General features: G+C 41.5%; 6 protein-coding genes and 1 long non-coding RNA gene across 19 annotated transcripts; 3 read left to right on the forward strand and 4 right to left on the reverse strand.

Moving 5' to 3' along the window:
* The first annotated feature begins 2746 nt into the window (after positions 1-2746).
* Positions 2747-10724, forward strand: LOC111840434 (D(4) dopamine receptor-like). 2 transcript variants are annotated; one of them, XM_023805245.2, is made up of 5 exons: positions 2747-3413; positions 4552-4664; positions 4797-5341; positions 9272-9328; positions 9784-10724. In XM_023805245.2, exons 1-5 carry the CDS (start codon positions 3171-3173, stop codon positions 9849-9851), a joined length of 1026 nt encoding a protein of 341 aa, XP_023661013.2. In that variant the 5' UTR covers positions 2747-3170; the 3' UTR covers positions 9852-10724. The 2 variants fall into 2 exon arrangements, with proteins under 2 accessions (XP_023661013.2, XP_023661004.2); XM_023805236.2 differs by having other exon boundaries at positions 9272-10724.
* Positions 10725-15051: 4327 nt separating this feature from the next.
* On the reverse strand, positions 15052-19051 carry LOC111840419 (Bet1 golgi vesicular membrane trafficking protein-like). Its single transcript, XM_023805218.2, has 4 exons — positions 18905-19051; positions 18403-18488; positions 18105-18161; positions 15052-16585 (listed from the first exon to the last, which is right to left on the reverse strand). The coding sequence occupies exons 1-4, from the start codon at positions 18972-18974 to the stop codon at positions 16418-16420; spliced, it is 381 nt and encodes a 126-aa protein (XP_023660986.2). The 5' UTR covers positions 18975-19051; the 3' UTR covers positions 15052-16417.
* Positions 19052-20729: 1678 nt separating this feature from the next.
* On the reverse strand, positions 20730-27998 carry LOC111840408 (chaperone Ric-8A-like). The gene is made up of 10 exons (XM_023805198.2): positions 26485-27998; positions 25607-25654; positions 24749-25381; positions 24246-24340; positions 23999-24149; positions 23508-23603; positions 23073-23217; positions 22824-22968; positions 22161-22280; positions 20730-21991 (listed from the first exon to the last, which is right to left on the reverse strand). Exons 1-10 carry the CDS (start codon positions 26566-26568, stop codon positions 21862-21864), a joined length of 1647 nt encoding a protein of 548 aa, XP_023660966.1. The 5' UTR covers positions 26569-27998; the 3' UTR covers positions 20730-21861.
* Positions 27993-43687, reverse strand: LOC111840392 (serine/threonine-protein phosphatase 6 regulatory subunit 3-like). 7 transcript variants are annotated; one of them, XM_023805166.2, is made up of 25 exons: positions 43482-43687; positions 40210-40380; positions 38822-39058; positions 38396-38582; positions 38171-38308; positions 37853-37918; positions 37479-37591; positions 37204-37317; positions 36991-37120; positions 36685-36837; positions 36371-36529; positions 36215-36279; positions 34236-34351; positions 34070-34155; positions 33883-33966; positions 33533-33630; positions 32923-32977; positions 32326-32456; positions 32136-32251; positions 31746-31926; positions 31444-31541; positions 31157-31352; positions 29573-29590; positions 28505-28618; positions 27993-28075 (listed from the first exon to the last, which is right to left on the reverse strand). In XM_023805166.2, the coding sequence occupies exons 3-25, from the start codon at positions 39046-39048 to the stop codon at positions 28027-28029; spliced, it is 2694 nt and encodes an 897-aa protein (XP_023660934.2). In that variant the 5' UTR covers positions 39049-39058; positions 40210-40380; positions 43482-43687; the 3' UTR covers positions 27993-28026. The 7 variants fall into 7 exon arrangements, with proteins under 7 accessions (XP_023660934.2, XP_023660955.2, XP_072574161.1 ...); XM_023805187.2 differs by lacking the exon at positions 40210-40380 and having other exon boundaries at positions 38822-38892; XM_072718060.1 differs by lacking the exon at positions 40210-40380 and having other exon boundaries at positions 32136-32248; positions 33533-33579.
* Positions 43688-43758: 71 nt separating this feature from the next.
* LOC140593441 (uncharacterized) lies at positions 43759-47905 on the forward strand. The gene is made up of 2 exons (XR_011993791.1): positions 43759-45183; positions 46849-47905. It is a non-coding gene; the product is annotated as an uncharacterized lncRNA (long non-coding RNA).
* Positions 47906-50230: 2325 nt separating this feature from the next.
* Positions 50231-96671, reverse strand: LOC111840837 (low-density lipoprotein receptor-related protein 5-like). The gene is made up of 24 exons (XM_023806132.2): positions 96442-96671; positions 90605-90802; positions 89948-90164; positions 87196-87393; positions 84641-84837; positions 82743-82874; positions 79114-79510; positions 78617-78788; positions 67346-67562; positions 66695-66984; positions 66313-66539; positions 65067-65251; positions 64293-64616; positions 60575-60771; positions 60188-60402; positions 58399-58589; positions 56456-56665; positions 56175-56300; positions 54749-54985; positions 53908-54018; positions 53538-53774; positions 53303-53445; positions 53114-53211; positions 50231-52580 (listed from the first exon to the last, which is right to left on the reverse strand). The coding sequence occupies exons 1-24, from the start codon at positions 96488-96490 to the stop codon at positions 52319-52321; spliced, it is 4830 nt and encodes a 1609-aa protein (XP_023661900.2). The 5' UTR covers positions 96491-96671; the 3' UTR covers positions 50231-52318.
* A 7779-nt stretch (positions 96672-104450) lies between these two features.
* On the forward strand, positions 104451-113812 carry LOC111841219 (histone-lysine N-methyltransferase KMT5B-like). 6 transcript variants are annotated; one of them, XM_023806832.2, is made up of 11 exons: positions 104451-104572; positions 104996-105056; positions 107159-107408; positions 107714-107861; positions 108058-108223; positions 108321-108430; positions 108687-108853; positions 109165-109184; positions 109469-109605; positions 109706-109905; positions 110731-113812. In XM_023806832.2, the coding sequence occupies exons 3-11, from the start codon at positions 107246-107248 to the stop codon at positions 112161-112163; spliced, it is 2544 nt and encodes an 847-aa protein (XP_023662600.1). In that variant the 5' UTR covers positions 104451-104572; positions 104996-105056; positions 107159-107245; the 3' UTR covers positions 112164-113812. The 6 variants fall into 6 exon arrangements, with proteins under 6 accessions (XP_023662600.1, XP_072574163.1, XP_023662594.1 ...); XM_072718062.1 differs by lacking the exon at positions 104451-104572 and adding an exon at positions 104672-104786; XM_023806826.2 differs by lacking the exon at positions 104451-104572 and having other exon boundaries at positions 104824-105056.
* Positions 113813-135594: the final 21782 nt, after the last annotated feature.

Below are 135594 nucleotides of genomic sequence, written 5' to 3' on the forward strand. Positions count from 1 at the left end.
TATCGGATTGCCAGACAGAGAAGCATGATTTGTCACTCCAGAGAACACGTCTCCAACACTCTAGATTTCAGTGGCAGCGTGCTTTACACCACTGTAATGGCATCCTACCACGGTACCACGCTTGAATTCACTGAGCTCCTGAGAGCAACCCATTCTTTTGTAAATGTTTGTAGAAGCAATTCATAGTTGTGGCTGTGGAAGTGATTGGAACACCTGAATTCAATGATTTGGAGGGGTATCCTAATACTCCTAATACAATATAGTGTATATTATTCACAGACACACACCCATAAATGTAGAAATGAGTGAAACAAAAATGTGCTGCGATCTCTTATTTTTTTCCACAGCTGTATGCTGTGATACCACGGAGCCCCCAAAAGCTCACTCGCAAAATTATGTTGTGCGAAAGCGAAAGTAAGTCACGCACACACGAAAGGAAGAGCATTTAATTTTTTTGCACAGGTCCCTTCAGGGGCTCCATATGATAAGTGGTGCTTATTTATGTTTCTGAAACATGTACAAAACAGCTCCGGAAATGATCAAAATGGGTCCTAAAAAAATTGGAACATAACTGGATTAGTCTGGATTGAGGGCCCAATATGATATGCTGACATGGGGCCCAAAATCTCTATCAGCACCCCTGGCAAAAGGCTTACACTGTCACGCTGCTAAACTACGTCATCATCTAGAGAAAAGGAGCTTCATCATCTCAATATGAGATAATTATGGCATTATCGCAATCTTCGTGTTCTTGAGATGTCGAGATAATTATTGCAGAATGGTAGCAGAAGAAGAGAAGAAATAAATGCTGGCTAGCTCAGAAGTATGATTCTCCACTGCCCCCCCCCTCCCCCCAGCAAGCTACAACTACACCCAACACGATTTTGACATCAATGCCAACCATTACTCCTGTCACTTAAGGATAAGGACACGTCAGTATGTTACTCTGATGCTACTCGTTCTGAAGCTGGCAAAAACAGAGAAGCCATGCATTAGCGGTATTATGAAGTTCTACTCTATCTCCTACTGCAAAGTGACCAAAATAAAGGCCTTTTGTAATTTTTCTGGAACATTTCTGATAACTATAATATATCTTTTAATAAATCTTGACTGTTTTTGACAACTGGAATCTCCTAACCATGCCAGACCTATCACTTAAAGGACCAAAAATAGGTTGTAGTATAACCATTTATGCAATAAATTTACAGCCTCCTCCATCATTAGCAATGGAGTTCACAAAGAAGGTAATCTATCATTATTATAAAGTATAAAAATGGACTCAACTATAAGTCCTAAGCTGCGGCCTTAAGTATAAGAAATTCTTAAGTCTTCAGTCATGTTGGCCTAACTACCCCAAGTGGCTTAACGTATGTCATCAAGTCAAAGCACACATGACATGCACATACTTACCTTTTCCAAATAAAGTATTGCAGAGACATATTCAAGGAAGGGTGATGTTTTTTCATCCCATCTAAATGCAGTTCTGTCACTTTAATGTCATTACTGTGTACCTAGTGGATGAAAACTAATAAAATAAACACTAAATCCTCTTCCACTATTATGTTTTGAATCACTGGCAGGAGGCTGGAGATGTATCTGCTGGTTCTTGAGCACACAGAGATGCTGGAATTTTGGATATGGTTCCCATAAAAATGGGAGAGCAAATTTAATAAATGACACCAGCTGCACCAGGCTGGCTGATGACATGTAGGTAAATCTGAAACGAGTTTGCAGGAATTGGCTGATCTTTCATGATCAGCCACTGACTGTGGATTGTGCTCGTGTCACGCGTCTCTATACCTACAAAGCACTATAATTAGTCTTTATTGAGCATATGATGACCAATAGGCTTGGCCTGAAATACATAGAGGTTCAGTTCTTCAATGAGCACATCTCATTCAAAATGTTATACACATGATACAAACTTCATTATATTTGAGTACATCATCTTGAAAATCCTTCATCTTCTTGAAAGAACCAGGTATCAGCTTATTGGTGGTGTTTACCTTTGATGAGATTTAGATTGACTTACTTGCAAGAAAATAATATCTGTAAAGCTTGTGTTAGGACTGAATTTTCAGGTTCTTGGGCATGCAGAAAGAAAATGGACAATCCATTTTTGTCATTTTATGGAAAACCTCCAAGAACAATAGTGTAGCTGTGTTACAAATAATTTTTTGAATCAGTTCTCACTATATCAGCTGAAATTAATTAATCACACCCACTTGAAGATAGGACTCAATATCATCTTATAAACCAACTGAATTGCATTATGACAGTATATTTTTTAACTACTTTTGCGCTTTGGCTAGTGGAACTGCAAATTCTTATTTAGTGCAGATTGTAATTATTGCTTCTTCTGTGGGTTTGTGAACCAGATACAGTACACAGAGACATGAGGCCATTTTTTGGCACTGTTCGTTATATACTATAACATTTTTAATTGTATAATTATATGAAATAGTTTAATCATTTCCCTGAATCCAACTTTGGTACTATGTATGAATAATTATGTATATATGTATATCTATTTGAAGCATCTTATTTCTTTGGCTTGGTCTGAATTATAATTAACGGTGTAATTTTAACATTTTTCATCGCGCTATAGTTTGCCTAGATTTCTCTAAACTGATGACACACTTTCATATACAGTTTCTAGTGCATCGATATTTTCTTGGGTTTGGTGTTCCAATTACATCACTGGCTCCTCTCCCTCCCTCGGTCTTTTTTGAACTAGTGCTGTTGACTTAAGGTTTTCCTTCATTACGCAAGAAAGAAGACATGTATTGTGCTAAGATAAGTATTGTGCGAAAATTAACATTTATTCAAAAATTCTTTCGTTATTGCGTTTAAATAGTTTCAAACTCATTCAAATTGACGTTTCAATATTTTTTTTTATAGCGAACTGGTTTAGTAAAACTATACGTGCTTTGGTTAATTTGGTTAATATAGTGATGCGCTTGATTTCAATACCGTGCTCCTGAAATTGAATGTAAACAGAAATGAAAAGTGACGGGGGTCTGTCAATCGGCTGCGCCAAATGATAAAATCATACTGTCATGACGCTGAACAAAATTCCTATATGAAACTCTATTACAAGACGTCGGACATACGAGTTGCAGAAGGGGTCTGCGGATCTCCTCCCGGTGATAGGACTGCTCCCGGCCGTCATGCCACCTAATCTGACCGCTACCAACCAGACCATCCAAGATCCGCACACTGACCACAATTTTCCAGCTCTGATCAGCGGGATACTGCTGATAATCCTTATAATTTGTGGCAATTTACTAGTATGCATTAGCGTATACACAGAAAAAGCTTTAAAAACAACTACAAACTACTTCATTGTCAGTTTGGCAGTTGCAGATTTGCTATTGGCGGTATTGGTTTTGCCGTTGTATGTGTACGCTGAGGTAAGTGATTATAAAGCTTTGTTTTATAACCACTAGGGTATAGGTGACAGGAGTCGAAATCGATCTTAAGGACTGGAAATATAAGCCACTATTGTCTATAGTTATGTGCACAGTATTATATGTAGGCTATGTTTTGTAATCTACTTTTATTTTCTATGTTCTGATTCTCAACGTCCCGTGGATTTTGCTAGTTATTTTATTATAGAATGTCATTCAGCATGTCTCGTGTGTTTTACATTTTAAGATTTAATATGCCACACAAGTTATGCGTCAAGTAAAAAAAGTAACTTAAGCTTGCTGTATTGAAGGGTGTTCACGTTTGTTTTGCTTTGTACAAGTTAAAATTTATTTTAGTCATATTATAGATTTGCCAGTCAGACATGATGACAACCTTATTTTGTCTTCCAATTTTTTTTTCTTTCCAATAACCACTTATCAATTGCGAAACTTTTAAAAATGATTTTATTATGATTATGATTTGTTATGGTTTACTTATAATAATGTTTCGTTATCTGGCGACCATGCTAGCAATTTTACTTGAAATGGTTTTATACTGTGTACAGTTTACGGTATTGGTTATATCTTAATACAACACAACTACGGCAAAGCACCATATTTGATTGTTAAATGTAAGTAACGTACTACAGAACATTTGTCTCTTAAGTAGTGTTAAACCTCTTCCAGAAGGATGCTTTTAGCTCTACAGTGATATCAAGCTTCTGGTTCCTGAAGTTAGTAATGTCTTAACATTCATGAGTGCAAATATCTTTCTAAGAGTAGTGCTGGAGTGAATCTGCATAGTGCAAATCTTGAAGTTTTAAGTTGTTACTCCTGTCCTGCCACAATGAGATCCATCTTGTAAAAAATTATGGCACCTTGTCCAAGCCTAACAGTGAATCTTTTTTTCAAAAGCACAAAGAATAATACGTAATATGCACCCTTTTAATGGACTATTATTGCTTGTGAAAACATTAACAAATATAGATAGGAACATGCACACAACCATGCTGACATATACACAAAGAGCTCACCAAAGCCAGATTTTTATACACATGGTATGTGGTTCAACCATATTACTGCAAATCTGCCTGGAGACTTGGGATTCAAGCTTAAAGATGAATTTTCAAACTCTCTCCAGTTCCTCGGTGGTGTGTGGACCCTGAGCATGATCTTCTGTGATGGTCTGATGACCATGGATGTGATGTTGTGCACAGCTTCAATATTCAACTTGTGTGCAATCAGCATTGACAGGTATCTCACTCATTTTTGGCTTACTGGACTCATTAAGCAGTAGTGCTAATTGACATTACATGTGTAATGACACATAATTTACATGCAAAAGGTATCCACAGGGTTGTTCTGCCTAAAACTCTCTTCTGGCAGGTTTATTGCCGTGTCTGTTCCTCTGAACTACAACCGGAAGCATATAGACCAAAGACAAGCTATCCTTCTCGCTGCCACCTGGATACTAGCCTTAGCGGTAGCATCCCCCGTCCTTTTCGGGATCAACAACGTCCCTCACAGGGATCCCTCCGAGTGCAAGCTGGAAGATGATAATTATGTGGTGTACTCCTCCGTGTGCTCCTTCTTCATCCCGTGCCCCATCATGCTGCTGCTCTACTGCGGAATGTTCCGGGGCCTGCGACGGTGGGAGGAGACCCGCAAGGCTAAGCTACGGAGCAGTGTCCATATGTGCCGCAAGCTGCAGCAGGCCACCCCGCTGGCCTCACTTCCTGCTCCCATGGAGAAGCTGGAGAAACTGGACCACTGTCCCCCTCCAGACTGTCCCGTCCCCCCAGAGTACAAGGAGAGTCCTGTCCACACGGTGGCCTACCAGGGCATAATGTATGGGACGTCTTCTAGACAGAGGAGAGCCAAGATTAATGGCAGGGAACGCAAGGCCATGAAGGTTCTTCCCGTCGTCGTGGGTGAGTTGCAGCCACACGTGAGTTAGCTTCCTGCTGTTAGTTGCAGAAGACAGCCGAGCTGTGAACAGCTGTTTTAATCACAGCAAATGCGCTGTAAGCGTGCAATTGACATTTTTTTATAGTTGACATTTTTTTATTAGAAGATACAGGAAATTTTACACTTACAACTTATCATGAACATACGGATCACACAGTACAGTACGACACAAAGATTATAAAAGAAGCAGACAGTGACCATAATTGATTACAGAGAGCTGTTACAGATTGAGATTACGAACACATGCAAAGCATTCCCCTCATTACATCAAATTAAATGAAAAAGAGAGTCTCTTATACCAGACCTCTAAATTTAACCATGGATCTTTTGTTTTCCAAAGTCTTGAATGGACCGAGTCATCCAAGACCAAGCCTGGATGGTTTTGGGTTTGGCCTTGTTAAGGCGTGCAGTTGTAAACTCAATTGAAGTGATATACTGATAAGCAGTTAACCAATATTGTGTTAGAGGTAGATTAGGGTAGAACCAAAATCTTAATACAACTTTTTTGCTGCAGTGAGTTCTGCAGAGGAGCAGTCTACGCTGAGTAGGTGTGAGCGGTAGCTGTGAATCGTCATTAAGAAGGCTGAGGCAGGGGTTGGGTTGTATGTTCTTATTAAGTAGTGTGGATATTATAGAACATATCTCATGCCAGAAGCTTCTGATTGTAATGCACAACCAGAACATATGTATTGTTGTACCAAGTGCCTTATCTGGGCAATGAGTGCAATTAGGGCTTGAGAGTAGTTTCATTTTAAAACATTTTAGGGGAGTTGTATATGCAATCGACATTTTAACATTGGTAGCTTTGGAGTGTAGAGTTATCCTGCCATTTTTGAAGTTTGCCAACAGATAAGTTTGGTACCTGTACTAGAATCTGGGAGACCATTATTTTACAAGGTCACAAGTGAGTTTGTGTCCCAGCTTATACAGGTCTGTGTGTAACTCAGCAAACAGCCAAAGCGACAGGTCAGTTTGCACATCACTTCGTCACGTTGCCCCATTCAAAGCGAAGACCAAGCTTATCTTTTATTACCTTTCAAATTGCACCTTCTCCGTATTTTAAACAACAGAGAGAAAAGTGGGAACTTGAATTCATTCCAGTGTTGAAGGTATGATTTGCCTGTCAGATAAATGTATGGCACGGTTGCACAGTATTGCCCTGTGAGAGACATTTCCAAACAGTGCAGTGAGGTGAAACCGCAAGAGTGGCGTGGAAGGCCAGCGTCCGGGATCGCACATGATCCAATATTTATCATTCAGTGCCTTTATCCTGTGAGGAAAATGGAACAACTCTTCAAATCTCAAGATGTTTTCATTCAGAAAGGAATTCAGACTGTTTTAGCCTGATTCCACAAAATGGACGTGTCTGCAAAACCTTTAAGTGTAATCCATTACCAGCTTCCTTATAAGGGTAGACTAACCCCATTAATGGGATTTGTTACGAAAAAAATAAAAGAACTGGTACCCCCCCTGAAGTGCCCCTTGCCAGAAAAAAATGGTCATTCAATAATTGATACTGAATACAGCTCATTTGAACAGTCACGTTAAAAAGAAAGTACACCCTCTTTCAATTCTAAAGTTTTATATATCAGGACATAATAAAGAATCATCTGGTCCCTAACAGGTCTTAAAATGAGATAAATACAACCTCAAATAAACAACAAAATATGACAGATTACACCATGTTATTATTTATTTAACAAAAAGCCAAAAATGGAGAAGCAGGGTGTGAAAAACTGAGTACATTCTTACTGCTTCCATAGGGATTGAGAGGGTAAGTAGCTGCCAGGGGCTGTTAATCAAATGCACTTGATTAATTGATCATCAGCAAGTGTGACCACCTCTATGGAAGCAGAAGTTTTGGCAGTTTGCTGGTCTGGAGCAGTCGGGTGTGTGTAAACACAATGCCAAGGAGGAAAGACATCAGCAGAAATCTTAAAGATGATGCTGCCCATCAATCTGTGAAGGGTTATAAGGCCATTTCTCAACAATTTGAAGTCAATCATTCTACAGCGACAAAGATTATTCACAAGTGGAAAACATTCAAGACAGTAGCCAAACCGTATGGGACAGATCCGTATGACAAAGTTACTCCCTTTGGCAGGTACTTTGGGACTCTGCAGACCGTAAACATGCACATAAAGCTATATAACACACTAAAGGACTAAATGAGAAACCAGAAATGGGGCCCCTTTAAGTGAAAGTTATCAGTTATATCAGTTATCATAATAGGGCCCCTTTAAGTGAAAGCTATCAGTTATCATATCAGTTATCATAATAGGGCCCCTTTAAGTGTAAGCTATCAGTTATCATAATAGGGCCCCATTAAGTGAAAGTTATCAGTTATCATAATAGGGCCCCATTAAGTGAAAATTATCAGTTATCATAATAGGGCCCCTTTAAGTGAAAGCTATCAGTTATCATAATAGGGCCCCTTTAAGTGAAAGCTATCAGTTATCATATTAGGGCCCCTTTAAGTGAAAGCTATCAAAAGTGTTTAAATGTTTTTATCCATGATATTTATAGATCTAAACAAACAGAAGGAAAATTCAGCAAGCCAGGCTGTGGGGGAGACTTTGTGTCTCACAGATAGTTGGTTTAACGGAAAACAGTTATTCTTCTGTGCTGTGGGAGACGTCCCTGTACAAACAAAGCTTTTGCTGAAACATACATCTATATTCTCACCAGTTATGCTGATCAGGGTCATAGGGGAGCCTGGAACCTATCTCAGGCAGCGTAGAGTATAAGGCTGGGGCTGACCATGGATGGAATGCCAGTACATCACAGGGCACCAGTAAGTATTTGGACTGGGTGTGGAAAGCCGTATGACATTGGGAGAACATGCAAACCTGCAGCTAAAGAGCAGAGGTAGGATGCAGAGCTCCCCCCGGAGGTGTGAGACAGCAGTGCTGCTCTATGAACCTCCATGCTCCCCTTCCACCACAATCGTCACTCATCATTATGTATCATTCCCTCTCATGAGTCTGATGATGAGGACACCATTGTTCCTGTCAGCACTTTTCTGTAACCTCAGCAAGGCCAAATCAGCTGCTTTTAAAGCATAAACATTTTAAAACTTCTTATTACACGGCTCTCTGGAATGCTTGATTCTGATTGGTCAGTTGAGACATTTGCAGGTTCGTTCTTTTCAAATAATAACCGCTCCAAAGTAATAACGCATAGCCGGTACTACTTGTATGTTTAAAATCCCTCCGCGCCAAAACAAAGATTACCATTTAAAAATGTTAATTTAAAACAAATATGCCAATAAAATGTTTCAAATTCATATTCATGTCCAGTTTTTTTCCTTATGTGGCAAGTAGCCGTGTAATAAGCGGGATAATGTACAGGCAGCCGATAGTTATAGCGAAATAAGCCCCTTCAGTGTGATACAAGACCCTCCGCTTCGCGTCGGGTCCTGATCACACTGTCGGGGCTTATTTCTGCGATAACTACCGGCTGCCTGTACATTATCCCTTACATATATCAGTTTCAAACAAGGACCCAGAACTGGCTGAAATATCAGCTATTCTGTATCTCAATCTGTCAAGTAGGTATTTATAGATACCCCATTAAAAGTTCTAAATTATTCACTAAGGCATGGTCATTGTAAGAGAAGGTTATACATCTACTCTACATTCATCTATGATTGTGGTCCATTTCGTGTGTTTCGTTTTCCATCTGTATGTGTCTAGAGATTAGAAACACTGTAAGATACAATTCACAATCATAAAATTGTTTGGATTAATACTACATAACTAATTTGCCATGTAACTAAGGGTAGCTGAGCAGAGCACTGTTATCAAATACTTCTATCATAGCTGCTAATTCATGCTGAACTCAAGCTTCTTCTGGAACCTTCTAGTCACCGGTCTTTCCCTCTCTGGTTTTAGGTGTATTCCTCTTCTGTTGGACTCCATTTTTCGTGGTCCACACCATGCGTGTCATCTGTGAGTCCTGTTACATCTCGCCCTATCTGATGAGCACCGTCACCTGGTTGGGCTACGTCAATAGTGCCCTCAACCCTATCATCTACACTGTGTTCAATACCGAGTTCAGAAAATTATTCCACAGATTTCTGCACAGTTGTTGCTAACCTCTGTATCGAAATCATCTTGCATGACAAAATGGCCTTAACCACGGTTGCTTATGGATACATGTACATCCATCATGTCAGCAATCTTTATTAATTTAGTTAATTTTGTGTATTTTCTTTTTCAGTTTAATTTAGGTAATTTACCTGCAAAAGACAAATGTCTGGCTACTTTTAGCAGCTACCTGTCTCTGGAATTTGTTCCTGTTTTTTCTTCTGAAAAAGACAGAGTTTAAAATGTATTACCAGCACTGCTGGAAATTTAAAGACCGTAAAGGTAATTAATCATGATGTATTATTATGTCTTTCTAGATCTCTTTGCAGATAGTCTGGCTTGCAAGCTTGACAAAAACCAGAAACAAGAATATCTTAACATTTAGGAGTTTGTGTGTCAGTTAAAGTCTCCTAAATCTTGGATGTGCACCACTGCAGTCTGGTCAGTTTCCTTTAAAAAAATGATTGTCAAATCAGAATGATCCCTGGCATTTGTTAGCTTAGTCAAAAGAAAAAGGTTGTATAGAATTCAGCCAACTGCTGCTTAAGGACCAGAGTGTAAATAATTAATTAATCATGTTTGTTGTGTAGATAAAATTTTTATACATCACAGTGTAAGGAATCAGATATTGGCTTAGACTTAGAGCATCTTATGCCGATATAAGACTTACACAAGAAAACATCAACCAACCAGCTCATACATTGAATGACCTGCTAGTCTTGTTCAGATGAATATACTGTATTTTACCATTATAATGGCAGTAATCTGAGTAATGGCATTGCTAGAGTACTGATCCCAGCAAGGTGCTAATACTGCATTCCTGGGTGAGTGAATATAACTTTGCTGTGACGTTGCTTCCTTTATTAGATCTGCAAATAATGCACATGTACTATTTTTGTCTGCACAGATGTTATTGGAAATTGGTATATTTTATACTTTGCTTTTATACTTACATGTCTTTGCTGCAAGAAATGTGTAGGGAACTTTGAGGAGTCCTTAGCGGTTGGAAATAATGCTACAAGACAAAGGAAAATGGAATGATTCTGTCCTGATGCTGGTACCAAAGCGAGCACCAGTGAGGTCTCACAAGTAGTAGCCTTTAAAAACCTTCTTGGATGCACAAACTGTTACAAAATGTTCATCTATAAGCAATCTGTGATCATTTATTGTACCATTTAGAGCGTTGTGTAATATGACAAACATGAAATGTTACAAAAAGTAAGAAGGGGGGAAAAAATTAAATTCGTAAATATTTAAAGTGCTAGTTTCATGTGTTATTTTGAATTCCATAATTAAAGGGGGCCTGAAGTCTCTCCCGGGCAGCACAGGGCACAAAGCTGGGGTACATCCTGAAAGAGATGCCAATCCATTACACGGCACAAAGCTGGGGTACATCCTGAAAGAGATGCCAGTCCATTACAGGGCACAAAGCTGGGGTACATCCTGAAAGAGATGCCAGTCCATTACAGGGCACAAAGCTGGGGTACATCCTGAAAGAGATGCCAGTCCATTACAGGGCACGCACACACACATGCGCGCACACAGGTTTGTAATTATATCTTTGTGGGGACTCTCCATTCATTTCTTTTGGGAAAACTCTAACCAGACCTAAGTTTAATAATAAGGAACCAAAAAAAGATTTTCCCTTTTTTTATTGCTTTCACAGATTTTTATGAAATTATTTAAAATTTATATTAATGTATATTAAATCAGTAAAAAATAGTCCATTGGGGACTGAATAAATGTCCCCATAACGTTAAAATTACAGGTTTTTATCACATTTGGTCCCCACAATGCAATATATATCTGCCCCCCACCCAACACACACAATGGACAATTTAGGGATGGCATATATGCTGAAAACAGGTATTTGGACTGTGTGAGGAGACCCGAGTACCTGCTTACCAGGACATGGAAACCCCAGAAACAGCAGATGTGAGCCTGGAGATGTGAGGCGGTAATACTACTCTATGAGGTACCCTGATAATGAGCATTTTAAAAAATTTGTTTCAAATATCCCTTGATGGAAGAGTAATCAAAATGAGGGGGTTAAAATATCGATTCTCCTATCAGACCTCACTATTCTACATTACAGGTATGAGCAATTGCATTGTGGGGATTTACATGTTGTGAAATACAGAAGTACTGTAACTACATCAAAGAAAGTCTGACATCTTTTAATTTAAGTTAAAATGGTTTGGCCTCATGTACCTTAGAGAATATGCAGGATAAAACCCTACTTTAACATGTCTTCTGTTGGAAAGCCAGCAATATTTCAATAATAGTTTATTCAAATGTAATTAAAGTGCCCTTTACTCTGTAAATTCAGTGAGATCATAATAAGAATCTCACTGGACTTTCTGACACTTAAAGTATCATAAGGAAGGTTTATCAGTGGTATTATACAGTGTATGAGTTTAGAAAATCATCAGGCTTATACATCTTCAGTTAGAATATCATCAGGCTAAAATCACTACAGTTATTACCTGGTCAAACCCAGAGGATGATTAAAACATTTGTGAGACACTCATTGCTAAACTGCCTTTGACGGCAATAAGCTGTCCTGCCAATTGCTCATGTCCTCCAAGTAACTCCACAGCTGAAGAGCCACATCTACAAATGCATTATTTCCTGATCAGATTAGACTGCCTGTCATTTCCCCTTGTATTTTCCCCATCAAAGCACCATGATAGAAATTGGACATTCACTTCATTTACTCTCACCGCAAGGATGCCATGGATGAGTCATATGCGCATAGATACCAGTGGTATCTCAAGAGCACTGGCTTTTAGAAAAGAACATGGATAGAATAGCTAAGCAATGATGTTTGGAGCTGCTCTTAAGTGGCGTAGTATTTTCTTTGTGATTTAATTAATTAATTTTCCCTGCCTCTTATCTAGTACAGGGTCAAAGGCTTCTAATAGAACCTGAGCAGTGACCTTAAAGATAAATGTCAACTTAGGATACAATTATTAGAGTAAGGACAAGGACAACATGTGGTGTACCAACACACCAGCTTGATTATTACACAAGCCCTGTAATGGCACATTACGGAAGTATATTAGAATGCTGTGAAGATGTGGAGGTCAACAGGGGGTCACATGCAGAAAAGCCCTTATGGCAGGGTAAGAATGCAAAGATGGCAACACAATATGAATCAGGATCTGAACAGCATCTGCTCAGCCATCAGCCGCTAGGAGCTCCAGGCATTAAATAATCATAAGCACATCATTATTCTACTCTATTTACAGATGATGGATGGCCTAAACTGTAGCTTTTTCTCCATAACAATATCTGCTCTCACTCAAGTCTCGTGAGAAAAAAAAGCTTTCATGACATCACCTTAAATCTAACAGCATGTGACTTTGCTGAGACTCAGTGATATATAAAACTCAGTGGCTTCTGTGTGAGGTGACTACAAAATGCTGTATCTGTATCTCTCACAAGCTGACTACATCAGGTCCCCAGGTGATTGAAATGAAAAATAATTTACATGGGGGCAGCTGTCGAATTGTCTTGCCAACCTTTCATTATGAGGATGTCTACAGGTCCCCATCTGTTCTTGGTAATATCAATAAATATTTTCCTCTGGAAGGGCTGAAAATACCTAGATAAATATGACCATGATATGAAAGTGATGGACACCGGGACAGACACTTCAGAAAGATCAGTGTCAGTGATCAGAGAGATGACAGAATTTATTCATTATGTCAACCATGTTTTTATTGAACCAAACAGGAAAGGTTACCTAAAATTAACAACAGTATATAACCTATTACACTATGACACAAGCTGGTGCTCATGATGGCAGTAACCCCAGAACTGCTGGTGACACCAGTGCTGTGGGAAGCCATCTGGGATTTACGGGGATCTCCTGAGAGGGCAGGAAGATTCCAAGACGCCGGGAAACACTGCCTCACATCTCCAGCCTGTTGGCTTGGATGCCAGTTACGCTTTGTGTCTATGACGTTTACACATTCCACCATGAAGAGCTCCTTCAGCTACTCTGGTCTCCGCCACCAACCCAAAGACATGCAGTTAGGCTCCCTGGCATCTGTGAATTGCCCATGGTGTGTGTTTCCTGTGCTAGATTGGCATCCTACTCATGGTGTAGCCTGTCATGTGGGCTGTGCTGCCCCTCCCCCCAGGAAAACCAACTAACGGTCAGTCACATCAAACCATACATGCTACATGAAACTTTAGTGTTAACTCCCCACTTACACAATATTTTCATACATTTATATAAATGTGTGTGAAAACCATATAAGCAGTCACAACCAGCCAGGCACATGTGCAGTGGATGTTACAGATCGTCTCTGGCTGCCTCAGCTGTCAGCTTCAGCATTCGCTTCACACTTGACTTCGCTCAATGCAGTGATCCATTTTCAGGATTTTTCCAAGTTGCCCATTGGGCAGCCTGCTGGGTAAGCAGAGGTCCCCTGCTCAGAAATAACATTGCCCTGAAGAAAAGGCTACAAATTCTTCAGGACTGTTTTTTTATACTCATTCGAGGTAACACCAGTTTGTGCAGTGGTAGTATAATGCTCATCTAATTAGCTTAGTGTGCTTTTTTTATATATAATTGCAGTATTATTATTGTTGTATTTTAAATGTGATTCTAATGTATATTATTTAAATGTGCTCTTCTGCCTTTGTAAAGCACTCTGCATCTGAAATGTGCCATATAAATACACTTACCTTGCTACCGTAGACCTCACCTATTTTAAAACAATCCGCGTGCATTTTATGGGCTATATATACCGTTCACACAGTTTGACACATAACATGCAAAATGACCAAATCTTCATGGGTCTTGATTGGAAACAAAAAAGCCAAAATAACATTTTAACATTTTTTAAGTAAGATTTGTGTAATATATACTGTATTTATGTTAATGAAAGTATAAAAATATGCCAATTCATGCTTTATGCATTTATAACGCACACTGCATAAAACAAAAAAAAAAATCCAATGTATTTAATGAAAATAAATTCCGTGTAAAAGTGGCCCCCACTGTCGAAATACGTGTTGTTCAAGAGTCGACTGTATTTTTTTTAAAGTATGGACATCACAATGCCATACAGTAACATGCATTTATGCATAGAGACCAGATACACCATGTTTATTGTCTGTAGCGAAACGGTAATTTACAGCGTTCAACATGGCTAATTCTGGCCGAATTTTAGAAAGAGTTGCCACCAGTCCCGTATAACACAGCACAGAGCATTCCAATAAGGGAAGATCCCGTGTTATTAGGGACGGATGCCAGCCTTAATAATAAAAGCAAGAAATTGTACTAAATGAAGGACTGTTTGGCAGCCAAAAGACCTGGCTCTTATTGGTACATGTTTGGGTCACTAAAAAAGCCGCAATTCCCATCCCTACCGCACAAGCTGATACTGACACAAATGGATTATCCGAAATACTACATCGCAGTTGTGCATAAAACACGTGATAGGTACTTAAGACATCTGATGTGCTAATTCTGAGGGTTTTCAACCCAATGGCATTCCATTATGCCCAGTCAACATACACGTGAATGTACTTAAGCGTATTCAGCGGCGAGGTAGACAAAGCATGTAGGGTTAGCCGTACAGATTTTATGTTTTATTCCACAGTTATTGGTCAAGTGCTCATATATTTACAGGTAGAAGAAAAATCCTTTGTACTTTTTAGCGAAAATGGAACAAAGGTACAAACCCATCAAATAATCTGTAAATAAAAGATGTAATAAATTAGGCTCTAGGTTACTCACAATGATTGTATTTTAATCCTAAAGTGAACCAAAACTCCACCATCAGCTAAAATTAACCTAGGATGAAAGCACACAGATGGTGGTTTTATAGTTTAATACAACAAACTGTCTTACTGTACCATTAGTAGTGAACATGGATCTCACAAGAAAGTTATGAAAATCAATAAGCTGGTTTGGCATGAGTGACAGTTAAAGGAAAGAATCAAAATTATTTAACAAAAAACCACAACATGGAAAATTGATGCTAAACATAATGCTTTCCGCTTCCCGCATTTTTCCATAACCTTAATGGCCACAATCAAATAAATAGTCACAAGGCATTGTGCAAAAAGAGTGGGAGTGAAAAGTGAAATATTTTACTCTCCAGAAACTGAGGACAAGAACAGAGACAGAGCACAAGCCTGCCTCTGATCCCTCCTTCATGCTACATGACCTTCGAATTTTGAAGCACAGACAATTCCAACATCTGTAGTTTGTAGGAAATGAAAAGAAATAAATGAAAGCAAACTGGTCCTATATATCAAATATCAGAAACATTCTGCAGATTCAGGTATATATTTAAATAGCTGAAATCCCTAAATTCTGAAATGCAATATGATTTAAAATGGTCATATATATATACAGTGTCTGGGACTTATAAAAATATAGATATATTATACAATAATCTATACAGAATCATGTTATTCATTCCCACATTAAACACCCTGACTGATCTGCACCAGCCTCTATCCTCCCTGTTCTCTCCTGCTGACTGCATATTAAAATATCACAACCAGGTTTTGATGGACAAGCACCCCCTCCGGACTGCTGGTGATTTAACATGCATTCCACTGGCAAGACGCTTCAATAAGCACAATTAAAGGGGGCACTTCACACCAGCTGGACTCAACCCTTTCCTACTATGCAAGTCAGAGTTCAGCAGCCTGAGAAGAAGCCAAGTCCTTCTCGGCATTCAGCATGAATTTCTCCGAACTCAGTAAAAAAAAAAAAAAAAAACTGAAATCCTCAGTGAACTAAAATCTTCTTATTCACACTGGGCATTGTTCCTGAGGGTCGAATGCAATTTCTCAGTCATAAATAGAACTTTAATGAAAGACAAGTATACACTGAGAAGGGCACTTCTCATATCATCTAGAAATTAAATAGCCCTGTGTATGCAATGGAATGAAGCACAGTTCTTTCCTGTTTTCCTTTGTTTAAGCCTGGGACCTCATGACCAGGTAGTAAAGCAGGAAGAAGACCAGCACCAGTCCCACAGAAACATAACAGAGGATCTTGCGGTTGTCCCTGCCAGATCGAACCATAGTGGAGAACCTCTTCACACTTCCTGTCAGGAGCCCAGTAGCACTCAGGAAGTTGGAGTCCTTTCAAGAAAAAGGAAGGAAAGCCCGTCTTAAACTGATTAGTGTGGAATCCAATTGCAATCAGAGCGGTCACCATTACTCAATTATTAAAAAGCATGGATTATAATTTTCCTTCTCGATCATTCAGCAATATGGTGGAAGGGAGACAAATGAAAATAAAGAGCAAAAACCATCAGTTGTTTGGAAACACTTCACATTAAATGTGAGTGAATGTGCAGTCATCTGTCAGTATTGCAGAGCATAACTTATGATACATATATATTCACGTCACTACAGCATGACTGCAATGCAAATACTTGTTAAAGAACACATTCAGGTTTGATGGACTCAGTAATGTGAGGTTAGCCACAAATAAGTGTCATTTAGTCTCTCGGAGCAGCCTAGCCTGTCTTCATCATCACTTTGACTTTAAATCATTTTGCTAAATTTACTTTCCACGATTTGTCTATATCAAAATAATCACTACTAAAACAAAGGTTAGCCATGTAGCTTAGTCACATCATCTTGCATAATACGGTGTATATAAGAAATATAATATTAATAATTTTTTGTGAACATACTGTGTGTTTTGAACAGGGCTGAATGATATTTCAAGTTTCTGCGATATAAGAGTTGAAAATCAACTATACATCCATACAAAACTTATCTACCAACAAGGTCTGTCAAATAAGTTGGTGGTATTGCCATTAGTTGTGCCAAACAGATACAAAGCAGTGCAGACAAATCGCTTGCCTTTGTTCAATGTCATGTCTATGAAATACAAAATATTTCCATACAGCGGAATGGTCTTTTTTGTGACCATTTCTAGTTCACTTTTCTCCTCTTCACTCATTTTTGTTTAATTTCTCACAAACGGGTGAAACGGTCTATGAGTGAATCAAACAGCAAGGACGATGATGATTAGGATCGTCCTGGAGAGCTCATGCAAAAGTGGTCAACTTTAGACCTTTTTAAAAACATATACTAGATAATATTGAACACCATCATTAAAATTGCAAATCTTTTTGTTTCATATGACTGACCCAAAATGTTTTAGTGAAACTTATTCATGGTTAGAACCCAGCAGACTATCATGGTCCTTGCGATGTGAAATCAACGTGGCATTTCATGCGCATGCAGTTATTAACAATGCACACTGTGCAAGTCAAGTACCAAGGATGGTACGTCGTGTGTGGGGCTATGGCATGTCCCCCCCCCCCATGTGAGCGTGGCTTTCCTTCCACTGTCCAGAAACATGAAACTTAATGAACTGTAGTGCCTAAACTGACCATAAGTGTGACCCTGTAATGGTTTGTTGGTTCCTGCTTCATGCCAAATGCAATATATTACGTATATTAAGTTATACTATATTATACTGAAACAATTACTTGATGAATCGTCAGATTAATCGGTTGATTATTGGATTATTGATATAATCAACAGCGACAGCCCTAATTGTAATCGAACAGAACTCACAAATCAATCATACAATAGATACTAATTGGAAGATATACCATTGATCCTAATTTCCTTAACTTACCATGCCATCCAAATATGAATTCTGCTCTTCTGCTTCTTTGTCAATATCATATGCTAGCTAAATGAGAAAAAGAAAGGAAACGTATATACACATACATATATATACATATATATATACATACACATACATATATATACACATATATATATATATATATATATATATATATATATATATATATATATATATATATATATGCATTTTAGGTGACAGCACCGGGACAGATTATACATTCAAAATATCTGTTCAAAAGTACAGGTTATGGGACTATTAAAATTTAAAATTAAATGTGTCGTACGGATTTCAGTCTGGAGACTTTTGAAGACAGGTTCTCCGCCAAAAGCTTGTTTTCTGCGTCCATCATATCATCCACGGCGCCATGACCTGGTAACGTACCGGAGGGATTACTGGATTATCGTGATTTTCCAAGATGACAACGGCACGAAAGAGGTTATTTTCATGCATTTATCAATAATTTATCAAACACCCATTAACGACGACACAAGACTAGCGCGGCAGCTCCGCTTTTCTAAAATATATCTTTACCGTGAATCCGCATAGTAAAATACACGAATTACCAACACATCCAGGACACATTCACATATATTAAGAAAAACTATCCCGATTTCTACTTTTTATCAAGCAAGCTAATAACACAATGAGAACCACTTGCGAACACCTCAACACAATCCAGATTCATATAAACATGTATTCTTTGATGATATTGTGTTTGACATTTAAAAACATACAGGTAAAAGTAATAACAGACATTATAAAGTGGACTACGTGGCGCTGAATACCTCTATTCCAGTCAGCCATGTTTTTGTTGACGTGCAGTTTTTTTCCTCCTTCGTTTATACTACAACACATAAACCCAAACGCTCACACTGCCCCCTGGTGTTCCGGAGACTGAATCATCCATCCATCCCTGTGTTGGGTTGGCGCCCTATCCTGGGTTAATTCCCTGACTTGCCACCTCGGCTTCTGTAACACACTCCGGACCCTCACGACCCTGCACAGGACAAGCGTATTGATCCATCCATTCGTCGCGGGTGTCTTACAACATATAATAATAATAGTAATAATAATAATAATTATTATTATTATTCAACATATAAAAAATGCCCTTTTAAATGCATTGTCTAAGACACTACATAAGTATTTAGCAGCAAATTATGTTTTTTTAATATCTCTCAACAAATTACTGTAGCTGCTACCCTCTCCCAGTTTATAATTACAATATATGTTTTGATCCATCCATCCATCAGTGTCATTAGGCCTATTTCAGCCCCCTAAAATGTTTTCTAGCCCCCACAAATAAATGTGGATTTTATTGGCTTAAGTTATGAATAGTTATGTTTGCCATCACCCCCAGTAAAAACTAAGCCCCATATCCATTCACCTCTAACTACACCCCTACAACCATTCATTTTCTATACTTGCCTGTCCTACACATTTCCATACACAGTATATGATAGGGTGAAGTGGTGCCTCTGAGGCTAGGGATCTGTGCTAGTAACTAGAAGGTTGCTGGTTCAAATCCCATGGATGCCCAAAGTAATTCTACTCCATTGGGCCCTTGAGCAAAGCCCTTCACCTGCAATTGCTTCATCCTGGGTATGATGTTAATCTACATCCAGTCCTATAAGGAGGTCCTCCAACTTACCGGGAATAACTTGGGGGTTGGTGGCAGGATTGGCACTGGTCTATTGGTGCTGAGGTAACACCACAAGCCTGCCCTCAGGTTCTCACCCATGTGATGGGTGTGGCAACACGCTATATTGGTGCATGGTCCTCACCTATATGATAGCACATGATTAGATTCTGTCCATTTCCATATCTAGTGTTTGACAAACTTAATTTGGCACATCATACAAAACATCTATTGTGATCAGGTCATTTAGTTCTTCTGTACATAGATCCTGTACGACCTGCCCACACCAACCCTAATGAATTGTCAATGAACATACAAAGGGCCTGAACGTATAGCTCCTGTTGTCAATCTACCTTGGAAGTGCATTAATACCCCAGTCATTTCATGAAAAAAATAGATCTAAACACATGTTGTGTGTGTTTTACTTTTGATTTAGGTACAGAAAGTAAGCTATACTTTCAGCACATTATTACTTACGTCCATCTGCCTGTTTGTCTACCTATCGCCTAGGCTATCACGTTTTTCCTCAAGCCATTTCACCCATTTCCCATGCAACTCAAAGTGACGACATCATGGCTTGTCCAGGGACAGGGGTGGGGAACCTGATCCATGGGGGGCCGGTGTGGGTGTTGGTTTTTGGGATGAACATTAAGAGTGGGTTCCTAGGACTGGAGTTGAGAATCACTGCTTTATTACTGGCTGATTGAGAGGTCATTCCAAAAACCCGCACCCATACCGGCCCTCCATGGATCAGGTTCCCCACTTCTGTCCTAGGATGTGAACCATCAACCTTGAGATTACAAATCTTGACCTCAACCAGCCTCTGTAGCAGCTAGTATGTGAATAAGGTACATAAATTGCAAAACACCTACTATGCTTCAATCCTACATTTCAAATTTTCCAGAGATAAAAAATAACATAACATGCAACATACTACAGACAGTACAGAAACTGGAAATAACACAATAATATTTCATTCTTTTTTTCTTTATAACATCCATTATAAAATATAAAGACATTATTTACTTTATCAGGTTTTGCCTTCAAGTGTCATTTGCATGTTTGCAAATAAAAACAAGATTCCTATATCAGTCTGAACTAATTGCCAGTGTGTCCTGCAGGATTATTAAACATTTAACATAGCTTCTAAATCCTTTAAGAGGTCAATCAATAAAAGATACAGATTAAAAACAGACCCTCAAGAAATCATACGGCCTCATTATATAAGAGTAATCTATAATTTACTTTTAACATACAAAATTCAGTTTAAGTTACAGTGGCCTCCTCAACAAATTAATTGATTCAAATTAACTAGTACAACACACAGTGGCACAAATCAGAAAGTATCTAAAGTTAGATAATATTACCAGTACTGAGAAATATGCGATGGCAGAATATTGTGCAGTGACTTAGCCAAGAAAAACTCAACAATGGACAAGATAACCCACTGTTACAATTGTCAAAGAACAAGAGACAATATTCAGGATATTGCATATATTTTTTCTGCAGCGACCACTAGTCTAGTACAAATATCCATCTATCCATCCATTCATCCACCCATCCATCCTTTAACCTTTTATCCTGGTTAAGCTGACAAGGAGCCAGTTCCTAGCAGTACAGAACACAAGGCCAGTACCACAAATATTTTTAAAACAAGAAACAGAGGGATAAGGTTGTATGACATTCCCCTCTTTAAAAATCTGGTTTACACCATTGTTATACAAAGGGATTGACATAACTGGTACGCAAGTAGGCATTCATCTTTAAAAGTGACACGTGCGGCAATTGATTAATGCAGCAGCACAAATATGTACATATTTTATGTGCGCTTTTATCTCTACCGCAGATGAAGTACAAATTAGCATATAAAGGTTAAAAAGCACAATAGTTTCTTGTCATTTCGGTGCAAATGCACATAAAATGTGTATGCATTCATGCTGTTACAACAATCAATTACTGCACAAATTGCTTTTAAAGGTGAATGTGTACTTCTGTACGAGTTATGTCCATCCCTGGTTATACACATTGATAAAATCACAAGTTAATGTCTCTCACTACTGTGCTTATAAACCTCAATGGTATATTTAAATGAACGCTTCTTTCCTAAGCATTCTCTTCTTCACTCTCCGAATTCTGCTGTTCTCCCTCTACTGTCATTCTCTGTAAATCATTGGTCGCCAGTGATGTCATTTTCCCATCTGGTCCTATCTTCATTGGCTGGATCACATGGTCCCTGGAAGCAGACACATTTGACATCAATTACATAACATAACATAACAATATATCACTCTGCTGGTTTCATTAGCGAATTATATAAAATGAGAGAATGGTATGAAAGTACCATTCCTGTTCCTGTGGCCCTTTATGGACGATGCCTCATCTGCTACAAAATGCTTTCTTACCTGGACAGCTTATCGAACATGTTAACCAGTTTCATGGCCTCAAATTCCTTCTGCTCCTCTGTCATTCCATCCATGGGGTTGGGCTGGTTGTCCTCCACACGTCCCGTTACTGGGTTAATACTGACAGAGAACAACACTGTGAGCAAACGCAGGAGACACTGAGCGCACATTGCAGGGGGCCCCCAGACTCAAACCAAGAACCTCTGTCTGACACCGTGATTTATGTGGTCTTTGTCATCCTCCCTTCCATCAACCCGCCTGTCCTATGCAGGGTTGGTGGGGGGATGTTGTTTCAGTGGGTAGCTCTCTGGCTTTGAACACTGCTTCTGTTCTGTGATTGTGCAGTCGGCATGTTCTCTCTCTGGTGTGTCAGTCTCTTCTGGGTACAGCGGTTACCTTCACAGACTTGCATTTAAGCTAACTGGTGTCTGTAAACAGCTCAGGGTTATGTGTGTGTCTACCTGCCCTACAAAAGCCTGGGATCCCAGCCCTGGTGTTCCCCAGCCCTGGTGTTCCCCAGCCCCGGTGTTCCCCAGCCCCGGTGCACTGCCCTGCCTGGGATAGACTCCAAACCTCCCCCCACGATACACGATTAGTCTTTAGTAAAACACAGATACAAGTATTTGCCAATGGCCCTGATGGCATGTGTTCACACAAACTCACTGAGGTTTGGCCTCCCTGTACTCCTCCGTGTCACTGTCCTCGTCCTCGGAGTAGTGGCCCGGGTCCCTGGCTCCCTGCATCAGGCCGCGTGCAGCCAGCAGGCCGGCCGCGTTCCCATACCCCGTGTACTTGATGAATCGGGACACTGCAGAGATTAATGACAGTCACGTCGTGCGTCTGCGCATGTCTGCGCGCGTCTGCGCATGTCTGCGCGCGTCTGCGCATCCAGGGCCACGGAGGCCTGCTCACCACTCTCCTTGCAGAGCACATAAAGGAGCTCCGCGGAGCAATGCTTCACATCCGTGTCGATGTGGGTCATCAGGCGCACCAGCTTGTTCCGCAAGGTGTTCCCCACCTCGGGTCGGTTCTTCACATCACGCAGAGGGGGCAGGATCTGCACTTATACAAACCAAACACACACCACGTGTACACAGGCACATAGACACACACACACAGGTTTGTAATGATATCTTTGTGGGGACTCTCCATTTATTTCTATGGGGGGAAAACTCTAATCCCAAAAATGACAACCTTAACCCCACCCAGCCCCATTTTTAGTTTTTTGATTGCAGTCACACCAGAAAAGTGGTCCCCACAACGTCAAAATAAGTTTTTATCACATTGTGGGATCATTTGTTCTCCACAATATAATACATACATAACACACACATAACACAGTCCCACCCTGGTCCGCAGGAACTTCCTGGTCTCCCTGTGCACGCGGGCACTCTCCGTCAGCAGGTTCAGGCAGGGCAACAGAGTCTCCTTTACCTTGGTCCCCTATAGGATAGAATAAAGGTGCCAGCGCTGCTCAATGAGACCCCAATGATATCTAAAGGTACCTGGGATTCCTGCACAGGAATATGGACAATGGCTGCCCAAAAGTCCCATATGTCCAGTTAAGAAGGCTTGTTTGTTTTAAGTGACCCTATAATAGAGCACCTACAGATTTTGAATTTCAGGTTATGTGCAGGGATTTAATTCTTAATTTTTAAACATAAGAAAACAGTAATTCATTTTAAAAAACATTTTAAAAGTGCACAAATGCACAAAAAGTTTCACACACTACATATATTCAAAACATATGCAGAACAAAACCATACAATAAACTAGACGCTTAACAAGTACGCGTGACTGCAGCAGGAACCCCTTAACCTCCTGACCCAACGGCTCACCTTGTCTAATCTCCTCTCCATGAACTGCAGTAACATGTTCACCGAGTCCATGTTGACGCCCAGGTACTCGATGGAGCCCTGCTTCACCTTGGGAAGGAGCAGCACGTCCAGGCACATCAAAGGCAGGTTCCCCAGCAGATTCACCGTGTGGCTATGGCAAACACACACGGCAAACACAAAGCCTGAGGACTCACGGGCTCGCTAAGCCCCGGGTAGCCTGAGCGCGTGCTGCTGGCCGACTCCTGACCTGTGGAACTCCTCTGTACGGTCCTCTCCATGAGCCACGCTCATCAAACACGGCCTCAGGACAGCCACCAAGTGCCTATAAACCGCCGCATCCTCCTTTGGCATCCGAAACGATAACAAAAAACAGACCGGAAAGGGGCCATGACTCCATTCCCACCACGCTGCACACTGGCTGTTTCTCAATATAGGTACTTTACTGTACTTAGGTTTTTGTGTTCCCATTTTACGTCATCTTACATTGCCGAAGACCAGTTCCAATGGTCAAGAACAGAAGTACAGAGGACCATAAAAATCCCCAGATGTCGTTCTTGCCCCAAATATAATTGGAAACATCGGTTGCATCCTCAGCAAACGAGAGCAATCCCATGAATCACTGCGCCCCAAGTTCGTTCTTGGGAGGTAAGTTAGCAAGACCGGTCTTGCCAAAACCACAAGTACAATCTTACTGAGAAATGCCCAGTGTGTGTGCTTTTGGACACAGAAGCTTCTCTCCCATCATCTCACCTCATCCACCTTACGGCGACTGGTGTCAAGCGTGATGTTGAAGAGGATTTTGAGGATCTCCATGGCACACTCCGTCTCCTCGCGGCTAAGGGGAGGCGGGCCAGCGGCACCCGCATCTCCATCGGGCCGCACCACCTCGAAGGTGCCCAGCCAGCGCAGGCCCAGGGTGGCGTCCAGCACGCTGGAGAGGAGGCTGACGCCCCGCAGCTCCTGGGCGAGCTGGGCGCGGACGTCCACGCACAGCGCGGTGAGCAGGAAGGTGAGGCGCAAGTCAAAGAAGCGCACCGTGGGGCTCCACTCCCGCCCGCGGCACTGCTTGAGCCGATCGGCCAGGCCGGCCACCAGCCGGAGGTGAGCGGCCGCCTCCCGGGCTTCCTCGCTGGTGAACACCACGTTGCATAGGCACTTGAGGGCCTCCACATTAACATCCGGGTCGGGCGTCTCCGGCGTGGTGCCATCAGCATCGCATGCCAGCCCCGCGTACCGGCTCAGCGTCCACACGGCCTTCCGTGTACAGAAAGGGCCAAGGCTGCCCTTATCTCGTGACAGGATGCGGATGGTCTCCAGGCAGGCTAGCTGGCAAGACGGCTGCAGCTCTCTGTTCAGGAATCCCATCGCCAGCTCGCCCAGCCGCTGAAGGGACAAGCGAAGGCTTTGCACCAAAATGACACTGCGTCCCGGGCTGTCCTACAACGGACTGCAGACGGGGGACACTTTGCATTTTCACAAGGTTTTCACAAGACCTCTCTCTGGGCCATGGGTTTTTAACTAGGGCTCTACAGAAGTCTTTTGTAAGACTTGACTCTGTTCCCCATCCCCTGGTCTGTTCATATTAAAATCACAAAAATCAGTTCATACCTCCCTCTCCTCTTGCTCCTTCATGTTAAAGGTGAAACACTGCCCTTTCTATAAACAAAGAACAGAACCGTCAAAGTAATGCGTTATTATTAAGCCACTTAATTAGTTTCAATATCTATTAATGGGTAGTTCACTCAGTCAGATAAAAGCAGGAGTTTTACATTGTTGGTGTTGTATTGACTGGGCCATTTTTGAAAAATCATAGCTATTGGTGCTGAGTGGAGAGAATACAAGATTAAAAATATTTGACTACAGAGGAATAGAAGCCCTCATCACACGTAATTAGAGGGAGTAGCGCTTAAAATTCTAAAGTTTGACGCTCATAACAGCGCCCCCATCTGTCAGATACACGCGGTGCAAACGGCCTCTATAGAAATCTACTCCTTTTACAAAAACTACGCAATCCGTGAGGAAGCAAAACACCGACGCTAAACATTTTAATACTGCTAACCGCAGAAGCGCTGCAACCACCTATGAAAAGGACAAAAGTATTGCTGCAATATGTACTAGGAGGAACGCACCTTACACTCCGGAATTTATTACAAAAAACACATACATAAATATTAACGGCGAGGACTGTAAACTAGCTTACTTATAAATGGTTGTGGTTTATAGTGATGGTATCTGATACCCAGCAGGGGTCTCGCGATAATAAATACATCCTATGCGGATTTATCATTTACTATCCATATACAAAATCATGCTTCCCACGGAGCCGCTGAGAATCTCGAAATATTACGGACCAAAATTTGCGGAGCCATATTACTGCTTTCTTATTCCACGGTATCAGTATAATTGTATCTATATTTCACTGCTAGTTTACTCTTTTACCACGCAGTACATAACGACTGATTTAACAAAATCCATTACAAACTTACCTCTTTATTAAATGACTGTAGTGCCATCAAGGCGGCATCTTGATCGCCAATTTCCATCTTTTCTATAATGATATATAGATCCATTTTTCTAACGCAGGAAGATGGCTCTATTGCCAACTAGAGTGCCAAGAAGAAACTAAACCGTACAATACAATATAACTGTAGGTACCGTTTTGACTCTTCGCTTGCACACCCTGAAGCTGACGCGAGCATGCAGGAGAGGATCTTGGGAGATGCAGTTTTAAGTATTGGACACTTCGGCCCAGAACAATTTCCCGCATGGCGTTATGCAGAATTAAATCGTTAAATAACTTCTTGGTACGAGACAGAAGACGAATGACAAGCAACATGACGCAGAACAGCATCATTAATTTCCGATAAGGTTATTAATATGAATACCCCTCTCCCCAAAAAATGAACACAACTAAAGGGGACAAATACCACTGGTAACACCTAATTATACTGTATACTGCAATCCCTAACCCATAACACAGAATAATTTTCAGGTACGAACTACTCTTCTAGCACAAATAATTCATAACAATTACTCTGTTCCTCTAGAAGGAATCAGAAGTACTATATTTGTTCATTAAATCATCCATTTACATAACTAAGGGGCATGTGTGAGGGCTTGGAAAACTAAAACGGGCAGTATGAAGAAGGGATAAGGGGTCACGTGTGGATACAGTTGGTATTGAACAGTTTGCCATTGGAAATCATTGAAGCAAGCAGCAGCAAAAAAAAAAAAAAAAAAAAAAGGGCATCCCTATAATTTATAAGGCCTCAAAAATTCAGCTGGTATAATATGTACATATCACACATTTTTTGAAGCTTAAAGAAAAACAGCATGGAGAAGAACAACTGATAATACTGATAATATTCAATAAGAGCTCAAGCTCATTAGCTACATGTGTCAGGTAACCACTGCCTGAAATTCATCACCTTCCATGGCTCTTTTAGTAACATTAAATCAATGGCTATTCAAAAAGTTAACAATACTATCTTGATCACGTTTTATGAAAACCATGAAAAAAAAAAAACCCACTTTAAATGAATACAATAAATTTCCCTAATAAATCTGTTTAATATAAAGAACAATCCAAATTAAGATTTTACATTAAAATATGAAGGTAGATCATTTTGACCAAAGGGGGAAATTAAATGCACAATTTCAATTAAAGAGACTATTTTAATATTCCAATTGGTATAATTATACTTAAGTTTCTATACAGATTTTACGTTTATAAAACTTTCATACAATAAATGTTAAGTACACAAACATTACTGTGACAGCTGAGTGGCAGGCATCAGGCAGATCATAATAACAATGGCACATAAAATGAAAAGTCCTCATCCATTACAGCATATTTACCTTCATACATATGAAAGTCCCTGTACAACAGCATTTAAAATCTAGTATGAGTATTGCTGGTCCCCAACTGATGAATTTTGTGTGTTGGCTCCATCTCCCGCAGAGCTCTCTAGGAAAGGTACACGCACAGTAGGTGGGCGGGGGGGGGGGGGGCGGGGGGTCCACCACCATCAAGCCGGACCATTCACTGCCTCCGGTGACTGAACTTGCTTGTCCGGTCTAGATGAGAATGACAAGCATGGATACCGTGGTAATGCATGAAATGCAAAATGAGCTTTTGTTTAGACACAAGTATCATGTGATCCACCAACAGGTAGTCAGCTTCAGGCAAGGGGTCTTCTACTTGACCTGAATACCACTGTGTACAAACGCTTCATTTACCACCAACCCATAAATGCTACACACAGATTTTCTTGGCTCCTTCTACTGCTGTGACTTTCTGAAGGGAGCCATTGACAGTTTCATTTGGAGATTTTTCTTTCCCCTCAAGGGGGCAGATGCTGGTAAGGAGTGAAGGTGACTTATGATTAAGACTTTGGAATAATAAGGAGCTTCGATCAAAGCATCAGGTTGATCTCCGATTGTTAAATCACACAGAAACACTATGCTAACAGGGTGTGTGGATGCTACCATAAAGGGGGTCCTCACCTATGCTGCGGACTGTTGCTGGCTGGTGGGCTTGATCCAGTTCTCACCAACACAGGATCCTCAGTGACAGCATATGTAGTGGATGGGTCTCCAGAGGGAGGTGACTTGTCCTCACTAAGAGAGAGATTGTGAGCTATTTTCAACAGCACAGGACACAGAGTGGAAACGGAACATCGGCATGCAGAATGGAAGTCCAGGTCCACAGTGAAGGAGCAAAGAAAACAAAATGTATTGATGCACATGTTGACAGAAACCTCCAATTTTCAGAAATATTTAGCACATTCAGGGACATAAGATTACATCTAAGAAAACTGCCATTATCGATTGTTGCATCCAGGTAAAAGGCAATAGCACACTACTTCCTGCTTTACATCTACTTTCCTGTCTTGATTAGGCTGTAGTAACTACAATGAATTAATTCAATGAACAAACTTCTGTTACTCAAGTCATGTACAGAAAAGCTGCACTGCTGTTATAACTGCACATATGACATTATCAAAATTTATCATCATCTTTAATTCTGGAGCATCATAATACTGTTTTTCAGGATACAGGTACAGTGTACTTTTTGTTTTGCACTACAATTGCCTTGTAGGCACTGTGTGTACTCTTTATACCATGCCTGTCTGACTAAATGTGTCTGTGCTCTGTCGTTGATGCGGTTTGCACCAGAATTTCCCACTGCGATCAATAAAGTGAATCTTAATGTTAAGTGTACCAAAGGAAAGTTTCTTCAAGGCCAATTAGGACCTTTCAGTAGAGAATGAAATCAAACCAAAGACAAAAAGACCAATATTTCTTTTAATGGATATGCTCTCTTGCATTTCATATTCTGATGCTGCAAAGCCACCTCCTTATAGACACACCTTAGTCCGCAAGGCCATTAGAGAAAACCAGAGTTGCAAGTTGGTGGTTAACCCTTAGATCCAGTGGACATCCCATGACATAGAAATTCATGCATCCAACTTAACATGCACATTAATATATGAAGATGGAAAAATCATGTTAGTCAAGAGGTTTATGAAAAAACACTGTATGTCTGACAAGTCCTGAATCAGCTGTACATACCAACAGGACTTCAACACTCTGAAGCCATTAGCAGTGAGAAAGAGAGGAGGCCGACGTAAGTAAAGAACAGGCTTCTACAGCAAATGCATGCTAAACATCGCTCTCGCCCTCAACCCAATACCTTTCAGATTAAAAATCCAAATCATAAATCACAACCAATGGGAACGGTACAATCACTGCCTGTTTAAACTCAATGTGAACAAGGTACAAGTTTAATCCTTTGTTCAAGTCAATGACTGACAAAAGTTTATTGCCCCATTTCACCCATCCTTATTTTTCACAGTCACGTTCAACACCAATGTTGAAAGGCATTATCTAAATTTAGTTGTCAGTCATTTATTACTTAAATACATACTTGTTCTCCATGTGAAGTGCCAAACCCTGTCAGGTGACAGGGCTTAAAACATGCTTAAAATATTATGACCAGCTCCACAAGTCAGCATGTACATTCACCCAGTTGATGTATGAATAAATAAAATTTCCCTCATGATAGAAATAGAAAAATCAAACCTATCATATTTCAAAGTTGCCCTGCATATGTAAAACAGCATGTCACACAAATTTTAACATTTGAGACCATTTTTAGGATAAAACAATTTTTAAAAAAGGTATGCAGTTTCATAACTAGTAAGAGTTCAATGTTTAATGTTAAAAAAAAAAATTAAAACGCGTCAGATTTTGGTCTTTGCTGTTATTGGGACCCTTGTATTACAACTAGAACTAATATGAAAATGTATTAAAGTGCTTCTTTAGGTCAGAGGCGGCTTCACAAGGACAGAAGGGGAGTCCATATTTGCTCATATGTAATAGATCCATTGATAATTTTGTTTCACAAGCAGCACATAACTTCTGCATGTCACTGGTGTTTTGCATTGGAAGGGTAATCAGGGTTTCTGCAGGTTTTCTAAGAGTAAATTTAAGACTTTAAGACCTTTTTAAGACCAAATAAAGAAAATTTAAGGAAAAAAAAAATATATCGTAGGGAAATTCATACGAATATATTATAATCATAAGAATTATGATATTATATTATAATCATAAGAATATACGTATTCTTCGGCCTTCCAATCGCACTACATGTCTAAATAGCGCGCTTTAGAAGAAAGGGTTCTGACATGAAGCAGCATATAACGCCATCTACCGTTCAATGAATATTGAGCGATCTAAGCCATGTAGCACAGAAATTACGCTTTCGCTTCTCTTTAAAATCAAAACACACGAGGAAACAATCCCTCACAAAAATTAATGCCATGATCATATGAATTTAAGACTTGCTGGTCTGATTTAAGACCTTTTCACGGAAAAGTGATTTAAGACTTAAGACTTTAAGACCCGCGGAAACCCTGGTAATTGAATGTATCAAAATAATCCCCCCCCCCCCCACCCCACACACACACACAAAAACAAATGAACCCTAACCGTACCACCCCCCCCCCCATTATATTATATAATGTATCATAATATTTGGAATTAAGCTCGTACTTTTACATGTATATGCGAAAGAACAAGCAAAGTCGGGCCTACTTAGACTGAAACACAAGGTTTAGGTGTAACCAAGGAGAACAGCTGATTGTTTAAGCTCACCTTTTGAAAACGGCAGTCTCTGTTTTGGCATCTACAGTAAGACTGACTGTCTCCTTCATGGAGCCATTGGTGACAGTCTCAGTGACCCGATCAGCGGTCAGCTCCTCATCCTCCTCCTCCTCCTCCTCCTCCTCCTCCTCCTCCTCTCTAACCACTATTGCAGGCTGGGACTCCTGACTTGGCCACTGCTCCACTGCTGCTACAAAAAGGTCTGGTTATTCCACGGCAATCAAGAGTAATGCCTGACATCTGCCTCTTCCTTTATGGCCCTACGGTAACACTGTCACCTTCAGACTGAGCTGCAAAGCCAGCAGTCAGGGGATCCACAACTTCTGAGCTCGTGTCCATAGCCACTGGAGAGCTGCTTCTTAGAGGATCTTTGGGACTAAAGCAATGATGACAAATACCTCAGTTTAAGCATATTGACCGAATCCCTGCCATGAATGACAAAACATCCATCCATCCATCACAATCAAATATTAAGGTCTAAATCAACACTGGCGACACATTCGGAATTTGCCTTACTAACAAATTTTATGCACGACACATTTATCCTAAAAGAGCTACGACAGTGACTTAAATCAGAGACCTCGCAGATCCTGGGAAGTTGGAGAAGTCTGCCCATCCAGCCTTCTTCCCTTGGGATGAGTTCTCTGAACTGCATCCCACTGATTTTGGCACCAGAGTTTGTGAAGCATCTATAGCTGTGGGAGGCCCTGTTCCTGTGGGGCTTCCCATCTCCATCGGAATGTCAAAGCCGCTGGTCCAGGCTGGTATTACAAAGCATAACCCAGGTAATAAATGTAATCAATTAATAAATAAAAACTTTTCCCAAATCAAAAAAGTTATATTTGATCAGCTACAATTCTCTGCTCGACTAACAATAGTATGGAAACAAATAGGAAATGCTGACCTTAGAGGCATGGGACACCTTCATGTTAATGTTCTATGCAAATTAAACGGAACTCGTCATCCTCACCAGAGTTAACTTCCATTCGGTCATCAGAGCTTGTCTTGCTGGGTTCAAAAGGGTCACGTTTACCATCTTCCTCTTCAGAATCCGTGCTCTCTTCACTGTCTGTACTGCCAGAACTTCTGAGGAACAGATTTGACTTTAACAAATCTTGTCAAAGGCCAAATTTGGAACTGGAATTCAGCAGTGAATTCACCTGGGGCGCCTCTGTGTTTCTGGGCCAAAAGTGACATCTTTCTCATCCCAAATGTCATCCTCGTCAGAGCCAGCGTCTTCACATTGTTGGATCTTTTCCTTGCAGAATGCCTCAAAGAGGGCAATATTAGCCTGCAGGACACACACACGCAGCCTTCACCTAGTGCACTTGTACCATTTTTCCATCATGCCAAAAGAGAATTACGCCAAACCAAACTGGATTTGTATGTTTTTCCCCCATCACAACCAGAAAGCGACTAGGGCATTGATTATAAGGTTGTGACATGTAGACTTATCAAGACTACCATTGTCAATATTTACTGAAAAACATCAATATTGTTCTGATTAAGGCACTCTGGTCCTGATTGTATGGCAAAGGTAACATCTGCAACAGCTGCCTTAACTATCAAAGCAATTAGGAGAAAGTTTCACACAACTTCCAGGAATGCCGAGACAATGAAACTTGCCCCAATGTTAATTTATCCTCTTTATTCCAGGGAAATGCATGAATCATTTTTAAAAAAAAAATGCACTTGTGCCAAGTAATCATTAAGCATCGAATAATTAAAAGTAAAATTAAACACAAAACAGCACTTACACTTTCATTTGTATTCAAAGAAAAATTGATGTCAGATATTCTGTCAAATGCAATACTGAAATGTTAAAGAAAACAGAGTAAGTAACCCAAAAAAGTCAAGCAATTTCATATTAAACAATTACTAAAATATTACATACAAAGGGTGCACTTACATAGGACAACAGAGGAAGACCCACTGGCCATAAAGCAAAGACCAAAATAAGCCAAACTAGGCACTAAAATGAGCAGTTTTTTAGAACTTAGTCAACCTTTGGTCAGCAGTAAACCTCCAGCTAAAGTGCATAGAAACCAAAGCAAGGGCAACACACAATACTCCCTTCTTGGGAGTACTGAAATGCAATCCCAACACAATACTCCCTTCTTGGGAGTACTGAAATGCAATCCCAACACAGTGCACATAATAAGGTCAATACCAGCATGAGAAAGAACAGCCCAGCTTCCCATTCATTATGCATGGATGATGTAGTAGTTTAGTAAGACCTACTTTCATTTAAAGCTGATCAGTTTTCAACAGAATCAATATATGGTACATTTACTCGAGCCACCCTAGAATTAGTAAGGTTATGCTCTAAGTGGTTAGTGAACAGCAGCATGCATGTCAAATACTTACCCCACAACATCATCCTGCTCAGCGGACCCCTCATCATTGAAGCCAAACTGCTCAATAAAATTGGACGTCATTTGTTGCATCTGATAATCAGAGAAGGCCTGGCAAACCCAGGACCAATGATAATGATATAGTCTTGACACTTCAAATCAAAATTTTATGCTCTGCATTTATGAACACGTACACATATGAATACATATCACTTTGTAGAATTACTAATATTTACATTTTAAAAAAGTATGACTGCATGCAAGCGATTATTTTTGAATGCTGAAATCAATCTGAAATAAACAGAAGAGCATGATTTATAATGAAATTACTTTTTTCCCCCACCCATCCAGGTACTGACTTACTTGTTGCAAGGCAGAATCCTGACGAAATCCAGTGCTTTTAAAGTCTACCTCATCATCACTGGATGGATGAATGTGTGTATTTACCTAGTTGTGACACATAAGTACATCATAAGGTAATACATATAATTTTCTCCTCCACTTAAATACTTCAGTGCAGGCAGACAACATGAAGTCTTTAGGGACTTACTAAATCTACAGTGTTCTTCTTGTTGATGTCTGCTAGCTGCCCAGAAATAAATGCATCCCATGCGTTTTGGACATCCTCAGGGAGCTCTGGAAATACAAAGGCACATTTCTTTAAGTGATCTGCCATAACACTACACCCAGAGCACTGTGTGAGTAATACCACTCACCTGAAATAAGCTGCTGTATCAGCATGCTGTTGGGCCCCTTGTCACTGTTGTGCACCACAGAATTAGCTATCCGGGTCAGATGGCCCATGTACCCTCGACGCCTTCCGCCTTCGGCCCTGGGGCAGATGACACAGTCACTCAGCCTCTTAAATCAATATGCGAGTCTCAGGATTTAAAATGGCATACAGAGAGAACAAGAGCTTGAGCCCCCCATAAAAAAACAAAACAAAAAAAAACCCAATATCACATTTTCCAAAAGAAGTCAGACTTCAAGGCACAGTATCACTATAGTTTTCAATGTCGATGCAATTTATACAAATATCAACATAAAATTTATATCCTGAAAGGTATGCTTACATTAAAACAGCCAACAGTCCGTTTTATGTTCATTTTATTCTTCTGAGAACTTATAGCTGCATTGGAGCCAAGTGATCTACCTAGTTACACTGTCACTGATCACAGCGGTACATAATTAAGTAAGGAGCATGCAGTGATTACAGTGCGTTGCCACACCCACCACACAACAAACCACCTCAGGGATGAGAAACTGAGTGCCAATCCTGCCACCAACCCCCAAGTTTTTTCCACTCTACATTGGACCTCCTTATAGGGCTGGATGCAGATTAACATCATACCCAGGATGAAGCAGCTGCAGGTTAAGGGTCTTGCTCAAGGGCCCAACGGAGTAGAATCACACTGGGCATTCATGGGATTTGAACCAGCAACCTTCTGATTGCTGGCACAGATCCCTAGCCTCAGAGCCACCACTCTGCTCTATTGTCGTGTTTGCTTTATGGCCAGTGGGTCTTCCTCTGTTGTCCTATGTAAGTGCACCCCTCATATGTAACATTTTAGTAATGGTCTGCCTGTGCTGTATGCATTATTAAAAGCCTCGGACATTTATAGACAAGTAGAATTTTTAGTTCCGAGACACAGATAATTTCACATGTGCAGACAAATTAGCAGCTCTAAAATCAATTTGAGATTACCTTTATGACTTCACCAATGGTGTTAAATATAGATGCTTCGATCGATTGGCAGGCGATATTCAGTCTTTTTCGATTGGTATTTGAGATTGAAATTAAAGGTTGCCAATGTCAAAGATTTTGTAGATAACGCACAATTAGGCATAATTTCATAGCCACCGAAAATTATCTACCGATATTCATTCTTGTTTGATCAGAGCGCTCTATACAAGGTTGATCAGAAGAGCCAATCAGATGACAAAATGAGAGACGTTTCTGTGCGTGGTAGAAGCTCACTAAAATGGCTTCACTGTTCTACAGTGTCTGAAAGTGTCAAACATCACTGCAGTATATGCAATTTGTGTGAAGCCGAAATCCCTCATGGCTGAACACAACAGCTGGGGGTGAAGTTGCGCTATAAATGAAATGGTCGAAATAATTTGACTTGTGTCTAAAAATACATATTTGCAGTACAGGCAAAATTTTACATGATGACAAAGGACATTAACTTCCAGCCAAAATAATTTGAAGCAGGACATCCTCCCTCAGAATTACCAGCAACAAGCAACCAACCATTAAGGAGCGATCCCCCGTTTCGGGATGAGGGGAAGATAGAAACTCATAACTGGATGAACAGCTACAAACACCCCCATCCTTCTTTGAGTGAGCAGATAAATACAAAAGTCATAACTAATTACACATATTTAACAGCTGAAAGGGTGATTAAGTTAAGATCTAAAATGGAATTTTAATGCAAGTTATTCCTTTAAGGACGGGGGGCAGCGTGTGGCTTGGTGCCTGAGATGGGAACGTCACTTGTTCAAGCCCAGCCTCAGCACCTATCTGGGCCCTTGAGCAAGGTCATTAACCCTGAGCTCTTTGGGCACCACTACAGGTGGCTGCCCTTCACAGACAGCTTGTCACCTAGAGGGAGCAAGAAGGGGGAGGCGAAGAGAATTTCCCCGCAGGAATCAATAAAGAGTATACTACCAAAATATAGTAGTGAATACTTACTGCTCCTTTTCATTGGAGACCCAGGCATCAAGTATTCTCTGTAGTATTTGGCACTTCTGAAACAGCTGGGAAAGTAGGGGACAGATTCAGCACACAGGCATCACAAGAAGAACAGCTCTGAAGTATAAAAGCCATCTGCAAGACCACGAGACTCACATGCTTGACAAGAAGGTTTTCCATGACAGGCTCAGAGTCATTGTCTCCATTGATAATGGGACTTGCACTTTGAGTTGGAGGTAAGGCCAGAATCATTGCTATGCAGATTTCAACTTGTATGTGCAAAAAGTTATTCCATATATATCTGAAGTACATATCCTAAAGAACCAGAAATAAACAGAAAAAGGTCACAGTGCACAGGATTAAAACTGATAACCATTTAAAGCTAAGAAATAGCCACAGGCACTATTTAAAAAGCAGCCAAATGACTATTAAACTAAGAGGGAAGGCCAAGGGTTTAAAAGCTTACTCACAAGTATGACTCCAACAGTGTTGAGGTCTATAAGCTCAAGGTTGATCGTGTGTGTGTTTGTTTGAAGAAGGCTAGCAACCAGCCGGACAACATGCAAACGCGCATTGCCGACTGGGGGATCCAGCACTCCCCATGTAGTTTTCAAGACATTTTTCTATAAATGACAATACAGAAACTCTCATTACAACTACAATCAATAGTGCTACCCTCCAAAATAATTCATTAAAGAGGAATGATAGTCAGCGGTCACTGAATCAAAAGGACCCCGAGAACTGGTGGGAAGACGTAAACAATCATGGGCCAATACCTCTGGGGGCTCAAGCAGCAGTTGGTGGAAGTCCTTCAGCCTTGGTTTGACAGCCTCCAGCACAGTCGGACTGACTGAGAACGATGGCTGGTTCATAATGGGGGGGCAGCTCTCTAAGTGGCCTTCAAAACTTAAACAGTATACAGTTGCAGTTAACGGGGAGGACAAGTGAAGGCCAAAAACGAAAGCCTTCTTTTTTTGTGAAGTACTTACGCAGACTTTCGCATTTCAAACAGAGTCAACAGTATCTGTATAACACTGACTATAGCAGAGTCGTTCCTCTCTTTGTCAAAGTTGTTGGACAATAATAGTTCCACTGTCTCCTGTCTGCAAAACAGGGGGGTATAAATCTTACGTCATATCTTAATTTTTTATACTCGTTTTCAAATAAAAAATGTAAAAAGCTGTTTTCAATGTATCCATTTAAGGCTGGTTGGCTAATGTCTAAAATAGCTATTAAAACAAATAAATACAAAACAAAAACATACTTTTCCAGTGTGACCAATAGGGGGTCTGACTCCGAACCACCCTGAACTTGGAACATCTGGTCTCTGCTTAGACGGATTATTTCACATAGCGACTGAGATGCATTAGAGTGTTTCTTGAACAACAACAAAAAAAAAATCATTAAAAACAGAGACAGACCACAAATAAACCCAAACTTGAAGCCAGATACCTCAAAGTAAGACATGCCAGGTAGAAGCAGAGCATATTACATTGATTACTGAGGATTATTATTAAAATAGTGTTATTTAGAAAACACACACAAATACCACACTACAGAAAATCTCCTGAAACCTGCAGCGTTTAGATATTAAGAACAGTATCAATTCCACTCAAAAGTGCAAATAATAATACTGACATCCTCATCCAGAGTTGGCTGTACCATGTCAACAAGCCGCTGAATAACCTTCTCCTCATTCAGCCACTGGGGAAAAAAATTAAACAAGTTGAAGAACCACAGAATTAGGTGAATTATTTCAAAACACACCACAAAATCAAATCTTATCACGTCAAAGATCTATTATATTCTGCCTAGGTGTTACACACACACAATCACAAATCAATGGAAATTTTTGTAGAAAATTACCTGGAATTACTAGCAAAGGTACAAGTTGCTACTTTGCCAGTAAACTTATCGGGTCTTGGAGAGACAGAAAGCGATGACACATGCACTCACATTTAAGACATCTTGCCTAAGCTGCTGTGGCTCAACACAGGTCAACATCCTGAGCATCAAGTCCATGATGGCCGAGGTCCCTATATGCTTTATCATTAGGTCCACGAAGTCGTCCCTCTTACGGAGAAACTCTACAATCTGAGGGAAGAGAAATTTAATATGCATCAAACTCGTACATAAAATATATTGCAAATAAAACTTAACCTGAGCCTTCACCACGCTTACCTGATCAGGCTTCCTGCTAATAAGGATGCTCAGCACCTTGCTGAAAAAACTTGCCAGCAGGGGGTTGAGGGGAGGGTCATGTTGCAGAAAGCTGTAGAGCTTTGTAAGCAAGCTTTCGTCCTCACCCAGTTTGTCGTTGATTCGACTCACATCCGAGGTGAGGAGTTCACAGGATATGTTGGGGAACCTGAACAAGTTGGAACCATATCATTGACTAGAACAGCAGTTAAAGAGCTCCTGATGTACGCATACTTTTGCTGCTCCATACATTATAATGACCTTTAGACAAGGCCACCCATTCAATAAGTAAACTGAGCAACCGTCACTCTTTACACAAACAAAAAGCAGCTGCTGTTTTATAGTAAACCAAACGAAAGCATAAAGCAGGCACAGGTAAATCTCAAACAGATGGACATAACTACTCACTTGTACTTAAGCTTCTCGTCCATGTCATCACTGGGCTCCTGGGTGACATAGCCAACCAGGTCTTCCATGCTCTGTGGCCGGACCAGGAAATCAATTAGTTTGCGGTTCTGGGCCTTGCACTCCTGCAACACATCCTCCTCATCCATCAGCTCTGTCAGGGTCACGTTCTCCTTCTCCAACAAGGTGTCGACGTGGGAAGTTGAATGCAGGTCAAACTTCCAGAACATGTTGCCGTTACTGGCAAAGAGCAGAGAGCACACATGCTGAAATTAATACGCATCTGTCTCTACTGTGGTCACATGCAGTGTGAGAATAGGTGCCAGAAGTTAAGCATGAAACCCTTCAAAATTAACTTTACTTCTCACAGGTATCATTAAAATTTTTAATAAGGGATATTTTACTTTTTGCCAACCTGTGCCTTGTTATTCTTTCAAAAACCACACTCAAATGATCCACTGAAATGCAATTATTTTTTCTAGCATTCTTCAGATAAAATATCGGTCAATTTTACCCTTAAATTTCTGATAGAAAAAACCCAGAGCCAAAATAAAGATTGTAATGAAGTTTGCAGTGAAATCCCACGATCAGCAGCAGAAACCCACCATGAACATGAAAGTGAAATTGTTACCGAACGGTCAGAGGGGAAGCCCAATAGCCACAGCTCAAAACCCGGTAAAGAACTTTTATTTAGTACCAAAATACACTCACCCCATTACATGCTTGAGGGTTTATGGTGGAAGATACACAAACATAAAAATTCACAAATACTTGGGAACATTAAATTAATGGCACTGAAAAGCTTAAGTCACTGTGAGAAATCAGAGATTCCAGTCACAGACCGCTAACATGAGTGAGGGTGGTTGCTGAGACAGATGCACGGCATTCCCAAGCCGAGATACTTAGATCCCAGTTTTCTGTTTTTTAAAGAAAAGCTTTTAATATTAAGAATATAGTATGCACTTACACTCACAAATATTTACACTAAAATTTATATGACAGTGTGTGATTCAAATCATTTTTAGTATTTATATATTTTTGACTTACAAGTCACCTGAGAGTTTCTACGATGCTTCTGCAAGCTCCAAAAATAGTCTCATTCAATTGTTCATGGCCAACTTGCAGATAATGAAAAACTGTGAATGTGAAATTCTCTAATCTGGAGGGGTGAATACAAAACATTCTGATTTATTAAATTTAACCTGGGCCAATTTCCAATTTCTGGAGCCGGTACCTACTGAAAGATAGGCTGGGTAAAAAGCTTTATAGTTACACCGGCACAATTTGACCAACTCAAATTTTAACCTATAAAAAATAACTTTTGTTTTGGTCAATGTTTAGCTATATGCTGTGATCAACAGTGATTTAGCAATCAACAGCTTAACACATACCTGGTTAGAATAGTAATGTGATTGTCAGATTATTCAAAAATAAAACAATGTTTGTTCTCTTTGGAAGTCCTTGCCCATTACAGGTACTCCAAGCAGGGGCAACAGGAGAAAGCTTTGGAAACAGGATGCATGCAACAGAAGGCACCTCAGCCTCCACCAATCAATAATCCCCTGTAGCAAAAAAAAGTGAACAGGAAGATTTCACACAGTGAATAAAAAAAACTGTACGTTCTCCATTCTTCTTATAAAAGGTTTGAAATCTAAAATTACTGAACTTGATGTACAGGTCAGGGCAGGTTGGGGAGCCTGCTCTGATGCAGCATGTTGTGAACCAAGCATCGAGGATCCTGCGAGCCAGTTCACCCTCAGGGAAATGCGCCACATGGCCGTAATGCCGTAACTGATGCTCCCTCACAATGCACGCAACATGCCTCATTCGGGACTCCTCTAGCAACTGCTCATTCGACACAAAGTCAAACCGACGATATCCAAGGATTCTCTGAAGAGACACAGTACCGAAGGAGACCAGTCTGTCTCAGCTCACTGGACACCACCCATGTCTCACAGCCATACAGCAAGACAGAGAGCACCAAGACTCTAAAGACTTGGACCTCCGTTCACTTGAAAAGATATGGGGAACACCACACACCCCTTTCCAGCGACCTCATGACCCTCTCATGCTCTCCCAATCCGTCTGCTTCATAGTAAGAGTCACCAGAGACATGAATGTCTCTGCCAAGGTAGGTAGATCTCTTGACAAGGTACATATATGTGTATTATAAAACACAATCTTTAAGATCCTGAGAAAACAGGAGAGCCACAAAGCAATTAACTAATACCAATGGGATGTACATTTTCCCCTGTTAAAATGAATCACACACTCAGAGGGGGGAGGGGGGGGTGAGAAGAATCACAATGGGGACCTGGTGACACCCTGAATGGGTAAAGGAACAACTGCATTGCTTTCAGAAAATACCTCGCAATCACAGAGCTATCATATCATAACATAAATGGCTATCCAGCTACAATACACTATGCATTGTTTTTTTAATTTTTCCTGAAGAATGTGCAACCAGTTCATGTACTGGTTGAAGTTTACATAGAAGCCAGCTTCAGTCCTGCTCAAGCAGTACTTAAATCTGCTTTCTTTTGACTTGCCCTTATCAATAGGTTAGGTTCAGTATGTGAGCTTGAAACACCCAGTTGGACTCCAAGCTGCAATCACTTTACACCTTTACTGCTCATTAAAGACCCACTAGAATAGAGATCATACTATCACACACTACTGGCCCATGTCTCCATGCTAAGAAAACACCTGAAGTCTCAAACTATAAACCTACATAAGACTGGGCGATAAATTGATATACCATTAAAATTTGATGCATTTTCAGACAATACAGAATGAGAAATTACCATTTACATGGATATATTTTATTGTACATTAAAATTATTGCTCTAATAATGATTTTTGAAGATTTCTGTCCTGGCTGTAAACAATGCGAGCGCTTTGGTCATGACACTGCATGGAATCCCATAATTAACAGCTAAAATCAAACCATTCACTTAGCATCTCATGGGGAAGCTGATGGAGGTAAAAGGAGATGAAACATTGTTACTTGTATTTTTTTTCATTTTAAAACATTGCCAAACAGCTCACAGGTAAAAAAAAAAAAAAAAAAAAAACATTTGAAAATCCCATTTTCAGAATAAGGAATGTGTCTATACTGAACAGCTGTAGTTGCATTTTTCATTCAAGAAGAGTTTTGACCAAACTGTTCTAATAAATGCTTGTGACATCCCAAATGTGGCTCTGATGTACAACTGTACATTTAGCCTAATTCATGGAAAATATTGAGATATATATTGTGTATTGCTAATCTTCCTAAAAATACTGCTGTGGTTTTTGGTTAATATTGCCCAGCCTTACTAAAGACTGTTGATATCTTTAAAAATCCATGATATTCATATCACAGTAATCTCAGACTTCAAATCTCCATCTGTTGAGGGATTACCTCAAGACTGCGTTCACATACTTCATATAAGCCGATTTTATTACAAGGCTGCATTCTCTTTTCAGAATAGCTCTATTACAGTTCTTTGTCACAAAGGGTGGTCACAAATTTTCCATCTATTCAATGAGTGAGATTCGTACAAGGCAAAAGAAAATGGGATCACCTTTCTAAGAACGATCCTGTAGAGCAACCCTCATGAACATTTAATACTTAATGCTTGCTGTCACTGAGTATTCTTGCATAGTAATGGTGTCAAGTAAACATTTATCGAGTAGTCAGTGTAAGCCTCAAGCAGTCTCAAATGCTGCGTTAGTTTTTTCTGCAAAGGCCTCAAAGATAATTTTACTTTTAGATACAACTAGAAATTAATTTAATTCAAGCGACACTACCAACCTAACCACCATACCTATTGTAGTCTCGGCAGTTACTAATACAGTAATATCAACTCGCCAAGCGGTTTGTGTAACATATCGAGAGCACTTCTCTTTCATTAATGAATATACGTATATACGTTTAAGACACTGCAGGTGGCTAAAACTTCTGGTGTGATCGCCTGAACGACCAGCTGCTCCTACTCGCATCTCTGGAACTTGATTCAAACTTTATTTTAGCTGTAGACAGCCAGCCAAACAGTAAGAACAACATCAAAGTCTATTTTAGCTATCCGGCTAGCGAAGCTATCGCCGAAAGTGAAAGGTAGGCATCTAACACCGTTACAGTACTACTTCGTTACCATATAAACACCAACTAACGTGTTACTTAATTACAACACGACAATGTTACAACGAGGTATTAGTCATAAGTTGAAATGGGATCATTTCCAAAAAACAAACTACATCCTGTAACACATAACACAAGTGAAACTAAGCGTGTTTCCTAATAAACACGATAGCAAACCAAATGGAATAAAAACCTTTTGAAAATATTATATTTAATATCACTAATATAAGAAGTATAGTGACCCACAACACAGTTAACTGAGGTTTGTGTTGCCGGTTACAAATTATATATGAATGCATTTAGTGTTTTTCTATTTTTAAATTCCTTAAGTAGTTAAACTAGTTGAATAACGTCAGATAAAGAAAGCAGGACATAACACTGAACACAATAAAACTGTTCAGGAAAGTGGTCGGTAAATAACACAGTCAACCAAACAACTCAGACTATGAAGCTCAATCCCACTTTGTCAAATTAGCTTACTAGCTACTCCTGTGGCCAGCACGGAGAACTGCAGCAACTAGCTAGCGGGTAAGTACGTACCAACAAGAAAGGCAAGGTGACGCTTCCCCGGCAGGTAAGCTGACCAGGCTTCTGAATCAAACACTACGGACATGAACTTCGGGGAAACCAGCAACCTAACAGGGAAAACAAACAATCTACAGCAGACTCCGACGGGCGGGAAAAGCTTAACCATCGGAGGGCACTTTTCAAGATGGCGGATCAATCAACTTTAAAAAAGCCCTTCCCCCATAGTGCTGCTACACCAGTCATTCAAACGAATTATAGCCTGGCCATTGGCTAAAACAAACGCCAATCAACTCGAAGTCCTACTGCTGTGGACCTGTCATTTGATCACAATTCGCACATCCAATATAAATCCCGGCTTGGTTTGTACTTAGAATACTTTGAATGTAATTACTTACAGGATTAGTTGCTGCGTGTAAGATATATACTTAGATTACCATTTATAAGCAAGTTATAAGCCTTCATTGGCCTTTTTCGAGCAAAATCTTTTTGGTCGGTCTAGTTAGGGCTAAAGAGGAAACGGGAATACTACGCTTTTCACTGCTCAAAACGGAGTATAGCTTTACGTAGCTTTCTTAGTAATATCTCACCTAACCCGTCAAGCAGCACTAGTACAGAAATAACATCGTGATCTAGCTCACTTTAGACGCGCAGTTTAGTTTCGTTTATTAGTTTAGGGTTAGGTTATACCCCAGTCTTCTGTCCCTTGCGACAGCAGGGCGCCACTTCGAGATACACTTTTCAGAGACGCACCGGCATTTACCAGTTTGTCAAAACCACGGGACTAAGTTGTTTTGTGTTTGCGTGTTCGCTTCGGCCGAAGATGCCTCGTAGTCAGTATCACCCGGGGAATATTCAGAGTGCTATGCTGTTAAAACTCCCCTTAGCTATAAAGAGGGGCGCCGCTATGCATAGGTAGTAAGCTGACCAGCGTATAGCTTTTTATTATTCAGTCTGGTACACTGTGCATGGCCCAACTAGCTAATGATTGTTCGAGTATTATAGATTAAATTACATGTCTACGTGAAAAATGGTGAACTATAAGCAAATATGTGCATTAGACTTATGAATTAATCGGGATGCCTTTTCAAGACTAGCGACTAGGTTTCGTCCTGTAATGTACATTTTGCAGCCTTCATTTCTGAACCAGAGCTAAGTCTTACGTTTGGTGTCCCTTTAGCATCGACGTAGGCCAGGGGTCGGCAACCTGCGGCTCTTTGAGCACGAGGCTGAGGCTCCTCTCAGAACGATAGACGCATTCACGTTTTCATGTCTTAACATATTATGATAATGCTTTCGTAAATATAAATAATTTAATTATGGGTTAACATTATTTTTCATTTAGATATTGCTTTAGCTACATGTGAATGAGGCGGTGCGTCGCGCTCTTCCGTGATGCCTTACATAATTTACATCTTCCTCAAAGAAATTCTCTACGGCAAGAATTACAGGAGAGAATTTCTCTCCTGTAAAATGGTATTCAGCGTCCGAGATATAGGCTTCAAAGTTTATTGGGATTCGTAATTCTTTCATATACTTTTCGTAGTAAATCGTCACCACGCCTTCCCAGATCTTCGTAAAATTATTATATTTTCTCCGATTTACATTATAGCCAGCTGAGTTGGGAGTGGTGAGGACATTTTGCGCTGCTCGTTCAGCACAGCAGTAGTGAAGAAGAGAGTGAAGGGCAGACAACTGCAGAGCCAAACGAACTTGGGTGAGGGTGACGACTATCGCTATAGAACTGAACGATATTGTGATATTAGTCACCTTTGCAGTGTTACGCGTCCGAGGGAATTAAAACTTGAGACCCCCCCCCCCCGCCCCGAAATTGTTTTTGTTTATTTTTTGTAATTATCAGAAGTTTTGTTTTCGTGTTAAATGCATATATACCGATATCGCATTAAAATCGTATCTCAAACCCTCTTCTATATCCATTGCGGCTCTTTGTAAATCTTGGGTCAGACATTTAGGATAAAATGGCTCTTTAATTTTAGAAGGTCGCCGACCTCTGACGTAGGCAAACCTATATTCATACTTGTTTATGCTCTAGGTCTACAGTACAGTCGTGACCTGAAAATTCGTTAATAAATACGTGTAAATAATCGAAATGAATGAGATTATAAGGAAACTTTAAACCCAAGTTTTCTGCTTTTGTCAATGAGTGTGGTTGATATCACTGGATAATACCAGCCCTGCTGTGCTTTTGCCCCTGGTGGGTGGAAGATCTACATGACAATGTATCTGCGAATTGCAGGCACACTGCAGCCGAGTGAACAGGAACTCCTAAATTATATGCAGATTCATATTCAAACCATTTATAAAAGAAACAGAAAATATAAAGCAAGGAAACTGTAGAGCATCCAGTTCTGCATTTAAAATACAAAGGTTTATACCACTTCATATACAGGGTAATAGTAAGAGATTACCCTGGAGATTTTTCCAGGGTACAAGGCAAATAGCATCATGCACAGGATGCCAGTCTGTCTCTGGGTACATGCTCACGCTGTGGGCAGATAATTAATGACAGTGAAGGAAGAATATGAGTGCCCAATGCTGGAGGTGTCAGGCAGCAGTGCTTCCCAATGAACCACCATGCAGCCCAAAATTGTTGTGTAAAGAAACATTTGAAATATTTAACAACAATGACACTTAACACTAGCTTTAAATATATGGGAAAATAAATGTAAATAACACAAAGCTTCATATAACTTCTGAGTCATTTTTGCTTTTTAGCATTTTGTAACAATGTAATACAAAGCATAATATATCCATCTAAAGATCTTTGATAAGTTCTTATTCAGTATGCATAGGTACAAGGCAGGTGGACTGGTCTAATGTGGGGTATATAAAGATTAATGTACATATTTATTAAGATTTATTATACATAAATGCTAGATTGTTCCACTATCGTGCTGGTGGGATAAAAATTGATGAGGTGTGGCAATTATACATTATAGATGGTGTACGAGACCTAATGGGTCCAAGACCACCCTAAAATTTCATGATAGGAAATTCCGTAGTTGATCTTTCACACAGATTATCGGTAATTACACCATGTCTCCATTGGAGGGCAGCAAATGGTCATTAAAAAACATTACATTTATTTGTATTGACTGGTTTCTCCATCATTAACAGTACCATAATTTGAAAAATCTAAATAAAAATGTCCCGTGACCAGGATGAGAAGTTATAATATGGATTGATGGATAGCTCAAAATGTCTGCTGGTAGTAAATAGGAATAAAGGACCTATATTATCAATATACTGTTAGCTGAGGTCTTAAGATATTAAGTTTCTCACATGTGTCATTTCAACCCAAATTGCTTCAGCTAGTAATAGCATAAGATGCAATATAAATATTCCTTTTTCTTCTTTACAGCAACAAGGGTCCTACCGGCCTCCTGTCTAGGGTAAACCCACAGCCTTGTGCTGCCTGGGATAGGCTCCAGGCCCCCCCACAATCCTGATGAGGATAAACGTTTGGAAAATGGATGGATGAATGGTCACATCCTTCCTCTCCAGTCATCTGGCCTGCTTCCTCTAGGACACTCACTTACTCCCCAGCCAGATTTCTGTCCTAATACGGGCAGCTGATGAAAGCAAGCTGCTCCACAGCCACTAAGGTCCAAGTCAAAATTCCAGGTTGAACCATGACAGGGAGTCTGAGAAGGTTCCATAAGTCACCCCTGAGCAAGCAAAGATCTCACACATCCATGGTCTTTACACTCATTCCTTTCACCCCTTTGAGGTTACATGTTTAACATTGCATGTTATAATTTTATATGTAAAATGAAAAATATATAAAAAATATACAGACCAGAAGTTTGGGTCCACCCCTGGGTTTAAAAAAATAAATGATAAACTGCTTTTTCAAACTTCTATTACAAGAAAATATTCGAAATCCTTACAGTCAGAACCATAGATATTTGGACAGAGACAAAGTTTTTCAATTTTTTAGTTCTGTACATTACCACAATAAATTTTAAAAGAAGTCAGATGCAGTTGAAGTGCAGACTTTCAGCTTTAATTCAGTGGGTAGAACAAAAACATTGCATAAAAATGTGGGGAACTAAAGTAATTTTTCTACACAATCCCCTCCTTTCAGGGGCTCATAAGTAATTGGACAAATTAATATAACTGCAAATAAAATGTTCAGTTCTAATACTTAGTTGAAAACCCTTTGCAGGCAATAACTGCCTGAAGTCTTGAACTCATGGACATGACCAGACGCTGGGTTTCCTACTTTTTAATGCTCTGCCAGGCCTTTACTGCAGCAGCTTTCAGTTGCTGTTTGTTTGAGGGTCTTTCTGTCTGTAGTTTAGTCTTTAGCAAGTGAAATGCATGCTCAATGGGGTTGAGATCAGGTGACTGACTTGGCCATTCGCGAATATTCCACTTCTTTGCTTTAATAAAGTCCTGGGTTGCTTTTGCTGTGTTTTGGGTCATCGTCCATCTGTATTATGAAACGCCACCCAATCAATTTGGCTGCATTTGAGCACACATGGTATCTCTGAACACCTCAGCATTCATTCGGCTGCTATCATCCTGTGTCACATCATCAAGAAACACTAAAGACCCAGTGCCACTGGCAGCCATGCACGCCCAAGCCATCACACTGCCTCCACCATGTTTTACAGATGATGCAGTGTTCTTTGGATCATAAGCTGTTCCAGCCCTTCTCCATACTTTTTTCTTTCCATCATTCTGATACAGGTTGATCTTGGTTTCATCTGTCCAAAGAATGCTGTTCCAGAACTGTGTTGGCTTTTTTAGATGCTTTTTTGCAAAGTCCAATCTAGCCTTTCTATTCATAAGGCTTATGAGTGGCTTGCATCTTGCAGTGAACCCTCTGTATTTGCTTTCATGCAGTCTTCCCTTTATGGTAGACTTGGATATTGATACGCCTACCTCCTGGAGAGTGTTGTTCACTTGGGTGGCTGTTGCGAAGGGGTTTCTCTTCACCGTGGAAATGATTCTGTGATCATCCACCACTGTTGTCGTCCGTGGACGTCCAGGGCTTTTTGCGTTGCTGAGTTTTTCTTTTTCTTTCTTTCTCTCTCTCTCTCTCTCTCTCTCTCTCTTTCTTTCTTTCTTTCTCTTTCGATGTACCAAACTGTGGATTTTGCCACTCCTAATGTTGTGGCAATTTCTCAAATAGTTTCTTTCTGTTTTTGCAGCCTAAGGATGGCCTGTTTCACCTGCATGCTGAATTCCTTTGACCGCATGTTGTATGTTCACACCTCAATCTTCCAAATGCAAACAAGACACCTCAAATCAACTCCAGGCCTTTTATCTGCTTAATTCACAATGAAAGAACAAAGGAATTGCCCACACCTGTCCACGAAATAACCTTTAAGTGAATTGTCCAGTTACTTTTGGCCCCTTTAAAAAGAGGGTGGCACATGTTAACCAGCTGAAACTCCTAAACCCTTCATCCAGTTTGAATGTGGAAACTCTGAAATGAAATCTGAGAGTCTGCCCTTTATGTCCATGCCCATTGTATAACTTCAATTGGAATATATTTCAGTAAACAGATAAAATACTAAAACTTGTGTCAGCGTCCAAATATATATGGACCTAAGTGTAAGTGTAACTAACTGGTTTTGAATTGTAATTGTAAGTGCAATTTAATGAATGTGCCTCAGTGCTTGTTTCATCAGAATAACCAGCCCTTGCCTTTATCACAGCAGCACAGATTCACAGCATCCTTTCAAGCAATTTTTGGAAATAACGTGTCCAAACCATTCCAGCACCTTTTCAAGCATGCAAACAGTTCTGTCTCATTTGTAGATGCTCACTTTGAACCTCTTGGTCCGACTTGTCCCAGGGATGGACTTTCATCCGTCCACAAGACCTGCTCCCACTCCAGTGTTTGTGTTGTTTTGCCTATAGTCTCTTTTTCTTGTTAACGCCATGAAGTGAAGGTTTTCTGGCAGCAACTGGACCATGTAGTTCAGCTGCTCAGTCTTTGCTTGACCGCATTGAGATACCGGTCTCCCTCTGTTCACATTAATTGCAGCCCTTAGACCATTTAATTTCTTTTGCATGTCACAACTAAGTATTGATCTTCAGCCTTTGATGTCACTTTCCTTGCCCCAGACTGTTTCCGGCCACTGTTGCTTCCTGTCAACCTTTTTCTCTGTAAAGAGTAGGTCACTCCATGTTTAGAAACATTTGACTTTTATTATTTGGCAATAAAAGTACCCTTCTTTACTAAAAATTTAGATTTTAGCCCTCTGTTCAATTGTTAGCTGTGCCCTTCTAGCCATTACAAACAAAAATAACAAATAATCAAAAATTGTGCCATCATTTGTGAAGATGATCCAACAGAAGACTGAAGCGAGGAGCAGACAGTGCAATAAACCTCTCACAAACTGATCTGGGACAAGACAGACAAGTGGCTATCGTTTAGTTTATTAAGACACAGTCAAGAGAGTCCAAGGGCAAATCAAGTTCTGCCATTAGTAAATAGATTTCCAGCCCAAAATGAATGTCAATACACTAAAGAAAGATCTGATACGTTTTCTTCAAAAACCAATATTTTCAGCCTTTGTGGCTAAATAATGTTACTACAAGCTATAAAACACTGGTAAAAAAAAAAAAGTCATCAAGCACGGCTTCTCTGCCAGCAGGCCAGCTTGAACCAACCCACATCATTTCCAAGGAGGCCGAAATTTATCCTTAATTGTACTTCATGTATCAGAAAAAAAATGGTCTCATATGACACTATAAAATATGAACATTTATTCACACATCATAAGTTCATTAAAATATAATTTTATTATATAAAAACTGCTATTATACAAAAATGATCACGGGGTAGACTTTACAAGGCAGTTGTACATAAAATACAAGGCACCAAAGCTGGTTCTTAAAGGACGCATGGGTTCTGCAGCCGGTGTCAGCTATGTGCCTAGACGGAACAGCCAGGGCACTGACCCAATCAGCTTGTGCAACCGGTGGCCCATCGCCAAATTCCAAAGCGGGATCCAAATCTGTGCCAGGGCCCTACAGTAACTGAACTGGCAAAACAGATGTTATCATTAGAAGTCTCATCAATGGTGCTAGGTTAGCACCACAGAATTCCTTACAAATCACATGCAATTTCTAGGAGAAAGGACCAATATGACATGTTCAGGTACTAAATGACACATGTATGGTTCCTTGCCATGAAGGGATGCCTCTTTTTTAAGGCAGATATCCTGCTGCTAGACTTAAGACACCGGCTGTGTTTTCTAACCCATAGAATAAGGGTCTCTGTGTTGCGAATAAGTGCTTTAGCACTGCTCACAGAGTGCTTGAAACATGCTCAGATTGCAAAATATACCATACACAATACATCACCATATATTAATGTGTGCTTCTGTCACTTTAAACATATCACAATTAAACAGCTGTCTTATCCCACATCTGTGATATGAGTATTTGGACCCAATCTCATCTCACACTACATATCTTCAATAACCAGTTCAGGGGTGAGGACTGAACAGAATAATATTGTTCCATATTGGTATGAGGCAACAGTGCCACCCACTGATCCACCGTATACTAATATTTGCTTTAAAAAGATTCTTATTCAAGAATTCAGTTTTTGGACATTCAGAACCAGTCATTTTCAGGTCAAGTTTTCTGTCACATTGCTGAAAAGTGCAATTTAAGCTTCCCCCAGAGGTCAGGAATAACCATCCTTGGATAAACACAAGAGCACTAAAGCTGCTTGCTGCTCTTCTCAATGATGTTTTTAAAAGGCTGATACTCTGAAACACATGCCCCATTCCATGCATTCTCCGTGAAATGAACTCGAGATCCATGAGTGATACAAAATAATTTCATGCTTTGCAAGGTTACATGTTGGCTTTGAGCCCATGCCACAAAAATGGCATTTACAACTCACTCCATGTAGATTTTGTCCCTTTTACAAAAATACATGTATATTAATTCATACTGATCTGTACACATTAAAAGAAAAATCATTGAAGCGACAAGCAGAATTAATACATTACATTTAAACAATATAAACACTTGTCATGGTTCTATTGACATGATATTAATCACTGTTGATTTATCATATTTTATAAATTGCGTTCAATGTACAGTAGCAGCAAACAGATTACAAAAATGGAATTGAACAATCAGTTTGTGAATACTTAATATTCACAGATAAGGAAAAATGGCAACACTTTAGTTGAGGAGGCACAGAAAATGTAGTACATTCTTACTTAATGAATTAACCAGTAACTAATGGTTAGTGATCCCATGCTTCATTAATAAATCATAACGGTTAATGTATTTCATGCAGTTACTGTATTTGTTCATGATTAATAGTTGAGTAGTAACTGAGTTACTAAGTTACTTGTGCCCCTTCAAGTAAAGTGTTACCAAAGAAACTCCACACTCAATACATCCCATAACTTCTGTTCAAACTGCTTTGGGTAGAAGCAGCATTATGAGTTGGCTGCTCATAACAGGTTTCATTCAGAAATCTGGCCACGAATCAGTGGTTACAGCACTTTACAAACTAGTGTAGTTCACTACATATGAATGTAGCTCCATGTAACCCAGAGGTCTTAAAATCATTTCCTAGAGCCTTAACCGTAGTCGTCACCAAGGAGCCTGTTTTAAGGCAGGGCCTACAGTTTTAACACAGATTCAATGATATCATGTTTTCAAAAAAAAATTATACATTACAGCTGTACAAACATTTCTTTTGGCCTGAATTTCACAAATGTTAATCCCTCCCATCCCCATAGAAAGAGATTACTGAGATTCCATTACTGGAAACTAATAAAATAGAATAATCTTATTTGTTCATATTTAAAGGTATTTACAAACGTGCTGGTTTCCCAGGGTCACGAAGAGTCAGTGCAGGGTGACGGGGGCGGGGGACTCAGATGGAAGTAGCTGTGCTCGGTGGAAGGGGAGGGGGGGCAACTCTCCTCTGCAGACAGGTACTGGCTGCGAGGGGTCGGGGGAGGTGGGTAGGGGTCAGAATCCCAGTTCAGGTCTATGTAGTATTTGTTGCTTTTCCAGCGGCTGGTGGTGTAGTCACTGTCGCACACATCAGTGCTGCAGGGGGTGGTAGGGGGCGCCATTCCCCGCACCGGGTAAGGCCTGAGGTGAAAAGGGCCCAGGAAAGGGGGGGGGGGGCAGACGGAAGGAAGTGAAACAGATATCTTCAGACTCACCAAAAATGACTGACTAAGTAAAATTAATATCTTCTGTTCCTTCTTTATTTTTCAAGAAAATTATCAATGACAAATGACTAGTTAGTAGCCAACTATTTAAATATATAAAAAAAAATCCTTCTCTCTATTAAAGTGGAGACATATTGTTGTAAAGAAAGTTTATATCTCCGGGCATTGCAAAGATAGATCCAATTTCTGACAGATCCACTTGGCAAAACTATACTGAAAGACTGGGGAGGATATATTTCCCTAAATCCTATATTCAACTATGTGGGGTATTAATTTCCCACAATCCCTCCTATGGAGCTCACATTTGGCTATAATACAAGGGCTTTTCAAGTCCCATGAGTCCTACTGAGGACTGCAGTTCAAATTTTTCACATTTCTTGTGGGATTTATACTGAACAAGCATATTGTTCAGGCCAAATGAGGAAGGGCTAGTGGAAAGAGGTATTGTACCTGTAGGACCTGGTGGTGGAGGGGCTGTTGGAGGAGTAGAAGATCTCAGCATTGTACAAGGAACGGTCAGTGGCTGGGGACGGAGGTGGGTTGAGTATCTGAGGAATGAGACATAATAAATATTGTTAAAAACAGCTACACCTTGACAACAGAGTCTGCTAGAGATGGCAGTAGTGCACAGTTAGGTACCTGGGGGTAAAATGGCGCCTTGGAGCTGGAGGAGCTGCTGGAGGAAGCCCCAGTGACGTGAGTCCGGTCATAGAGCGGTGCCCCACTGTTGCTGCTTCCCATCAGGCTCACGGAGCCCATCATGGACTTTCCGCAGGAGATGCCTGTCCCAGCACACAGCAGCAGGTGAATGACGGCACCCCCCAGGCTGCCAGGTCTACAGCACGGAATCAGGGGGCCAGTGTGGAGGTCTTACCCGTGAAGTTGCCGTGCTGTGAGCTGACGGGGTCAACGAAGTTCAGGGGCACGTGTGGCGTCCCGCTGATGTAGTCGTGCGGGAAGGCCCTGCTGGGCCCTTTGTACCAGCGGCACACCAAACGCTGGCACACAAAGTACATGCCACCCATCACAACGACCGACAGTATGATGCCAACGACGGGCCACATGGTGCTGGAGTCAGCTGGGGTGTCGTTAGGTATGGGTTTGAGGATGTCTACAAGGAGGAAGCAGACAGTGTGCATCTGCCACAGGTTCCAGTCATAAAAGCAACACTAAAAAGAGACATAGCACTGAACACTGCAGGCCTGCAAATGTGGGCAGGAAAGACGGATGTGGCCTGAACTCACCACAGAAGAGCTCGTCGGAGCTGTCCATGCAGTCAGTGTAAGAGTCACACTGCTGCCTTTTCTCTATGCACTGGCCGTTCCCACAGCGAAACTGGTTTGGAGGGCAGATGACTGCGAGGGAGAGGCATTCAACATGTCAGCATCAGCAGCCCACAAGCTAACCTAAACACAAAATAAGCTTATCCTAGTAGTAAATAAACTAGGAAATGTAAGGGGAAAAAAGTTACAAAAAAAAATAAAAAATCAATGTACCAAAAGTATGATGAATGTAATCATATGTCATTGGGATGTAAATCATTGGCCCCAAGGCAATTATATTACGGTTGTTTATGGAATGATTAGATGTATTGCAAATCTTTAATTTCTACCATGATTCAGTTTGATAACATAAATTCACTTCACTGAAAAAAAAAAAAAAAAAAAATCACAAATGACCATGTGGAATACAAAGAATCAATAATATCTCAAAATATCTCAATAATAAAAATAAACAGGATGAACAAGCCAGTTTAAATTGTTAAAAACAACAAGTAATGTACTGTACAGAAAAGACAAACACATTTATAAGGAAATGCTGTTTGACTGACCACTTTCACTTAGGCTAACTACTGGTGCCTCAGTATGGAAATTTTGACCTATAACATATTCTTGTGTAATATTGCCGACTGCAATAATAGTCCAACCTCTGAGACACTTGCCAAGGGGATGGTTGGGGTTGGCAGTGGTGAAATGTATCCATAAAAAGGGCACAACTAAAGTAATTCTTGCCATTTTGACTTGCATTTAAAACATTAACTGCGTATCATGGACACCTGTGAGATCAGAGCAGAAGCACCCATACCATCACAGTCCTGCTCGTCGGAGCTGTCTGCACAGTCGGCCTCGCTGTTACAGCGCAGATGGGCCTCAACGCACTGGCCGCGGTCACACTGGAACTGCAAGGTGGTGCAGATCGGGCAGCTTTCCTCATCGCTCTGGTCGTCGCACTCGGCAAAGCCGTCACAGCGCCACGCCTTGGGGATGCAGTCGATCTCACCGGTGGCGCAGGTGAACTGCTCCGGGGAGCAGGTGGGGGGCTCTGGAGGGGGGGAGGAGGCAGGGTTAGGGAGGGGGGCTTTCTGTGTGCATGAAAGTTGCAGTTAGGAGATGTTAGTCAGAATCACTTTTATCGCTTAGGCCTATATGCCTTATTTCCACCAATGCAGTGTAGGAGCTGGTAAAGGACTTCTTCCCAATACTAACTAATTTTGTGTGTTTCCACTGCAAAACACTGGCCCTGGTCCAGAAAAAAAAGACTCCAATATGGCACCACAGAAAAGCTAGCCTCAGAATTTGGAACCGTAACGTCAGTGAAAGTGAGACAAGTTATCACGTCCAAATCTACCTGGAAACTTCAATCTATAACTGATATTGTTTTGTCCAATATTGCTGGTACCGGTGCTGTCGCGGGTCGAATATATAAAATATGGTGGTGCTTGAGTAGAAGTGAAGAGATCATGAGGTGGATACCAAAGGTCACTTTTTAGCAGACTCTTTGCACGACCCTTAAAAGGATCGGGATAAAACAAGGAGTGGAAATAAATAAACTCACTCACACACAGACAGACGGGGAACCTTTAAGGCAGCGGTAGCCATCTTATCCGCAAAGGGCCGGTGTGTATGCAGGTTTTTGGGGTAACCTTTAGGTCAGCTGATCAAACCCAGGTATGAGGATTCTTCAGCCAATCAGTCATCTAATTAATAATCTAATTAGGGAGCTGCAGCGAAAACCCGCACACACAGTGGCCCTTTGCGGATGAACATTGGCCACCCCTGCTTTAAGGAGACAAAAGTGGATACAAGCAATAGAGACAGAGCCCAACGAGTCATACTCTGAAAACTTTTCGTTTCGGTTTGGTGTCTTAGAAAAATGTATAAACGTATAACGAAACATCAAAATAAATCCAAAAAATGGAATATATACAATCCTTTACTCTCACTTCCGCCTGTGTAACATTTCCGCTCCATTCTTTTTTAAACCAGTGGAATTGTGGGCAGGTTCTCAAAAAGCACCAATCAAGAACCCCCCAGCACTGGCACCAGTACCCTCACTGGCTCTGTGTTGGTGGAACCGACGCAGTATCATATTAACAGGAATGTACTAGGCCCACAGTCTTTCTCAACGTGGCCAGTCCACGTTTTTGCTCCCTCTCAGCCCTCAACACACCTGCACCAGGTATTCAAGGTTTTTGATTATTTGGTCTGAGGGTCCCAAACACTCTGCCTACCTCCACAGGTGAGCAGGTCCTGTAGTAGCACCAGATGCATAGGGCAGGAGCACCGCGGCGTTCCATCTCCCTTGGCTATGCAGATGTGAGAGCAGCCACCATTGCCACGGGAACAAGGATGTGATGCTGCAGGAGGTGGCAAGAAATGTGACATAACGCTTCACTCAAGTTACAAATTACATTGAGCCCTGTTACCAAGAGCGTATCATATTTCCAGTACTGTGTTGACATGCTGTTGTTTGCAAAATAGGCCTCAATTAGCGAGAGAATGGCCATCGTACCAAGCTCTTCTGGGTTCATGTCCTCCACAGCATGTATGCCGGTCAGGTACATCAGGCGGCCCTGGACGCGGGTCCTCTTCTCCCCTGTGACCTTCTCCACACGCTCGATCATCTGCTGCTGCCTGTCGATCCAGAAGAGGTGCTCTCCCAATACCGTCAAGCCCACCGGGTGCAAAATGTTGCCATCCTGCAGCGTGATGCGATTAGCTCCTGTGGGAGGGGGGAGGGGGGGGGGGGGGTCAGCCAAGGCTGAGCACGCCGTGCAAGTGCTATAACCACACACCTGGTCATTCCCGTATTAAACTATATAAGATGCCGTTGGCATGGAAACAATGTATACCCCAGACAGCCCTGTCACCTCCTACCCCATCTAATCATTAGTCCTCCCACCCGCCCCCCCCAACCTCTACATTTTGTAGAAGTACTGGTTGGATCAAAATGCGCCTGTTCTTTCATGTGCTAGGGCTAGAGCTAAGTGACACACTTAAATTCCCCCATGATAAATTCCCCACAATACATTTAGCCACCTGGAACCACTGGTCCTGTACAATGTTCCTGGGAAGTTTGAAAGACGTCATACTTTCAGATTTACAGTGTTCACAAGATGGCTGCTACAGCCTCCCTTTCCGCCCTCTGCTGCCACCTAGTGCTGCTGCTTCAATTTGGGGAGTGCCAGGTGTAGATTTTCATTCAGATAATGTTTTTCTGAAGACATAATTTGAGCCATCAAAGATCAAATAAAGTAAATAAAAGTAATAAGGTCCAATAGTTATCCTGTTCACAATATCAAGCGTGTTCTGCAGCGCTTCAGAATTTGACTACTTTCAGATCTTCACCCATACAATGTGCCTGCACAGTTTGAAAAAGATCTGTCAAATACGGTCTTTTTCTTTGCTATCACTATGCAGCGCTGGTTCAATTCTGGGGTGATCCCTCTCAAAGTTTGAGAATTCATCACCCAGACAATGTATCCAGGGAATACATATAGATTAAGTGTTCCTATGGAATATTACAGCAGCTTAGGAAGTGTCATCCTTTTGCTTTTAAATCCATCCTTCTTTAAATTTGTGTAAACAGACATGAATTTACATAAACAAGCACTACCCATAAATGTATAGACAAACAGCTGTGTTACTAATTAAAAAGATTACTCATAACTTCATTAGGTTCTCCAGGGGTTCAGATATTTATTGTTTGTTTATTTGTTATTTATCATTAATATTTATTGTTACCATTTGCACTTTGTACCATCTGCACTTGTCGATATGTCTCTGGCCTTGTCAGTTTGTCCTGTGTCTTGTTATCTGTCTTTTTGTATAGAATGTCTGTAATTGTGTAATTGGAGGGTCTGCACACCAGTGAGCGAGAAACGGCATTTCGGTTCTCATCTATGTCTAGCACATATAATGTGAATTGACAATAAAATATCTTTGACTTTGAGACTTTGACTCAGTTGTTGTCTAATACTGTGTTAGGCTGTACATTATTGGGTTCTCTCCAGTGTTGGGTTCTTCTGAGTTAGGCTGTATAGTATTTGGTAATAATGTGCTAGGCTGTACAGTATTTTGGTTTTCTAGGGGTTGGTTCTCCAGTGTTGGGGTATATTGTGCTAGACTGTACAGTATTGAGGTCTCTGTGGGCTGGCTCTCCAGTATTGGGTAACGCCATTTTAGACTCTCCAGCGTTGGATAATGCCGTTTTAGATTCTGCAGCATTGGGTTCTCCAGGGGCTGGCTCTCAATCTTTGGGATCTGCTATTGGCTTGAGATATTAAAATCCTGTTCAGAGCTAAAACAGCTTGCACAAGTGCTTCATATCTTCCACTGGTGGTGTGTAATGGCAAGGTTCTCACTTTGAGGGCGGACATTTCCTGATCGTAATCAAACATACATGGAGCGGTTGGAGCCGAGAGGCCGGGTCAGTGCGCACACACTGTCACTCACCAGAGAAGTCACTGCTCTCGATGCGTCGGAGGACCGCGTCCACCCAGAACAGCTTGCCCAGTCGGTTGTCCAGAGCGAGGGCCACAGGGCGAATCAGGCCTGTCGTGAACAGAGACTCGCGCTCTGTTCCGTCCAGTGAGGCCCGCTCAATTTTGGCAGAGCGATCTTGCATCGTCGTGAAATACATATATCTGAGAGACAAAGGAGTACAGATTCTAGTGTGAGTGTGGGGGGGGATTTCACAGTACTTAATCCCTAGACCCTGTCCCAGTAAATTCATAATTTGACCGAAAACTGGAAATTAAACCATAAGGAAAAACACTTCAGTATGGATCGGAACAAATTTATGTAGTCATTCTGCAGGACATTGTTCTTATCTCACTAGAGAATTAATTCTTGGCTACTTACATAAAATATGACTAAATGTAATGCAATGGAGGCACCACAAAAATGCATTTTCATCCGTTTGCCGTTCGGTTTTCTCCTCTATGAGTGGTAATGCCTAGAACTTAATACTTATTTTATTCCTCCTACACATTTTCAGTTTTTAGTGTGTAGATAATATATTGTAGTAATGACATGATATATTTGTTGAATACCAACTATAAGACATTTACCAGAAGAAAAAAAAAGTGGTTTACCCAACTTCTGCTTAGGTTGCTTCTCAAAGTAATCCTCTTAACTATCCCTGAAAAAGTCATTATCTGTGTGTTTTAGTGAGTTGATGCAGGCAATTGACCTCATCACGACTGCTGTCACTGAGAATGGGTTTTGCATCCAAGATAAGCAATTCAATAATTCAGCATTGACCTTTAATTCTGGGCCTGAGCCTGTAGACATTGTATTACAGTGCATAGATCAGGAACCCATAGAATGAACTGGAATGCTGTTATTACAATGAAAGGAGGGCATTAGTATGACATTTATGAGTTTCATGAAAGCCTTAAATATGCTACCAGATTTGTTAAGTTTTGGTTAAGGATGGTTGGATGGTTGGTTGGATGGATGGATGGATACTATGATCTACAGGCAGATCCTTATTAAATAAAAACTAAAGTTTTGTAGTTATTTAAAGGATGTAGAACATGCTGAATGCCACACAAGTACACTAGTAAGCACTTAGGAACCCCAGGATGCAGGCAATTTTTTCAATATATATATATTGCACAGACAATGACTTTGCATGCAAGGAATGTGTCCGCTAGCTGAAAGGAAAGACTAAATTCTCTGTGCCCGATGTAAAGGAAGAGACATGATTTTATCAACAGTAGGCAAACGGAGACGGCATGCACACTAATAACGGGCACGCAGTTAGAGGGGAGGTAGCCAAAATACAGATTACGCTCATGTATGAGTGAGGGAAACAGAGCATGACCGCAGATGGCCATCTGCTGCACACATGGAGCGAGGAAGCAGAGACTCAGCCTGTGCTGTCAGCTACAACACTGCAGTGTTTCCCCTGAAATGGGAGACAATCTAACATGTGAGGTCAGGTATCGTATCTCATCCAATCCACCAATATGTAAACAAACAATCACCAACAACAACAACAACAACAACAACAACAACAACAATATGCCAACAACAACAAGTGTCAACAGAGACCTTCATGTGGTACCCTTAAACAAGTCATGGACCAGTGAAATATTGGATATAATGATTAAAAAATATATTGGTGTGGATAAACGTGTCAGCTTTCTTCATTTCCATGAAATATGCCTGGATATGCCTTCGTTCACAACAAGGTGAGCATGATCATGAGCATGCCCCCCCCCCGAGCCCACCCTACCCTTTCTCTGCATTGACCACGATGGCCCTGGGCTTGTCCTGCTCATCCCTCAGTACAACTCCCACAGAGACTCCATCCAGCCGCTCGATGTTGATGGTGTTGGTGACCTCGCAGGTCCAGAAGACTGTGCGGCTGTAGGGGTCCAAGCTCAGGTCATGGGGCTGCCTCTCTGGGACTTGCTGGTGACTGGGTGCGTTTGACAGCACCACAAATGACTGATGAGACCAGGAAGGGAGACAAGGAAGACATTATGATGTGGTATCGAGAGAGCAGAACAGACCAGTCATTTGTTCATATCAGAAATCTCACCATTAATACATGACACTAAACAAATTTCTGATACATGTCAGTCATAAATCTGCTTGGAGACATCAGTTCGGTCCAGACCTCAGAGCCATCGTCACGAGCCCTCCTGATGTTCTGTCTGCCATCCACCCAGTACACAGCACGCTCGACGGGGTCGTAGCGGATGACCCGGACGTTCCGCACGACGTGGATGGGCAGGATGATGTCGGGGGTCTGCTCCCCCAGCACCATGCGGCTGATGGATGCTCTCTGACTGAAGAGGAGGAAGCTGGAAGGAGCTGAGTTTGGGGAAGGAGAGAGAGAAGGGCAGGTTCACACACCCCTACTGAATCAACCATTTCCATGCTGGATGGAGAAAAGTCAACATCTATTTTCATGTAACTTCAGACTGCATATACGATAGAAAATAAGGAATGAATTAAACTGCTTCTCAGACATATATGACCGTAAAGTCGACCAGTCGTAAGCCACATAGGTCATAAGTTGCATAGGTCATTAGTTGACTACAACCAGTATTTGTTTCCAAAACCAAACTGATAAAACAGATAACGACTCATTTTCCAGTTCAGAATTTTGTACTCAAATCAGAAATGGAAAAAAAACATAACAAGCGTTCACATTCTGTTTTGTTTTTTGGTAATTTAAATTTTATTTGATGGTGCACAAATGATATTTTATTATATCATTACTTATGTATAATTAACCACAAACTAAGTCTTAGTTACATACTGATCTCATGTTAATTCATCATTCACGAATCGTGACGATCTGTGGGGCGGCATGTTGGCGCAGTGGGTAAGTCCTGGATTTGATTCCGGGTCCTTTCTGTGTGGAGTTTGCACGTTCTCCCCGTGTTCGCGTGGGTTTTCGCCGGGGGCTGTGGTTTCCTCCCACAGCCCAAAGGTGTGCAGAGTAGGCTGATTGGCATGTCTAAACTGGCCCTGCAGTTGTATGAGTGTGTGTGCCCTGCGGTGTGTTGGTGCCCTGCGGTGTGTTGCCGCCCCCCCAGGGTTGGTTCCTGCCTGCGCCCATTGTTCTTTGGGATAGGCTCTGGGCCCCCCGCGACCCCAGTGGGAAATAAGCAGTTACAATGATGGATGGATGGACATGTTTTGTCAAGCAATTGCTATATTTGTTACTATATCTGTTAATTCTGTAAACCTTTCTGAACTACTGAAGGCACAAGTAATGAATAACACAAGTGAAATACTGATCTCATCATTAATGAGTTGTGTTGCATCTGGTTTCTCAAGTAGTGACTATATTTGTTCAGGATTTGTACATTAGTAGTAACTGAGTTATTACTAAGTATTTGTGCCTCGTCAAGTAAACAGTTATTGGTTTTATCTGGACACCAGAGGCGTTACCCCTGGACTTAACTAAAGCGTTTTCCGCAGTAAACTTGTCAAATCGTGGTCACATTTTATTAAGTCATTCCCATGATATTTTGAAACGTGGGCCCATTTTCCTGTAAGCTCTTTCACACTTCAGAATTTTTTTCAGAAAGCAGAGCCTTTTTCCGGAACCAGGGACTTTCTTCACGTTCACACTGCAGGAACTCGACTTGATTGTAGTTCCCCGGACACAATTCCAGAACCCCTATTTAGTATCTGCTCCAGACTGGTATTTTTCCTTCAAACACGAACTACAGAAGCCCTGAAGGGCAGAACACACGAGCAAATACGAAAATACACCAGCAAATACAAAAACATGCCATTAAATACAAACACACACCAGCAAATGGAAAAACACACCAGCAAATACAAAAACACTACAACTTTAGTGACACTGAAAACGGAATGGGTATGTAACGGCTGATTATCACATGCTTGTCGTTGACAGGGAGCCTGTCAATCTGCCTAAAGTCATACCTTATGGGATTCCATCTGTGCCAAATATGTAGATATGTGCACCATTGATGTCAACTGAAGATCTAATACATTTATCTGTGTCTATTCAACTCTGAACTCAACTTCAGCCGTGACAATACCATTTTGACAATTATATTGTCTATGCTGATTTTGCACCTGACAAAACATTTGTCTGTCAGTTCAACTTTAGACTGTACTTCTGTCGTCAGCACATGATGTGTCGTCCTTCTTGTTGTTTGACTATGTCATGTGTGTTATCCTAACGTGTCGTCTGGCTGTGTTATTATCAATATCGTCTTGATGTGATGTTTGTCTGGGTGGTTTTTCTTGTAATCCTGCTGTATCATTCTGCCTGTTGTTTGTGTTGCTCTACATATTATCTTGTTGTTACATTCTCAAATATACCAATCATTCTCAAAACTCATACTTTATGCTTCATCGTGACGGAAGTCTCAGTTTGGAAGTGGCAACCCTAGGTAGGTTGGAATGACCTACAAACACTTAATAGCCAGCAGCACTTATGTAGAATATTGAGAGCCAGGATGCTTTACTGAACTAATTCATTCCCTCGTTTTAGTGTTTAGTGTCGTTTTCTCATTTCGGTTTTGAAAAACGTGTTTTTTTTTTATTTAGAAAAACAAATGAGCGGATGAAAAACGGATTGGGTTTTATACCTTGGGACATGGCGAGAGTGAATGCAGAGCCTGGCTTTGGTACAGCCGGCTGGCTATAAAAACTGCTTTAAAGTCAGGTTTCATTATGTTAGGTGGGGTTGCCAAGATTCAATGTGGTGAGTCACAGGCGGCATTCGATGGAAGAAGCCCGCCAGATGTGCCTCACTGCAGAGTTCAGCACAACTTGATTTAACCCTTTTACCCCATCTGAGGGCATTAGTGATTGCTTAAAAAAAATAAAATAAAATGAAGTTTCTGTTCTCACTTACAAAGCAATAAATTTACCACAGCAAGGCCATAGGAGTTTTTACACACAACATGCTGATAACAATAATAATCATAAAACTTGTTAACACTGTTATGTTATGTTGCTTACAACAGCTCCAGCTTGAAATGAATAGCAGCTCTTTTGAGGGGCCAGGCCAGTGTTTTACTCATGCCGCACAGCTGCTGAGGAACACGGTGCTTCATGCTTTTCAGTTCTCATTCTGAAAACCTGCTAAATATGCCATTAAGATGGGGTTTGACAGAGTACCGTCACAGCAGATCATCTCAAAGAACTCCTCTGCCATCCCTGAACTGATCTCACTCACGCAGGATCACACACAGGTCCTCCTCACATGAGCAAGTCTTAGACAGGACAAAATATTTGGCTTTTCCCTTTGATTCGCAAATAAAGGGATGTGGATGTTGCCATCAGAGACAGATGTGGTGAAAGCCTTCATCGCAGCTTCTCTCTCTCCACATTGTCTCTCCTTTTCCCCTCTGCTCTGCCTGAAATCTGGAACAATAAGCCTGTTCATGCATTCAGGGTGCTGCAGGCCTGCTGCAGGCCTGCTGCTTATGCTCACTGCATATGGGCAGGTATGGGTGATGAGAGACTACATCACACCCACTGCAATTCAACTGTTGACACCAGAACTCATCAACACTAACGAAGCCTGCATTCTTGACTTTGTAGTGACGTGCCATTTCGCTCTAGCTATGAATACTAGTGAAACATGTTAAATGTAATTCAAGGTAAAGCAGAAAACGTTATATCCATCCATCCTCTCATCCAATCCAATCCAATCCAATCCAGGCTCATGCTAAACAGGAACTCTGTCCAGTACACCTTGGACATGAGACTGGGGAACATCATTAATGGGATCCCAGTTCATTGTAGTGCACATATATATACACAGAAATAGCAATTTAGAAACACTAAAACACCAAATTTCTCCCATAAGTCTTTGGAATATAAGAATGACTCACAGCTGCAGTTCCTGGTGTTGGCCTCTAGGGTGTAGTGGGACGCACAGCGGCAGCGTGCGCCCTCAGGAGTGGCCAGGCACAGGTGGCTGCAGTGGCCGTTGTCCTGAGAGCACTCGTTCCAGCCATCCTGCCGCGACGCATGGAACACCAGGATGTCCATCACGTACTCCAGCTGGCCACGGATCAGCGTGCGGTTCAGCCCGCTGCGCTTGTCCGCCCGCTCGATACTGCGCAGGTTCCAGTCCGTCCAGTAGATGTAGTCCCGGTACTGGGTCAGTCCAAAAGGGTGTGGCAGGTCGTCAGCGACGAGCTCCCTCTCCTGGCCTGAGGATGAAACCATAGTTTCCATTAAAGATACATGCAAACACATGCAGTGCACGTCTTCATTACATTACCTTACATTACATCATATTATATTTAATCAACAGGTGGAAAGGGATGATCCTCTGTATGACAAATGATGTTTAAAGTCGTGACACTACACAGCTTCACTTACTGAAAGCAGCGGCGGGGAAGGAAATGCAGTTTCCATATCCACAATGGCTACAGCGCAGAATGCATATTTAGCACACAACTCAAAAAAAGGCACATTTTTAATGTGTGCATGCGTGGGAAGTTTAACAAGCTATAAAAATGTTTAGTCTGGCTGTTCCCTTGATGCCCTAAGCAGTTCTCATTAATTTAGAAAGACACACTGATTGAATTGGCAAATGTACAACTGAGAAATGTCTGCGCTGCAGTAAAAGCCCAAAGAGGAAAAAGGGGATGTTTTACCTAGCATGTTGGAGGACTCGATCATGCACGTGTCCAGGTCCGTCCAATAGAGCCTCTGATCGACATAGTCAATAGTGAGGCCATTGGCTCTACCCAGCTTGTCCACCAGGGTGGCGATATTGCTGCCATCCATGTAGGCTCGCTTGATCCGGGGCTTTCCACCCCACTCTGTCCAGTACATGTAGCTTTGGAGAAGAAACATCCAGGCATGTAAACAGTGAGTCACATCTACACGCGTGACGTTATGGTGGCTAAACAAGTTTCACTTCTCTGGAACCAATTAGACCGCTCCACCAAAAAACAGGCATTTCCAAATCAGTGGAACACTGACAGCAGACAGGAGGAGAGGAGACAGCCTCTGTGAACTAACTATACCTTATAGGGCAGCTGAAACACGGGCTGACTGCAACGTCAGAAGAGGGTTCTCTGTAGAATGACATGCAATGCCACCCCGAAATGGCAAACATCTATGAACACAGTGGCTTGCGGTTCATTTACACAGACGGCTCCCTGCTTACGGTGCTGTCTAAGAGGGAATTCAGTGCGGAAGAATAAAATGCCATTTCGCATTATGTCTCTTTTTTATTTCTTAATTATTTTCATTTGACATATGTGTCCATTTTTACATACATTATCCTTTGTATAACTTCTTTTTTGCTGTTGAATAAATTGCACCCCACAGGAATCAATAATGCTCTGTATTCTTATATCCTGGGTGTTTATCGCGTGAATATTCAGGCCATGGGTTTTGTCAATGCTCTCACGGCACACCGCCCTGTTGTCACATCCTGGCCTGGGTTGTTATTAGTCATTGTGACCAGGAGCCTTTATTTGCAAAACAAAATGTAACATTTTGCCAAAGTGGGAGGGCAAACTGACAAGGTTGAGATAGGGAGGCCCTGCACTGGCAGAGTCCGTGGAACCCCAATGAGTTACTGCCTGCCAGGCTCAGACAGGAGCCCGGAGGGGCACACGCTCACTGCATAAGCCTGCTGCCAGAGGCGGAGGCAGAACAGTGGGGGGGGGGGGGGGGGGGCAGGGTGCAGAATGCACATGGCAAAATGGTGAGGGAACATGAGAGATCCCAGAACAAACAAACATCCTTCGAACAAATGAATAACTGGAGGGAAAGGTGCCTCATTCTGTATGCATTCTTTCAACATTGTAACTGGAATAGAACGATAAATACATCAATATCCAAAAAGTAATTGGCAAAGACCGGGAGCAGCTCATTCATCCCTCTCACCCATTAGCAGGGTCCAGGGCCAGAGATCGGGGGTTGTCCAAGTCCTTACACACCAGCACCTGTCGGTACTGGCCATCCAGACGGGCCACCTCGATGCGATTGGTCCCGGTGTCAGCCCAGTACAGGTTGCGTCCCATCCAGTCCACTGCCATGCCCTCAGGGTAGTCCAGGCCAAACTCGATCACATGCTCTACCAAGCTGCCATTCATGAAAGCTCGGCTGATGGTCTGCATGAGGAAGAACACGAGTCACAAGGTGCTAGAGATTCAAAAGCACTATACTGGCACTTGTTATACTTGGAGATTACGGTTTCCAGTAATAATTCAGGTCATAATTAAAGATCGCCGGCAAATCTAGGGATTAAACTGCTCTCAGGCAAGACCTTAGCACTGACGTCCGTCCAGTAGATCCTGTTCTCAGAGACATCGAAGTCCAAGGCGGAGGCCTCCTTGACGCCCGAGAGGGGGATGGCCACGTCGTTGCCTTTGGTCCCCAGCGAGATGCTGCGGATGTCGGCTCGGCTGGTGAAGAGCAGGAAGGCCTCGGGCACCACGCAGGAGTGCAGGTCGCTGAGCAGCTCCAGCCCCATGGGGCAGGCGCAGACGAGCCCCTGAGGCCTGTGGAGGCACAGGTGGCTGCAGCCGCCGTTGTCTGTGGCGCAGGCGTTGGTCCCTGCAGACGTGAGCGTCGCACTGGTATCAGCTGACTGACAGCCACCATTCACACTGTTACAGTTATACATACAATACTTTTAGTACTTAGCACATTTACATTTATTTATTTAACTGTAAATGTAAAAACATCATACAATTTAAGATCAGTGAGCAGGGTCAGACAGTGTCACTGGCACAATTGGGTTTAAGGGATTCAAACCAACAACATTCTGATGACGGACACAGGGTCCTAACCTGCTGAGCCACCCACCATCATACCTTACTAACCAAGTTATTTCTGAGAAGTCACCTTACCAACAATTAGCAATCTTGGAAAGCACGAGTGCTTAAATGAATATGAAGGAGAAGTTCTCCATTACCAAACGTCTCGGTGACCCTTGTAGCCTTGAGGCCCATAAGGTCCGGCAGCTGGTCGATGATCATCTCGCGGACAGCTTCGGTCTTGTGCACCCTCTCGATGCTGCGCCTTTGCCAGTCCGTCCAGTAGATGTAGTCTCCCAGCAGAGTGAAGCCAAAGATGTGAGGAAGCTTGTCTTCCAGTAGCGTCTTCCTGCCCGTCCCATCAATATTAATAACCTGACAAGCACAGAAGGTAAAGGAAACCATTGCAGGCAGGCCAGCTGCTCGAACATCCACAACACAGGACACATCCGACACAGAGAATACAAAAAAGTATTAAAAAATGACATACAAGGAAACGTGACAACAAAAAGGTCCACAGAGGCCAGCATGCTGTAATACCTATTTATAGAATTTCAGGATGTGGACATGACCTTATGTGGGTGCTGGCCACATTCAGCCAACAGCACCACTGATGGCTGCTCTCATCCACTTGCCACTGTATAACAACTTTCTTCATAAACCATTCCCCATTTCATAAAATGAAAGAAGCACTTAAATATTTATACATTCTTCATATTTAATGAACACCCAACTAAAAACTGCTTACAAAAAGTTAACATCTTCAACTTCCATCAGATGGGAAGTAGTTCTTGAAATATTTGTTTAAAATACTTCACTCAGATTAAATCTTTTGGAACACAGTATTTTGCAATACATCATTGCACAAATATGAAAAACATGCATCCATATTTCTTGTCCAGCTTAGCCTGGTGGTATATTCTGGTAATAATTTGTAATCAAATAAATTGCAGTTCTGCTCCAAATGAAAAACAAAGGCTGTGTCGCACTGCCCTGGGGAGATGGTGCTGTAGAATGGTGCCCTCAGTTAAAGATGCTTTTAATGTTAGTTGACTGATGACCAATTGACAGGATAGGGGGACTGGATTTGAGGGAACAGAGTAGCCAATAAGCAGTCAAAATAAGAGTAATCTCTAGGCTGAAAGAGAGGTCGAAGGGTCCATGCCTATATCAAATGCCATAAAAGTATCAGACTGACAAGCATAAACTATGAATGACAGCGGCCCAAAACTCAAAACCAGGATTTTCAAAAATACAGGACATGCCAAGATTTTCAGCTTAGTCCTACTTTTATGGCTGCTTGCACAGCATCTCAAACCCAGCTAAAACTCAGCACTGATAAAAACCTATTCCAGAGTGCTTTGATGCCAACAGCAGACAGACAGATAGGCTACCAAAGATCTGAAGCATGTCTTGTCCTCCTGAAGGCAGGTGGATTCCAAACTGAATTCAACCAAGGTACCTTTTCACTCAAGTCCTTGGATTCCTGCAATGTCTTCTAAAACCACAAGTATGAGGGGTAGATATGACCTTACGTCCACATTGAACATTTCTGAAATATCTAGAGACTGCCCTGTAACCTTAATGGAAAAATGTGCATTACACAACAAGCCAAAGGAACCAGCAAGAGCTTGCAACCCAAACCTCTACTGGGAATTTCATAACACATAACTTAGGAAGTTTGTGGAATGAAAGCACTTCCATTCTGCTTGATGTATCAGATTCATTTTTATGTTCATGCAATAAATTAACCCTTCGGTTATAACCAGAGGTGGACATTTCAGGCCCACAAAGTAAAAATCCAGACAAGGATTGTGTTTCAAGTAACCAGTTGAGTACCCTGTGATTGTATCGTTATACTCAGCTCGTTGGTTCACAGAAAATCTTGCTCTGGACCTTTACTATAGTATAGTACAAACTCTTTGTTTTAACCAGAGGTGGACATTTCAGGTTCAGACCCGAAATGTGCACCTCTGGTTAAAAACAAAGAGTTTATAACTCAACTCTATTGTGTAATATAGAGAAAACGGTGCACCAGCAGGTTGTCAGTGATGTGTGTATTAAGACTGCGTATTTTTCCTCACTGGGCAGCACTTAAAACAATGACTTCCTGTCGTGTGTCATTCCCCTTCCTGTATGGACTGTACACAGCACGACCAGGCGACCTGTTGTGTAGATGGTGTCAGCTTGATTCATTTTTGTAAAACTGCCTAATGCTTCCTACAGCTGGAGATTCAGCCAACTTCTCTTCATTAGGAAGGTTGACTTGGGGGAAAAAAATGCAGAGAATTCAATTGCCACACAATTTGATAAATAACTACTTAGTACACTGCAGGGGGGGGGATGGGGCAAATGGCATCACTCTTAAAGAATCCGAGTCTGAACTCTCATAAATAAAAGTGATGAGGGGTATCGGGCACAAGAGAGAGGGGCAGATTTACCAAACTGCTCTCAACATACGGCAAAACAACTTTTATAGTACACTTTCTGCTCCCAGGTTGGGGGGGGGGTGACATTTTAACAACTGTGAGGCACACACCACTGAAGACGTTTACAAGTCCCGTAAAACTCATCAGTGCAGGCAGCACAGCTAAGCGGAGCACAGCCACAGAGAAAATACGCCTGTGAGCTGTTTTCTTACTCCCGACATGAAGGCTGCGGAGAGGAGCGGCCTGGAAGCGGCCTGGAAGCGTCCCCGCACTGCCAAAAGTACCCGATCACCCAAAGGTTATGTGAAAAATTCATATTCCACATTCTTCAATTCTTTTTATCTTTTAAAAGGTCAGGGTTGACAACAGGAACCAAATAGTTTTGTGATGTACCAAATCCAGAAAAACTATTTCTGTTTTTACATGATACATATTTTGTTTTTATACAATAATTTCTGCAGGCATTTCACAAATAATATAGGAATGACATTTTCTTAATTCAAAATAAACAGACAAGCTGACAAAAACCCAAAATACGGTTCACTTTCTTTAGACTTCCAAGGAGAATCAATGATGTGCGATATCCGTAATCTGACCTTATTCAATGTGAACCCCTTCAAACATCTGTTTGCCTATGGAACACAAAACATAGTGCGAAGAGCTCATATTAACTATACAGCTATGAGCACATACTTTATAAAAAATACAGAAACTGTACTGTGAAACTTCAACAGTGCCGCAGATGGGGGGGGGGGGGTTTCCGACCTCCTCCGCACAGAGCCTTTACAAACCCCCCCTCTCTAATCCAGGTACAAGCAAAGCTCCTGGTATGGAGCCATGTTCTCCCACCTCCCGACATACGCAGCGGCTCAGCTCTCCTTGCAGCGTGTCACAGGATTAAAGCGTGCCCCTGATTTCAGCCAGGCTACCGCTTTGTGAAGCACAGCGCCCCCCCCCAAACGACAGGAAAAGGGTGCGTGTCAGCAGAGCTAAATACAGGGGGAGGTGGAAAGCCAGCGACAGAAACCGATTAAGTCTGTAACTGGGAAACAGCCTGCAGGAGAGGAAAAAAAAGAAAAAAAAACACACACACACACAGGTTTGTAATTATACCTTTGTGGGGACTCCCCATTCAACTCGAATTCCAACATGACGACCTTAACCCCTACCCAGCCCTAACCTCAATCATAAGTAACCAACCAAAATGAGAGACTTTTGGCATTTTTAGTTTTTTGATTGCATTCACACATCTTTGTGGGGATCTGAAAAATAGTCCCTACAATGTCGAAACAACAGGTTTTTATTACATTGTGGGGGTCATTTAGCACTACCTAAGCCACATACACATTGCTTTGTAATCATATCTTTGTGGGGACTCTCCATTCATTTCTATGGGGAAAACTAATACCAGTATGACGAGCTTAACCCCTACCCAGCCCTAACCTTAACCATAAGTCATAACTATAACTGATTAGATGGCACTGATGATTTCAGAAATAACATGGCTAATTTAATAATAAGAAAAAACTTTATAGAAGTGTTCTCATTTCTAACATTTATAAAATACAGATGACGTTTAAAGGGTTCAAATTGGGAAATTTTGCCTCATTCTATTAAATCTGAGGATGCCGCAACAAAAAAGGAGGGAAAAAACCCAACTGGCGCTTTGATGGCTTTTGTATCAGCAGGAGTCTTTTTAACTGCTTACAAAACTGCTATTCATTTTCAGCGACGATTAGACATGGCTAACTCCACTCAAAGATCGCAGTAACATTTTCTTTCTCCATGGCATTCGACACCCGTGGCATTTCATTTTACGGCAGGGGAGATTTTTTTTTCCCCCCCTCAACCTAGAAAACACAAAATCAAGAACACAAAAAAGTCTCATCTGAAATTCAGACAAGTCAAAACTTGCAAAGCCTTCATATTGAGCCGAATCTAAGTGCATTCTTTATGGCCCCTCTCAAACGGGATGCAGGGAAATTCAGCGCATGAAAGCCGCACTGCGCCGGCACGGTCGGCAAGCAGATTGCCGCGAAGACAAAGGAAAACTTTCCGGAAGAATGCCTACTTCATTTTAGGAAGGTATAACCCTCTGCTCTTGTACTCCACACCATGTTCATTCAGAACAAGTAATACAAAATTTCGCAACATGTAACATTGCAGGTGTTGACCTTATAAACTGATTTCAGAATATAAAGCTTTATTTATTTGTTTGTTTATATATTTGTGTGTGTGTGTGCGCGTGTTTATATACATACACACATACTTACATGCATGCATACCCACAGGTACATTTTTATTGTGTGTTCATCACTTGCATCTGTATAAAACTGGGAGCTCCATTACCATCATATTTTTGGATATCAGACATTTTCATTTCAGCTCCTATTTAAAAATCGAGGGCAATAAGTAGAAAGTCTAAGGATTTAGAGATTTATTAAGTTGACAAAAGACATGAATAGCGTGAAAATGTACGAGTTCCACTATCTGTCTATCGCACTCTTCCCACAGAGCCGTTAATAACTATGGGATTATTTGCTGATTTTTTCCAATAGAATTTTCAAAAAGCCTGTTAAATCTGCTGTATTTAGCTGGAGGGAAGACCTTCTCTACGTGAAGCTCATCCCTCCAAATAAAATCAATAACAACTATCCAAACCCATGAGCCTCAGGACATTTTACACAGAACAGCCCCTTACTACAGTTCAGCTTTGAAATATTAGAGACCTTCACTAAGTTCTAGCCCCTGGTTCTGAGGCCATGGCAAAGCTAAAAAAAGAGATGAGTATGATTTGTAATCTTCCATTTTCAATATTAGGTTGAGCTCAGCGTGAGATGAAGTCCAGCAAAATGCTGGCCAAAGTACCCCCACTCTACCTCTTCTACTCTCATTCTCTTGCTTTTCCTTTTCGCTCTTTCAGCCATTTAACCCGTTTTGTCTTTCTCCAAATGTGTCTGCGTGTTGACATCAAACACTGGTTCAATGGAACCAGCTACACAGAGAATAGAGGAACAAATGGAAAAAATATTCACTATATTGGGATTTATTAAGAATCAATATGTTTAACACTGGCCCACTTGCGTACCTGAATTGCAGTGTGTCCATTTTAATATATGCAGTACATTTGTCAACTGAAGCATAATTCCAAGAGAAGTTATAAAGAAAGTTTAAAACTTCACTTGTCTACACATGGGTCATTCCATTTCAAATCATGGAATGACCCATTTTGAAATATAGGTTTTTTGTATATATATAGGTTTGTATATTTTGAAATATAGGTTTTTTGTTATTGAATTTTTAATAATTTTATCAGTTATTACATAGTAATTATTTATATGGGGATGGCATATTTGTTCAATCTATAGAGCTGGACAATAGCTTTAAAGCAATACGAGGACCATTTCTGTGCAGCTTATATTAAGGAAAATATAGCCAGTCAAAGTCATAGTCCCCCCACCGAAAAAAGTTAACTTTGTTCACATAAATCTCCCTCAATATTGATCCAAGACACGCCCAGTTTCAGTTTCATGAGTTACTCATGTGACCAAATCAGCATGCCAAGCTTCGTTAAAATCCTTGACGATGAGGTCCGAAAGTCTGATGATCTGACTTGGAATGACCCACAGGAAACACTTGCCCTCATCTGCACCAGCACTACCTGCCCCATATACTTCTTGTAGCACCTCCTCTACAATCAACACCACCATAAACCCCAGTAAGCAGAATAACAGACCTCAAAAGTGGCTGAGTCTGCTTAAAATCGGCACAGGAGGTCAAGATCAAGCATAAGACCTAGCAGCTCCCACTGTCCTACGTCCTACATCGGGGAAGATAGGAGAGTCGGGATACAACGAGAGCGGCCTGTGGAAAGCCTCACAGCAGCTCATGACGGGCTGTCCATTCTCAACATGCACGCCAGCCTTCAGTCCGGCCAAAGCGTAATTACATTAACATGAAGATGAAGTCTTCACACGCGATAAACCTCCTGGTGCGCTGCACGGGAGGGTCCTTCAAGGGTTCAGCAGAACGTGCTGGACTGGGAAAGGTTTCTTACAGCTCTTATTTAAACGGCATGCTGTTGCTTGTAAATTCCTACTGGATGCAGCCTTACGCACATATGGAAGGCATTGTGAGCGGACGCTGAGCTGCCATAAAGGGAGGAAAGAACAGGCAGCGCAGGCAGGCTTAGGCAGGGCAGCCAAACGCAGGAGCCATCCCCTGTCCGTGACAGGCAGAGGGGTCTCGCCCAGGAATCCAAGGGGACAGCCCCACAAACGGGGACGCTACTGAGGTTTGCCCGAGCTCCGTTCTCTGGGCTTCCACGACAGCAAACGATGTTGGTCAAATGTGGTTTTAAGTGTAATTGCCATTATATTTATTGTTTTTCAACTGAAGAAGCTGTGAATGTTTAAAAAAAAACATTAGCAAGTATTAGCAAGCTGGCAAGTGTGAAAACTAATACGCATTTCATTTTCTGACTATTAATGCAAGTATGGTCACTGATCATTAAAAATATTTAAGCAAATTTCTTCCTGCAAACTAGTATATATAAAGCATTCTGGTTAAATGAAATGGTCAAATACAGTTGTGGGTTAAAGTCCTACTTGGGGATATTCTTGTACCCATAAGGTAAAGTACTCTTACAGTACTAAACACTAGGTTTCCAGAGACTGCAATTCACAGGGAAAAAAAATGAATCGATGTCACCAAGGATTGAGCTGTTTCCCTCTTCCATGCACACATTTCCCAGCAAGGCTGGAGCCGCCTACCGCTGGGTCCTGGACCGAGCTGTTTGTGCTGCCCATGAAGGCGAGCCATTGAGAGGTCGGTCGGTCTGTCATGACATTTATTCCTCGCCGTGTGCCGTCACAAAAGCAGCTCATGGCGGCAGCATGTTTTACACCCAACGCCACTCCGCGTCCCCCCCAGATGAAATATATCCTCGGGCTGGAGTGTCAGACACGGTCTGGGCACACGGCGTGGGGAGGAAGAAAAACAACAAAACGCTGCAAAAATACAGCGTGTGTTTCTGTCCTCAAGATATGGATGACAGAGAACCTGCAGAGGACCGTGCGCCCTCTAAGCTTTGGCACGGTGCCGTTTCTAACTGCGCAGCGCAAAAGCTAATGAGTCCAACAAGGGAAACGCGCTGCATTACCGGGCAAATCGCCGCCTCGCCGTCAGGACTGCGCTATTACTAGGCCTGGTTTTTTGTAACCTGGCCCCTCCTTTGGCTCACAGAAGCCCCCTTTTGTGATATGTTACACAGCGTCACATTTATTTAGGAAAACAAACCTCATTTGTTAACTGCCATGTCTTTGGAAAGGCCCGAATGCCTCTTCCAGAGGTGCTGGGATTACGTGAAGGAGCATACCTTCGAAATGGAAAAAAGTGAATATCAAAAATGAAACCAAAAACAATGGCAGGTAGCTGGTGTATCAGCCACAGAGGCTTGGTGAACACCACTGGCATAAATGCACTATGTTAAGTGACCTTAGTGTTTTTAATAACTGCAAGGATTTCCATAGCCTGAAGCAAGGGGAAATGTATAAGGTTACAGAGCCAGTTCTGTCGGGCAGAAGACCGGTATTTAAACTAAATCCAGCTAAACAATGAGGCACTGCAGCAGTTATTTTTGGAGGAGTGAGAGGTGTGTGTGTGTGTGTGTGTGTGTGTGTGTGTGTGTGTGTGTGTGTGTGTGTGTGTGTGTGTTGGGTGGGGTGGGGGGGTCAGTGGTATCTTATTTTTTTTGGATCTGTTTACAGGAAATACCACAACTAAAGATTTGACATAAACACACAAGAACTTAAAGCTGAAGAACCATACATGAATAAACAGGCCTGAATCCCATACAGTTAAAAGGGAAGGGGGTGTGGGGGGGGTAGACTTCTAATCAAAATGCTATTAATAATCAGCCCAATTGCAGGAGTACATAACCAAACATCAGAGGAGGTAGTTCTGGGATAAGGTTCAAAACCCAGCATTCAGCAGCACATGTGAAATAATGCAGCCCCTTGTCCCCAGCTCCCCATTTTGACTACAACAATGAGTTTTTCTCCCAGTCAGACAGCCCAATAGACAGAGAGCTTCAAAGCACTGCAGTGAGCAAAGTGAACAACAGAGGAGTATTAGCAGACACTGCAAACTACTTCAAATACAGTGGAAATCTAATTTGTCCCAGAGGTATCTAATCTTGCAGCAAGTAAAGAAAACATAAAATACCCATCACTGCAGAAAACTCATATTAGAGGATAAAAAAAAACAAAGCAATGGAACGGGAAGAGGCCGAGAGGAGAGGTACAAAGCCTCCACACTTCTATTTATAACCATTGAGGCAGTGAACGGGCACATTCCAAAGCCAGAAGCTACTTTCAAAACCTTTCATTCAAGACTTAATGTTGGTCTCATCTTGAGAAAGGCCCAAGTCCAGAAAAAGGTAAACAATAACATGTAAATGTGCCCCTTCTTTGCCGAAAAAGGACCCTGGACCATGAATAGCCATTTAAAAAAAAATAGAAAGCTGAAGAGAGCAGCGAAACAAAAAGCTTCATTATGTGGAATCTTTAATGATAAATTACGAATGACTTTAAAGCGCTGGGATTTCGGTCCATTAGCACTTCAAGCGGGTTCCTCCTTTCAGCCCGAAGTGGGCTTATGTGGGAAAGGCAGAAAGGCCCACTGCCATTACGTGAGTCTGAAGGAGCCTGGCACAGAGGAGCTGCAGGCGAGAGCACGCTTAGGGGCGGCTTGGGGCCACACAGGCCAGCACGGCCCCTGCACCCCACATCTGCCAAAGGTGGCTGCTTCAAGGCCCGGCCTGGGCCTTTTGTGTCTTCATTGTGCATGGAGGTCACCTTCAAAAAGCCGACAGGGTCTCTCTCTCTGTCATGCCATTGGTCAACTGCAGCATGAAAAGCAACACTCCCCTACCCGCTGCCCCCCCCCCCTCCCTCCCCCAATCGTTTATTGCTTATACAAAGTAGCTGCCCCAAGGCTTCAAAGCGCCCAGGCTACCCTCCCATGCTAAATCAAGGAACTCTCGCAGGTGTTTACACAGATGGAAAACTGGGGAAAGGGCTTTATTCCATTACTATGATGACTTGCTCGTCCATTTAACATGACCACTTGGAAAGATTTTGAAATAGGAAGCAGGGCCTTAAAAAAGGAGCAGTCCAGAGTAAGTTCTGACATTCGGACTAATAAATACTCCCAGAATTCCACGCTTATCAAGCCTCCACCTTTACCAAGACAATAAAAACATACTGAAGAGGGAGCAGCTGCGTGGCGCCCTGTGACAGACATCTTTGACATTTCCATCTTCCCCAGGAAAAGTCCTCTGAGGATCTCGCTGAAAACGTAGAACCAGATTAACTACAGGGATGGAAAGTCCCAGTTGTTGACTGGCTTTCTAAGCATTATTATGACCTTCCTTAAACAAAGATGAATCTTCACAGATGACTATTAAAAAAGCAAGTTTCTGTTTTTATTACAGGATTTCGCCGAAAAGCCAAACACTAGTGCCTGTGTGCGTTGCGGAGGCGGCCACCTATGTTTGCCGCCCGGTAGGTTAGGTGTTCAGGGAGGACCAGGGGTGAGACGAGACGGTAGCTCCACGCTGCTCCGAGGCCCCGACAAGCAGCTTCAGAGACATGGAAGCAGCCCCATTGTGCTGTGACCGTGTGTGCAGATGGAAAGGCCCCCATGTGTTGAGAGGAGCTGCCGCTCCCCCAGCAGGAGAGCTCGTGCGCGTCAATCCACACACCATGACGAATGGGCAGCGTGAGCCGGCCCCTTCAGCACAAGCACCTCCCCCACAGAGCAGCGAGGGGGGAAAAAATAAATAAAAGGAATCTCGCTTCAGTTGGTTTGAGCTCCACAGAACTGCCCTTTTCTGAGTTTCGCTTTCTGCGTCTGATCGCGTAACAGCAGCTCTGAGCTAGGCAACACCTTCTTAATGCAACTGAGGAAAAATAAAACACAATCTTAAACGGATTCTGTTAAGTTCCACTGAACAAGCATTATATTTCTGACCCATTTTCAGAGAATACTGGTGATATGTGAATTATTTCACATTATAACTACAAAAAAAACATAAAAAGGCAAGAACTAAAAGAGGCCTTTGCTTTCATAGCTGATGTTTATAGTAGAACGGGTCACAACTTTGCTTGATTGGGTGTCTGACACAATATCCTTAATTGTTCATGACATGACATCCTTGGTGTCCCACTATACTGGAATCCATTAAGACCAGTAACACAGCATCCAGAACTCCAGGAGAATGCAGCACCACTACAAGAAACTGTGGCCCCTTTGTCGACGGAGAGAAGTGACTAGTCCAGAGATCGGCTAAAACAAAGAGGCCAGATGAACAAGAAAACGAGGAGGATTTAAGCAAAAGCATGGTAGTAAAATTACCTACATGGTGTTAGACCAGCGTTTCTCAACCTGGTCCTCAGGAACCCCCAGACGGTCTATGTTTTGCTCCCTTCCAGCTCCCGGAACATGGACATAGACCCTCGGGTGGTCTCCAAGGACCAGGTTGAGAGACGCTGCGTTAGACAACAGGAAGGCGAGAGATCTGGATTCCAAACAGCCTCCCCTATTACTATGCTATTAAAATGGTGTCACCAAAACCAGATACAGACATTCTGAAAAGCTTAGAATTTACCACAAGCAGTTACTAAAAAAATACCTGTATTTGATGTTTTGAGGGATACCGGTCTATGTCAAAAAACCATCATGCCTTGGGTAAAATCAAAATCCGTAACGTGTGTCATGTACATGTCACAATTAGAGTGTGTTAAGCAGAACCAAGACACAGGGAATTACAACATGACCCCCATAGCCTGGCATCCGAAGGCGGGGGTAGCAGAATGAAGATGAAGAGGTGAGCTTTCAGCATCTGGGTGATTTGGGAGGGGTGCAAAACAAGACAGACAGACATTCCGGGGTTCAGCCCCGCCAGAGGCTGAGAACATGCATCATTCCTCACGATACCTCGATCCTGTCAGTCTTGGCGTCCCCCCAGTAAAGCTTTCCTGGCGCATAGTCGAGGGCCAGCCCGTTGGGCCATCCTAGTGAGGAGTTGAGCAGAACCAGGCGATCGCTTCCATCCAGGTTGGCACGTTCGATCTTAGGCTTCTCCCCCCAGTCTGTCCAATACATGTAGCTGTGAAGAAACAAGATAATAAAGATCTGAAGGGCATTTTGGATCCATTCACTGATTTATTAGCTCTTCGGGTCCTTCATTAATAAGTACGGTCCAGTCAAGCAAGAAACATCTACTCCTGAGGATGAAACAAGTAAGGAACGTAGAAGAACATTTACCCGATCTTCAGATGGATTTCTGACAAGACTAAAAAATAGCCAAATGACATGTACAAGCAACATGATAGTTAAATTACCATGCCGAAGTGTGTCATTGACTATCAATTTCATAAATATATACCTAAAAAAAAAAAAAAAAAAAAAAAAAAAAAAAAAAAAAAACTTACCCTCTGACTGGGTCCAGTACAATGGCTCTGGGCTCCTCCAGGTTCTCAGAGACCAGAATGCGCCGGCAGGTGCCGTTGAGCCTGGTGACCTCAATTCGGTCGGTACCAGTATCTGTCCAGTAGAGGTTGCGTGCAATCCAGTCCACCGCAACGCCGTCTGGGTGGCTGATCTCCGTGGAGACTAGCGTCTGAGCCTCGCTACCATCGATGCGGGCTCGGCGGATGGCCTTCACCTCGTCGTCCGTCCAGTAGATGTGGCCTTCCACCGGGTCATAGTCGATGGCAATGGCATGCCGGATGTCGTCGACCTGCAGCACGATGTCGGTGAAGTCGGGCAGGTCCAGAGAAATCCGCCGCAGGTCCGTCCGGCGGGCGAGTAACAGAACCTCCTCTGCTCCTGGGTTTGGGAAATGGACATTAAATGGTGGGAGAAGGTAATTAAGCAAAAACATACATAATAAATAATAAATCCGTTATTTGTTAATTGAGCAGGTATATGACCAGGGAGATGCTTGTGCACAGAGAACTAAAATGCAAGAAAAAAAAACTACACAGGATCTCAATTTCCTACAGATTCCTGCAAAATGGCATCATTCAAGTTGCCAAATTCAATAACCATGATGCTTGCATATGATTACACGTTCTTAGAATAACAAAGGTATCTTTAAGTACAATCAGAAATAACAAAAGAGAATAAGGTTATTTAAATTTTAAATCACCATTTTTGACCAAATTCTTACCTAGCTAGTATTAGGGCTGTATGATTCTGAAATAAATGAATTAAATTTTTTTTGCGTACTAGTTTTTATGCCAGTGGAAAACTTTCACTTTGAAGTACTTTTGGTACTTTCTTGAAGTATCAAAAGTAAGGTACCTGGTGCGGTAGAAAAGCACCCTTTAAAGAGAATGCAGAATTATGGGACACTTGAGACTCTCCAGCAAAAACTAGGAGCGCTTGTTTTGATTCAGCTCATGTAATACAATTTAGAGTAACTATTGTAATTTAGAAATGAGATTGCATAGAGGTCTGAATTGAGATTGTTTTATTTTTATGGTTAATTGTTCAGCCCTAGCTAGTATTAGAACAAACCTAACTGACCCAAATATGTAATGCAAGGATGAAAGGGCATCAGTCATTTTCCTTTGACATTGCCCCACGCATCACTGGTTTACATTACGAATTATTTGCTAAACTGAAACTCCCGTTGTTTTCGCTCATGTTCTGTTTGGTTGTCGTCAGCACTGCTACACCCCAAAGTCATTATAAATATTATTTCTTCCAAAGGCTCTTTCCATTTAGCACAGCACTTCGCAATGCTACTCTTGGGTTTATAACAATAAGAACCCAAAGCAATGCTGTTGAAGGCTTGGCAAATTGTAGAGATCCTAAGTATAGATTTAAGCAGTGAAAGCAATTCTGTTTGGGAAAGTGCGAGAAAATGGGTAATCTTTCACAGGCTTGGCATATAATGGAATGCTTTATGTTTCAGAGTAGCTGGGAAGGAGAAATGGAACAATATCCTATTTCAAATTTACCCTCACATTTAACCCATCATTTACCTTCTCCAGAAATATCAAAATGTAGCGACAGGCACCCAATTAAACAACAGTAACACAGTGGTGTGTGTAATCGACAAAAAACATGCTTTGTGGCCGAGGGAGTTTATTTAGCTCCAATACATTTCATCACTACCTCTACATACAAATGACGGCTGAGAGGTTCTGACCTCATAAATCTCAGAACTGTCATCGGCTCTGCAGATGGAGAACTGGCCCTCCGGAGAAACGTCAAGGGAGACGAGAATGTAAACAGGTCCAGGGCAACTCAAACAAGCAGAAGGGGCGGCCATAGGGGATATGCCGGGAATGCCTCTGCTAAACACGTAAACAGGACAAGGCTCCATCTGATCTGATTTCCCGGGTAACTGGTGCACATGCTTCCTTACTGCCCCAGAGGGGAGCCTAGGGATGGGGGGGCAACCCTCACCTATCTAAAACAAACAGAGTGGTGTGCGTGATGACGAGCAGGCCTGCCGGGGGAACCTGTCCCTGGGTTAACAAAAAGTGCTTGAAGGCACTGCCGCACACCCCCCCCCCCCCCCCCAAACATGAAGGTCAAGAAAGGCCTGGCTCTGGCCGAGGGCCAAATTGTGATTTACACCCATCCTCACCATGCACCGTAAATGCTGCCATTGTATCATTTCACACACACAGCAGTGTATGAAACAGAGAGCACGGCGGGGAGGGGGGTGGGATTTCCCAAGAAGTATAATTCACAGTTGTAATATACTTCGGGTCGCGGAGGCTAAGTTCTTAGGTGTCACTAAATTATGCACGACATCAGACATCGAAATGAAGGCAAACACATCTATCATGTCCGCAGGGTGCAGATATGGCCCAAAATGGGCAAGAACAATGGAGAGCGAACTTCCAGTCTCATACTAACCAGGTTTTATCTGCTAACGGGAACTGCACCGAGAAGCAGACCAATCAACTCCGCACGCATGCACAGCCCAAACCCAAATGACTCAGGGCAGGCTCTGGATTCCCCAACACTGACAAGACGCACAGATCACTGACAGCTGAGGTCCATGGCTGCATGATGAGATAGTATCAAACAAGACATCTGCAAGCCCTACAAACAGAGGGACCATACGCCATAATTTAAGCCACTGTCACAGCCCTCTGGAAGTAAGTGACTACACACTACAAATTTGTCAATGTTATATATTCACCACAAACATCTCATTTGGCGGAAAAAGAAAAAAACACAAAAATTAGATTATATGCTCCACTGCTGCAGACATTAAACAGTTGCGGCATAAGATCAGAATTTCCCATCACTAGTAAGAACTACAGCTAAACTTCATTATTTTGGTCTGCACCAGAAAGAAATTGCTAAAATGCTACTCATTTAAATGACCAATAATTCTGCTTAGTTACATACAGAATGGAGGTCATCAGCAGTGCGGCCCAGAGCAGATAAACGACCTCAGCTAGTAATAAACCAGAGATAGAGAGTGTGAGCTCGGTGTGGAGCCATTTAATTAACCTTCATTGGGAAGAAAGCAGACCCTGCAATTTAGCATTCAAAATTCAACAGTCTGATTCAGAGGCGAAGAGATGGTACTAGATGATCGGCCTATTGGCAGTTACAGTGCGTTTACTGTAAGGCAAAGTTGCAAAGCTCAGAAGAAACTTCTTCACTACTTAATTAGGCTCCACTCCTGCTTATTCTAAAGTGTTAAACGTAATGACTTTTCCCTCGTCCCCACATAAGAAATGTGCTGCTATTGTGAGAGCAGCGTGTGTTTCGGATGCAGTCCGTGCAGTGTGAATGTGAGCGTCGGTCACACGGCATTACATCATATCGAGTTACACGGCCTGACTGGCTTTCTGCTCTGCGCAGCACTATCCATGCAGGGCTTTGGAATCCAAACAAATCCGGATGAGAGTCCCTGGCGGACAGCTGCTCTTCCCGCCATGAGCAACACGCTGAACATTACTACGCATTTAGGGACGCGATAAAAGCGTCAGGCGATTAAGCTACACGCCGTCTCTGGGAGGAGATGGTGTCTTATGGTGTCTTACTAGCTGCATGCGCCCAGGCACAGAGGGCAGCTTCTCACCTGGGCTGCAGGTCTTGCCATCAGCCTGGAGACGGACGCCGGTGGGACAGGCGCAGCTGTAGAAGGGATCCGTGGGGGACAGGAGGCACAGGTGGGAACAGCCGCCATTGTCAAGCCTACAGGGGGTCTGCACTGTGGGGGGAGGAAAGAGTCAGGATGAGGCCATTACTGCCACCCCCACCTGCACAGAACTCACAGAAACCGACCACCATGTCTAAAGTGGCTCATGTCTTGTTTAATGTTCATAAATTCACAGGAACAGCTACTGTGATTACATAAATGCTGGTCATTTACAGAGTATCTCACAACTGCAGATCCAAGCTTTATTTACTGTTCTTTTAAGAAATGAACTCTAAAGTGTTTTGCGTTTTTGTTCTCAAATGATACTATTCCCTAAACGGTGGCAGACATCTTCAAATAAATGTTCCGGGAGGGCCTCATTTCTGGGAGGGCCTCATTTCTGTGTTTTATCAGTGTGATTTTGTGTGGGCCTAAGCTGCAAACCCAAAGCCACTGGCTTTCATTTTTTACTTGGGCGCTGGTCTTATCTAATTTTTCAAGCTGCATAATGACAGATTTAAGAGACGCAGCGAGAAAGACGAACTAGCTGAAGAACGGACCTCCATCCTGGGACACGGGAGGTAAGAGCAGTTTGCCATGCAGCCTGATTTGCATTTTCGTAGACTTCCATTTGACAAGGGCACATGGGCACTGACCCATGGATTGAGACCCCCCCCCCCCCAAAAAAAAAACACCCCACCTAATCTGTAAACCACAATCCCACTGTCATCACCCATTTGCACAAAGGTGGGTGTGGAAACAACAGGGAAGAGGTGGCCAAAAAGCAGGATGGGACCATCGCAACTTAGCCCTTTGTGTCTGTTCAAGGCTGGGAACTAGAATGTGCTGGAAATGGACGCTGCCCTAGGACTCCGTCTGTGGAGACTGCATGTTTATTTGACTTGGACAGCAGGCCAGACGCTTGAGACGGTAGCGATCCCGAAAAAACAAAGCGGAGTGAGCGATTGTGCTGCATTCCTCTGTTTTCTGGTCTGCCGCGGCAGTCATTTTCTCAGCAGGATAGTGCATTCATCAGGGAACCAGACGCACAGCCGTGTGGGGAAGACCGGCATTACCAAACAAGAAAGACCTGAGAGGTGTGATCATAAAACTGCCATGTTTCCGTTAGTGTCTGTACTACAGTCTGGTGTACAGCAATATGGCGAACAGAGTTAGCCATTTCTGACACTTAACCAAAAAATACATATATGTAACATAACGGGTAAATACAGTTTTACGAGAACAGTAGACAAATGTCTGAAGACATTTGATTTCTTAGCTTGACTGACGCTAAAGGGCAACAGAAGCAGGAGCCTGGGCCCCCTTCCACAGTGAGAAGCCTACAAACAAGCAGCCGAGCCGGGCTGCTGAAAGGCTCAAGTCCCAGGTGGGCTGACGCTACTGAAACGGAGGAGGAAAGAAGAAAAAAAAACTGAGAAAACAAGCAGGGGAAACAGGCAGGGGAGGAATCCATCACTCATGACCCAGCTACAGGTCACATTATCATCACGCTCTGCCGCCGAGTTGCCGGCACAATCTGCTGAAGTGCTTTTCTGTCCCACAGTCGACGCCGGGGAGTCCCCGTCGAACGGCCAGCCTCCGTGTGCTCAGCAGATTTAATATTCCACTTATGTTCCACCTCTTGTGCAAATGCAGTGGGACTCAGAGTAGGCTTTGTTTATATGGGCTCATCAGACTAAGGAAACACCATCCAGCACCTCAGCATAGGACCCCAGGCAGGACAGACACAATGGGGCCATGGTATACCTGTATTGTTCAGGATCTTACAATAAAAAGCACTGTAAACATACACACTTTGCGGTGGGGAGGGGGCTCACCATCCGGCTGCCTCTCCTTGCTCAGCACCTGGATGTCCATGGGGGAGTATATCCCACCCAGGATCTCCCTCCTCTTGCTTCCTGTCTGCTTGTTGCAGGCGTGGATGGAGCGCGTCTGCCAGTCTGTCCAGTATAGAGTCTCTCCCGAGAGGGTCAGGGCAAAGGGGTGGGTGAGGGTGCCCTCGACGACAGTCTCCCTAGCAACACACACACACACATACAAAGACACAAAGACACACACATTTGTATCCATATATTTGTGGGGAAAAACCCAAATCCCAACAATGACATCCTTAACCCCTACACCCAGCCCTAACCGTAACCATACAAAACACAAGATCGTCGGCACAGTTTTTTGATTGCAATCACAGGTTTTTTAAAAATTGAGTCCCTCCTTGTGGGGACCAAAAAAAAAAAAACTGTCCCCACATTGTCAAAATAACAGGTTTTTAGTCACACACGCACACACACATATGCGCATTTGTGCAAAATCCTTTCTGAAGACTACAAAATCAAAAACAATAAGTTTAAAATATACAAATAGTTAAATAATAGATTAATAATAATTATTTTCATTAAAAATATAACACGTTAATCAGAATGCAAAGGGTAGTGGATGTAAAAACCTTTATAATTCCATGCAGTCAGAAATTAAATCACACTGTCAGTGATACTTCAGACAACTGTTTTAGTCATTGGTTGGCAATTGTGACTGAGAAATGCTGTGTGATTCAACCATTCTAACATGTAAAAATCTTTAGCGTTGCAGCACCAAACTAACAGCACCCAGATCAGTGAAGAAATGCAGATCACATAACGAGGGTCTGCAATGCCCTTAAATATACGATAGACTAGGACTGTCACTATCAACTATATCAATAATCGAGTAATCTGCCGATTAATCTGGCAAATTCATCGAGTAATCGTTTACATATTATGTGTTATAAATCAATATAATACAATAAATACATTGCATTTGGCGTGAAGTAGGAAATAACCGACCACTGCGGGGTCACACATACGGTCAGTTTAGGCACTACAATTAATTTAAATAGCATGTTTCTGAACAGCGGAAGGAAACCGGAGACTCCGCCAAAAAGCCACGCTCACACGGGTGGACATGCAAGCTCCTCACACATGACATGCAGCGCCACTGTGTCACCCTCAGTACTACAGTAGGCTTGCACAATTTCCGATGTTAATATCAACATGGCATTCCGTGAGTATGCAACTGTCACATTCCAAGGACTGCACCAGTCTGCTGGGTTCAAACCATGAATAAGTTACGTAAGTTTCGTTAAAATATCTAGCAAGCTCTGAAATTTTAACGATGGTGCTTTTTCAAACATTATACGTTTTAAAAAGGGTCTGAAGTGTACCGCACTTGCATGCGATCTCCATGACGATCCTAATCATACGTCCTTGCTGTTTAATTCACTCATAGACCATTTGGCGCGTTCGTGAGAAATTAAAGCGATCAAAGAGGAGAAAAGTGAACTGGACCTGGTGACGCGACGACAATCGTCTTCTGCTGAATGGAAAAATTTTGCAGAGACGGTATGGAGCAAAGGCAAGTGATTTGTCGGCACTTGATTTCTGTCGGTTTGGCACAACTAGTCTAATGGCAATACCACCAACTTATTTGACAGACTTTGTTGGTAGATAAGTTCTCTTTGGCTATATAGTTAATTTTCAACTCTTAAATATTTTAAAATCCCAAAATATTGTTCAGCCCTACTCAAAACATACAAAAAAACACACAAAAAAAACCTGAATATGTTCTTTAACAAGTATTTGCATTGCAGTCATGCTGTAGTGACATGTGAAAATATATATATATCTCAAATGATAGTTATGCTCTGCAATACTGACAGATGACTGCACATTCACTCACATTTAATGTGAAGTGCTTCCACACAACTGATGGTTTTTACTCTTTAATTTTACTTTTACCTGCTATACGCCATCTGCCTTCCGCCATTTTGCAGAGTAATCGAGAAGGAAATTTTTAATCCATGCTTTTTAATAATTGAGTAATCGTGACAGCTTTACTACAAACTAAAATCATATGCCATTTTATTTTGCTTATAAATTACCACATATTACAAACACTAAATACACTGAATAGCACAAGGTTCTGTTGCTAGGCATAATCCTGAAATAAACATTTTAAGATAAAAAACTAATTAAAAATTTCTATATTTTATTTCTACTTTTTGCATTAGAAGTGAAATTGCAATGTAAATGCATGCAGGAAACATAACCTCTGAGGCTTCAATCAATGTTTTGTCCCCATTCTTTGAGAGAGCTTGGGTTACACAGAAAATTGCTGGAAGTTGGCTTCGGGGTTAGATTAACATATGGATGGTGGGGTAAACTGGAGTTTGGACTGGAGCCATCGGGCTGGGGTAGTTTGGAGTGGAGATCTTATCAGAACATAACAAAGCAGACGTCAGCCCTGGGTCACAGCCCACTCTCCTACTCTCAGATAAGCGGTCAGGCAGAGGTGACGGACGTCTAGCGATTGGTCAAAGCACATGGCAAAGGTGACTCACCGGGATGAACCATCCAGGTTGGCTCGGTGGATGAAACTGAGCTTGGCGTCAGCCCAGTACAGTTTCTGCTCATCCAGATCAATGGTCAGCCCGTTGGGCCAGTAGATGTCAGTTTCCACAATGATCTTCCTGTTGCTGCCATCCATACCTGCCCTCTCAATGCGGGGCTCTTCCCCCCAGTCTGTCCAGTAGATGTAGCTAAAGCAGAACAAGAAAGCAGCCCTTTTAATCACCTGCTCAGTTTAGTCGCTAAATTCACATAATTCCTCCCAACACCAGATTCATGCCCCTTAAGGCTGTATTAGACGTCTGCATCGAGCCTTTGCCATGACCTACATCATCATCATCATCATCATCATCATCATCAGCAGCATTTATACTTGTGCACTGGTGTGTCTCTGTCTCTCAGCAGTTATACTGCTAAAACTCCAGGTGATACATAGTTTTGGATGTTCTACTTATTGTTTTCCCACCCTGTGTGATTGTTGAATCATGCAACTGAAACAGAAAAACAAGCATTTAAAAAGTATCCATTTATCAAGTACTGCTTATATTTCTGCTGCTTCATAACTTCCCGCAGACAAATCTGGAATAATGTTGAGCTGCTACAAAGTCACTTTTCATGCATTTTCCCCTTTTAAAATTAGCGTCAATACTACCTTTTACTGTTTCTTTAGTCTTGTAAAGTACAAATAAACTTAATGGAGGTCAGTGAAATTGGCGCCATCATCCTGAGTGTTTTGTAGACCTGTAGCTACGATGCCTCGGGGTATTGTGGTTATTTAATGCTAGATATAAGTAGCACTTCAGTTTCAATCAGTGACATAAGTACACCTCGGATGTACATTTTCTTTGCTCCCATAAAAAAACGAATGCTACAAACAAACAGCCAAAGTGGACCAATCACAGTTCTTGCAGTCTGCGTTGCCACAACGTGTAGTTGCATTTTTGGGGAGGTGCACAACAGACTACAGTATATGGTCCACAGCTACATTGTACTTACAGTGTCAATTTGACACAGAAATATAATCAGCCTGTAGTCATCAATTTTGAGACTGTAGTTCAATTCCATCCTCTGACCTCTGATCATTGCCAGACATGCAGGTACGTCTGGAGCCGTGCGACTCATTTACGTTAAAAGTATCAGCGATTTCTTGTGCGAATGTGTTTTTCTCTACACAAAGCCATTTAAGGAGATGGAAGTTTGAGTGCCATATGACTAGCCTGAAAAAACATAGCAACATGAGTAGCAAGCAAGGTGTTCCCTTGACTGGGGAATTTTAATGAGGATTTTATTTGGACAAGAATGAGTCATACAGTAATAAGCATATTTAAGTATTCCGTGAGTCCTGAGGCAGTTTTCAAAATTCTTATCAGCAGTGTAAACTTACACTGCCTTACACACTCTATGCTCAGACAAAAGAGCCATATTGGAAACGCCTATTTTGGATGTTTATTATGAAAAATAACCAGATTAAACTTTTCTGAAAGAATGACAAATGTGATATCTGAATTTCAGTAGAATTTTCCTTTAAATGAGCTGTCTTGCATAATGTCAACTGAGGCGAATGTCGCAACGTGTGATAGGATGCACAGTTTCATAGTAAAGAGCGGCAGCTCTTTGTCTGGTGGGGGCAGGGAACATTGTTGGGGGGTGGGGTGCAGCAGCACATGCAGGAGGCTGACAGCAGTCGAGCCAGCCGCCTGATGAGGCTGTACCCAGCTGCACCTGGTACTGCAAGTAAGGGAGGCAGAGAGAGGGAGTGTGGAAAAAGACCCCAGATAGAAAGAGATTTTCTTCAGAAATGTTGTTTTCCTTTTATGACTTAAGTTCGTTTGCAGGGCTCTCTTTGCAGCTTATAATTAACTCTAAGAGAACAAACACAGTCACAGCATGTAGCAGAAACTGCAGCAGTACACTCTATTGCTTTAAAAGCCAAATGTCCTGATGAAGAGTTTAACAAAGGCTTTGCTCTAGTCATTCTTTGTATCTGTTCCATTCTACCAATTTAAAGAACAGCTATACCATAATTATTTGGGTCATATGTTCTGAACATAGCAAATACAGACAATGGCTAAGGGAATTGAAGTGTAAATCTGAGAAAATACTATTTAAGGAAAATTAGATTATTATTTTTTTTTTTAACTTTAGCAGAATTTCTTCTATTGAATTCATATATCACCTTGACTATTAATCTGCTGCTACATGCATTTCCTTCTTCTTATAGCTGTATCGTAGTTGCTGCTCACTTTCAGACAATGAAGTTAAAGCTTTAAAATGAGAATTAAACTTTTATACGGATTTCAATGTTTGCCATATATCCATTAGTTTTTGTGATATATAGACAATGTGTCTCACTAGAAGTAGTTTGCAATGGCACTACTGCAGCAAAATACCTCTAAAAAGAAAGGTTTTAAGTTATTCCTTATAATTTTGAATTGTCAAGAGCAGCCTTGTTCAAATACTAAAACAACTACATTTTTCCAATAGTGAGTAGTATACAACCATGGTTAATCAATCAACAAAGCAACAGCTCTGGTCCAAAGTCCAAAGCAAAGACAAGAATTTACATACAATCAAAACACAACCTGGATCACTAAATTGGAAGGCTCTTCATTGTCCACACTTGTGCCAGCCAGTGTGACTAGGAAAATCATGAAACTCGCTGACACAAAATGAGGGGACAACCTGTAGACTTAGAAGGAGAGGAGGGGAAAAAAAAAAAAAAAAACAGGAAAGCAGGGTTCTCACCGTGCGGCTGGGTTGAGTGCGATGGCACGGGGTTGGTCAAGGCCCTGCCAGAAGAGCACCTTGCGGAAGCTGCCGTCCAGGTTGGCCACCTCTATGCGATTGGTCTCCGAGTCGGTCCAGTAAAGCTTGCGGCCAAGCCAATCGCAGGCCAGGCCATCGGGAGAGTCCAGGCCTGACACCACTCTCTGCTTGTTGGCTTGGGTGGCCTCCTTCATAGCTTAAAGAGTAAAAGATGGGAAACAGGAGGGTCAGAGGACATGACCTCCACCAATCATCAGTAAAATAAATCATCTCTACGAGGCCTGCTCCACCACTACGCTAGTTTATGCATGACTGAGGTGTATTTACATGAACATTTGAATGTCTCTCTAAGACAGTGTTTCTCAAGCCAATCGTCAGGGAGCCCCAGACTCTCACACGTTTGCTCCCTCTCAGCTCCTGGTCTGCAGGAAGCAAAAACGTGGACTGTCTGGGGGTCTCCGAGAACCAGGTTAAGAAAGACTGGTCTAAGACACCCAGGATCATGTTTGCTCAGCTAATCTACAAAATAAAATCATACAACGAAACATCATCATAACAAAACAACTATCTAATGCATAGTTTAAAAGCTAAACTGTCCATTGCCATGCAGCGTGAGAAAACAATCCACAATGCTACCATTGCTTGACTGGTTGTAGTACGTCTGCTTGATGGCCTCCTCACTGACGTCCGTCCAGAAGATCAGCCCCTCAGAGAAGAGGAAGTCCACCGCAACTGCGTCCAGGCCACTGACCACCACAGTTGACTCCGCCCTTCCAGCCTCGGCATCCACCAGTCGAACATCGCGGCGATTCGCGAACAGCAGCAGCGGGGAGCCTGAGCAGGATAAGGCCAAGAAGAAAGGAAGGAGAACCAAAGGCGAAAGAAATGGAAGGAGAACCAAAGGCCAAGAAGAAAGGAAGGAGAACCAAAGGCGAAAGAAATGGAAGGAGAACCAAAGGCCAAGAAGAAAGGAAGGAGAACCAAAGGCCAAGAAGAAAGGAAGGAGAACCAAAGGCCAAGAAGAAAGGAAGGAGAACCAAAGGCAAAAGAAATGGAAGGAAGCAAACGATCACATCCTTCTGACTATCAACCATTTGTTTTCTTGAACACTCCATATTAAATCCTTGTAATTATACAGGCAGTCCCCAGGCTACCAAGGAAATCGGTTCCCTAAGTTGAATTTGTAAACATAAGTTGAAACAAAAATATTACAGTGCACAACGACAGCAGAAATAACTACATACGGTGGGTGCTGTACGTCAAGCCGTGCCATTAACATGAGCATCACAATGCAGTGTGTACATTCGTTATTATGAATCATTGTACTGAACCCAAATTATTAATACAAGAGGCTTTATGGCAGTTGGTTCGTAAGTTTTTCTGGAGTTGGACATTCTTAACCTGTGGACTGCCTGTATGCAATTTTTAACTTTAGGCACAATAAACATGCCTTCAGTAGTTTAACATGTGAACCAATTTAATTAGCAATAAGCTAAAGATCAGGAAAACCTGCACATTGTGACAATGTCAAGGAAATGACAAGATGACAGGCAGTGTGACCCAGATGATGTCCAGACACAGCCACGAAGCGGTTGTCATGGCTGCATCACGAGGGCTGTGGGTTTGGGTGCTGCTCAGCGGTCAACCGGCATGCCAGTCCGCATGGCACTGGGACAGCGGCTACAAGTGTCAAGGTCCAGAACTGGCAGCCAGTCCTGCACACGCTCCCTTCATTCCCCTCATAGCCACACTGCCACTCTCAGACGGGAGGATCGGCTCCCACAGGACTGAGGGCCATTAACGGTGTCATTTTCATGCAAGTCAGCATAACACGATGCATACGAAACCTGACATCACAAATTCTGGCCATTCACAACCTGTGCAAAAACAAAAACAAAAAACTCATTCTACTTTTTAGCAATTAAAGATGCGATTTTCAAAAAAAATGCACTTAGACAAAAGTTTAGTCTGATATATTTGAACTTGTGTGCCAACATGAGCACAATTAGAGGGTCCCAAACACTGGAGCTACCACCAGTCGCAAGAGATGCTAAATGTTAAGCATGTCCTCTCCTGACAGCGCAAACCAAATAATTCACACCTTGTCTTCACTCAAGACAGACAGGACTGCTTGTCAGCCTGCTTAATTACCAAAGGGTGACAGGGAAATTGACCAGAGACAAGTCACAAATAAAGCAAAGAGACATGATACAATCGTTCCCTACTGGGGTAACTCCAGCTAAGATCTGAGGTGTTGAAATAACTAGGATACTGGTTCAGCATCAGGTCTGTGGGGTGTCTGAAGTGGAAGTTTAGGCGAAAGGCATGTGTGCCACAGCGAACTGGAACCGTTTATTTTGTTCTGGACTATCAAGTAGAAATAGAAAAACGCAGCAATCTTCAGATTTGCTTGGGTCAGAACCAGCCCACAAAAACTGATTAGAAAACTGATTACTTGCAGTTACAGGAAAAACAGTCCATTAAATGCTGGAAGAAGCACAACGTAAAGTGACAGGACATCCACAGTCTAATGCCAGCAGTGACAATCCTGTGACTATTTCCCCCATTGAGTACAATACAGGAACACTGTTGGATAGAAGGGGCATGTCAGGAGGGAGCTTTGGCAGCAAAACACAAAAAAAGCAGGCTAACTGAACACTCCTTCCAGGATACACAGCTCATGTAGCCTCACACCCTCCCCCAGCTCACAGTCCAAGCAGAGGTACTTCCCAAGTGCAATACGCGAGAGGACACAGTCCAAGATCAACAGCAACACACACCAACAGACCAAAGCTCCGGTGAGAGAGACGAATTCCACGCTGCTAACCGCGCGATGCTAAGACATTGGGTTAACGTGACGCTGAAACATTTCTGTGGCGTCTCAGAAGACCCTCTCAAAATAAAGCATGAACAGGAGGGGGAAGGACTTGTAGTCTCTCTCTGCCATATATAACTACACCTAAGCCCTGTCCATTTCTTGCAATGTGACTGAAATGCATATACTCCTAATATTAAGACCATTTTTAAGTCATGCCTGCATGAACAAGAAGTCAGTCAGCTCCCTGCACATGGCACAGGGACAACAGAGGAAGGTCCGCCATGCTATGAAGAGGGAGGTAAGAGCACAGGGCTCTGCTCCTGCCTTGGCTCAGCCATTTGCTTCCCAGGAAGGGAGGAGCGAGGCAGCAAACAAGCGACTATAAGGGGGACATCGAACAGCCTGACTGCAGAGCTCACGCCGACAAGGAGCGGCCCACAGGGGGTCAAAGGCGGCACCGAGGAAGCCAAGCTGACTCGCATTGATGAGGCCGACCCGCCACATGGAATTCCGGAAGGTTCTCAGCCCTTCCACCTGCCCGGCTCCGTTTTTCGGTCAGCTCACGTGACCCTTTGAACCATTGTCAGGTACCGGCTTTTCCAGTCCCGCAAAAGGACACGGCAAAGCACCTGGCCGACTCTGCCGCTCACCTCGGCCTTTTGTTGGGCGGGCAGCACAAAAGGAAGAGCTGAGGAGTCTCAGCTTGTTGCCGTCATCGGGCAGCTCGGCGAGGGATGAGAAGGGACTTGAAAACCAAGACGGCCGCCCGGCACACAGACATGCGGCCCCACTTCGAAAGCCATAATAATCACCCCACCCTCTTGTTTTCTTCCAGCTTGTTTTGGCTCAGCTTATCATTCCTAAAGCTTATCAGTGTATTTTCCACCGTTTGTGTTAGAGGTGTCAGAACGAAAATAAGTATTTATGCATGTCAGGGAACAGGTACATAGAACAAGGTGATTTATTCCAGACGAGTCCAGCTCCTCTAATCATCTCACTACGGAAAACAAAATTAATACGTCTCCAAATTTCGCAAACCCAAACTGAAGACTATTGACAATAATATCGCCTTCCACACCTACCTCCTTTTCCCTGGCCAGGAAAGTCACACATTTACTCCACAAGTTATGTTGTCACAGATTTTATAACTTTTAAACCAGTCAAAACAACAGTTAAAGGAACAAAGTCCTTTTCAGGCACACACCCTGAGCACATTTTACCAGACATTCAACTGGTGACTTTAAGCTGCTTTAAATCTTGACTTTTTGCACAGGTCATTTTATTTTCCAATGGTTCATGATTATTTCACATGTTTAATATGTAAAGCATAGCACAAATGCACAGAATACATAAAATGAGACTTTGTTACACCGTGATGAAGTTAATGAGGTGGGATACATTCTTTCAGTGAGTTAGATAGTACAGCCACATATGATAGTTATTGTGATTGTGATTATTTTTATGGGGGAATCATTCATGTTCTAAAGCAATGATTTACGTTTTATCTAAAAAACACAAACAGGAACTAATAGACCCGTATGACACACTGTATTCTATGCACACGATTGCAGACTTCCTATTCACACAGCCACAGCAGAGCTAATTAATTAATTACTTTAATTCCCATATTAGCATAAAGGCGACTAGAGTGACTTTTAGCAAACAGTTCGGCAACCTTGTTAAATTTGCCTACATATCTGCACCCACTATTAATGCTGAATTTGCATAGATTCAGTTTATCAAGATAAATAAAATTAGTTACATCAATGGATAATGAATTGAGAAACATGCAAATAGATAAACAGACAAATAAGAATCCATTGTTTTTTTCCTGAAAAAGTATTCAATTTAGCTTTTCAGAGACCATAAGCTTGTGCATTGTTAATAAATATAAGTAAACTGACCAAACCCCCCCCCCCCCACCCACACACACACACACACACACACACAATTACAGAGGTTTAGTTTTGGGTGATGTAACAGAGCTATGGATGGTTCAGCAGCATTATATAATGTAAGCCTGGAATGGCTTCAAACAAGATAAATCTGTAAATCGCCTTGATCCAAGGAAACAAATAAACCAGCAGCACAATAAGACACACAGCTATGCCCCAAAGGGCCACATTAAGGAGCAATTCCTACGTCCCACTCTAATCCCGAAATTTGCTCGTAAAACTTTTGCTCTAACTTGAACTACGAAACCACACTTCACAAATTCTTATGGAGGGAGATCAAATAATTTGTCTCTAATAGCTGCTCATAATACAAACAGAAAAGACAAAAAGGAAAAGATAAATCACTGGTTATTAGTGAAGCTAAGTTTGCATGTTAGTCTCTGACATCCCATCCACTGTAACGAGAAGACACAGACGTATTATTATTATTGCAAGACGGAACAGGGTAAACATAAAAATTTGATATATGCCATCTCCATTACCCAAATCTCAATGCCTCAACTTGTTTCAGTTAAAACTGCATTAGCCTGTCCTTTTCGGAAAGTTTAACAAAAAGGAGTGCTCTGCCAGCAACTGCTTCCAAACAGCATCAGTAAAACAAGGCTCCAATCATTTGGCTACCTGAAACTGCATCCATAAATAAGAATATTTAAATACATCCCGTTTAATGAAATATACCTTATAAACCCTGACATGACTTTTCTATTAAGTTTTTACAAATATTCACATGATCGGGATCTAAATGTTTTAATAAATTTAAAAAATATATGATATTACTCAGTGTATCAGATTCTCAAACTGTAATCAAATAAACTCCCATATAACAAGACACATAAAACAACTGCTTTAAATGTTACTGGCAATTGTTTTTCGAGAGTTTATACCACTAAATTCCACTAAACATTAACAGCTGACACGTCATGCTCTTAAAACAAAATTTCTTAAAATGAGAAGTATCATTATACTGACAGACACAGCCCACCGAAAATATCATAATGAATTCATTTTTATTAAAATCCCAAATATTCATTGCATAAATATTACAATCACACAATCAATTGAATTTTCACATAAATCACAGCTACAAAAATAAACCATGATTTCATTCCATGTATGAAATCTAACTATTAGAGATCATTTCGATATTTCGCAGTTTTTTTTTTATAAAAGTTTGAATAAACAGCTTAGGAAAGAAAGTCGTGAAATCAAGATTTCGTACTGTAGCTAAATGGCGTTTGACACGTACGAGAGGTAGGAGACTTAAAAAAAATACTATGCACATAAGTAGTGGTATATAATAAAGCAATGGATCGCGTTTTCTGCATCAGAACTTCAGGATCAGCCACAGTTGCATAAATGTTGTCTGAACAACTTCCAATAAATCTTATAGGTGAACAACTAGAAGTTACCGGAGTACATTCACAAGAAAGTCTCCGTACTTTCAACTATTGATCGACACCCAGTTATTGCCACCTATTCTGCAAGGGCATGAAGTTAATAAAACATGAACACGGATTTAGAGATAGAAGACAGGTTTTTCAAACATGGCAAAGAAGGTCAAAGAACTTCTTTTTCCGGTATACCTATAAATTACATTTCAGTCAAGTGGCCATACTGCTCCGTAACACTTCCAGCAGCAATGTTCTCACTTCACAAGCGCAGGACCGGGACCCGAACACAAAAAAAGTTACAAAACTTACCATTAACGACAAAGAGCAGAGTACCGTGGATCAGCAATAAAACCTCCATTGAAACCGCATGAAGTTTTAAGTCTCCTCACTCCGGCTCCATTCTTCAACGTGGTGGTGCGGGAAAATACGCAAACTTTCAGCTACAAAAGGAGCAGTTGAGTTTGCGGTAATCTGGATCGCTCTAATCACAGGAGGCACAGCAGCGGCGACTGACAGCGGAAACTGTCTGACGTCACCCAACACGCACCGCGCAGGGGAGTATCGTGCTCAGGAAAAGCACACCATTTCATATATTCTCTGTTAATTAAAAATTATAATGCGATCTGATAGCATAAAACCGTTTCGTTGTTTTAACGTTTGCTTACACGGATAATGAAGAACGTGCGATGACCGGACCTAATTAAAACAGTACCAATTGTTACACATACGACTATAAAATTATACTTGAACGGTATCTTAATGCATAAATGTACAAGTGACCTAAGCCATCGGATCCAGCTTTTTACTGTCAGTATTTCTTGTTTCGCTATTATCCAGAGTTGGGATAGTCTAGTTTTGCTGCATGCTCTGGGTATGATCTTAAAACCTGTTTGCTGTAATATGATGTCTGCCATTGTGTGTTTCCCTCTGCACTGCACAATTACAGCATATCACACTGTACTGTCTCACACATGCTTCCTTGCTACTCTAACACTCAGTGACCAGCCACCGCACCGTCTGCCAGACGTCACTGGATTATTTGTTCATTCTCATTGTGTAAGTCATGAGGAATTCATACTCGGCATAGCAGCTCAAGTCCCTAGTGCCTCAGCTGCCTGTGATTAAGCAGGGAAGACAGCCCCTCCCTCTGTGGTGAGCTCTGCCCTGAGACGGCCACCTCCTCATTCTTATCCCAAGGTGCCCCCTTGCTGACACGTAACTGCTGCTTCAGTGGTGCCTGTGACTCACGCTGCCCCTGCTGGTTGACGGCGACTGCCATTTCCATCATCACGACTGCATGTGGCTGCATTTTACCATAAACTCATTAAGTCAGGCCAGGCCTGACTGGTATCCATTCCCAAGACTGCGGTAGGCAAGTCTATTACTGAATGGTACCTTTTACTTGGAAAAACCAGATTATAAGGTTGAATGTTACATTCTCAACACTGCAAACAGTGAACAAGGGTTACACTGAAGGATCTGAAACATCAGAAGGCTATAATTATCCCAGACTCACAGCAGAAATCCTGGGGCATATAAGGCAGGTTCTGATGGTCTTTCACAAGTACACACATTCAAGCACTATTTTATGCACTGAAACATTGCCACCAATTTACCTGAACGGCATGTTACAGGACTGTGAGATGAGATCTGAGTACCCAGGGCAACTGTATGTGGAATATACTGTATATAAAGTACTGACATTACCTAAGCATAACGAGAATGATAAATCAAGCAGGCTGAGTGGAGACTATGATGCTTTTCACTAATGTTTCTGTGTCTTTACCATCGTAAATTAATGTTTGCTTTATGGTGTTAATGTACATACAAACATAGCGCATGCCATTTCTAGATATACATGACATGCATAGATCTGTACAGATTCTTCAAATGATGTACAGATCACTGGAATGTGTTTTTAAATTTTATGAAATTATATGTGTCCGCATGGTATCAAGTTTCCTTTTAAATAATCAGAGGTTGTTCAATATCCCAGGATGCAAGGTGACTGTCACATGAAACATTTAGTGGCAGTCTTTTCAGTGCCCATTGGCTTATCAGCAAACCTCGCCGAACTGTATATGTCGTTGCCCACTCTGCAGGGACATGAGCTGCTGTTGGATTTGGAGGTAAAACTTCGGCAGTGGATTTCCCAACAGGGCCATGCGGAATGGCAGCTGCACTGTACGCCTTTGCCAGGTAGCAGTAACTCAGCAGTGCCCCCTGCTGTAAGCACGAAGGAACATTCAGCAATGACTAATCAATGAGGTGGCCAGTAGAGAGCAATGCTCCTCGGGGCTTAACTGGGGCTGGGGGGGGGGGGAGTGTCAGCCCAACGTGACATTAAGAGAGCATGATGACTTGCTTTGTATTAGTGTGCAGCTGTCAAGGTCACCTTCTGCAACAAACTGATTTTTAAATTTTCTTTACTGTGGACAAAAGAGGCTGGGAACAGGCTTGTAACAGAACCCTAGCAAGGCTGTCAGAAGTAGCAAAGAGAAAAATATTATTAATTAAATTTGATCATTATTAGGCTATAATATTTCTTACTTGTCAGAAAAATATAGGCTCCTAGTCCTGTCTAGAGTATCATCATACCTGTAAACATTAGCTGAAGTGTTGACCATCTTATGCCAGGTCTAGGTCTGAACTTCTTCATTGGATCCTGTGGCACAAGTTCCTAACACTCCTCGGATTAATATAAAAAACCACACTGTAGCAAGAATACGGGGAACTATCTTAAAGAAGTTTGTAAAACTGCCTTTAAGAAACTTTCTTCAAAATTAGTCAGAAACCAAATACAATGCATCATATTAAATCATGGAAGGATTTAGATTTCCACTGGCCTGAGCAGAGGACAACACTGCCACCATTAGGTGGAACTGGGAAGCACTACTGCAAGTCCCAAGTCCTTTCTAAGGAGGGACTCAGCTGGCTTGGGAATTGGAGAGGGAAGTTATGTCACCTTTCAAACTGACCACTCCCTCTTAATGACCAGGAAGGGTGAATTCAGCAACCATGTGTCTGATATTTATGCTGTAACCTGCCAAGATGTTTGTGCTAGGATGTCAGATTTAGTTTGACCGCTACTCTGCCAGACCTACAGTGCAGAAAGTCATTCAGAATTCCATATTCATACGTTGAAAACCACATAAAGTAACATGTATGTTTGCTTTAGCTGAAAATATGTTCATTTGTGTTTATACTTGCCAGTACTGCAGTGAAGTGCAGCTATATATAGTACTCATTGGAATAATTATACATAGAGCAATTGAACAAAATCGCACTCTTAAAAAGTAAAAATTTCCCTCTTTGAATGGGGTTTGGAGGATAAGCAGATGTTCTGGCAGAGAAAGATCTACGGACAGATGCTCAAAGTCCCTGACTAGCCTTAACTTAATATAAATGGAAACACATGTCTTCTTTGGACATTTGAGGAACACAACCAGTAATTCTATGTACTAAGAAAAATTCTATAATGAAATGTTCCTGTACAATGTGCCCAACCTCAGTACCACAGGACACTATGGTTTTCACTGAACCTCAGCCTTTAATAGCTATTTTAAAGTAATTCTGTGGACAGTGAGTCACAACAGAAGGCCCTTCTGGTGGAGGACATTGACCATCGAGGATCAGGCTTGGACACTCCAACTTCATGCTTGAATGTGAGATGGAACAAGCAGTGTTCCTGTTAAATGGGCAGATTGTGTCTGCTGACTAGCTGACCTCAAGCTTTTCAGTAACACGCATGACACACGTCTGGAATGGACTGCAAACCAAACATGTGGATGACACGTGCTTGCTAAAGACTGGCCTGTGTAGCTACAGCCAGAAATTTATAAAACAACTTTTGCAAGTTCAAGGTACATAACATGCAGGCAGTCTTGAAACATGTGATGCTGACTTATTATGACTACTGGTTGAATTAGCTCATGACATACTTCCTGCAGAGGGAGTACAGACATAGAATTCTACAGTCTTCACTTGCTTCTTATGGTATTCTGCCAGAATGGAATTAGAATTGGAAAGGGTGCAACGTAGGGCTACAAGAATGATTCCTGGTCTTAGAGGAATGTCTTATGAGGAGAGATTAGCTGAGCTGAATCTGTTTAGCCTTGAGCAAAGGAGACTAAGGGGGGACATGATCCAGGTCTATAAGATTCTAACAGGTCTGGATGCTGTTCAGCCAAATGGCTATTTCAATATTAGTTTAAAAACTTGTGGCCATAAGTGGAACTTAGCGGGAAAACATTTTAAAATGGTTTTGAGAAAGCACTTCTTTACACAGCGTGTAGTTAGAGTATGGAATAGTCTCCCTCTTAGTGTAGCGCAAGCTAAAACCCTGGGTTCCTTTAAATCAGAGCTAGATAAAATTTTAACAACTCTGAGCTATTAGTTAAGTTCCCCCCAAACGAGCTTGATGGGCCGAATGGCCTCCTCTCGTTTGTGAATTTCTTATGTTCTTAATTCGTGTTCTGTGTGGTGTGTGCTCAGTGGGCTATGACGCTATGTCTGTGATCAGAAGGCTGCTAGTTCAAATTCCTGGGTTGGCAGAGTGATGTCACCATTGGGCCTTAACCCCCAAATGTTGCAGAGATTGTATGATCCTGCTGTCTCAGAAATCTCTGTTGCTTTGGATAAAGGTGTTGCCTAAATTAAATAAAAATAGCGGAAATCATTGTGTCTTGTACTGAGTAGCTACTGTACCAAGATGTGATGCCACTAATGAGGACGGACACTACTGTTTCTCTGTGGAAGTTGAGTAGAACTGCTAGTGGCCTCTGAAGAAAACAAGGCTTTGTTAAAATAAAGAGCTTGGAGTATTTTGTATTGTGGTGTAAATACCTGGTTTTAAAAATATTGAGAAATATTTTTACAAGGTAACTGCATAGCAAATATGGGAGCTGTATAGGTAAAATGGGCTCAGATTTACATTATTTGCTGGAACACCAGAGTTAACATGGAATATAGGGACTAGTCAGAGAAAACAGACTTGAGAAATTCCTCTGATGCCTAAACGTCAGAGCAGAGAATATCCCAAGCTCAGGCCTGCTATCCACAGCCAACGGTTTCATCAGTTTCCTTCAAACCTAAGCATCAGCTTGGACCCACCTATGTCAACACAGGTCAATGACACTGTATTTATTGTGTCATTAAATTCCTCATTTTAAGAGGTTTTAAGTCATATATATCATTTATCGTGCCATTGTTGACATACCTTCTTTTCAGTCCAGATGTCACAGTAAGTCATTTGTACATGCTACAGCTTGTTTGGATTTCTGTATACAGAAAGGTGATTCGATATGCCTTGCTGATTCTCAGACCTGAAGCATCTGTGCGAACCTCGTACGGCACAATATAAAGATTAGGGCTTAATTAAAAGCAGTTTTGGGCTCATGAACAACATAGCTATGTCCAAGCAATCCCTTCATTGTAAATCTATAACACATGCCCCTTCTGAAAGTCTTTTCAAATATATCATAACACATTGGAACACACACTTGCATATAGTTTTTCTAAACATGTTCCATTTCTCAACCTTCTACTTAATGTATAAACAAAATATATACAGTATATGGTTTGTAGCTGGAGGTTTTATTGATGGATGGGTCAAATGAAGACAGTATGATTACAAAAGCATAATGACAAGAAAGTGAGAAAGGGCCTAAAAGAAAGTCGTAAAGATGAACAACCCTAAAACAGTGAGTGCCAGATTTATACCACACTCACTAATGTAACTGGTAACAGTACACAGAACTGAGAAACTGATTAAGGCTGACTGAGAGTACAGCATGGAATTAACAAATTAACACATACAAAGGGGTGTAAGTGTGTGCGTGTGTGTGTAGATTATGTTTATATTACATTGAGGGGACCGAATGTCCCTCACAATGTCATAAAAACCTGTTGTTTTAATGTTGTGGGTACCATTTTTCAGGTCCCCACAACGATCTGTGAAAGCAAACAGAAATCATAAATGGCTCATATTTTGTTTGGTTACTTATGGTTAAAGTTAGGGCTGGGTAGAGGTTAAGGTCATCATGTTGAGATTAGTTTTCCCCATAGAAATTAATGGAGAGTCCCCACAAAGAAATAATCTCTGCATTTAATAATTTCGAGTGCATCTTTTTCTCCGTGGACTTGGATATTTACCTCTTTTCTGTTGTCTTTTCAGTTGTTTTAGGGAATCTTTACTAAGAAATACATGTTTGTTCAAAACCATCTACCATCCATACATCTTTCTCAACTTCACCAATACATCTGTACTGATGTGAACTGTGATAAAGCAGTCTGCTTAACTCACAAATACATTTTGTGATATGGCGAACTGCTATTTCTTCTCTTTATTATTGATCAAATTTTCCGCCCGTGTATGTGTGAAATATTAATAAGTATATTAAGAGCTTATGTTAACATACAAATGTGCACATTAGAGTTTTACAGCATAACAAAAATGTACATAAAACTAGGGAAATGCGAAATACAGAATCTTCAGGCAGTACCCATGGAGTCTTGATATTTGGCGTCTTTGCTCAGGGTATAAAGGAGAGTGGGGTTGTCAATACACCCAAATATGCATTAGCTTATCAGTCAGAAAACTTCTCTCATATCAGCACATCACCGAAACTCAATTTAGGCAAGGTATCTATATAAAAAATGCTTTAACAGGCATGAGAGTACCCACGTCCATACTAACAGGTTGTGATCGTATGTTGAAGATATACACTATATTGCTAAAAGTATTGGGACACCCCTCCAAATCATTGAATTCATGTGTTCCAATCACTTCCATAGCCACAGGTGTATAAAATCAAGCACCTAGGCATGCAGACTGCTTCTACAAATGTTTGTGAAAGAATCGGTTGATCTCAGGAGTTCAGTGAATTCAAGTGTGGTACCATGATAGGATGCTACCTGTGCAATAAGTCCATTCGTGAAATTTCCTCACTACTAAATATTCCACGGTCAGCTATTAGTGGTATTATAACAAACTGGAAGCAATTGGGAACAACAGCAACTCAGCCATAAAGTGGTAGGCCACGTAAAATCACAGAGCGGGGACAACGCATGCTGAGGTGCACAGTGTGCAGAAGTCGCCAACTGTCTGCAGAGTCAATAGCTACAGACCTCCAAACTTCATGTGGCCTTCAGATTAGCTCAAGAACAGTGCATAGAGAACTTCATGGGAAGGGTTTCCATGACCAAGCAGCTGTATCCAAGCCTTACATCACCAAGTGCAATGAAAAGCACAACCGCCACGACTCGAGCAGTAGAGATGTGTTCTGTTCTCTGGAGTGACGAATCATGCTTCTCTGTCTGGCAATCTGATGGATGAGTCTGGGTTTGGCAATTGTCAGGCGAACGGTACTTGCCTGACTGCATTGTGCCAAGTGTAAAGTTTGGTGGAGGGGGGATTATGGTGGGGGGTTGTTTTTCAGGGGTTGGGCTTAGACTGCTGCCCCTGTGATCCGACCTCGGATAAGCGGTGAATGATGGATGGATGGATGGATGGATGGATAGATGGATGGGCTTGGTCCCTTAGTTCCAGTGAAAGGAACTCTTAATGCTGCAGTATTCAAAGCCATTTTGGACAATTTCATGCTCCCAACTTTGTGGGAACAGTTTGGGGATGGCCCCTTCCTGTTCCAACATGACTGCGCACCAGTGCACAAAGCAAGGTCCATAAGGACATGGATGAGTGAGTCTGCTGTGGAGGAACTTGACTGGCCAGGCCTTCTCGTCCAACATTAGTGCCTGACCTCACAAATGCTCTCCTGGAAGAATTGTCAAAAATTCCCATAAACACACTCCTAAACCTTGTGGACAGCCTTCCCAGAAGAGCTGAAGCTGTTATAGCTGCAAAGGGTGGGCCAACTCCATATTAAAGCCTATGCATTAAGAATGTGATGTCAGTAAAGTTCATGTGTGTGTAAAGGGCAGGTGTCCTAATACTTTTGGCAATATAATGTATTGCTTAATACAATCTATCAATCTTGTCAGCTGGCTATTTTTTTTTTTTTTTGGCAACAGCTACTTTAATTGCATGACATGGGGTTTTGTTAATGATCAACACACAGATATGAGTAACACTCTGAAAATAAATAAAATCCATTCTCTTCCTGTCTTTGGACCAAGAGGTTTGACCCCACTGTTTTATAACAGTACAGATATATAATGAAATAAATGTACTTATTGTTCATCACCGGCTTAATTAAAATTATTGAAAAGGTTAAATGTAACAAATATATGTATAATGTTGTAATGGCATGGGAGGGATTAGAGGGGATGCTGGTGTCCTTTTGTTTGCTTAGCCACATATGACTCCAAACAAAAACAGAGATTGCCATCTCCGCAATAAAAAGACGTAACTCTGGAGCAAACAAGCTAGTATTCCAGCAGGAAATTCAAAGATCGAGCGAAAAGTCGGCGAAGTAAAGAGGTACTGTTCTTTGCGCCCGGGATGTTTCTCTCGCCCGGTTATTAGCACTTCAGCATTTCCAGAGTGGCTGCGGACTCTCTCCGCGTCTTATGTGGGATGAGGTTTAAAGGGAAAAGTGGCTTGTTTCGCGGCACTACTTCTGTGTGCCTCCGAGAAGGGTATGAAATAAGCACTGGATCTTGCGCCTCGACGCACCGCATGAGGCTGACTAACGGTGTATTTTCTGAAATTTTTGTCCTAATACATGCTGCTTTTGAAACCGAGCTTGTATTTCATATGTGGTCGTTGGTCCGAGCGTACAGTGGGTCTATTTCTTGTCGGCGGCGGTGCTACGGTCCCTTCTATCCTTCCTGTGCTCGCCGCCATCTTGAATTTTAATGCTAATTTCTGGAAATTTTTGTTTCCTCTGATATTTTACCGAAGGAATTTCACGGCGTGTCCGGCTCGTAGCAACGGGCAAGTCTAACCCAAGTGAAAGGTTAAGGTGGGTGCTTTTCATTTACGTCTGTCTCCGGATCGATTGTAAGCTTTTATGACACTTTTGTCCGGGTGAAAATGTTGGCTGGGTGGTATGCTTGATGGAGGAGATAGTCATAGCTAGAGATGAGTTGTCTATTTAAAAGGGCCCAGACTTAAATGCATTTGAAACACGTCTTAAGTTTTGTATATTTATTTCTGGCACTTTAAAATATGTAGTAATACAAGCGTTACGTAATCCGTGTTGATTAGCGAGTTGACCTGCTGTGTTGATCAATAACGAGGCGTTGACTTAATTTTCGTATTTTTCACCAACGTTATACAGACAGGTGTAGCGAGTTGGCTAGCTGCATGCTAACTGGACGGTTTGGAGGATTCATTGGGGATTCATGTTGACGTTATACGCGATTTTAGTAAGGCGGAACATAGATATAGAGGTAATGTTTATGGGGTATAGCCCTGGTGAAATCCGTCGTCGGGGGCAGCCGTTAATTTTGGCTTGAGCGATTTGTGTTTAGATCACTGCCATCATTTGTTACAGTTCATGAAGTGTGGTCGTTCAACGGGAAAGGAGACTGCAGCAGCCGCTTGGGGGCAGTATCGCGCCGGCGTCGGCGACCAGCGAGTGGCGGCGCTGCGTGTATTTCTGAGCATTATAATGCCTATATGAGCGGTCGCTGTCCGAGTGTAATTGCAATGGTCAAACGATCACCTGTGAATAAATAAAGGTTTTTGTGATGGTTGTCGTTAGACTAGGATTCGAAGTTTCGTTATTGGTTATTTGCATTGTATCCTCGTTACGTAACCTTGGTTGGGGTTTTAAGCTGCAGATATACGTGTGTCAGGATGTCTCATTCCCGGTTGTGGTGAAGCGATATTTGTCATAGTTCGGTGCATCTTGCTTCACGACAACCTTAATTAAACCTAGTCGGATTAAAAAAAAACCCCTTTAATAACTGCAACATATCTCTCCATTGTGGTGTTATTTGACAGAGTCTGCGTCAGGACACACGAAATGCATCGACTCGTTTTAAGAATATAAATCCGATATACACGAGTCCTGCTCATATTAATACGAGAATATGGATTCACCCGATTGACTAGAAACTGGTCTTCGTACTTATTCATGCTTATTGTTTTTTTTTTTCTTGGTTGAATTGTGGCCGCTACGGGGGGCTATATATCAATTTACTGATGGCGCGTTTGAGAAGTTCAAGTCCAAGCCTAAGCAGTCACACGCAGTCGGTAGCAAACAACAATAAAAGCATTTCGCAAGACATTTGAAAGGAATTGCACTACAAGTACGGCACTTTGACTTCTTAATAGCTGTTAGCAATAATAAATGTAGTAATGAGTAACAGGGACTAGTTATTGTACATATGATTTTGTTACAAGAAAAACAATGCCTCGCTTTTTTATGCTTATGTTGATGAAACTACATGGCTGCTTGAGCAGCAGGTAGGATATTTCAGGATAATGGCTCTTGTAGGTTTCTAGTCATGGAGTTGTCAGCTCTAAAAAATACAATAAATAATAGAGCAGTCTTAACCGAATGAGTATAGTTTTATTTAATGGGAAATAGAAGGGATACACCGATACCGGCATTGTGTATCGGGCCGATACTGCGCTCATATACTAGTACTTTTGTAGGATACCAAGGCCCGATACACAATGCCGGTATTAATTACAAAATTGCGTTAAAACTCAAGAGCCGCGGCAGAGAAAGACCGCGACAAACTTTAGCGCTAATTACGGAGAAGCGAGAGAAAATGAAACTGAAGTGTTATTTTTTATCTAACATTAAGTAAGTTTAGTCATTTAAGGTTAGATGTGACTAACGCTTCAGGTTCGATCACATCGGGCCGTAAGCTTTCTTTGATCTTGTAAATAAACGAGCGCTACCAAGATGACCAATCTCAGTGCTCATGGTCTCTGTTGCCGCGACGTGTACTTAAATTTCTGGGGAGGTACACATCACGCTATGGCTTTCAAAGGGACAGACAGTATTTGTGCATCGTTTTGTGTATGTTTATATGCTCACTGTATTCTGCATGGTAAAAAGCTGTTATGAGGAGACTTCTCTGATGTGGTGCTATTCTTTTTCTACAGGAAACACACTTGAATTTGCCTATCCACACATTGCAGGTCACCTTAAGCACAGAGACTAAATGCAACTGGACCAGGTGGTTTGTTGGTATGAAGTGGATGGGAGAATCCAAGAACATGGTATTAAATGGCAGGCGAAATGGCAGCAGGTTCCCCAGTGAACAGCCCTTGAGCCAATCCCGTCCTCAGCACTCCCAGCGGGCCCATCTGCGCCACAACAAGCGTTCCCCCAGCAGCAGGAGATGTAGCCGGAGTGAGTGCTCTGCCGTAAACCCCCCCCCCCCCCCCGTGTGTCATCTTAAGTCGGAATCTTGTGTGGATTTATGGCTATATGGTTCTCAGTTTTCAGAGATTTAACCCACATTAGCCTCTGGAAAATTAGCCACCTCATAAACTGAAGACCTAGCCTAATGGGTGTGTAATATCTACAGTTTCTCTTCGTTATGAAAAACATCTGCTCCATGCAATGTAACCTTCAATGCAGAAGTAACCTGCTCCAAGTCTATGTGCAAGATGATTTGTGCCCATCACCAGGCTTACAGTGGTTCTCTTCTGCAGGATTCAGCGCGGCTCCCCTGGAGGCAGAGAGGCGCTATGTCCCCTCCTCGGGTATGACCGCCAAAGAGCTTTGTGAGAATGATGACCTCACTACCAGCCTGATTCTTGACCCCTATTTGGGTTTTCAGACTCACAAGATGAACACCAGGTTTGTGCTCAGACTTTGTATTGGTCCCCTTCTGTTTTGATAAGCTCCCAAGATGGCCATGCCAGTTCAACTTCATTAATCTAAAATTTAGATACATATTGCGCAGTGTGGAATATTAAGTAAAATGGTGAACATCCACGTTTAACGTGTGTAAAGTGTATATACAGTTAGTATGATTATTCTGGCATCTTGACAGGTTTCGACCCATCAAGGGAAGACAAGAGGAGTTGAAGGAAGTGATTGAGGGTTATAAGAAGCACGATGACCTAGAGAAGGCTTTCAATGCTTTGATCGCAGGGGACTGGGCCAGACACTACTTTCTGCACAAGAACAAGGCCCAGGAGAAACTCTTCAAAGAGCATGTAATGCATACCTGAAGAATCCATCAGAATATCTGTAGAACAAAATTTTTTATGGACTGAAAGTGCAAAACTAATTTATTCTGATTTTTTTTAATAGGTGTTTGTTTATTTACGGATGTTTGCTGCTAATAGTGGATTTGAGATTCTTCCTTGTAATCGCTATTCATCTGAGCAAAATGGAGCTAAAATCGTCGCTACAAAAGAGTGGTAAGCTGCCCAAAGCATGTTACATCTTTGTGTTTTTAAAGACTGCTCTGCCATAACTGTCAAATATCTACTGTACATTCACCTTCTGTATACATGCTCAGTGTTTTTCTCCCTGTTCCTCGGGGACCCCTGAACAGTCCACATTTTTGCTCCCTCCCAGCTCAGCATGGACTGCCTGGGGGTTCCCAGGAACCAGTTTGAGAAGCACTTTCTTACTTGCTGTTACTTGAGCTGATCTCCCCGGTTTGTGTTGCAGGAAGAGGAACGATAAGATCGAGTACCTGGTGGGCTGCATCGCCGAGCTGTCGGAGAGCGAGGAAAACCTGCTGTTGCGGCATGGGGAGAATGACTTCAGTGTCATGTACTCCACCCGCAAGAACTGTGCCCAGCTCTGGCTGGGACCTGCTGCCTTCATCAACCATGGTATAGCATTTAGCTTCTGTGTCTAAAACGGGGGATCTCAACCCTGTTCCTGGTGCACCCACCCCCCCAGAATGTTTTAATTCCAACCTTATCTTAATCAGGCTTATGTGGTTTTAATAGGCTAATACTGAATGAGGCAGCTTGAAAGCCGTGTGAGTTAGAATGAAAACATTCTGGCGGGGGGGGGGGGTGTCTCTTTGCCTTTTCACTGGTTCACTGGCATTCTCCAGTTCCACACATCTATGTTACTGTCAGCTGCATTTTCTATGTTGGCCATTGATGATGGGCAAATGTTTGTTTTGTCTTTTCAGATTGTCGGCCAAACTGCAAGGTGAGCGACTGAAGATTGAAATGGGGAAGGGAAATTTCAGCCCAAGGCTTGCAGGGTGTTGTGGTAGTTGTTGTGGATATCAGTGATTGAAATGATAAATAAAAATTAATTTAAGTTATTTTAGATTAATTGTCATTATATTTCAATAGTATGTGAGAAATAAGCACAGTGCTATTCATGAGTTTGGGGGAGGGAGGTAGCTGAGCTTTAAAATATCTAGAATACTTGTGGAAATGAATTTACTGGCCTATACATTTTATTTATTTTATTTTTTTTTTCCCCAGTTTGTATCTACTGGTCGGGATACTGCTTGTGTCAAGGTTCTTAGAGACATTGAACCAGGGGAAGAAATCTCCTGTTACTATGGTGATGGTTTTTTTGGAGAAAACAATGAATTCTGTGAATGCTACACTTGTGAAAGGTTTGTCCTGAAACTGAGTTTCCTAACCATTTTTAAAAGTAATACTGACATCGAATTTTTGTGCAATTTTCAGTTAATCTTGAATCTTCTCTTTTTCCAGAAGAGGCACTGGTGCTTTTAAATCCAATGCTGGCCTACCTGTGGTAGCTCCTGTAATCAACAGCAAATATGGACTGAGGGAGACAGACAAGCGGCTCAACAGGCTGAAGAAGCTGGGAGAGGTTAACAAGAACTCGGACAGTCAGTCTGTGGGCTCCCATACAGATGCAGATTCTCAGGAAAAGCCAAGCGCACATTCATGTAAGGGCTCCTCTGTTAGGTCAGGGTCTGCTTTCATTTGCTTTTGGGGAAAATGTAAATATCTCCTCGAAGAAAGTGAAATTAAATCGGCCATTAAGAGAATGTCGTCTTCAATCTATCTATGCTCTGGTTGTTTATGTGCAGCATTTCACTTTAGAACATAGATTAGGCCTTAAAGCTTTCTAAATAGGCAGGTTTTTTTTCCATGTCTCTCTCTGAAAATACAATTACAACCAATACTTTTAGAAGTTATTACTCCTTTATAGAGCAAAATGATTTAAATAAATAGTCAGGCGGCTTTTCATATTGCGACTTTGAATGATCTCTGTTCGAAAATACATTAAAAAAAGATTAAAGATTAAAACTAACCAAAATGGACAATTTCAAATTGATGCTGAAAGTGCGTAAGTGTGGATTGAGCACAGTGTGCATGTCGGCATGCTGTATGTTCAAGCATCCACTGACCCACATCCTAGCTAAGTTGTTGTCCAGCACTGGCTGGTGGCGGAGCTGCACTCGCTGTTTGTGTAGTGTACTATAGCGCTCGCTGTTTGTGTAGTGTACTATAGCGCTCGCTGTTTGTGTAGTGTACTATAGCACTCAACAATTTATTTAAAGTATTCAAAAATTTGGGAATAGGTGTATGTGCAAAGTAAATAGGTAGTTTTATATGACTGTCTTGAATATACATGGTTTTGGAGTATTGCGGTGGGTTCCAATTCACCACGTAAGAGTATATGTGATGTACACATTGAGGAGCAGTTCATTGTCAACATTAATCTAGTCTGAATTTTATCAAAATAACATTTTTTGTTTGTGGTTTAGCTGCAAAGAAAAGGACGTCCACCAGTGTGAAAAAGTTCACCAAAACCCGGACATTAACCAGGCAGTCTTTGTCAAGAACTCCTACCTCTACCTCACCTTCTAAACAAAGTCATATGAATAACTCCAGGGTACCAAAGAAACTAAAATCGAAACCCGCAAAGCCTTTGCCAGCTAAAGTCAAGTTGAGGAGTCGATGCAGGGGAGCAGAGCAGAAAGCCTCTGTTAAAATTGATTCTGGATCCCTGGGTCTCAAAGAGCCCAAGGTGGTCCTTTGCAAGAATGTCCCGGTAAAGAAAGAGAGAGACATAGCAGGACCTGCTAAGGTAGAGGGCTCCAGGGGTTGCTTGACACGCCATGCGGCAAAGGAAAACAATCATGACTCTCTAAAGGGTGCTTCTTTGTGTGATGGAAGCTTATCATGCACTTATAGAACTCGAAGGTCAACCAGAACTCAGGGGCCTGCCAGCATTAAGCTTGAACCAAATCCGCTGGAAGGCCTCATGCCTATTCCGGGAGGGGTGGTCATTAAAACAGAGCCTGTGGAAGAATGCGTGACAGATGGGCTCGTGCTGAACAAGCCCAACCTGGAGACCAACTGCCCCAGGAAGGGCAACTGCCCACGGCGGAAACGATTACAGGTCAAGCCAGACAGGACAATAAAGGTAGAGGAAAGGGAAGGTTATGGAGAAGGCTTTCAGGAGGACCTGTGCAATGCTGATAGGACTGACTGTGGAAAGGTGCTCCTTGGCCTCCCAGAGAAACCTCGGGATTACAACAGGATGACCAATGGTGGAAAGTTTCTTGGCAGTGACAAATCCAAGGACAGCTGCCGAGCCTTTGGTAAAGGCAAGAAGAAGCGTCAGATCACTCGCTACGATGCACAGCTGATCCTGGAGAACAACTCGGGCATCCCCAAGCTCACGCTCCGTCGGCGGAGGGATAGCAGCAGTAGCAAGACCAATGAGCCGAGCGAGGTGGACATGGTCAACTCCTCCAAAATCAGCATCAAGTTCAGCAAGGACCATGACAAGGACAAGAGTAGCTCCTACGTGGCCAAGCTGAATAATGGCTTTAGCTCAGGGGGCCACAACTCCACCAAGCTGAAGATACAGCTGAAGCGTGAGGAGGACAGCCGGGCCATTACACAGGCTCATCCGGGTGAGCTGTCATCCGACGGGGTTGTCACTGGGGTTTTAGGGGAGGGTCTTCAGTGCATGGGTGGGGGTCACCCAAATCAGAACGCAGAGTCCTCATCGTCCGAGGAGGAGGAGGAGGAGGAGGAGGAAGATGACTACTATGATGAAGAGTTTGAGGATGACTTCATTCCACTTCCACCGGCCAAACGTCTTCGACTCATCGTAGGGAAAGATTCCATAGACATTGACATCTCCTCAAGGAGAAGAGAGGATCAGTCTCTGAGGCTCAATGCATAAGCTCTGAAAGTCATGTCTTGACTTTAATGTTCATTTGCAATCAGCTCTGTGTTGATGTTTAAAAAAATAAATGAATAAGCTGATGAAAATAAAAAACCCATAAACAAAAATAAAATCGTCATTCTGTAAAAATTAGGTAAGGCAATGTATTCATTGTGTATATAAATATTCAAGAAAATGTACAGTGTATATGATCTTACAGGTCTGAAATGTGCAGATTTTTATTGTACTTTTTATTAACCACAATGTGCAATTTTGAATTCTGTTGACAGCTTGGGTTTGTAGTAAAAGATTTAATCACACGTGCGCACACACAGTCAATTACAAGTTTATTGGGAAGCAGTGGTAGTATATTATGTATCCAAATTGTTTTCATACTAGACGATTACTTTTGAGGGTTCATAAAAAGCAGTATGTATATACGTGTGTGTGTGTGTGTGTATATATGCATATAATACTTTGCCTTGTGAAATGTATAGGGGGAAAAAAGAAGTCATGTACAGAACAACTGGGTTAAATTATTTTAAATTTTTATTAAATAAAACTCATTGAGTTGTGTCAGACATGTCTCAACTGCTGTAGTTCCCTAACCAGTGGGGTTCATGGTGCTTAGAATGGTGGTGCTGGCCCGGGCGGTCTTTTGGAAAAAAGGTGCAGACTACCTGGGGGTCTGCAGTCATGTGTTGTTATAACAACCCCATCTATTCACTTTCTGTTTTTGAGTCCTGGGACTGATGTGCCAGTTGGGTTTGGCCTCATTGTAAAGAAGCTCTCCTTTATTTTATTTTTCTTTTGAAATGTTTGCTGCTGGAATAAAAAAAAAAGTGTTAAGCAGTCATGCTAGACTTGCTGCCAGATTATCAGTTGACTAGAAAGTTATTGGCTTCATATGTGCATTGTTCCATTCTCGATGTGCTTTGCTGTTTTCTTTTTTCTCTGTTTAAATTTAAACCATAAAAATGTGACACACTATATTCCACTGAAGTGTAATGCATTCCAGCCAGGTCCATGCATAGGTACTGTGGGTTTATGTAGCACCCGAGCTAGAGTACAAATAGTCAGAAATGAGCCCATTCCATTTCATGTTTCATTTGACATTAGCCCAACATTTTAAAATGAATTAACACTTACATATGTGAGTAGTTATAAGCCTCACTTTGAGCCAGAAGTGGAATATGGGATTGATATTTTCAAATTCTATTTCAAAATGTCCATCTGTACATTATTTTGATGTTGGCAGTGTTCATGTTTGCTGCTGACCTGGTTAATATGAACTTTAACCATTTTGTGTATGTACTGCTCCCTTCACCAGCAGCCCCATTGCAGATGTGACCATGGCTAAATCTCACCCCCCCTCCCCTTTCGAATGAGCCCATTGTACACTGTGTACTGTCCCAGGTGTAATGTCTGTGTATATATATTTTTTAAGTTAACATATGCTGGTTGAATTTCCAATTGGCTAAGAGTGAATGGCTGTGACCATTTTGCAGACATTCACAAGTATTATGTGTACAAGAGTAGCGGGATACAATAATCAGAGTTTTTAAAGGGGATGATACAGATGTCCATTAAATCATGAGAACACCTTGTACTTATTTAACAGTTTTGAATACTTGAAATCAAGATAAAAGTTTCTTTGCAAGACTGAAGTCTTTGTGCTGTTTTTCTTTGTGTTGGGCAGGACAGTGAGCAGGTAGCATGTGGCCTTTAGTCCTCTGAGATGTTGGGTTTGCTTTCCACCCCTGGTTCTATGAATGTACAGTTTGCCTGTTCTCAGTCTGTTTCTGTTGTTTTCTCTCGGTGCTTGAAATTTCCTCGCAGCACAAAGCCATAAGTGAAATTGCTTTCAGCAGCAGTGGCCAGTGTATGCAGGTTTTCACTGTAACTCCCTAATTATATTACTAATTAGAGGACTGATTAGCTGAAGAGTCCTCACGCCTGGGTTTGAACAGCTGACCTAAAGGTTACCCCACAAACCTGCACACACACCGGCCCTTTGCGGGTAAGATTGGCCACTGCTGGCTTACAGCACATGTGTATGTGCCTTGTGATGGCATCCAGCCATCCACTAACTCATTCCCTGTGCTTCCTGGGATACTATATATACTTCATGTCCATTGCTTGCATTAATTATGCTCAGTGACTGCAAGTGCTGGCTGTTTTATTCCTCACTCACCCTTGAACATTAGGACACGTTTCAGTTTGCAAACTAACAGAATTGTCATATGCAAGATTCATGCTGACTGACATAAACGTATAAAAGGTAACGCATCTTCCAACGAAAGCTGAAGAATGTAAGAAAAACAACTCAAACCACATTTAAACCGCAAGATCTATTGGAAGACACACACATCCTGAGCTATGAGCAGTTGGCAGCAAATCCTCTGTAGAATGTGTGAAGAATTTTTATCAGCCTGCATATCTGAAATGGTAAGTGTCATCAGTACCAACAACTGAACTGATCTGTTCGATTTTTCTTCAGTCTTTTTAAAGATGTGCCTTTTGCTCAGGACCCTGTTGCCCAGACATCACCTTCTCATTGACTGGATATCCTCTGGGAACCAGCCCCTCAGCAAAAGTTATTATGTGTCATAAAAGGGAATCGTTAGATTGTTCGGATATAACATGCGTGTAATTCTGTGGAATTTGAATAATGCTATGGTTTCTTGCATTATTTATACCAAATGGGAGTTTCATTTCGCAAAGGTATAATAGTGATCTTCGGAAATTTGTATCTCACGATAACATCTTTGTTTTGTGTGTGTTGTGCTACAGTGGCTGGCAGGGTCTCTTCAGGCTTGTGGATCAGCATCCTGTTTAGGGTGCACTTGTGCCCTATGCTTCCAGGAATATAGTCTAGACTCACTTACAGCCCTGTACAGACAGTCCCCAAGTTAATTAAGAACGTCCAACTTACAGACAACTCGGACTTACAAACGGAAACCTGATTGAACCTGATTAGAAATTCAGGTTCAACACTATGGCTCATAATAATACACATACAATACTTTGTGACACTCTTGAAAACATTGCACGGCTTCAGTGGTTCGTCTGCTCAAGGTACAGTACCATATGTAGTTACTTTTACTGTATAATATTAATCATTATGCACTGTATTGTTTTTCCAACGTATACAAATTTAACTTAAGGACAGACTTAGGAAACGGAACTCGTTCGTATCCTCGGGACTGCCTTGTACTGAATAAGTAGTTAGAAGAAAAATGTTTTTCATTTTGTAACTGATGACTAAAAATATGCAGATGAACATAAACATTTCATTTGCTTTCTGACTGTCCTCTTTGTTTTGGGTCCAGGGATTTTACTCTTAATAATGGTTCTGACATTCTAAAGAGAGAGTGACAGCACTTTAGACAATGCGCTCTCAGTCTGTATCATCTTATTGGATGGCCACTTTCAAACAAAGAAACTTCCTTCTTAATACAGTCTGTTGTGATACACCATGGAATACTGTGCTCAGGCAGCACACATCTGGGGAGATCCTTTTGATAATTTCAGGCTTTTGAGGAACCAAGAGAACCTTTCTTAACTGGACACAGCACAGAAACAGCTTGTATGGGGATATTCAGATATAAGCCTTTCTGGGAACAGTTTAGTATATTCACTTGAGCTGCACACAGACCAGCGTGCCTACTGGTCTACCTGCATCTATATGCATTGGAGACTATTGCTGTGATCCTTTCATTCACTGAAAGTTACATTTCAAAATGGCTGACGCAATTATTGCGCATAAATATTTACAAATAATCTTTTGGTCATCAGTGCTAAGGCTTTATCAGTCTTGACATTCTTATCTCATTCTTTATGTTAATATATGCTAATTTGTGGTGATATTCCATGTTGCTGTGGCAATTGCTTTAACTAACATATAATTATTGCTTTTTCTTAAGTGGTATCATTGTACCTGTTCTTTATCAGTGCTGGCCAATACTTTCCATAGTATCTTTTATTGCTGCTTATTTTATTCCACTTAGTTCTGATCGCCAGTTGCTCTCCTGGACTATGATCAAACGCTGGGCTGTTATCAAAGTGAGTGGCCGTCTTGCAGATGTCTGACCCAAGATCCATGTGATATCACTGTTAATAAGGAGGCAGCTGGCTTTGTGCTGTCGTCAGGCGGATCAGAGGAATGCTTCGCACCTGACAATGACGGCTCTTAGCGGCTGTAAGTTTAATGATAAAGAGAAAAACCAGCATATGCCACTTATGCAGGAGTCAGATTGTCGCCATTCCAGACGTGCTCTGCATGATATACCTATGACGTTAGCCTTATAGCTGTCATTGAATCCTTTCAGTTGTATTTTCTTTGGCCCCCATTTGCATGGAAACTACATACATACAGCCTTTCAGAAAACAAGATGTTAATTTTCACCTCAACTTCTTCCCTCATTAGCATTTTGTTAAAGTACATCCTTCCGTCCACCAGTCCACTAATTGGTTATTCATTACAAGGTTATGGGAAATCATGTGATTCGCAGACCTTCTGAATTCTAGTTAGACTCCCATGGTGCAGTGCAGCTGTGGCAAATCAACTGCTTTGATCAGAGACCGCCCCAGCTACTTGCCGCATAACGCAGTGGAAAATCCCTACTGCTGCCCCGCGATGGTTATGTGAGCGTGAGTCCGGCACATGCCACACGATGGGAGGTCGGCAGGTGTCTGACAGCATCAGCATGTGAATTTCTCTTCGGTGTAATGCTTGTATTTTTGCTTATTCCCAACCAGGCAACTGAATACATACATGTATCATCAAAACACAAAAAAATGCTACAAATCATCAGTCTTATATTACTTTGTAATTTTTTTTAACTCACTTGCCACCTTGCAGGTAATGTTACAGTGTTAACTGCTGGGTAATGCAGTGCATTAACAATAACGCGATTGCAGACTGTAGGATAGTCCCCTTCTGTCAAAATGACTGAGGGATCTGAGCAACTAAAGACCATGTACAGTATAGATCCAAGAAATGCTGTTCAGTCTGATTTGTTTAGGATTTTACTTCTGGAAGTTTCTATCTCTCTGCTCAATAGAATGACTTGTTAATATTTAATGAATTTGTGCTGAAGTTCATGTCAATCACCCTATGTAGTTCAAAAGGTAACGAATCCAAAATCTCTTTCTATTTTAGAGGAGTTAGAGGAGTTCAACAGGATCTGCACTTATCAAGGGTCCTGTTTTCTCCATTATTTTTTCTCACCATTCCCTCTATAGGAAAAAGTCACATTATTACATCATATATCATAAAAATGTTACACCTTTGTCATCTGGGACTTAATTAAGTTCTGGGTTTGATCACTTTCTGAGCTGTCTGGTGTCTGTGTTTTTAGTTTTGGTTCTACAGACTGTTTGTTTGGGTGTTTTTTTGTCTTTTAGCATCAAGCCCAGGTTCTTGTTCATCTTTGGCCCCAGCTCACCTCATTCTGGAACATGCTGTTCAATTCATTGACCCCACATCCTAACAGTCACCTCTTTCCTGTGTAGTTCAGTTCTAGAGATTCATGGACAACTAGACAGATAGATGTGAAGCATGAGCATCGTGGTCTTTTTCAGGGTGTTTTGAATCACTGGTAATAGAATAGGGAATAAAAGGGAATGGTGGCAGAAGATTGATCTTTTTGGATAATTTGCAGGGAATAATGGGTATTGCTTTAAATTATTGTGGTCTGAGATCTGTCTCCTTTTGTTTTACTGCCCTAATTTAGACTCCATGAAGCGATGACATATCTAGAAGAGGCCTGCTGGCAATATTTAGTGGTTAATCCTTTACTGTTCCTGGTGTGTTTGTTTTCTCTCTCACAGGAAAATGCAGAGACAATGCTTGGGTGAAAGTGGATGACTGATTCTTGAGGAAGTTTAGGGTGGAGTGAAAAAATGATTAATATGTTGGTGGACATATTTTTTGGAGAATGCCTTCACAGCCGGTCAAACTAGCTATACTCTGAAGGCAAAAATAGCTCCAAAACCATTCTGGTCATATATCAGTCATTTACAGAGTGTAATTTTCCCCCTACTTCATGTTTATGATGCACTACTTTGGGACCAAGAACCTCTCCTTGATAGTTTGACGCAGTTGTTCTCAGCAGGTGCCAAGTTAACTGATGTGCCAGCGTTTGCAAAATGCAGCCCTCACAGACTGGTGTCCTTATCATTTTATGTAAATAATATACAAAACATCTAATGGTGCATATTTGTAATTTGCTGACACAACTCCAGAGAAACAGGCCGTAATAGCTTTGCTGCGCACTGCTTAAAAAGACACTGTAAAACAAAATGTACACTGTTTACTATCAAACTACCATGTTTAATTCCAGAGACAAACAAATATCTATTTTAGGCAATCATGCTTCCTAATCATTACTCATAAAATGTTGTGCTTTTGAGTTTGAGTACGCAGATTAGAAACCTCCAAATATATGTGCCTCTGGAATGCATATGCTCTTTGGTGTCTAAATAGTTTTATTTTAATTGCTTGCGTTTTTGTCAGTCTAATGCAGGGGTCTCCAACTCCAGTCCTGGAGATCTACCGTCCAGTAGGTTTTCTATCATACCTGGCTTCTGATGAGCCACACCTGTTCTCAGGTAAATACCAGGAGCAGGTGTGGCTCATCAGAAGCCAAGTGGGACAGAAAACCTACTGGATAGTAGCTCTCCAGGACCGGAGTTGGAGACCCCTGGTCTAATGCTCATTTGTACCTCGGGGGAATGAGGAGGACACTTTAGGGGTCTTTCTCAAACATGCCTTTCAAACATTGGCTTAGTTTGTGAACGGGCACCAAACACAAGCTTGCCAATGAAAATATGGTCACATATGAAACACAAAGTAGAATGACAATATTCAGAAGCTTTTGACAGTTTTTCCTCAATGATATGTACCGCCCATTCTAAATGATTGTGTATGTTTATATAAATGTGTTTCAAAACCTGCCATAGTACTTAACTACATATTTGTGTACTTTAGGTTAGCTGGAGGGGTGGCATGGTGGTGGAGTGGTTAGTGCTGTTGTCTCTTACTAGAGGGACCATGGTTCGAGTCTCTGCCATGGCTCTATGTGTATAGAGTTTGCATGTTCTTCTCATGCCATTGTGGGGTTTCATCCCAGTCCAAAAACATGCTGAGGTTGATTGGAGTTACCCCATTGCCTTTAGGTGTATGTAAAGAGTGTGTGGGTGTGCCCTGTGATGAGTTGGCACCCCATCCTGCTTTGTGACCCCCCCCCCCCCACCACTGAATAAGACAAGGGGTTTCTCCTGAGAAGGGAGACTGTGCCCATAAAATATTATTGAGGAAATACAGGATGATGAGAATGTTGGTGAGCTACTGAATGGCAACGTGAAACCAATACAAAAAATTTTATATGCTTTTGTATTCTTTTCACTTTTCACTCAAGCCCAGCTGTATGCAATCATTCTACAAATGTCTCTACTGCATTTATAAATCCACAGTCAAATCTGATTGCAAACAGCCACGTGACACTGGAGCCCTTCAAGCGTGACATGGCATCAGCCTGGCCATGCATGATGGAGACCTCCCTCCCACAGCTGAAACACTCCCAGATGGCCTTGGAGAGCAGATTGCTGAACTTGATACCCTGAGCATGACAGTCCCTCAAGATTCTGGTCACTTAATCGCCACCAGAGTCAGCCATAACAGAGGGCATGATAGGGGTGATTTATAAGGTCCATGTTCACTATACACAGCATATAAAGCCTTAGTCTTATGCGTGCTGCCCTTGTCTGGGCTGTCAGAGGCACAGTGTTCTGAAACTTACAGAAGGTGTCATTTTCCATTGAGGATGCTGGGGAAAAGTAGCTTTCCTTTCTCCTTTTACAATTTCAGCAATCATTATATATGTCTGAAAGGAGACAGTATTTTACAGACCTAGGGAGAGATGCAAGATTTTGACAGAGAGAATCTGATTCAGCTTTACAGACAAGAAAGTCTATGGAGAAATGTTTGTATTTATGTCTTATTTCCAAGCTGTCTGTCTTCAAAATTTATATAGAAATTTGCTGTGAATACCTGCCTTTGAGCAATATTCTGTCTTTGATCTATAAACTTGCCCAGGTGTGGTCCTGTGCCTGTCTCGTGGATAAAGAAGAAATTGACCCTTTTTTTATCAGTCACACCTGCTCTTGTGGATCTTGTGCATCAAATGGTTAAATGCCTTGAACTATTCAGGCAAAACACCCTGCAGTATAAATGGGTAAATGTTGTAAGTTAGATAATGCACTTAGGCAACACATGTTAATATAGAATAAATTTAAGTGACAACATCGGTGTGAATTCATTTAACTATCAGTAAAGGTTCTGCACTGATTTGTACTGAGGAATCTATTTACTTTGCCAGCCTTGCAAGAATATCAATTACAGATCAGTCTTAATATGTGTCAATCCAAAGTATTACTGTGAGTATTTGAGTACTCATTCATTATGAAACAATGCAGAAGCTACTAAGCTCATATAAAACATGGTGTTATTTGACCTCTGATATCTTTTGGAATGAAGACTGCAATACAGTAGCTTAATTTGTGTTTATTTCCAAGTACTGCAGTGGCGATCAAAATTAGGGAACAAGAGATGTTTTTGTATAATATACAAAGTCACAGCTGATCCAAATTCAAAGAATAGAAGAGATGTATTTGAATCATATTTCATCAGTGAAAGCTATGGCACATCACAAAATAAATGGTTTAAACAAGATATTTGAAAGCATGCAATCAAAATTAGAGAACGATTTGTTATATTTGACAGTTTTTGTATATAATCTGAAATATTGTGAAATATCTGGCAACCCCAATCTACTGTATTTGGCAACATTAGTAAGCATTTTGCAAGATGGTGGACCTAAGCTGCCTAAAACCCTGTGACGTCAGGTTGTTCAGATGAAGGCTGACAGGATGGCCCTCTTAGGCACTGGAAGAGAAGTTAGTTATTCCAAGAGCTTCATTTCTCAAATATCAAAGCTGTACAATAAAACTAACTAATTTGAGTCAAACATATGACAAGCGCGTGAATGAACAGGATGACAGGGAGACTCTTGTGTAGGATCGGTTCAATTGCTTGCCAAATTAGTTCTGGGCAGGGCAAGAACTTGTCTTGACAGGGTCTTGTTGTCTGGGACAATATGGACTGGAAGCCCACTCTGCGGTGACCAAGCCACTCATCAGCAAGAAGAATGAAAAGGCTAGACTAGCCCATTGCTGAGGATAATGTTGTGTGGACAGAGGAGAACTGGTCCAAAGTTCATTTCAATGATGAAATCAAGTTTAATTTAGTTGGTTCAGATGAGAAACATTATTTGTCAATTGAGGAAAGTCTCCATCAAAAGTGATAAAGAGGTCAGAAAAGTTGGGAGGGCTAAATGACATGATGTGGGGCATGTTCTCTGAGTCAGGAGTCTGGCATGGTAAGGTGAATGCTATTGAGTATCAGAAACTCCTTCAGCAACATGCGGTTCCTTCCCTAGGAGCATCACCTACTCAGTCATTCTTATACGAGATGATGCCCCTTTCCACACTGCAAAATGGGTGAAGCAATTCCTTGAAGCTGATAACATCAAGGTGATGAATTGGCCAGCCCAGAGTCCTGATCTGAACCCTATCAAGAACCTCTGGAAGGTAATTGGTGCTGAAATTGAAAGCAATGGCCTCTATGCTTCCTACTAATTTCTTGAAGTTGTAATCATCAAAAAAACTTGACGCAATTTACTTGTTGGCTTCTTCTACAAGAAAAATTCTCTAGTTTGGATCGCATGCCTTCTTCAAATTTCTTGTTTAAACCATTTGTTTTGTGATGGGCATAGTTTTCACTGATGAAATATGATTAAAATACTTCTACTCATGGTAAAATAACTTTGAATTTGGATAATCTGTGACTTTCGTATATTACAAAAATGTCTCTAGTTCTCTCATTTTGATTGCCACTGTAGATCCCAGTAAATTGTACCTGAGTACCCCCTGCTGTTCTTTTCTGTTTTCCTAAGGTAGGGGTGACCAATCTTATCCGCAAAGGGCCGGTGTGTACGCAGGTTTTTGGGATAATCTTTTGGTCAATTGTTCAAACCCAGGTGTGAGGACTCGTCAACCAATCAGTCCTCTAATTAGTAATCTAATTAGGGAGTTTCAGTGAAAACTAGTATTCACAGCTGTAAATAGCATAAGGTTTCTGCAGTAAAGTAGCGCATAAATACTGCAGGGGTCAGGCAGCTGGCTCAAATCACAAGAGGAACTGCACTTGTGTTCTTAAGAAAGATTTCTTAACTTGAATAGTGATATACAACATGCAACAGTGTTATCAATGAGGTTTTTTTTTACATTACTTGGGAGTTTTTGGTTCCTCTCTTCCGTTGTCATCTGGCTTTCTTTAATTTATTTCTTTGTCGTTCCTTTTCCCTGTTTTGTATTACTCTCTCTAATGAGGTTGTAATGTATCACAACACACCCATATAAAGCGCCTTCGGATGACTGTTGTGAAAAGCGCTATATGAAAATAAACTGAATTGAATTGAATAAAAGCATGGCTTATACAATGATAATGCAACTCTACTAAGCTTTTGCCTTCCTAAAAGTTCCACAAATCAAAAAAATTATCAATGAGTACCGAAAAATTATATTTCAGCACCATATTCCCGAATCAACTTAAAAACCACAATCTTGTTAAAATTAATTACATATCAAATAGTCTGAGCTATAAATCTTTTTGCAGTGGGCATGAAATTGAAATGCTGGAAAAAAAAGGGAAACAAAATATTGTAGTGTAGCCAAACACAGCATTAAACACTTTAGCATATTTTAGTAGCAATATAAGATACACTGCGCCTCCATTTTCAGGTCCAATATGCAATTTGGCTTTTAAGCAAACCATTAGTAGTGTTGGGGTAATTAACAAATATAAATGAGAAAATATATAGCTGTTTTACAGGTTTAATTCCCCAGTCTTCACAATAATAATGATAATCCATTTAACATGAAACAGACAAAAGCAGAGGTGTGTAAACTGAATTGGAAAACAATATTTTCTTTTTCTGAAAACTTGACACATCATGCAGACACACACACATAATTGCAACACATCTTAACGGTCATCAGAAGTGGGTGAATATCATGAGGTATGGTGGAAAAAGGCCTTCCTGTTTATGAATTGTAGACTGCAGTGCTTACATTTTTCCAACAGGGGGGGGTGGGAGATTACGGAGCCCGGGAGGGGACATGGGAGGAAAAAAAAAAAGATAAACATTTGGGAGATCTCGCAAATTATTAATAACTGTGCTGTGTCCGTTTGAAATACAAAAGATGGAATTTTGGCCTGTTTATCGACTAAGAGGCCTAAGTATAAGCGCAAACAATAAAGACAGGTCCAGTTAAGTGTAATTTAAGCATTAAACTTTGGGAGACAATGCACACCATGTAACTTTCATATTATGTGTTCTTATACGCATTTATTTATTTGTTTATTAATAATTGCACTGTAAATCTCCATTCACTGCCAGTGACTGTAAGAAAGACAGCTGGGCTATTGGTCATAAAGTGCACACACCACCATTGAAATATTCATAAAAAATTCGACCGTATATAAATCTGAAAAATGGGTGTTGTTCACTTTTGTTCAAAGATACGGCAGCCGGAAAACTGAATAAAGTTAATTTCACCGCAGTGCCAGAGTTAAGGTTTAAACCTGAACCCACTCTCGGGTATGCCTCCCTGATATTCTCCATTGATGATGTATATGTGTGGAAATGGAATTTCAACACCGCGGTAAAGTTTGCTTTATATGCAGTTTTCTGGCTGTAGTATCTTTCAATGTGTTTTTTTTTAAATATATATTTCAATGTTTGTGTGTGCACTTACAGTATGTCGGACACAATGGCACTGAGCACGAGGGAGTCCGTGGTGCGGCACGACGAGGCGCGCAAGCTGCTAGCTGATGTAACGCTGCGGACGGTGGGGGCTCTGACATTCTTAAGGTGCAGCTATCTATCCCCGAGACACTTTAGCCAGGATCGTGTATATTTGTGCTTAATGCTGCTGACAATGTCAGGGTTTTGTTGAGTCTTATAGGGAGCTGGCGAGCAATAACATTTTTAGCTGGTCTTTTTCATTCAGTACATACACGCTTTAGAAAGAAAACCTAATCACCCTTAAAAAAAATTATAAATAAACGTACAAAACTATTGAAATCCCCCAGAAGCATGTGCATATTTTTCTGGTTTGCATGTTGTGTGTGGTTGCCTAAGCACAGTCGGCCTAGTGTTTGATAGGTGATGGAGAAGCGTACGGTCGTGGGGACAGTAAACTACATGCGCCTCTGCCAACACGTGTTTAAGTGTAGCTACAAACATGGATGCTTTCTTTAACGTACAACAGTTAAAGGCTCAATCGGTTTTGTTAACATTCTTAGTTTTATTCATTTCAAGTAGCCTCTAATCACCTTACATTTGTTCTGATTTACTGTAGTCACCAATCAGAGTATTTTAAAACAATGGCACTGAAATGTCACCACATGTTAAAGCTAACAAGGTAACATGATTATATCAGCGGAACAAACCAGTCGCCGGTATGTAAAGACAGATCATGTGTTGCTCAACAAATCGACACATTTTTAAATCAATTTGTATTTAGACAAATATATTGGGAATAAAGCGTTGCATTTTAAAAGGCAGACACTGAGGCCGAATTTAAATTGGTGACAATTGTATTTTTTTTTCTGCAGCTAGAAGTGTCGGCTGAGGCTGATTTTAATTGGCATGTTGGTGTAGGATTCTTGCAGTAGAACCTATGTAGTGAATTGCGGTACTCTGAAATTAAGTGATACGTGTATTAGAATCGTGAAGTGTCATCTTCCTTTGTTTTAGGTCCACCACAGGCATTTTTATGAACTGTAATGTAATATCAGACAGTGTGTGATGAATTTCTGAAGGCATTTTAAATATAACCATTTCGTGGAAACATCTCATGGAAAAATATAGTTGCAGTTTGTCAGGACTAAAGACTGTTTGGTGAACAAGTCCTGTGGTTAAAGAATGCCTGCCTGCTGCTTAAAACATTGTGTTGTATGCTGAATGTTTCTTGCCCGTAGAGTACATGTTGCTATACTGTTCCTTTACCAACATGAGGTAGTTAAATGATATGTGGCAGAACAAAGCAGCATTATGAAGTGGAGCAGTGGGTAGAATATAGAGAATGCAGCAGCAGTATCACAAAATTAGCAATTCACTGTGGAGGCAGCGATGTTGAATGTTACACTATATGTTGCTGTATATCTCAAATCTCAAAACCCTATGACAACCTTAATCATAGCCGTAAGACTATGACCACCATAGCAGTAACCATAGCCCTTATTGTATCTCTAGCACAAGCTATAACTCTAATCTTAAACACACCCTCAGTGCTTATATAAACACGCTAAGCTTAAGTCTAATGGTAATTCTAATCCAACTGTAACCCTACTGAGTATGCCCTATCGAGTGCACACAACAAAGTGTACACTACGTAGTGCACACAACAAAGTGTACACTACGTAGTGTGCACTACGAAGTGCACACTGCGAAGTGCGCACTGGAAAGGGCATACTCAGTCCTTTCCAGTTGTGCGCACTCGATAGGGCATACTGAGTCCCTCGTAGTGTACTTCGTAGTGCACACTGTAATCTAACTGTAACCCTACTCAGTATGCCATATCGAGTGCACACAACAAAGCGTACACTACGAAGTGTACACTTTAAAGTGCACACCACCAAGTGTACACTTTGAAGTGTGCACTTTGAAGTGTGTACTTTTAAGTGTGCCCTACGAAGTGTAAACTACGAAGTGCACACTTTGAAGTGTGCACTTTGAAGTGTGTACTACGAAGTGCACACTTTGAAGTGTACACTTTGAAGTGTGCACTTCGTAGTGTACACTTGAAACTGTACACTTCGTAGTACACACTTCAAAGTACACATTTCGTAAAATTTTAGAAAAAAATTTTCATGTTACATTAACAAATTCATTCGATGAAATATTTTTAAAGACGTAAAACACCCTTTTGCGATGCTGCTAGTTTTACATTTCAGTACCCAAAAAGCAGAGTTTCCCCACTAGTCAACAATCTGCATTTGTCGTAGACATCCCTGACATTTTTATCGAGGTCTATTAACCTTCCTGTGCTGTTAGGCACCGACCCGTTTTTAAGTTTAAAATGCATAAAAGCAGCACATATACTTATGCACACTCTTAAAACAAAAGGCTCCATATTGAACCTTTAAGGGTTCTATAGCTTGGTACATATATGACACCCTCAAAGGTTCTATATAGAACCATTATAGAGGGTTCAATTAAAAGAAATAGCACCTTTTTGAAGGCAATGGTTCTATTTACTCTGGTTAGAACCACTATAGTACTATATAGCACCCCCCAAGAACCCTTTTTTCTAAATATATACTGCATCAAAGCTTTTTGACTTTGTCAGGAATCTCTATTTAAACTAAATAAATTAAAACAAAATCAAGGTAAGGCATGCCCATACATGTAAGGTAAGATAAGACCAGTTCAGTTTATGTATATAATTCACTCGAGGTTTATTTTACCATAATTTTTTTAATTGAAAACGAGAGGAATGCTGTCAAAAGAAAGGTCCAGAAAGCCACACCAAAAATATTAAAACAATTCTTTTCATGGATAAGGAAGCCTAACAAGGTAACCAAGAGGTAAGAAACAAATTGGATGATAAATAATTGTTTTGAGGGTATCTTATGGCTGATGTAAGACACGTGCTGCTTGACACCGGCCCGTCTAACATAAGAGACATGAACAGAAAGCTAACATAGGCCAAAGGTTAAACATGTTAAATGAAAGGCAGCTGGATAATTCCATATAATGACGCACTATAACAAAATCAAACGCAACGTGAAAACGTTTCACCTGTTTAATAATGTCTCTAAGGACAGTAGGAAACAGGGCTCTTCGACCCTCGCTTCACCAGACGCTGCGGGTGGCGAGTCGTGTTGAGCAAAGTAGTTTTGATAAACCGCATCATTTTCATTATTAGCGTTGTTGATGTTGTCTATTTCATCTAATAAGGCTTCGGGTATAGGAGGGGGTGTTGCTCCGTCCATACCTGCTGATTCAGATCTTTCATAGATTTTCTCTTGACCGGTCCGCGTCGTCTCTCGTAGAAAAAAAACAGATACCGATTATTAGAATAAGTTATTTTAATGTATAGCGTTTATCATAAAACATGTATAAAATAAATAATATACTCACTCTATGAAAGTCCCATGTAGTTTTCTTTTTTTTCTTCTTTTTCCAGTGGGGTACTCGTGTTTCTTTACCAAAGGAGGAAAACCCGTACGGTGACCGCTCAGCGTAATAAAAATATCTGCGGCTGGTTTTTAACTTTTATTTAATGAGAAATATACAGCCTGTCAAGTTTTAGGATACCGAGGATGATCTTATTTTCTTAATTATGTCTATTTGATGTACGTCGTGGTGTTTTTCTTTTAACTCATATTTGTACTTATGCGCAGACGATACGCTCGACCCGGGATGACCTACCGGGATGTAAATAACGGCCGTATCAGAAAAACCAAAACTTCAAACAAACAAAAAACCGTGTTATATACTGTAAGACAAAATGTCCAATTTGATGTGTGGCCCAATTACAGTTTGACCCGGGGGTGACCTACGGGGATGTAAATAATGGCTGTATCAGAAAAACCCAAACTTCAAACAAGAAAAAAAAAAAAAAGGGGACACCCTCACTCCCTAACACTTTCACACGCACACACACAGGCAAACTGCTGCTGCTGCTGCAGGGGGGTCAAACACTACCCACTCACCCTCCCCTCACAGACACAGACACAAGGCCAAACTGCTGCTGCTGCTGTTAAGCGTTTATTGGAGGATAGCGTCAGACCCACCTCCTCCTCCTCCTCCTCCTCTCATTCTTAGCTCCAACTTTCTCATTTTCACACAGTTTCTTTCAGACTCGCGCAACACAGGGATAAGCTCCAACATCGCTCTCACAATCTCCGAGTCCTTTGCAGAATCTCCAAAGTCCATATCCGCAACATTTACACGCTCTGGACCGACCGGGACCTTCCCACAGTACCGCACCACAGGCAGACCCAGCGTACGCTCACACTCCATCAGGTAACCGACCCACTCAGCTACGCGCTCAGCACCGTCAGCCATCACCCTCATAGCACAGGGCTATTCTGACAAATCACACTCATCAGCACACAATTCACTGCTGAAACTTCATTTCACTCTCCAAACTAGTCAAAATAAAATAAATAATTTAATAATAATAATAAAAAAATCATTTAAAAATAATAATAAAAATAAATAAATAATAATACATAAATAAATAATAAAAACCCCTCTCCCAACATATGGAAATTATTAACAACGTCACTAGTTGTTGCGTCACCTGGCTCCACCCCAACCACGCCCCAACCCCGCTCCCCCCAGTGAACTTTTGATTCGTAACCTTTTGACCTTTAGGTCATAAATCTTTTTGAAAGAAGCGGCATTCTCCATCTCTCTCATAATACAGATGGACGATGACCCAAAACACACCGCAAAAGCAACCCAGGACTTTATTAAAGCAAAGAAGTGGAATATTCTCGAATGGCCACGTCAGTCACCTGATCTCAGCCCCATTGAGCATGCATTTCACTTGCTAAAGACTAAACTACAGACAGAAAGACCCTCAAACAAACAGCAACTGAAAGCTGCTGCAGTAAAGGCCTGGCAGAGCATTAAAAAGGAGGAAACCCAGCGTCTGGTCATGTCCATGAGTTCAAGACTTCAGGCAGTCATTGCCTGCAAAGGGGTTTCAACTAAGTATTAGAATTTAACATTTTATTTGCAGTTATATTAATTTGTCCAATTACTTATGAGCCCCTGAAAGGAGGGGATTGTGTAGAAAAATTACTTTAGTTCCCCACATTTTATGCAGTGTTTTTGTTCTACCCATTGAATTAAAGCTGAAAGTCACTAATATATTTATTAGTAAAGTTTTGGTCCATTTGCATTTGCTGCCTATGTAGACCTATTTTTGATCTTCCTAAAGGTTGTATGCTGAAGCTCTTGCTATCCAGGCAGCTTTTCATCCTAATTGTCAGATTCTATGCCCTGGAAGCCCCTGTTGGCATGGCGACATTACTATTCATTTTTTATCAGTCTAATACACCAAATCAAAATATACCTATTTAATCTGCAGAATATGATGCACAAAAAATTTAACATATTGTTTTCTAATTCAGTTTACACACCTCTGCTCTTGTCTGTTTCATGTTAAATGGATTATCATTATTATTGTGAAGACTGGGGAATTAAACCTGTAAAACCACTATGTATTTTCTCATTTATATTTGCTAATTACCTCAACACTACTAATGGTTTGCCTAAAAGATGATTGCATATTACACCTGAAAATGGAAGTGCAGTGTATCTTATATTGCATCTAAAATATTCACTGCTAAAATGTTTAACACTGTATTTGGCTAAACTACAATATTTTGTTTCCCCTTCTTTTCCAGCATTTCCATTTCACATCTACTGCAATTAATTGTTTCTGGAAAACTGCTATATTTGTGACAGAACAAAAGCATTAACATGCTAAATCGTAATTGTGTATTAACATGAGTTAATTATCATAATTCTTTGACTGTCATGGATTGCCATCCCATTCAGGATGAATTCTGTACAGCACTGTCTGGGGAAGACCCTCATGCTCACTGTTGCACTGCACTCAACAAACATTTTTCAAAAATGGTTCAAAAGTAATCAGTAAAAATCATTAACAGTCATTCAACATTCAAAGACAAACAATTAATACTTAATAAGCTTCTGAAGTCAGGTTTGGAGGTAATGAGGTAATTGAAATGATTTGATTAATTGGACTGTCAGATTAAATTGCATTCTTTTAAAAAAAAAGTACTTGAAGCGTAGAAAGGGTAGTTTTCTGTCAGCAGGTGATGAGATGAAAACCCTTGGATCCTAAGGATTCAGATTATTATCTTTACCTTAGTTGAGGACCAACACTTACTTAACTTAAAACTTATATAATCTGCAAATATCAAAATAATTGAACTAGCAAACAAAGGTATTATCAGAGTGTCATAAACACTGCAACACATGCATAGCACAATACAGCATGATTTTTGAAAGGTAATTCAGGAGAATATGAAATTTTAAACGGAAATTGTAATAGGAAAATGTCGTGACTCAGAATAAGATGGTGCCTCAGGGGTGGCAGCTAGTTGCAACAGCTCTGACCTCTTTCTTTTCTTACGTGTTGTTTTTGAATCTTTATTCAAAAATCCGTTATAGACGATATTCCGTTATAAGCGAGTCCACTATAACGGGATTTTACTGTAATTATTTTGTAATTAATGCTAAAACGTGATTTTATAGGCTTTATTATATTCTTTGAGACAACGCTTAACTAAGCGAGACAGAAAATGAATTAATTTGATTGGTGGCTATGCGAGCAAATATTTATCTGCAAAGCGCTAGGCAAGTTAGTGGCAAAATTATTTATGTGCGCAAGTGTGAATATGCACTCGCAGATTGGTATTTGCAAGAGGACTTGGATTTGCAATACAGGTTTTGTACTTGAAAACCATTCTATCTTTGTAAAAAATATTTTTATCAAGATGTTTGGTTCGCATTTACAAAAAATATTGACGTGTATTTGCAAAATGTTTTTCACGTTCATTCACAAATCTTCATATACAAGTACAGATCACATACAAATGTTGTTATTGTTATTCAGCAACAGGTGCAAGTACTTTTCTTGTTATTCAGCACCAGGTGCCAGTACTCCCCTTGTTATTCAGTACCAGGTGCCAGTACTCCCCTTGTTATTTAGTACCAGGTGCCAGTACTCCCCTTGTTATTCAGTAACAGGTGCCGGTACTCCCCTTGTTATTCAGTACCAGCTGCCAGTACTCTCCTTGTTATTCAGCACCAGCTGCCGGTACTCCCCTTGTTATTCAGTACCAGCTGCCGGTACTCCCCTTGTTATTCAGTACCAGGTGCCAGTACTCTCCTTGTTATTTAGTACCAGGTGCCGGTACTCCCCTTGTTATTCAGTACCAGGTGCCAGTACTCTCCTTGTTATTTAGTACCAGGTGCCGGTACTCCCCTTGTTATTCAGTACCAGCTGCCAGTACTCTCCTTGTTATTTAGTACCAGGTGCCGGTACTCCCCTTGTTATTCAGTACCAGCTGCCAGTACTCTCCTTGTTATTCAGTACCAGGTGCCAGTACTGCCCATGTTATTCGGCACCAGCTGCCAGTACTCTCCTTGTTATTCAGTACCAGGTGCCAGTACTCTATAGCTCCTTGTTATTTAGTACCAAGTGCCGGTACTCCCCTTGTTATTCAGTACCAGGTGCCTGTACTGGCCATGTTATTCAGCACCAGCTGCCAGTACCCCCTTTTTATTCAGCACCAGGTGCCAGTACTCTCCTTGTTATTCAGTTCCAGAATAACAGAGGTGCCGGTACTGGCTACCAGTGAGTACCAGCCCACTTCAAGCACTGAATATACTACGAATCAGGATATGATTTTTATATTTTATAACAATGGTTTCCTTCTTCAGTCTTCAGTAGCAGATAACGCTTCACTGTCCCTGCAAGATAATAGCACATGCTTGTCAACTCCTGACAGTCATTGATTTGCAAATGACATTCTCTTCATCCCAGCTAATTGTTTCTTTCACAGATGTAGATAAAAGAATTTCCACAGGACTTTTGGTTGCAGTGAGCTGCTGGAGCACAAAAAAGACAAAGCCACCTGCCACCATTTATTCCTGTCCCTGCCACATGTTTTTTCCCTGCCACAGGCTCAGTTTAAAATTTGGTATGTCTTTCACATTCAATCTGTCGTTCAGGATTTGATTTTTGGTCAAAGCCATCTCTTCATAACACACCACAGCCTTGCATGGATCATTCTGTCATTAACCCCTTTCATATTGTAAGTTACACAGATTATCTCCTGAATGGAAAAGGGGTCTTCTCTTGTAATAATTGATCTGTCAGCAGACATAGAATAACTCTCTAAATCACTGCACATCAGTAAAAGATCTAAATGCTGCAATTTATGGGCACAGTTAAGGGGGATGCAGGACCTGCTCTTATCCTTTCTATGGCAAAACAAAATCTAAAATACCAGAGGGAAATTACCCATGGAATGCCCGAGACGACAGCTACAGACAACCTCTGCATTGTGGAGTATGAACTGCACAGTGATTTTTTTTTTTGTATTTTCTTGTTGGTCACATGCCTGATGTGGTACTTCAAAGGATGTACCCAATGTGTTATTATAGAGCCTTTACTGTAATGGAGTTTCCTAGCAGTAGTCATAGCCTGAAGTCAGAGTAGAAGGTTTTTCTTGCTCTTCTAGCTATAGTGCCTTTGGAGGCAGTGATAGATGGAGTAACTGCAAACCGTACTTAAGTAAAAGTGGAGATACATGATTAGGAAATTGACTCTGGTAAAGGTTAAGAGTCACCCATTCAAAATAAGTCTTTAAGTCTCTGATATTAGCAGTATTGGTACAGGGTGGCCCACACAGTAGTAGCACATAAATCCTGTTTGTTAAGATGCCTGGCAACTTTGATGTCAGCTGCCCTGTACTAAATGTAGGCTTAAATAAAGCAAAGGTAAATGTTGGCTTAAGTAAAGTGGTGGTAAAAGTTAATCAAATAGGTATAATAACCTTCTGCATCAGGATGCAAATGAAAAACAAGATGGTGTGAAAATGGCATCAACATATTCCCTGGACAGCCCCATCACTCCCCGCAAGCTAATTTTGTATTCCTCCCACACCCCCTAACCTCTCCAATGTTTAGCTCCCCTACATATTTTCCCCATCCATCCAAAAAAGTCTTTATATACAACCTAACTCTGTGTGACTTCTTGTCTTAATGTATAATCAGGCACACCAAGTCTGTGGCTGTCCATTCTTGTGCCACCAGGTTGTACTGCTTCAATTTTGGTGTCATTTGTTTCAAAATGAAACAGTTGTCAAATCATCACCTACACAATATTCCTGAGAAGTTTGAAAAGGTCCATCAAATATTTTTATAGTTACTGTGTTTACAAGATGAAGTGTCTTCTGCAGTCACCCTTTCCTTGCATTCCTGCCACCTAGCTCTGCTGCTTCAGTCTTGGTGTGATTTGTCTTGAAATGAAATCAGATGTAGGTGTAATAAGATCCATAAAATACTTATTGATTTATCATGTTCACAAGGTCATCTGCCACTGGATAGCATTGCTTCAATTTTGGTGCAGTTTATCTCAATATTTGACTTGTAGATCTTAACCCTTTAGCCCTATCCATTTTTGAACGTTTTTCTATCCCTTGGATTCTAGGCTTATTACATGGTCTTTACATAAGTTAGCCCGATATGCTGCATGTTTTTGTTTTCACGACATTCTGGGCTACTCAGAGATGTCATTGTCCTATGTACGCTCGGGCACAGAGCAGGGAAGCAGCACAGGAGCCAGGAAATTGGGTGAACGAGGGATTTAATTAGAAAACAGCAAGGAACAAGATACACCATAAAAGGACAGACGTTAATGACTGGACTGGGGAAACATACTTGAACGCGGACTTAAATAGACTGGACTAGTCAACAACAATGAGAAACTGCTGGTAACACAGGGATTCCACACGAGGTAGATGAGGGGGTGTGGCACACGGGAGGAGTGGATGAGCGGGGCATGACAGTCATAATTTGATGTGTAAATGCTGACAGAGTTTTGTGCCTATTGAAATTTCTCAGTTTTTAGTTTCATCTAATATAAAAATTTGCAGGCACTACGAATATAATCTTGTAAATGTTGAGATTGGAGTCTCTGTGATGTGGGAATGCATGGGTTTCTTGGGGGACATTTCTATGGCTTAGCATTGTGAATGGTTAGTGCCAGGCAGAAAGAAATATCTTTAATTTTGAACAAATTTGGTAACTTGTTGAAGTTACCTGATAGACAGCAATGCTTCATATATATATATATATATATATATATATATATATATATATAGAAGGGTAGTACGTGGATCATTGCGGAAGTGGATATGCACACTTGTTTTCTGTCTAATATGAATAATATTGATATTTCATGGATTATTAGTGGTGTGTTTTGGTGAAAGATATTAAAGATATATGTTGGAGGAATATGAGTGGGATATGAGCACATTCTTCTGTAAATTAAAAAAGAGTAGAGTTGTCCCATTCAGAATTTTTTTGTGTATGTGTTCTATACCCATATAAATGGACCTGTATACATGCTTCTCTGTTATGCCATTTGGACAGCTTTGAAATAAAGAAACAGGAATGGCTGATCAAGGAAAGAATCTTCTAAAGGGGACTTGAGAGGTGAATTACGAAGGAAACAATGCAGGCAGCTGTACATGTTTGAATTTTCTTCTTGAGGGAGTGTGTGAACCAGAAAACAGATAGGTCGATAGATATAGTTAGATTTATTTTTAACCAATAATGACCATTTTTCCTGCATTTGTCAATGTAATCTTCATCATAGACGATCTGCGATGTTAGTTTCTGTATTCCAACATTGGCAGTGGAATGATGGGACTGCAGATCAATAAGAAAATCAAAAGTGTCACTTTGTATATTATGTTATATGGAGCTGGTTTGGGACAGTGAACACATTTTCCTTGAACACGTCTTTTGTGTATTCTGCGTTACCTCTGCATTCTGCATGACTGCCCATTGTAGCAGTGGTTTCAGCAGCAGGAACAATGCAGCCCTCAGCCCGCCTGACAGCTCCATTCTCATCAGCACGTCAGTAGCACGGCACCTACACTTTCCATGGGGGGGGGGGGGGGGGTACATTTTTCCAATCGCAATCAACTGGTTGGCCACCAATGAAATAAAGCGCCTATCTGTCAAAGTGTGTGAACTTTTTGACTAGACCAGTCCAACTCCTTGTATGGCTAATCAATACCCCATTGAGTTATTTAACTGATTGAAGTATTTAATTAATTGAGCTGCTGGTGAAATTTAATTAATAAAAGGAATAGCTGGAATGCCCTTGAAGAGAGGTTTGGGAACCGAAGCAGTGTTCTTCTAACCACCTAACAAGGTACCAGTAACCTTGGAGAACAGAATAAATTCTTTTATGTTTTTATTCACATGTATATGGACATTATTCATCTTCCAAATGCTTATCCTAACAGTGCACACCACTTAATGTTTCCCATTGCTTTTGAAGGTCACTTGAGGTCATCCTCCGATTTTTGAGGAACTGTTGGATAAGTTGGTGGCCATCTCTGGCATTAGAAAGTTGCTTCTGCCCCCTACTTGGTTGGTTTTTGGTTATTGCCAGTGTCTCCTGCTTCACCTTGTTCTTGTGTCCTACTGTCTTAGAAATTTTGAGCCTGGAAGCAACCTGCTGCTCA

The sequence above is a fragment of the Paramormyrops kingsleyae genome, chromosome 11 (genome assembly GCF_048594095.1).
Source record: "Paramormyrops kingsleyae isolate MSU_618 chromosome 11, PKINGS_0.4, whole genome shotgun sequence".
NCBI classification, from domain to species: Eukaryota; Metazoa; Chordata; class Actinopteri; order Osteoglossiformes; family Mormyridae; genus Paramormyrops; species Paramormyrops kingsleyae.

Excerpts from the sequence above, each read along its gene's own strand:
- LOC111840434 (XM_023805236.2), top strand. The coding sequence starts at position 3,171 with ATGCCACCTAATCTGACCGCTACCAACCAGACCATCCAAGATCCGCAC. Across the intron at positions 3,414-4,551 it reads CGTTGTATGTGTACGCTGAG|TTCCTCGGTGGTGTGTGGAC; the intron begins GTAAGTGATTAT and ends AACTCTCTCCAG. Across the intron at positions 4,665-4,796 it reads TGTGCAATCAGCATTGACAG|GTTTATTGCCGTGTCTGTTC; the intron begins GTATCTCACTCA and ends CTCTTCTGGCAG.
- LOC111840419 (XM_023805218.2), bottom strand. The coding sequence starts at position 18,974 with ATGTGTTGTAGTATAAACGAAGGAGGAAAAAAACTGCACGTCAACAAA. Across the intron at positions 18,489-18,904 it reads CATGGCTGACTGGAATAGAG|GTCATGGCGCCGTGGATGAT; the intron begins GTATTCAGCGCC and ends GTACGTTACCAG. Across the intron at positions 18,162-18,402 it reads AAGTCTCCAGACTGAAATCC|CTAGCATATGATATTGACAA; the intron begins GTACGACACATT and ends TTTCTCATTTAG.
- LOC111840408 (XM_023805198.2), bottom strand. The coding sequence starts at position 26,568 with ATGGATCTATATATCATTATAGAAAAGATGGAAATTGGCGATCAAGAT. Across the intron at positions 24,341-24,748 it reads GTCGCCGTAAGGTGGATGAG|GAGGATGCGGCGGTTTATAG; the intron begins GTGAGATGATGG and ends CGGATGCCAAAG. Across the intron at positions 23,218-23,507 it reads GGAAGTTCCTGCGGACCAGG|ATCCTGCCCCCTCTGCGTGA; the intron begins GTGGGACTGTGT and ends GTATAAGTGCAG.
- LOC111840392 (XM_023805161.2), bottom strand. The coding sequence starts at position 39,048 with ATGTTCTGGAAGTTTGACCTGCATTCAACTTCCCACGTCGACACCTTG. Across the intron at positions 32,978-33,532 it reads GAGCAGGATGATGTTGTGGG|TATTGCATTTGACAGAATAT; the intron begins GTAAGTATTTGA and ends TTAACATTTCAG. Across the intron at positions 31,542-31,745 it reads AACTTCCCAGGATCTGCGAG|TCCCAAAGATCCTCTAAGAA; the intron begins GTCTCTGATTTA and ends TCATTGCTTTAG.
- LOC111840837 (XM_023806132.2), bottom strand. The coding sequence starts at position 96,490 with ATGGAGGTTTTATTGCTGATCCACGGTACTCTGCTCTTTGTCGTTAAT. Across the intron at positions 79,511-82,742 it reads TGGCAAGACCTGCAGCCCAG|GAGCAGAGGAGGTTCTGTTA; the intron begins GTGAGAAGCTGC and ends TCCCAAACCCAG. Across the intron at positions 67,563-78,616 it reads CCAAGACTGACAGGATCGAG|GTTATTAATATTGATGGGAC; the intron begins GTATCGTGAGGA and ends TGTGCTTGTCAG.
- LOC111841219 (XM_023806819.2), top strand. The coding sequence starts at position 105,439 with ATGTTGACGTTATACGCGATTTTAGTAAGGCGGAACATAGATATAGAG. Across the intron at positions 108,431-108,686 it reads ATCGTCGCTACAAAAGAGTG|GAAGAGGAACGATAAGATCG; the intron begins GTAAGCTGCCCA and ends TTTGTGTTGCAG. Across the intron at positions 109,606-109,705 it reads GAATGCTACACTTGTGAAAG|AAGAGGCACTGGTGCTTTTA; the intron begins GTTTGTCCTGAA and ends CTCTTTTTCCAG.